General features: G+C 42.8%; 8 protein-coding genes, 1 long non-coding RNA gene and 1 other non-coding gene across 22 annotated transcripts; 5 read left to right on the top strand and 5 right to left on the bottom strand.

Moving 5' to 3' along the window:
- The first annotated feature begins 8,751 nt into the window (after positions 1–8,751).
- Positions 8,752–9,669, top strand: LOC106586489 (uncharacterized). The gene is made up of 3 exons (XR_001324204.2): positions 8,752–9,022; positions 9,366–9,399; positions 9,521–9,669. It is a non-coding gene; the product is annotated as an uncharacterized lncRNA (long non-coding RNA).
- A 1,156-nt stretch (positions 9,670–10,825) lies between these two features.
- Positions 10,826–14,033, bottom strand: LOC106586488 (GDP-Man:Man(3)GlcNAc(2)-PP-Dol alpha-1,2-mannosyltransferase). Its single transcript, XM_014173857.2, has 5 exons — positions 13,696–14,033; positions 13,176–13,397; positions 12,707–13,078; positions 11,959–12,542; positions 10,826–11,838 (listed from the first exon to the last, which is right to left on the bottom strand). Exons 1-5 carry the CDS (start codon positions 13,752–13,754, stop codon positions 11,558–11,560), a joined length of 1,518 nt encoding a protein of 505 aa, XP_014029332.1. The 5' UTR covers positions 13,755–14,033; the 3' UTR covers positions 10,826–11,557.
- Positions 14,034–16,541: 2,508 nt separating this feature from the next.
- On the bottom strand, positions 16,542–23,391 carry lrrc63 (leucine rich repeat containing 63). Of its 3 annotated transcripts, none has more exons than XM_014173854.2 (10): positions 23,300–23,391; positions 22,848–22,970; positions 19,366–19,863; positions 19,016–19,174; positions 18,745–18,899; positions 18,324–18,422; positions 17,732–17,868; positions 17,522–17,605; positions 17,172–17,411; positions 16,542–17,030 (listed from the first exon to the last, which is right to left on the bottom strand). In XM_014173854.2, the coding sequence occupies exons 2-10, from the start codon at positions 22,939–22,941 to the stop codon at positions 16,817–16,819; spliced, it is 1,680 nt and encodes a 559-aa protein (XP_014029329.1). In that variant the 5' UTR covers positions 22,942–22,970; positions 23,300–23,391; the 3' UTR covers positions 16,542–16,816. The 3 variants fall into 3 exon arrangements, with proteins under 3 accessions (XP_014029329.1, XP_014029330.1, XP_014029331.1); XM_014173855.2 differs by having other exon boundaries at positions 22,848–22,963; positions 23,300–23,377; XM_014173856.2 differs by lacking the exon at positions 22,848–22,970 and having other exon boundaries at positions 23,300–23,381.
- A 5,393-nt stretch (positions 23,392–28,784) lies between these two features.
- Positions 28,785–36,923, top strand: LOC106586483 (plastin-2). Its single transcript, XM_014173846.1, has 16 exons — positions 28,785–29,152; positions 32,578–32,654; positions 32,764–32,924; positions 33,059–33,188; positions 33,495–33,627; positions 33,748–33,829; positions 33,976–34,141; positions 34,312–34,454; positions 34,641–34,736; positions 34,925–35,120; positions 35,248–35,326; positions 35,430–35,544; positions 35,650–35,783; positions 35,922–36,042; positions 36,188–36,312; positions 36,412–36,923. Exons 2-16 carry the CDS (start codon positions 32,588–32,590, stop codon positions 36,542–36,544), a joined length of 1,881 nt encoding a protein of 626 aa, XP_014029321.1. The 5' UTR covers positions 28,785–29,152; positions 32,578–32,587; the 3' UTR covers positions 36,545–36,923.
- Positions 36,924–37,136: 213 nt separating this feature from the next.
- On the bottom strand, positions 37,137–42,942 carry LOC106586484 (CCR4-NOT transcription complex subunit 11). Of its 2 annotated transcripts, none has more exons than XM_014173847.2 (7): positions 41,987–42,942; positions 41,692–41,856; positions 41,259–41,411; positions 38,398–38,612; positions 38,096–38,298; positions 37,903–37,999; positions 37,137–37,655 (listed from the first exon to the last, which is right to left on the bottom strand). In XM_014173847.2, the coding sequence occupies exons 1-7, from the start codon at positions 42,303–42,305 to the stop codon at positions 37,458–37,460; spliced, it is 1,350 nt and encodes a 449-aa protein (XP_014029322.1). In that variant the 5' UTR covers positions 42,306–42,942; the 3' UTR covers positions 37,137–37,457. The 2 variants fall into 2 exon arrangements, with proteins under 2 accessions (XP_014029322.1, XP_014029323.1); XM_014173848.2 differs by having other exon boundaries at positions 38,410–38,612.
- A 128-nt stretch (positions 42,943–43,070) lies between these two features.
- LOC106586486 (60S ribosomal protein L31) lies at positions 43,071–56,383 on the top strand. Of its 7 annotated transcripts, none has more exons than XM_045707746.1 (5): positions 43,071–43,089; positions 53,200–53,306; positions 53,839–53,964; positions 55,879–55,991; positions 56,316–56,383. In XM_045707746.1, the coding sequence occupies exons 2-5, from the start codon at positions 53,200–53,202 to the stop codon at positions 56,345–56,347; spliced, it is 378 nt and encodes a 125-aa protein (XP_045563702.1). In that variant the 5' UTR covers positions 43,071–43,089; the 3' UTR covers positions 56,348–56,383. The 7 variants fall into 7 exon arrangements, with proteins under 7 accessions (XP_045563702.1, XP_014029327.1, XP_014029325.1 ...); XM_014173852.1 differs by lacking the exon at positions 43,071–43,089 and adding an exon at positions 43,091–43,109; XM_014173850.2 differs by lacking the exon at positions 43,071–43,089 and adding an exon at positions 44,856–44,944.
- Positions 54,220–54,354, top strand: LOC123730663 (small nucleolar RNA SNORA5). Its single transcript, XR_006762098.1, has one exon. It is a non-coding gene; the product is annotated as a small nucleolar RNA SNORA5 (small nucleolar RNA).
- A 2,929-nt stretch (positions 56,384–59,312) lies between the features above and the next one.
- On the bottom strand, positions 59,313–87,675 carry LOC106586480 (TBC1 domain family member 8). Of its 2 annotated transcripts, none has more exons than XM_014173841.2 (20): positions 87,287–87,675; positions 84,849–84,959; positions 84,585–84,703; positions 84,147–84,375; positions 83,805–84,045; positions 75,141–75,348; positions 74,450–74,635; positions 74,144–74,296; positions 66,807–66,957; positions 64,524–64,738; positions 64,277–64,394; positions 63,306–63,591; positions 63,038–63,179; positions 62,842–62,940; positions 62,679–62,747; positions 62,303–62,549; positions 61,711–61,776; positions 61,436–61,522; positions 61,237–61,364; positions 59,313–61,133 (listed from the first exon to the last, which is right to left on the bottom strand). In XM_014173841.2, the coding sequence occupies exons 1-20, from the start codon at positions 87,411–87,413 to the stop codon at positions 60,666–60,668; spliced, it is 3,450 nt and encodes a 1,149-aa protein (XP_014029316.1). In that variant the 5' UTR covers positions 87,414–87,675; the 3' UTR covers positions 59,313–60,665. The 2 variants fall into 2 exon arrangements, with proteins under 2 accessions (XP_014029316.1, XP_014029317.1); XM_014173842.2 differs by having other exon boundaries at positions 61,237–61,337; positions 87,287–87,674.
- On the top strand, positions 86,107–91,599 carry LOC106586481 (phosducin-like protein 3). Of its 2 annotated transcripts, none has more exons than XM_045707282.1 (6): positions 86,107–86,389; positions 89,543–89,675; positions 89,893–89,983; positions 90,205–90,348; positions 90,673–90,881; positions 91,055–91,599. In XM_045707282.1, exons 1-6 carry the CDS (start codon positions 86,342–86,344, stop codon positions 91,198–91,200), a joined length of 771 nt encoding a protein of 256 aa, XP_045563238.1. In that variant the 5' UTR covers positions 86,107–86,341; the 3' UTR covers positions 91,201–91,599. The 2 variants fall into 2 exon arrangements, with proteins under 2 accessions (XP_045563238.1, XP_014029318.1); XM_014173843.2 differs by lacking the exon at positions 86,107–86,389 and adding an exon at positions 88,817–89,078.
- A 132-nt stretch (positions 91,600–91,731) lies between these two features.
- On the bottom strand, positions 91,732–105,421 carry LOC106586482 (neuromedin-U). 2 transcript variants are annotated; one of them, XM_014173844.2, is made up of 8 exons: positions 105,136–105,421; positions 96,550–96,881; positions 96,253–96,299; positions 94,794–94,847; positions 94,667–94,693; positions 94,496–94,546; positions 92,349–92,423; positions 91,732–91,922 (listed from the first exon to the last, which is right to left on the bottom strand). In XM_014173844.2, the coding sequence occupies exons 2-8, from the start codon at positions 96,620–96,622 to the stop codon at positions 91,890–91,892; spliced, it is 360 nt and encodes a 119-aa protein (XP_014029319.1). In that variant the 5' UTR covers positions 96,623–96,881; positions 105,136–105,421; the 3' UTR covers positions 91,732–91,889. The 2 variants fall into 2 exon arrangements, with proteins under 2 accessions (XP_014029319.1, XP_014029320.1); XM_014173845.2 differs by having other exon boundaries at positions 94,667–94,690.
- Between the last annotated feature and the right edge of the window lie 1,849 nt (positions 105,422–107,270).

Here is a 107,270-nt window from a genome sequence, read left to right as displayed (position 1 = left end):
TTTCACTCACATTATGGGGTATTGTATGTAGGCAAGTGACTCTTTAATCTATTTTTAATTAAGGTTGTAACAACAAAATATAGAAAAAGTCAATACTTTCTGAATGCACTGTATCTCTGGTATTTCTCTCTGTTTCCTCCTCTGACAGCTAGACTCTGCTGTTTATGAGATCATCATAAACAGTGAGGTGACTTTCTTCTTACAGAAATTAACATTCAAATACTTTCCAGTTGAAACAGTTAAAAAAAACTTGCACTAACCAAATGTGCTAACTCCTCACAATTTGCAGAAGTCTTGTGACTTCTTGTTAAGAACAGATATTATTAGCTTGGGTGTGTGTGTGTGTGTGTGTGTGTGTGTGTGTGTGTGTGTGTGTGTGTGTGTGTTCAGGGTATTCAGGGTATTGTGCTGTTTCCTCACTCTATTCTGGATTTTTCTAGGTGATTGAGGAGTGGTTCAGCCACATGATGTTGCACAGAAAGAGAGCTGCTGTAGGCCCACAGGCTAGAGTACGGGCCGCTCCAGCACAGACCCCAGATACACACACATTAGGGACATAACGCTAAAATGTCTGTGTTCAAACCTCCCCTTATCAGAATCATTAGCTTTTCTCTGCTTAGTTTCAGCCACACATTACCCAACATCTATAGTTTCCTTCTTGCATTCAGTAGGCTTGGCTTCACAGTAGCTGTGGGGAAATGTTGACAGTAGTACCACCTGGTGGTCAGCACCATAGCTTGCTCTCCATTATCTGAAGATCCTCATCAGATTCCATTCGCTCTAGCTTTTTGGCATCAAAACCAGTTACACCGAACTGAAATGTGAGCCCATTTCAAAGATTCCTGGGCATGAAATGTAAATTACGTCAGCCATATCTCTGAATCTCAGAGTACAATCATCAGGTGAATATCATTAGACTGTTGTCATTCTCTATGGAAGCATGCCAGTGCTGACATCTCCTTTCTGGCACCTGTAATGTTATGCTAACATCATAGCAACATTCAGAGAGTGTTGAGTAGACTGGGAGTGTCAAAGTGTCATCACAACTATGTAACTATCTAAATGTTCTTCTTTATTTGTAACTTTTCATCCCATGTTGGGTCCAGAAATAGTCCCCAAAGCCAGAGAGGCCTCCACCCCGGCCAAAGCCTGGGCTCTCGGTAAAGGAACTGCCCCTCAAACCAGACTGGAAACCCCCTTACAGAGTCATGCCACGGCATAAAGTAGCTTACCTGTCTAAACTACCACTATATCAGTTAGAGGTCAACCGATTATGATTTTTCAACGCCGATACCGTTTATTGGAGGACCAAAAAAAAGCTGATGCCGATTAATCGGCCGATTTTTTGAAAATGTATTTATTTATTTGTAATAATGACAATTACAACAATACTGAATGAACACTTATTTTAACTTAATATAATACATCAATAAAATCAATTTAGCCTCAAATAAATAATGAAACATGTTCAATTTGGTTTAAATAATGCAAAACAAAGTGTTGGAGAAGAAAGTAAAAGTGCAATATGTGCCATGTAAGAAAGCTAACGTTTAAGTGCCTTGCTCAGAACATGGGAACATATGAAAGCTGGTGGTTCCTTTTAACATGAGTCTTCAATATTCCCAGGTAAGAAGTTTTAGGTTGTAATTATTATAGGAATTATAGGACTATTTCTCTCTATACGATTTGTATTTCATATACTTTTGACTATTGGATGTTCTTATAGGCACTTTAGTATTGCCAGTGTAACAGTATAGCTTCCGTCCCTCTCCTCGCTCCTACCTGGGCTCGAACCAGGAACACATCGACAACAGCCACCCTTGAAGCAGCGTTACCCATGAAGAGGAAGGGGAACAACTACTCCAAGTCTCAGAGCGAGTGACGTTTGAAACGCTATTAGCGTGCACCCCGCTAACTAGCTAGCCCTTTCACATCGGTTACACCAGCCTCATCTTGGGAGTTGATAGGCTTGAAGGGATGGGTATAATTTGTGGAACGTTCCAACAGGAATCTGTTCAAAAAAATGTAAAGTAAAAGGTTGCCAACCAACAATGCATACAAAGTAGCAACGCATACAAACCTAGCTAACTAGCTGCCGAATAGGCATCAACTCACCACCTAGCTTATTCTTAATGTTTGTCCATAGGCAACCAGAGTGAGGACAGACATTTTTCGGAATAAACGTAATGAGTGAAAAACGCAATGAAATAGACCACTCCCTACCCGGTATCTTATTCTGCCGCTATACAACTTTGTATGCGTTGTTTTTTGGCAACCTTGTTATTTACGAAGTTTTTGGAATAGATTCCCGTTGGAACGTTCCACAAATTATACCCACCCGGTTTGAAGTCATAAACAGCGCAATGCTTGAAGCACAGCGAAGGGCTGCTGGCAAAACATTTGAGTGAATGCTTACGAGCCTGCTGGTGCCTACCACCGCTCAGTCAGACTGCTCTATCAAATCATAAACTTAATTATAATATAATAAACACACAGAAATACGAACCTTAGGTCATTAATATGGTCGAATCCGGAAACTATCATCTCGAAAACAAAAGTTTTTCCTTTCAGTGAAATACGGAACCGTTCTGTATTTTATCTAACGGTCTAAATATTCCTGTTACATTGCACAACCTTCAATGTTATGTCATAATTACGTAAAATTCTGGCAAATTAGTTCGCAACGAGCCAGGTGGCCAAAACTGTTGCATATACCCTGACTCTGCATGCAATGAACGCTAGAGATGTGATACAATTTCATGTTAGCAGGCAATATTAACTAAATATGCAGGTTTGAAAATATATACTTGTGTATTGATTTTAAAGAAAGGCATTGATGTTTATGGTTAGGTACATTGGTGCAACGATAGTGCTTTTTTCGCAAATGCGCTTGTTAAATCAACACCCGTTTGTCGAAGTAGGCTATGATTTGATGAGAAATGAACAGGCCCCGCATCGATTATATGCAACGCAGGACACGTTAGATAAACTAGTAATATCATCAACCATGTGTAGTTAACTAGTGATTATGTTAAGATTGATAGTTTTTTATAAGATAAGTTTAATGCTAGCTAGCAACTTACCTTGGCTTCTTGCTGCCCTCGCGTAACAGGTAGTCAGCCTGCCATGCAGGCTCCTCGTGGAGTGCAATGTAAGGCAGGTGCGTTGGACTAGTAACCGAAGGTTGCAAAAATGAATCCCCCCAAGGCAGTTAACCCCCGTTCCTAGGCCGTCATTGAAAATAAGAATGTGTTCTTAATCTGACTTGCCTAGCTAAAGGTGTAAAAAATAAATACAAAAAATACAAAACAAAATTGTAAATTTTTTTTAAATAAAAAAATCGGCAAATCGGTGGCCAAAAATACCGATTACCGATTGTAATGAAAACTTAAAATCGTCCCTAATTAATCGGCCATTCCGATTAATCGGTCGACCTCTAATATCAGTTACTGTACTCCTGCAGTAGCCTAGTCTGTATCATGATAATAGGTCAAATCTACCACACACCCAAAACTGATTTGTGAAGGTACTGGAGGCAAAATGGAAACTGGAGAAACAGAAAAATGATCTGATGAAGGTTGACTGACCGAAAGCTTGGTTAATGTAAAAATAAATGTGCATTTCACTGGAAGTGTGCAGAGACGTTTTTCCTGTTTCTCCATAGCTTCTACATGGAAGCATATTCCTAATCCAATTTGATCTTATTCCATCTTTTTTATTTTTTTTTTCTCAGCCATTTCCTCCAAGAGTTGCACAGGTGTGCAGCTCGTGGATCCACCGGCCAGACAATACAGTCAACAGGACCGCAGATGGAACGGTCAGGCTGAAGTCAACCACTATGACCACTACCATGCCCAGCTGGATGCCATCCAGAGGAGATGCCCCCTCTTCCTACTCATCCTCATCCTCCTCTTTCTTCCCATCATCCTCCAGTGGTTCAGGAGAGACCTGTGGAGCACTCTGATGACAGAGAGAACCGTCCAGAACCTTATCAATTGTGAGTTCAGTCAAGCATAACCATAGAACAATTAAGTGTTCTTCAAGCCTAGTCCCTACGAGATACAGGGTTTGCAGGCATTTGTTAGTGTGTGTACGTTTGGCCTTCAGGGTGGCTGCTGCTTGTAATGAAACCCTCCAGAGGAGACAGGAGGCCAACCAGTACAAGCTAATGGCAGAGAAACAGCTGGAGGGTCTCAGGCTGTATTACACTTTAACAGTGGTTTGCTGGCTTCTGTTAAATACTAGAAAAACTGGATATGCTGCAGATATATGGTAACTAAAATCTGAATCTGACCCCGGAGCCTTCCTCTTTTGACCCACAGGGCCTGCGGCCCTCCACAGCAGACGCTGAGCAGTACCGACAGCCTGAGCAGGACCAAGGCGTTCTGCACACCCACACATACCCCACGTCAGGAGGCAGGATGGGCAGCAGGTAAAACTGAACAAGGTGTAGGAAAGTGACTGATTTGTTTATTTGTGAAGCATTCAGGTTCATATATGTGTAGTATCTGCGGCAGTTGCAGCACATCAGACAGCAATATGACAGAGAGCTGAAGTTGAGTTAAAGACAACATATTGACATTGTTTCTCTGTCATTCCCTATGCCCTACCACAACTACGTGATCTCTGCATCAGTGCTGTAAAGTATTTATGTAAAAATACTTTAAAGTAATTAAGTAGTTTTTGGGGGTTTATATTTTTGACAACATTTACTTCACTACATTCCTAAAGAATGTGCTTTTTACTCCATACATTTTGAATGCTCAGCAGGACAGAAAATGGTCCAATTCATACACTTAAGAAAACAACCGCCTCTGGCCTGGCGGACTCACTAAAACACAAATGCTTTGTTTGTAAACGATGTCTGAATATTGTAGTGTGACCCTGGCTACTCGTAAAAAAAAGCAAAAGTGTGCCGTCTGGTTGGCTTCATTGAAGGAATTTTTTAATTATTCACACTTTTACTACTTGTCACGGGTGTCGTTGTGTAGAGAGGACCAAGGCGCAGCGGGTTGCATGTTCATCATTATAATTTATTAAATAAATGTGAACACAGAAAAACAAAGAACGACAGTTTCACAGGCTAATACTCACAGCAGTGCAAAATACAACTACCCACAAAATACAAACAAAACCCATACCTATATATAGGACTCTCAATCAAAGGCAACTACAAACACCTGCCTCCAATTGAGAGTCCAACACCCAATTACCTAACATAGAAATGCTAAACTAGAGATAACATAGAAATACAGAACCCCAAAATAATGAAACAAACACCCTTCTAATCAAACCATCACCCCGAACCAACCAAAACGAATACCCTCTGCCACGTCCTGACCAAACTACAATACAACTAATACTGATCAGGACGTGACATTATACCCCCCCCCAAAGGTGCAGACCCTGGATGCACCTCAAAATAAAAATAAATAAACCCCTAACTAAAGGGAGGGAAGGGAGGGTGGCTGCCGTCAACGACGGCACCTGTGCTACACCCCCCCCAACCCACCTATACTGGAGATGGCTCAGGTTCTGGCCTACTGTCCTCCAGACTGTAGGCAGGCTTTCTTGACTCCGAACCGTAGACAGACTCACTCGGTTCCGGACGAGGCACTGTTGCCGGACACTATGGACGAGGCACTGGAAGCCTGATGCGTGGGGCTGGTAGTGGAGGTACCAGCCTGGGGACACGCACCTCCGGGCTAGTGCGAGGAGCGGGAACAGGCTGAGTTGGACTGGGCTGACTCACTGGAAGCTTGATGCGTGGTGCTGGTACTGGACGTGCCAGCCTGGAGACACGCACCTCAAGGCTAGTGCGTGTAGCGGGAAACACTGAACCGTAGAGGCACACTGGCGGTCTCAAGCGCAGGACTGGCGTCACCCCTACTGGCTGGATGCCCACTTTCCCCTGGCACATGCGGGGCGCTGGTACTGCACATACCAGCCTGAAAATACCCGGCCTCGTCACAGCACCCATCACCCCAAAGCACAGGACCTGTCCAGTCAATGGTTGTTTGGAAAAAACACGGGGATTTGGCTTGGGACTTAATCCTCGCCCAGCCAAACTACCCGTGTGCCCCCCCCAAAAAATTTATTGGGGCTGCCTCTCGTGCTCTACCTGCCTCCCAGGCAGGTTATCACATTGGTCCAATAATTGTTATCATGTCCAGTCAATTCTAGACTCCAATACCTCCAGCGACCAGGATGCCATCTCCTCCCGAGCGCGCTGCTTCCTATAGTCCACCCGTAATTCCCTTTGCTCATTTCTCCGCTGCTTGGTCCATTTTTGGTGGGTAGTTCTGTAACGGCTGTCGTCGTGAAGAGAGGACCAAGGCGCAGCGGGTTGCGTGCTCATCATATTAATTTATTAAATAAATGTGAACGCGAGAAAATCTAAAGAAGACAGTTTAACAGGCTATACTTACTACAGCAGTGCTAAAGACAACTACCCACAATTAACAAAACAAAACACATCCCTATATATAGGACTCTCAATCAAAGGCAACTACAAACACCTGCCTTCAATTGAGAGTCCAACACCCAATTACCTAACATAGAAAATACTAAACTAGAAAGAACATAGAAATACAAAAACATAGAACATAGAACATAACCCGGAAATAATAAATCAAACACCCTTCTAAACAAACCACCACCCCGAACCACATAAAACAAATACCCTCTGCCACGTCCTGACCAAACTACAATCACAAATAACCCCTATACTGGTCAGGACGTGACAGACGAATCATAAGGCGTGACCTACATCACAAGGCGCAGGCGGCGAGGCTTTGAGTTGAATATGGTGATGATTTCATCATAATCCAATGTATCTGTCAGTTCACGCTCAAGCGGTTCAGCCGGGCGCTTGTCATTGATGTGCGAAGATGATTTTTTATCCTAGTTGTTGTTGAGAAAAGTCTCTCCACACTGCATGATGTCATTGGAAGTGTGGCAATAATCCTTAATAACAGAGAGTTTATATTAGGGAAAATATCATCAGGGCAGCTGTCAAGTACACTCATTATGGAGGAAAAGTCACTCTTTCCCATGTTCATTTTGCGACTCAACTGCTGAATAAAAACAGTGAATTCAGCATCCTCAATTGATATTGCATAATGATCGCATTTGGTCTTCAGCTGCTCTTTAAGGCCGCAGGTTTGAGATTCGTTGGAAAAGGAGACTGCCGCTTGTATGATCCCATATGTGTCTTTTTGAAATCTTGAGTTTAACTCAGTAATCTATCTGTCTAGAATATTGTTCCAAAATTGCCTCAGGTCACTGTCACTCTTGATGCTGGATGTTTTCCCTAATGAAGTTGTGACTACACTGTCTGCCAATTTTACAGGCTGTTTTCGCTGCCGTGATGCGCTCACATCCCAATTACTAATATCATGCTTAACCATCATCTCTTCAGTTAGCTTGAGAACTTTATCAAAGTCTCCCCCTGAGTTATCTCTGAACGTAGAAAAGCTACTTTTGAGGATTTCAATTAAACCAATACAGTCCGTCACAGATAATGTAGAGCTTTGTAATCCCTTTGTAGCAAAATCAATCATGTCAAACAATTTACTAAACGTGACTAACAGGAATAAAAACGTCTTGTTCTGGATTTGTTGTAAGAGGGCATCGGCTTCTAATTTGGTTTGTCCACAAGCCTCTGAAAAATCTGCAAGAACCTCTAAAATGACATCTAGCAGTAACAGCACTTTACTCACTGACTCTGATGTTGAACTCCAACGGTCATCCATGGATCTTTCTAGCTCGATACATGGTTTATCGGGATGCAACTCTTTCTGTACCTCTATGAATCCAGCATGTCTGTGGGATCCACTCATAACTGTGTAGCTGGTTTACTGTGTCAAAAAAAGTACTGACATGTCCCGACACTTTTGCCGTGGTACACAGAACCAAATTCAAACGGTGGGAGTTGCAATGCACATATACCACTTGCTTAAATGTTTGCTTTAGTAGGACATGTACCCCTCCTCTGTTCCCTGACATGACTGAAGCGCCATCGAAACAAAAACCCACACACAGAGTGGGATCCAACTCCAGGGGTTGCAACACTTAAAGTATTTTACGAGAAATTCCTTATACAAACAAATCAGCGGATTCCATAAACCTAACAGCTCTTTCTTTAATCAGTCCACCATGAATGTATCGGATGCGCACCGCAATAAGTTCTCGTTTAGATTGATCTTTATATTGTTGGGTTTTATTTCACTTATTAGATGTGATGCATTACCATTTACAGTAGATGTAGGCCTAAGTATGAACGGACTGTAATGCACTAAGAGGTTTATATTGTATCAACATAGATTGAGCAACATATAATAGACATGACTAACTGGAGGGTTGCTGGCTAGTAGGAGTGTAGGCTGAGTAGACTCTTGACACACACACACACACACAATGCCTGGTTTTGGGGCCGCTCAAGGACAGGTGTACGGGAGGGGCTGGTAGAATGGAAGATAGCTGTAGCATAAAAACAGGCACTGTCCTTGAGTGTCTGACTCTCGGTTACACACACGAAGATAAGCTAGAAGACAACTATGCCTGGCAACAAAGATGCGTCTAGAGGCTGGGACCAGCCTGCACGCCAACGATAGGCTGGAGTAAGTCTAAACCACACCCAAGCCTCTACTATGACAGGCCCTCAGGGAGAGGGAACTACGTCTGTCAATAAGTATTTAAGGAAGAACTTATGATGTCATTTCAGTTCTCTGTTCTGCCCTGCGTGGTGACACAGTGAGCCCGTATATACGAAACATCATATTTACCATAAATGTGTTTGCATTAATTAAAGTACAAATAAATCTGAAGTTACTATGTGCTGACTATTTTGTTCTGATACCAGATCGAATTGACGCAACTTAACAATATTAATCTGCTAGTATGGCAAAATACGTGGAAGGCGCATAATGAACTTCATATTTTATCCTGCACAGTAACAATGATGCTGCACACTCCAGCAACTCGTTCTGAATTTCGCGGCTCATAAGCGTGGCATTGCGAGGTAAGACCCAGGCTCCCGGTGGCTACACCCTAATAAACTGCATGGTTTTCCGAGTCGTAGTGGAGGACCACACACATCATATCATTGTGACTCCAAGTTTACTTCGAAATGGTTTTTATATCAATATTTGCGCATACAGGCTTTTCCACCAACATTTCTCGCATAATTAATTTGAAGAGATAAAAAGATCCCACCATGCCAAACGAACAAATTATCTGTCATTATTTATACAATCCTGCCGAAACTGTTTCGATCACAGCTGTAGTGATTTGTTTATACAGTATGACTTTGCACGCATGGAAACGTGGTCATTGATATTAACAGAACAGACATATATTTTCAGCCCGAGCCACCAGACAGACACCCTACCTGCCCAGGTAAGACCAGGGGCTTAATGCCTTACTTTCACATAGAAATGTATTGTGTAGAAAAGATATGTCATGCACAAGAAATAACAATTTCAGCTCTATATATTACATTTCTATCTGCAACATTTAGGATATTGAAGGAACCTTGAGACAGATCATTCAGATGAACAGTCGGGAGAGGAGAGAACTACAGAGCACAAAGACAAGAAAGGAAAGGGGAGATATGTAGTCAGTTGTACAACTGAATGAATTCAACTGAAATGTGTCTTCCGCATTTAACCCAACCCCTCTGAATCAGAGAGGTTGGGGGGGGGCTGCCTACAGCCACGTCATCGGCGCCCGGGGAACAGTGGGTTAACTGCCTTGCTCTGGGGCAGAACGACAGGTCAAGTTAAATGATGAAGGGATTCAAGAGGATGAAGAGAAATAAGAGAAAATGGACAATAAAATAATAGTTTGTGATAAAAAAAAATCTGATTAAGAGGTAAAACATTCCATGTTACCATGTGGCCTGAGTATGTTCATTTCAACATGGTGCCTTACTTTGAATAATGATAGGGCTCTCAAGCATCTCACACTTGACCGTGTGCATGCATGGGTCTCTAGGAGCTTGACCCACTGAACAAGACTATGAGCTTCCAGGCAGGGGAGGAGCTGAGGCACAGGGATTGGTCCGGGCATGATTGGCGCAGGTTGAAGGCACGCCCAGGTCAGAGGTGAGGAAGAGGTGGGGCCAGGCAGCACCACAGACCCTACTGGACGCCCTGGCTGAGATGGACGTGTCATCAGTGTGTACCACCATGGCTGTGCCTGAACTGGGTGAGTGAGTGAGGGTACACCTGCACACACATTGTTGCAGTTCCAGTTTTGGCTGTAATTTAGTCTAAGTGCTCTAAAGGGTCAGTGCAGTACTCTCCTCTTAGCCCCAGGCACTGCAGAGGGAGAAGGGGAGGCTATAGGGGTGAGGAGACAGCCTGCTCCATGCCCTCTGCCAGGCTGCACTAACTACCACCCTGGACTCTCTACCCCACTACAGGGACAGATTTACAAAGACATCATTCTGTGCAGTCTTTATTACATATGAAAGAACTTCAACTATATGAGCCATGAAAGGTTTGGACAATGAATCAATTATCTTGCTTCCCTGCTTTCTTTTCTACCTCTTGGAACCCTTGACTGAGAATGGGGGAGCAGAGGGGCAGAAGAAAGAGAGGGAGGAGGATGGTAAATCAGATGTGGAAGTGGACAAGGAACGCCTGGAGCCCAGGTCGGATGACGACGACACGCGAGTTTGACGCTCGGCTGATACCCACACTGATACAAGGTTCTTGTTTCACAAAGGTCTGCCTGATGTCAGCTACGTAACCTTTACAAAACAGAGATTGTGTCATCAGTCAACAAAGACTGAGGACAATAATAAGCAAAAGCAGGAAAATTAGTGTTCATATTATTCTTTATTGTGAGACCATGACAAGACCTTGACCTAGGAAATGGATGCTTTTCTATGAAAGACAAAAGCCCTATCCTTATAATTTATCAACTGACTTGCATTTTATTTTTTTTTCCTTGGCTTAGACGCATCTTGCATTTTTCTAAACTGCAGGTTAAAGTTTTGACCAAGGGCTACCTATTCTTGCTACAGGTTAAAGTATAACATAAGCAAGCATTGACAAGATGTCAATTATTTGGGCATTGAAAATGTTTCGGTATCGTTGTTGCTTGGAGGAACTTTAAAGAGTAAATAAAAAATTATATACAAAGTACAACAAGTTTACGTTTAAGATTCAGACAAATTAACAATACATTTCCATTTTCCAAAATAAAGCATTGTTTGTATAATATCTACAATTCTGAGCCATAGTCCTATACAGAGCAAGAAAAAAATCAGTGAGAAAAAAAAAAGCACAATGTTTGATCCATCTGCCGTATTGGACTAGATATAAGGACCAAGTGCTTTTTGAGTGTAAACATCAATAGAATTTCCAGCAAGTCACTTCACTGGAACTCTAGCAAGACAGTGCAGGTTAAACAAGCATCCTTACTTATTTCTATGAATAAAGCCAGCAAAGCTCTGATAGACCATCAGTTTCCCAGCCAATCAGGCCTGTGAGTGCAGCAGAGAGGAAGGGTTTCAGTCTGTGAGGGGGGAGTGATTGGTTTTACCTCATCACTCCAGCTTTCCCATCAGAGATTCCATGGAAGACAGGAAGCTGGTGTCAAACTCCTGGTCGGAGAAACGGTCTACAGACCGTCGAGCATTGCGCCGGATCTCCAGCCGTGCCGACGGCGACAGTGCCAGGATGGTCTCCATGGCTGTAGCATAGCTGTCCTCGCTGTCGGCCAGGAAGCCAGTCTGCCCGCCCTCATAGGGAACCACAATGTCCAGCTTGGGGCCGCCGGACTTGTGAGCCAGGATGACTGTCCCTGCAGCCATACATTCTACCACACCTGAGACAGGAGAGAGAGGATGCAGAGAGTAGGACCTGGGATCAGATGAATAAGTTTGGAATGTACAACACTTCTCTTAAAAACAGAAGATAATAAGATGGTATAGATAAAAATTAATACCTATGCCAAAATGCTCATTCCACATGGTGTGCAGACCAATGGTGGCATCCACCAGCTCCCTCTTTAACTCGTCAAAGGGAACGTTAAGTTTAAACTCAACCCTTTCTGTCACACCCAGCTCCTGGCACAACCCCCTCAGCATCAGCACTCTATCATCATCCTCCTGGTTACGGCAGCCACCAATCAACACCAGCCTCAGAGAATCCCGCCCTCCTGGACCTACCCCTTTCCTGTCCAGAAGCTTCCGGAAGGCCCTAATCTGCAGCCGGTGGTCTTTCTCTGGTCGGAACTGCCCCACGGACACTATCGAATGGCACTTCCTGTCATCGAGCCCCTCCCCTTCCACCTCATCCTCCAATGGGATGTTGAGGAAGGAGCGGACGTCGCAGGGAGGGTAGACCACGCCGGTGCGGCTGGGTGCGCGCCACAGGGCTAGGATGTGGCCCAGTGTCCAGGTAGAGTTGACCATGACGACGTCGCTGCAGGAGCCAGCTAGGCCGTAGATCAGAGCGAAGGCACAGTAGTACATCACCTTGGCCATACTAAGAAGAGGGTTAGCAGAGATGTAGTCTGCATTGTTGAACCTGTTGGGATTATAGGAGGGAGTGTATCATCACAAATACTGCAGAGGCAAATCACAAGTTTGATAACAAAAACATAAACCAAACTATAAAAAAAATACATTTTCTGTGTCACAATAAGTAACCATATCAACATGCTTTATGCAATTAAAATAAACAGTTCCGACCTTGGGTTTCTCTCTCTCACCACAGACAGCATGTCAGTACTGACGGTGGGGTAGTGCACATAGCTGCCCACCCTGCATCCTCCCAGGTAGCGGAAGATGGGCAGAGTGAAGGCATAGCCCATGGAGTCCATATAGAGGTCTGGTACGAAGGCAGTGAGGGCCTCCCAGCCCAGGAACATTGAGCCCATGCTCTGCCCCAGCAGGGTGAAGTGGGGGTAGGAGCTAGCCTCCACCAGGAGACGGTTCTTCAGGAATATGAAAGTCACTGGATGAGGCAGCCTGATGTTGAAGCGTTGTTGGGCGCCCTCGAGGATCTGCTCCCCTGTCACCCCTTGGTCACCGCTATACACAACGAATAAAACATTTGGGTATCTACGGGAGGGAAGACACAGAAGAGAGGTTATTAAGCTCATGAGCACTCCACGAATGCATTAAAATCTAACTATAGGCTCAGACTGCGTAAACCTACCTATTCTGAAGCGCTCTGAGGGCACACCAGAGCACCCGCTCCCCACCCCCTCCTGCATTGCAGTAGGGGTGGAAGAAGGCCACAGTTGGGGAGCTGTTCTGAGCCAGGCGGGCTTTCCGACTCTTCTGCAGCCATATTCGGACACCCATGACGAGTAGAAACAGGAGCAGCGCCAGCACCAAGCTCAGATACACGCATGGCAGCACCATGGACCATAGTAATCTGTTTTCAAGACAAAAATAATTAAGGTTATACTACTAACTATAACACCATGGTGGCTGGCTGACTGGTTCTGAGTAGCTAGCCAACTAGGAATGTAACTCGTTTTTGACAATGGTTTGTCTATACAAATTACTCCGATTGTAAAATGTCTTCTCTTCATAGATATGGCTACTAACTAACGTTAGATAGCTATGACGGTCACTTCATTCTTTATTCATATCCAGTTTCTGTTGGCGAGAACTGTAACGTTAGACAGGTATCAGAAACAAAGCAGCATAATTTATTCATTGATTATTACCTGATTAAGTCACATAAGCACAGAGACAGATAGTCATGATGATGATCATGGCCAGCCATCTTGACAACACAACACAAACTTTGACACCGGAAGTGCTTGTAAAGCTTTCTCAAAAATATGTAGTTTCAGCCACCGTCATAAACTTCTACACTTTTTCTACAATTAATCTTCTTAAAATGTGATTTGAAACCGAACACCAACCGAAACCACACTGCTAACCTTAAAGTAAGACCAAAAAGCAAATGTTAATTTTCAAGAATTTATACGATATAGCCAATTTTGACTTTGCCGCTGTGGTAAATAACGTTAGTGATAGACCAAAGATGTTCGCCTCTTCCTGTAGCTGTCTGCTCCTTCTCTTCTTCTATGGTATTATGGCGGTCTGCAAACATACTCTAAGTTAGCGGTGCGTGCCTCCACCTACTGTGTGGGCTGTGTCTGCCAACTGTTCTGGAGTGTGAATTCACTAGCTTTTTATATTTGTATTTGTCATGGATTCCTGGGGTCCAGCAAAATTAAGACAGTTATACAATTTTAAAAACATTACAATACAGTCACAACCGATTTCATAACACATTAAGTGTGTGCCCTCAGGCCACTACTCTATTACCACATATCTACAAAATATCTACAAAATCCATGTGTACGTGTGTGTATAGTGCGGAGGTTATCGTGTGTTTGTATGCATGTGTCTGTGCCTATGTTTGTGTTGCTTCACAGTCCCCGCTGTTCCATAAGGTGCATTGTTATCTGTTTTATTAAATCAAATTTTACTGCTTGCATGAGTTACTTGATGTGGAATAGAGTTCCATGTAGTCGTGGCTCTATGTAGCACTGTGCGCCTCCCATAGTCTGTTCTGGACTTGGGGACTGTGAAGAGACCTCTGGTGGCATGTCTTGTGGGGTATGCATGGGTGTCTGAGCTGTGTGCCAGTAGTTCAAACAGACAGCTCGGTGCATTCAACATGTCAATACCTCTCACAAATACAAGTAGTGATGAAGTCAATCTCTCCTCCACTTTCAACCAGAAGAGATTTACATGATTATTATTAATGTTAGCTCTCTTGCTCCCCTGTTCTGAGCCAATTGCAATTTTCCTAAGTCTCTCTTTGTGGTACCTGACCACACGATTGAACAGTAGTCCAGGTGCGACAAAACTAGGGCCTGTAGGACCTGCCTTGCTGTTAAGAAGGCAGAGAAGTGCTTTATTATGGACAGACCTCCCTATCTTAGCTACTGTTGTATCAATATGTTTTGACCATGACAATTTACAATTCAGGGTTACTCCAAGCAGTTTAGTCACCTCAATGTGCTCAATTTCCACATTATTCATTACAAGATTTAGTTGAGGTTTAGTGAATGCTTTTAGTTTTTGAAATGTATGACTAACTTATTCCTTGCCACCCATTCTGAAACTAACTGCAGCTCTTTGTTGAGTGTTGCAGTCATTTCAGTTGCTGTAGTAGCTGAGGTGTATAGTGTTGAGTCATCCGCATACATAGACACACTGGCTTTACTCAAAGTCAGTGGCATGTTGTTAGTAAAGATTTTAAAAAGTAAGGGGCCTAGACAGCTGCCCTGGGGAATTCCTGATTCTACCTGGATTATGTAGGATAGGCTTCCATTAAAGAACACCCTCTGTGTTCTGTTAGACAAGTAACTCTTTATCCAAAATATTGCAGTGGGGTGTAATGCCATAGCACATACGTTTTTCCAGCGGCAGACTATGATCGATAATGTCAAAAGCTGCACTGAAGTCTAAAAAGACAGCCCCCACAATCTTTTTATTATCAATTTCTCTCAGCCAATCATCAGTCATTTGTGTAAGTGTTGTGCTTGTTGAATGTCCTTCCCTATAAGCGTGTTGAAAGTGTGTTGTCAATTTGTTTACTATAAAATAGCATTGTATCTGGTCAAACGCAATTTTTTTCCAAAAGTTTTCTAGGGGTTGGTAACAGGTTGGCCATTTGAGCCAGTAAAGGGAGCTTTACTATTCTTAGGTACTTTTGCTTCCCTCCAGGCCTGAGGACTCACACTTTCTAGTAGGCTTAAATTGAAGATATGGTAAATAGGAGTGGCAATATGATCCGCAGTAATTTTCCATCCAAGTTGTCAGACCCTGGTGGCTTGTCATTGTTGATAGACAAGAATAATTTTTTCACCTCTTCCACACTCACTTTACGGAATTCAAAATTACAATACTCATAATTTGGTCAGATAGACTTTGATGGGTCATCAGCGTTTGTTGCTGGTATGTCATGCCTAAATTTGCTAATCTTGCCAATGAAAAAAATCATTAAAGTAGTTGGCAATACCAGTGGGTTTTGTGATGAATGAGCCGTCTGATTCAATGAATGATGGAGCAGAGTTTGCCTTTTTGCCCAAAATTTCATTGAAGGTGCTCCAAAACCTTTTACTATCATTCTTTGTCATTTATTTCATAGTGTAGTTTCTCCTTTTTATTCAGTTTAGTCACATGATTTATCAATTTGCAGTGTTTGCCAATCAGTTGTGCAGCCAGACTTATTTGTCATTACTTTGGCCTCATCGCTCTCAACCATACATCTTCTTCTCTTTTTCTTCTAAGGTTTTATAGCGTACCACAACTAATGTTGTATTGCCGCCACAACCTGGATGGGGGTAAAAAAAAGTATTTTAAAAATGCCATTACACTACGTATAAAAAAGAGTTACAAAACTCGTCTCACTCCTTCAGTCATTCAAAAAACAATTTGTCAAGCTATCTGTTGAGGTGCATGTCTGTGATTGGTCCATATTTCGTTTGTTTAAATAAGTCAGACTTAAAGCGATACACACTACTTGATGGCTGAAATAGTTGAACACAACTAGCATTCAGAAATACTTTATTTTAATTGGAGGTCAATGGAAAATTTAAAGACATTAAAAGTGCCATAATTATGGGAGTTTTCACATGCGCTTGCTGTGCAAAATAAATGTTTTGCAGACAACTACTCAAGGCTATATAAAGACAGTGACATCAGTAAACATTATGGTAAGGTTACAATTTGGCACAAGATTAGTAGAGCTGATGAGATAGATATTCAGAGGTCTTTGGCTACTAAGGCCAAGATACAGTAGCCTCAGTATTGGTTCCTTCATAGTCATGTTAGTTGTTCACTATTGTGAGTTGTGTCTTCTCCATACAGAAGACTGGAGAGACTCTTGGTCTGGTTCTTGAAGTTCCAGTGGCATGCTGGGGTGCAGGCATAGAAGATGAAGGGCACCCTGTGTAGTCCGAAGATATTGTAGCAGGGCCGGATCACCTTGAGTCCAGGTCCGTACATAGGACCCCTACAGCAGTCACACACACCCACCCTGGGGAAACAAAAAAAAACACACACACTATCAATGAAACAGTCAACTCTTTTACCTTAAAAAAACCAACAACATGGAGTTCATCCTTTATACTGTGTATTTATTTAGTTGAATCTGATCAGGGTCGTGTAAATAGGCTACCTGCTAAGGGCCATCTGTGCCTCAGGGGGAAGGCTGGCGTAGCGCAGACAGGTGTCTGTGAGAGAGAGGGTCATAGTGGCTGAGTGTTGCAGATCCTGGGGAGAGTTCCAGCTGCAGCTCTTCCAAAAGTAGGGGTGCATGTAGTTGTTGGAGATCCTGAGCTGGTTGAGGGAGAGGCGCAGGGCCCCACAGGGCAGGCCAGGCAGCTGGTTCCCCTCCACATTCAGGTACTCCAGAGTCCTGCACACAGAGGTGTTCTGTTACATTTAAATAATAACACAAGGTGGGTATTATACAAAGGTGGTGATGGTCATGGTCTTTGCAGGCTTACTACCTACTCTAGACTGTACCTGAGTTTTCTGATGTCATTTGTTAGGGATGAGAGGAGGTTGTAGGATACGTCTAGAAACTGCAGGGTGGGCAGCTGGTACAGCCTGTAGGTAGGACCAACAGCACAGGACTCAGATCTGGGAGACCGACAGAGACTTCTAACAGCAGGGTAGGTTTATAACACTGTGTATAACAAGTTCCCAACCATGTAGCGCCCCCTTGTGGCTTACTCTGACGGCAGGGAGGTGATCTTGCAGAAGGAGATGACAAAGGTTTTGAGCCTGGTGAGTCTGTGGATGCCGGTAGGAATCTCCTCTATGGGGTTGTCTCTCATCTTCAGCACCTCCAACTGCGTGAGCTCATACACCTGTTTAAAGAGAGAGAGGGGAAGAGATATTTGGAAGTTGTCTTGCCATGGAATTGCAATGACATTTTGCAACATGCTTTCAAAACCCCCTTTTCAGATAAATAGGCTCTAAAACAGGGTTCCCCAACTGGCGGCCTGCGGGCCTAATTTGGCACACGGGTGATTTTATTTGTCCCCCCAACTTTTCAGAGCATTTTTTTTTTTTTATTGTTGGACATAAAAGACCGTAACAACACCAGCAAATCAGCTCCAAGTGATCTCCAAGTGAAATCTGTTTCAAAGTATTCCGAAACATAATAGAGAGATATACTGTATGTGATCACATACAAATTTAAGCAAGGTTTGAAATTATTTGTTTTAGTCAAATATCTAGTTGATGATCACTGCTCTAAAATTACCCCAATATATTGGTAAGATAATGCTCATGGTTTGCCTCAGTTCATAAGGCATCTCACCTCCACTGGGAAGATAGTGAAGTCATTGAATGACAGGTTGAGGTAGAGCAGGCTCTGGGCCAGAGGAGTCAAATCAGGAAGCAGGGCAATGAAGTGGGCCTGAGAAAACACACAGTAAATCCCTCAGTCAAGGTTCAGAGAAAAAGGGAAGCTCTAGCTTACATATTTCTCTTCAACTTCCTGTTATGCTACATTTGAGAAACAGCTGTTTCATTTACTTTTAATGATAGTCAGAATAAGTGATGTCTGTGTTTCTGTCGCGCTCAATAATGCTGCCAAGAGTCTGAGAACAAAGGTTTTCAATACATAAGGAATAAATTACAAAACAATAAGAAAAGGATACATAAATAATTGGCAAAGAGACTTGTAGAATTTGACACACACCCACACAAACACACACACAGTAAGCAACACACAGCACCTTCAGGGTGAGTGCCTTGCCCCCCTCCGTCAGACAGTCCAGTATGGCCAACTCAGATGGGTTGATGGCCTCTCCAGAGTGCCTGAACGGGGAGTGGGTCCGCCGAGAGCCCTGGAAGTGCTTGGTCGTCACAGAGTTCAGGATCACCTCCGTTCCTGCTCAAAGGAAAAGTTGATTTATTTGCTACAAGAAAAACAGAACTTGGCTTTGTACAAACAACTCAATAGTGTTAGTTTTGTTATAGTAAGTCAGAAGGCAAACATGTTCTTGCCTAGGTATAGATTTTCCTGTTTCTGAACAGCTTGTCTTTCCCTTGGGGGTACCCAGATCGCCACAGATTTCTGTTCAGACCTGCAGGTCCCATCTCCCAAACAGCTCCGCCGACACATCATCTGAGTTTGCACCTCCATACGGATCAATGCTGCCAGCTCTTATCAGATAACACACACAATACGCATGAAGAAACAGTACACCACTGTAACTTACACAAGCAAGCATCCTTGTCACACAATACTCACTAAATAATACACTAGTACTGGTGCATAATGAACACACCACAATCTGGATTATAGCCTACTACAATGGTAGGTAATCTTTTAACATATTATATGCAGTATGTACCGCATATGATTTGCTTCTGTGGGATCCTGGTCTTGGCCTCTGGCAATTTCTCAGTGGACATCAGCTGCTTGGACACCTCAGTCTGTTGCCCTTTGTGCAGCTCCATCAGGAAAAGCCCAACCAGCTTCCTGTAGTTGCAGCGAGAGAGGGCCACTTTCTTCAGGCCCTCTAGTGACTGAGCCCCACAGCCGCCATTAGGGTCCCGCAGAAAGTCATTGAAGCTAAAGCTAGGGGGAAAAGGGATGTATCTGGGGTCTGTCTTGAGGAGGTCGAGGAGGGGGATTTTGGGGAGAGTGCGTGGCGGTTTACAGGGGAAGCCCTCAATTATTTTAGGTACTAGCATGGATGGGACCGAGGTCAGGGGAGTGGGAGCTGCCCTAAAGGCTGCAGGGTCATAGTCCCAAAGAGGAAGCATGTGGCAGCTTGACTCACTCCGCTCGGTGGCACTGTCCTTCAGATCCCTTCTCTCTGTTGAGGGCAATGAGTCTATGATTGTACCTGGAAGAAACAAATGCAAGTTTCCCATGGCACTTTAACAGTTGGATCAAACGTAGATAGTGCTGTCCAACATTTTTGTTATTTTTCGTTTTTTAAACAACTAATTGACCAACGATTCAATTATTTGAATTCCATTTAATTAATTTGTATTCTGTGAGCTCAATGCGCACATTGCACAGTCTCTCTAGAGATAAATCAGATCCAGCCTGTGTGATGTTGTACGGAGTTGTAGTTTCCAACAGGCCAATATTCTCCATAGTTTAGCTCATAAAACATGGTAATTAACTACAATGACCATAATCCATTGCACATCTGCTTGTCCAGTCTGTGTTTCTTTTACAAATGCGCAATTGTGTGGGGATATAAAGAGCAGTTATTGTTCGCAAGGTATCTCTACCTGAAAATACATGACCTAAGTGATTAATAGTTGGTATTCAGCAGACATAAAAGTATGCCTTATTTACTTTGAAGAACGACAAAATAGTGATTTTGTCAGAAAGCATAGGCAGCAGTGAAAACAAATGTGATTTACACAACTGAAATATTTTATTAAAATAAAGTAATGTGAACAAATGGTAAATAAGTGATAAGCAGTAATGGGCAGTCACTACCATCATGGGACTTTAATTCATTGTTTTATTCTGTGCTGTTACAGCATTCAACCCAATTAATCGGAATCAAAAACATTATTTTTGAATAATCAAACCCGAAACCGAACCGACCTCAAAAAGCACTAATCGCTGAGCACAAAACATAGATGAAGGAGGATAAGAATGGCATGCTTCCTGCTAATTGTCTATATCATTTCTATAGTTATCAAGTGCAATGAGACATGCTAAATGAAGGTAATGTAACCCAGGGATTGACAAGCACTTGCCCACCAAATCAGGAATATTTTTTGGTTGCCCGAAGATTATTATCACTTGCCCGAAAATGTTAATTCGCTTTTTACATGCATAAGTGTCATATATTGCCTGCCTTTCACCTACACATAGGGGAGAAATAAGAAAGATCAGTACCGTAATTCTTTGTATTCTGGTTGTTCTCAGAGGAGGCTCAATTTGCCCGACTGCCTTAAATTGTCTGTCTTTCGGAATGTTCTTGCAATATTCTCATAAAACGTGTCTAGAAAATGAATATTGTATATTCTGAGAACATGGCAACCATGTCCTGTGTATGTTTGGTGGGACGTTGATGGAATATTCTCCTACCCTGAAAAAAACTGGGCACATGAATGTTCTTGCAACGTTCCATAAAACGCATCAAGAACATTAATGTACACTGAACAAGAATATAATCGCAACATGTAAAGTGTTGGTCCCATGTTTCATGGGCTGAAATAAAAGATCCCAGAAATGTCCCACATGCACAAAAAGCTAATTTCTCTTAAATGTTGTGCACAAATTAGTTTACATCCCTGTTCGTGAGAATTTTCTCCTTTGCCAAGATAATCCATCAACCTGACAGGTGTGGTATACCAAGAAGCTGATTAAACAGCATGATTATTACACAGATGCATCTTGTGCTGGGGACAATAAAAGGCCACTCTAAAATGTGAGGTGACTGCAGGAATGTCCACTAGAGCTGTTACCAGAGAATTTAATGTTTATTTCTCTGGTAAACTGCCTCCAATGTCGTTTTAGAGAATTTGGCAGTACATCCAACAGGCCTCAACCACAGACCACGTGTAACCACGCCAACCCAGAACCTCTACATCCGGCTTCTTCACCTGCAGGATCATCTGAGACCAGCAACCTGGACAGCTGATGAAACTGTGGATTTGCACAACCGAAGAATGTCTGCACAAACTGTCAGAAACCGTCTCAGGGAAGCTCATCTGCATGCTTGTCATCCTCACCAGGGTCTTGACCTGACTGCAGTTTGGCGTCGTAACCGACTTCAGTGGGCAAATGCTCACCTTCGATGACCTCTGGCACGCTGGAGAAGTGTGCTCTTCATGGATTAATCCCGGTTTCAACTGTACTGGGCAGTTGTGTGGGCGAGTGGTTTTCTGATGTCAACGTCGTGAACAGAGTGCGTTATGGTATGGGCAGGCATAAGCTACGGACAATGAACACAATTGCATTTTATTGATGGCAATTTCAATGCACAGAGATACCATTACCTCATGTTTCAGCATGATAATGCACAGCTCCATGTCGCAAGGAACTATACAAAATTCCTGGAAGCTGAAAATGTCCCAGTTCTTCCATGGCCTGCATACTCACCAGAAATGTCACCCATTGAGCATGTTTGTGATGCTCTGGATCGACGTGTATGACAGCGTGTTCCAGTTCCGCCAATATTCAACAATTTCGCACAGCCATTGAAGAGAAGTGGGACAACATTCCACAGGCCACAATCAACAGCCTGATCAACTCTATGCAAAGGAGATGTGTTGCGCTGCATTAGGAAAATGGTGGTCACACCAGATACTGACTGGTTTTCTGATTCAAAGTATCTGTGACCAACACTTACATATCCGTATTCCCAAGCATATGAAATCCATAGATTAGGGGCTAATGAATTTATTTAAATTGATGTATATGAACTCTAACTCAGTAAAATCTGAAATTGTTGCATGTTGCTTTTAGATTTTTGTTCAGTGTATATTCTGAGAACATTGCAACCACGTTCTAGATAAGTTCTGCTTGACATTAAAGGAACATTCTCCTAACTTTAACACAAAAACATTGCTAATATAGATAGAATGCTGTTCCCCTAACTAACAGAAAACTGGACACTCAAACATTAGGGGAACATTGGGGGTAACATTACAAAAACGTTCCCTCTCCCTGGAATTATCAACTGGGCAGAAAGATCAGTTTTAAGCTGCTGGAATGACTTTTCAGTTTCACTTTTTTGTATCGTCCAATGGGGCAACCTCTGAGCCGGTTGAATTTGCGGAACTGCTCAATTCACTTGTCCCAGGAAATAGGGCAATCCCTGTATTCAACCCCTGTATTACAATCCCTGTAACCTACCTGAAAGTATAGGCGAAGGAAGTGATTTCACAATGGGGGGAATCTTTTTAGGGGGCAAAGGCCTCCGAAGAAGCCTTGCACGTTCTGATGGCATAGCGACTCCACGGTGAAAGCTTCTATTTCCTGGCAAAAAGTACAGTAGCTAAGTTTACTGTATACATTTACAGTTGCATAAATGTCTGACAATGACACCGATCTTCATGAGGAGGGTGCAGGCTAATCAGAGGGAGCAAAACTGGCAAGCCTAGTTGTTGACAACATTAAGAAAGCAGAGAGCTAAGCTAACCAACCACAAACAACCAGTCATATAATAATAGCAACCAGTAGCCATGAATCTACCAAATAATGACATTTGAAACACGTTCAATATAAACATTACATTCTTAATTTCACATTTAGTTAGCTAGCTAGCTTAGCTCCATCATATTGTCCCTTTTTGGAGGCAAACTTACCGCTGAGATTTCCCTGGCCTCTATGTAAGTGGTGGAGAGTCGACCTCCCGATTCAGCAGAGCCCTTGGCAACCGCCATAACAACCGTCAAACAAATCAAGAGTCTGAGTCAAATTGGGTGCATGCATATAATTCAGTTAAGAATGAAAATAGTAATTTAATAGGATATCTATGTATGCTTGATTGTCTACTACACTAGAGTATGCAGGGTTGGGTAGGTTACTTTCTAAATGTAATCCGTTACAGTTACTACTTACCTGTCCAAAATTGTAATCAGTAACGTAGATTAGCCAAACTCAGTAATGTAATCTGATTACATTCAGTTTCTTTTAGATTACTTTCCCCTTAAGCATTAGAAGAAGACAAAAATGTATGTTACCAATTGAACGACATCTATTGCAGGATAAATCAAGTTAAAGTTTACATAGCTGGCCATATATGGATGTTACATTTTACTTTATGGTTATGTAGGCTTCTTCTAACCCATCGCTTTTTACTACATATAATAATACGATTAAATTGTAATTTTACATTAAAAACCAAAGTCTTTCAGAATTCCAGTCATTTCAATAAATATTATACCCCTTGATCTTCAAGAATAGGACTTGGAAATATGGAAGTATAGATTAGCCAAATTGTTTTACCTGAGCATAACCAGAAAACTAAGGACTTATTATCCAGCCCTACTCTGTTGTTTATGATTTGTTGTCATGGAGGACTGATTGGGCTCATTGATTCGAGTTGAAAAATAAATGCTGTGCCCATGGTATGGCATGCTTTGAGCACTACTGAAAAGTACTATTTACATGTGAAAAATGTATGCCATATGCTGCATTTGCTAAAGGCCTATTTTTGACCTTTTTATTGGTGATACTTTGATATCTTGCGGGCAGCTGTTTAAATGGCGAATCTACAGATGAAACAATAACAAAACGGTCGCCCCGCCTGTTTTAGTAAAAGGCTGAGGGATGGGCCTGGAGAAATGTAACCAATAAAAGCCCCACTTTTATTCCATAGGCTGAGATCCGCACTATGCATTTGTTGCAAGAGCGAATATTTCACTGGCTGTCCACTAGTTTCAAAAACTATGATTGATAGGTAGCTTAAACTTCTTGAATTCAACCATTATTGGATTCAAATACACATTTAGATTTGTGAACAGTCATCCACAACAACCCAAATCCGTAAGGCGCAAATAGCTAAATCAAATCAAATCCATTTTTATTTGTCACATGCACCGAATACAACAGATGTGTGGACGAATGTGGCAGGGTTTACAGACAATCACGGACTACAAAAAGAAACCAGCCACGTCACGGACACAGACATCTTGCTTCCAGACAAACTAAACACCTTCTTTGCCCGCTTTGAGGATAATACAGTGCCACCGACGCGGCCCGCTACCAAGGACTGTGGGCTCTCCTTCTCCGTGGCCGACGTGAGTAAGACATTTAAATGTGTTAACCCTCGCAAGGCTGCAGCCCAGACGGCATCCCTAGCCTCGTCCTCAGAGCATGCACAGACCAGCTGGCCGGTGTGTTTACGGACATATTCAATCTCTCCCTATCCCATTCTGCTTTCCCCACATGCTTCAAGATGGCCACCATTGTTCCTGTTCCCAAGACGCCCCATAGCAGTCACTTCTGTCATCATGAAGTGCTTTGAGAGACTAGTCAAGGATCATATCACCTCCATCTTACCTGTCACCCTAGACCCACTGTAATTTGCATACCACCTCAATAGGTCCACAGACAATGCAATCGACATCACACTGCACACTGCCCTATCCCATCTGGACAAGAGGAATACATATGTAAGAATGCTGTTCATTGACTACAGCTCAGCATTCAACACCATAGTACCCTCCAAGCTCATCATTAAGCTTGAGGCCCTGGGTCTCAACCCCACCCTGTGCAGCTGGGTCCTGGACTTCCTGACAGGCCGCCCCCAGATGGTGAAGGTAGGAAACAACATCTCCACTTCGCTGATCCTCAATACTGGGACCCCACAATGGTGCATGCTCAACCCCCTCCTGTACTCCCTGTTCACCCATGACTGCGTGGCCATGCACGTCTCCAACTCAATCACCAAGTTCGCAGATGACACAACAGTAGGAGGCTTGATCACCAACAACGACAAGACAGCCTATAGGGAGGAGGGGTGAGGGCACTCGGTGTGTGGTGTTAGGAAGACAACCTCTCACTCAATGTCAACAAAACAAAGGGGATGATCATGGACTTCAGGAAACAGCAGAGGGAGAACCCCCCTATCCACATTCGACGGGACAGCAATGGAGAAGGTGGAAAGTTTTAAGTTCCTTGGCGTACACATCACAGACAAACTGAAATGGTCCACCCACACAGACAGTGTGGTGAAGAAGGTGCAGCAGTGCCTCTTCAACCTCAGGAGTCTGAAGAAATGTGACTTGTCACCTAAAACCCTCACAAACTTTTACAGATGCACAATTGAGAGCATCCTGTCGGGCTATATCACCGCCTGGTACGGCAACTGCACCGCCCGCAACCGCAGGGCTCTCCAAAGAGTTTTGCAGTCTGCACAACTCATCACCGGGGGCAAACTACCTGCCCTACAGCACACCTACAGCACCCAATGTCACAGGAAGGCCAAAAAGAGCATCAAGGACAACAACCACCCGAGCCACTGCCTGTTTACCCTGTTACCATCCAGAAAGCGAGGTCAGTACAGAGGCATCAAAGCTGGGACCGAGAGACTGAAAAATAGCTTCTATCTCAAGGCCATCAGACTGTTAAACAGCCATCACTAACACAGAGAGGCTGTTTCCTACACACGGACTTGAAATCATTGGCTACTTTAATAAATGGATCACTAGTTACTTTAATAACGTCACTTTAATAATGTTTACATATCTTGCATTACTCATCCCATATGTATATACTGTATTTTATACAATCTATTGCATTTTGCCTATGCCGATTGGTCATTGCTCATCCATATACAGTGGGGGAAAAAAGTATTTGATCCCCTGCTGATTTTGTAAGTTTGCCCACTGACAAAGAAAGGATCAATCTATCATTTTAATGGTAGGTTCATTTGAACAGTGACAGACAGAATAACAAAAAAAATCTCCAGAAAAACGCATGTCGGAAATGTTATAAATTGATTTGCATTTTAATGAGGGAAATAAGTATTTGACCCCCTCTCATACAGAAAGATTTCTGGCTCCCAGGTGTCTTTTATGCAGGTAACGTGCTGAGATTAGGAGCACACTCTTAAAGGGAGTGCTCCTAACCACAGCTTGCTACCTGTAAAAAAGACACCTGTCCACCGAAGCAATCAATCAATCAGATTCCAAACTCTCCACCATGGCCAAGACCAAAGAGCTCTCCAAGGATGTCAGGGACAAGATTGTAGACCTACACAAGACTGGAATGGGCTACAAGACCATCGCCAAGCAGCTTGGTGAGAAGGTGACAACATTTGGTGCGATTATTCGCAAATGGAAGAAACACAAAAGAACTGTCAATATCCCTCGGCTTGGGGCTCCATGCTAGATCTCACCTCGTGGAGTTGCAATGATCATGAGAACGGTGAGGAATCAGCCCAGAACTTCACGGGAGGATCTTGTCAATGATCTCAAGGCAGCTGGGACCATAGTCACCAAGAAAACAATTGGTAACACACTACACCGTGAAGGACTGAAATCCTGCAGCGCCCGCAAGGTCCCCCTGCTCAAGAATACATATACATGCCCGTCTGAAGTTTGCCAATGAACATCTGAATGACTCAGAGGACAACTGGTTAAAGTGTTGTGGTCAGATGAGGCCAAAATGGAGCTCTTTGACATCAACTCAACTCGCCGTGTTTGGAGGAGGAGGAATGTCGCCTATGACCCCAAGAACACCATCTCCACCGTCAAACATGGAGGTGGAAACATTATGCTTTGGGGGTGTTTTTCTGCTAAGGGGACAGGATAACTTCACCGCATCAAAGGACGGGGCCATGTACCGTCAAATCTTGGGTGAGAACCTCCTTCCCTCAGCCAGGGCATTGAAAATGGGTCGTGGATGGGTATTCCAACATGACAATGACCCAAAACACACGGCCAAGGCAACAAAGGAGTGGCTCAAGAAGAAGCACATTAAGGTCCTGGAGTGGCCTAGCCAGTCTCCAGACCTTAATCCCATAGAAAATCTGTGAAGGGAGCTGAAAGTGCGAGTTGCCAAACGTCAGCCTCGAAACCTTAATAACCTTGAGAAGATCTGCAAAGAGGAGTGGGACAAAATCCCTCCTGAGATGTGTGCAAACCTGGTGGCCAACTACAAGAAACATCTGACCTCTGTGATTGCCAACAAGGGTTTTGCCACCAAGTACTAAGTCATGTTTTGCAGAGGGGTCAAATACTTATTTCCCTCATTAAAATGCAAATCAATGTATAAAATTTTTGACATGCGTTTTTCTGGATTTTTTTGTTGTTATTCTGTCTCTCACTGTTCAAATAAACCTACTATTAAAATTATAGACTGATCATTTCTTTGTAAGTGGGCAAACGTACAAAATCAGCAGGGGATCAAATACTTTTTTCCCTCACTGTATGTGACCAATAAAATTTGATTTGATTTGTGAATACCTTACCATGAAATGTTTACTTACAAGCCCTTGACCAACAATGCAGTTCAAGAAATAGTTAATAAAATATTTACTAAATAAACTAAAGTAAAAAAATGTAATCAATCAATAGGCAACACAAGAAATGTACATAACAATAACAAGACTATATACAGGGGGTACGGGTACCGAGTCAATGTGCTGGGGTACAGGTTAATGGAGGTAATTTGTAAAGTGACTATGCATAGATAATAAACAGCGAGTAGCAGCAATGTAAATAGTCCGTGTGGCCACTTGATTAGTTTAGTTGCTCAGCAGTCTTATGGCTTAGGGGTAGAAGCTGTTAAGGAGCCTTTTGGTCCTAGACTTGGCGCTCCGGTACTGCTTGCCGTGCGGTAGCAGAGAGAACAGTCCATGACTTGGGAACAGTCTATGACTTGGGTGACTGGAGTTTTTGACAATTTTTGGGGCTTTTCTCTAACACCGCCTAGTATATAGGTCCTGGATGTCAGGAAGCTTGGCCCCAGTGATGTACTGGGCCGTACACACTACCCTCTGTAGCACCTTCCGGTCAGATGCAGTCTCCAGACCTTAATCCCATAGAAAATCTGTGGAGGGAGCTGAAGGTGCGAGTTGCCAAACGTCAGCCTCGAAACCTTAATAACCTGGAGAAGATCTAAAGCTAAAGAACATATGCACATCCAGGTACATTTTTGCAGGTGCTGGAGTTGCTCAACTTGCCCGACTGCCATAAATGCCATAATTTGTCATTTTTTCACTTAAACAATGGGGAGGAACCAGAAAGATCAGTTTTAGGTAGTTATGAGTCAAATAAATTCTCAGAGCATGCTCAACTTGCACGACTGCCATAAATGCCATAAATTGTCTATCTTTCACTTAAGCAATGTAGAGGAACTAAAAAAAATCCGTTTTAGGCTACTGGGATATTTTGCAGTTTCTTTTTTTTCTTCTTTTTTTCATTGGGGCAACCTCAGAGCAGGCCCAACTTGCTCCCACCTTGATAGCTCCGTCGCAGGCAGCAGATTGCCATATAAAGACACAACGTCTTTCATTTGTCTTAGTGAAGTTGTCCTGGGTTGCATGTCACTTCCTTCCTAGTACATTTGAATAGATTCGTTGTCAGTTGACTTCTGAGGGAGAGACAGTGCACTGCCTGTCAAGCAGTGAGAGCAGCAGACACACTGAAGGAAGGAGAGTGAGTCAGAGACCACACAGACAAGCCTTCCAGTCAACTCACCTCCCTAAGGTAATTCAATCTCCTGACCTTGGGGCCTCTCTGTGTCAGTGTCTGTGTGTGCCAGTATTTCATTGAATCTACTGGGAAGATGGTCTGTGACTGCATGTTGATTTTGATGAGGATGAAGATGAATGATGATGATAAGGACGTTGAGTTTCTGTTGCTTTAACAGTCCACAAGTGTTCACAGATGGTCGTGTGTGTTAATAGATGGTGTCTTCCTGGATCTGAGGGCAGCATCTGTAGTTTGCATTGATTTACAGTAGCCTAACAATATGCATATTAATCATAAGGTATCCTCTTGCTACTTTATCATCCAAGGATTGTTGTTACACAGTCACATAATACATTGATACAGTATTACAAAAATTGTTATATAGCCCTATAGTGAATTCTGATGTTCACAGGAGAAGCATTGCCATGTCATGGCTTTAGTTTTAGTATCAGCAGAACATGGTGGCAGAGAGCAGAAGCAGTCTAAATCATTGCATAGTGTTTAAACAGGAAGTTAGTTGGGTTGTGGTTAGCCTTGCTGCAACTGCGTGAAAGCCAACAGTAACTTATTTAAACATGTACATTTTCAAAAAGTTTCCATCATATCATCACTATTCATCCAATAACGTGTGCTTACATGTTAAGCATGTGGAATTTTCTGGCACATACACATCTGTAATCTTCAACTCAACACTGCTGTAGTCGTTTAGAAATTATGAACAATAAATAATATGTATGTTGTCTTTCAATAGTGCTTGAATAATTAATAACACACTACACTTAAAGGGGCAGTGCAGTTAACTTTATTTTCCTTTTTTTAATGATATTTACAAACTATGAGGTCGAAATAACACTCTTAAATTGTGCAAAAGATGATAATGCCCTTTTTGTGTAAGAGCAGTTTAAAACAAAAAGGCCTGAAATTTCAGCCTGTTTAGGTGGTGCAAATCTTTTGGCCCACATCATGATTATAATAGACCAATGACTGTTCATCTGGGTAAGGTGGTGAGCTCTAGACCATCCTATCAGCCAATCAGGGCTGTGCATGTAAATATCTTAAAATGTGTTTCCTAACATCCACATGATCAGACTGAGCATTTCAAGGGCCAAAGGAGGCTCAGGGAAATAGATGATAACAGATATATTTTGGAGTTATTTTCATTAAATAAACAGTAATGATTTAAAATTAAAATTACAAAGACTGCAGGGGGCTTTAAAGGAATGGGCTTTTTCATACAAAACAAATGAGAGAAACTGAGTGAGCACAATTGATTGATGTATAAAGATTCATTTGAGTGACAAACAGATTGGCTTTGATAAATGTCCACATCATAATATTGTTCCAATAAATCTCTATTCCTCTAGCTAATCCATGCAAATGTACCTTTTCATTTGATTATTTTCTTAGTACATAATGAATAAGCTGTCTGTTTATTAAAAGAGACCAAGATTTGCAAGTGAAATCCGCGGTACCATGACTGATGTTTGTGGGTATTGCAGTTTGATTTCCATAAAGGCCCTTGATGATTTTAGTGGCTGAGACCACAGGTAATCCTTGATGATTTTAGTGGCTGAGACCACAGGTAATCCTTGATGATTTTAGTGTCTGAGACCACAGGTAATCCTTGATGATTTTAGTGTCTGAGACCACAGGTAATCCTTGATGATTTTAGTGTCTGAGACCACAGGTAATCCTTGATGATTTTAGTGGCTGAGACCACAGGTAATCCTTGATGATTTTAGTGGCTGAGACCACAGGTAATCCTTGATGATTTTAGTGTCTGAGACCACAGGTAATCCTTGATGATTTTAGTGGCTGAGACCACAGGTAATCCTTGATGATTTTAGTGGCTGAGACCACAGGTAATCCTTGATGATTTTAGTGACTGAGACCACAGGTAATCCTTGATGATTGATGATGGTTTTAAGGATTTCAAATCAAGGAACTGGATTTGCTTGATGAAAGATAACACCCCTCATGATCAAATTGCAAAGACACATTTACTTCATAATCTAAAAGGCAGGTAGCCTAGTGGTTAGAGCATTGGGCCAGTAACTGAAAGGTTGCTGGATCGAATCTCTGTAGTTCTGCCCCTTAGCAAGGCAGTTAAATTACTGTTCCCTGGTAGGCCGTCATTGTAAATAAGAACTTTTTCTTAACTGACTTGCCTAGTTAAATAAAGGTTCATTATTATTTTTAATTTTTTTTAAGTAAAGTCTGGGTAAATGTCAGCCCTAAAAAGGCAGTAATATCCTATAGTTAGATTAGTGAACATTACACTGTGCCATTACACTGTGGTTTATTGAATAATCAGAGAGTGTCTCAGTGCTGATTGGAATGTAATGCTTACAAAGTGACAAAGCTGGTAATGTTGAGCCATGGTGTGTAAAGACATCAGTTTCACTTCTGCTTCTGACCTCTATAGCTATAGTGTGAGAAAGGGAACAAAACACGAATTTCCTTGTTTTTACTTATTTGAGCATTCAGAACTGTGCTACTACATACCCACTGGGCAAAAACTGGTTGAATCAACTTTTTTCCACATCATTTCAACAAAAAATTGTAATGTTATGATGTTGAATCAACGTGGAAAACCTATTGGATTTGCAAAAAGTCATCAACATAAGGGATTTAAATAAAAAATGTTTTACCTAAATCCAATGACATGATGACATTTTTGTTGATTTCACGTTGAAGTCACAGAAGCTCAACCGAAATTAAATCAAAACTAGACGTTGAAATGATGTCTGTGTCCAGTGGGTACATTGTTGAATATAGATGAATAATGGTCTCTAGACCCTTCTCCACACTATATGTTTAGAAAACCATCGATGCAATCTCTAGGAGCCAAGCTGATTTGTCCTGATGCGATGGGTGACAATGGAAAGAGAAACATTTGTTCCTCATCTCCAAACTTCACACCTCTGAGGCAAGCAGAGCAGACCTAGTTTGAAGTAGGTCTCTGTCTCTAACATGACCTTATATCTCTCGCTGTATCTGTGGTATATAGCTTTAGTGGCCTCACTGAAACCACACAGTGAATGGCAGCCATTCACAGGATGAGTTGGAGGAACTGAGAGAAGCCTTTGCTAAGATCCTGTCTGTTATCAGTACAGCTACATCTACTCCCCTCTCAACTCAGACTGGGGCCTGAAATGTATACTCAGTCCTAAAGCAGATGAAATAAAGACATGAATAAAGATATGAATCGTATGAATGACCTCACCACCTTAGCAGAAGTAGGAAGGAAGTAGCTCGCTAGAAGCAGGATGTTTCACAAAGAAATAGACATCAGAGCCCAGAACCTCTGGGTAGAGCACATTTTTTTTGAAATTATCACAATGACAAAATGCTGAAATTTGAACATTTATTCTAGTTCCTCCCTGTTGAGTATGTTCAGTACCGTATGGTTTAGTGAAGTTATGTGTAACTGGTTTCAGATTCCACAAGATGGCTGCTCCAGCACAGATCTCTCAGGATGAGTTGGAGGAACTGAGAGAAGCCTTTGCTAAGATCGGTGAGAGCCTGACAGGGAAATTCATTGTAGACTCACTTCACTCTCTCACTTTTTTGCATTCAACAAGGCTACATTCTACGTGACCTTTGACCTATATTTCTTATTCCAGATGTCGATTCTCACGGCCACATTGGCACAGATGAGCTCAATGACCTGTTCAAAGCTGCCAACCTGCCATTGCCAGGATACAGAGTCCGAGAGATCATCCAGGATCTCACCAAGACAGGAGACCTGCATGACGGCAAAGTCACCTTCAACGAGTTTGCCAATGTAAGTTCAGAGGTCAATAGGTCAAAATCAATGGCAGTTACAGAAAGTCAATGTCAAAGAAGAGCAGACCATATCTTGAGACATCTTGACATGACACCAGAGATACATGGTCTCATCTCTTCTCGTTCACTAAGGTCGTCCATGGACTGAAGAGCACAGAGGTGGCTAAGACCTTCAAGAAAGCTATCAACAAGAAGGAGGGCATCTATGCTGTAGCAGGAACCTCAGAGCAGTCCAGCTCAGGCACACAGCACTCCTACTCAGGTGACTGTCCCTACTTGTTTCACTGGCTGAGAATACCCCCAAGATATCTACTTCAGTCTGTCTAGATACATCTGTAGCCAACATCACAAAGGAAGCACTTATCATTCAAATGAGACATACAGAACCACATCTATATCTATATGTGGAACAATCCATCAGTACAACAAGACTCCCTGGTCTGTGAAGTTACACATCTATACGTCTCTGATTGGCCAATGTATACAAATATTTCTCCATAAATACAAATACTCCTACATGTATAATGTTGTGCATTCCCTCCATGCCCACACATTTCTCCACTGACAGAGGAGGAGAAGGTGGCTTTTGTGAACTGGGTGAATAAGGCATTGGAGAAAGACTCAGACTGCAAGCATGTCCTCCCCATGGACCCCACCACTAACGACCTGTTCACCGCTGTCGGAGATGGGATCGTTTTATGGTACTTTCTAACTGGTCTCATGGACTTACTTTAGAGTATGTGCAACCTTGATGATATAAATCAATCCCTTCAGAAATATTCCATTGATATCAACCTATGCATCTCTCCTTCACCTGGTAGTAAGATGATCAATCAGTCTGTTCCGGACACCATCGATGAGAGAACCATCAACAAGAAGAAGCTCACACCCTTCACCATCCAGGTAACCTTTTACAGACTGTTCAACACCAGCTGACTCAGAGGACTGCAGCTTTGTATAACCCATTGACAGTCATTTCTTTGTCATTATATACAGTATATACTGTATGCCATGCACAGGTATCTATACTGTTTTGTGTGCTCTAACAGGAGAATCTGAACCTGGCTCTTAACTCTGCGTCGGCCATCGGCTGCCACGTGGTAAACATCGGAGCAGAGGACCTGAAGGAAGGCAGGCAGCATCTGGTCCTAGGCCTGCTCTGGCAGGTCATCAAGATCGGCTTGTTCGCAGACATTGAGATCAGCAGAAACGAAGGTGTGTGTGTTAAATGTTTATTTGAATATGTATTTTCAATGTTTTGGTGTGTTTTATAACTTTATAACATGTGAGTGTGTATATATATATATCTACAGTACTGTACATCACTTGATCTCTGTAGCTATGTATGTTAATGAGTGTGTTATTTCAATGATGTGTGTGTGCAGCTCTGATAGCCCTGCTGAGGGATGGGGAGAGCCTGGAGGACCTGATGAAGCTTTCCCCAGAGGAGCTGCTGCTGCGCTGGGCCAACTACCACCTGGAGGAGGCCGGCTGTTCCAAGATCAACAACTTCAGCTCTGACATCAAGGTGGGTCATACGCACCATGTCTGTCCTGGATTATCATATGACTGTGTCAGTCCTGGATCGTCATATGACTGTGTCAGTCCTGAATCATCATATGACTGTGTTGGTACTGGATTGTCATATGACTGTGTCGGTCCGGGATCTTTTTGTGCATTTGTGATTGTGTACATTTTTTGTTTTGCATTACAGGATTCCAAGGCCTACTACAACCTCCTGAACCAAGTGGCCCCTAAGGGAGATGAGGAGGGAATCCCTCTGATTGCCATCGACATTTCAGGAATAAGGGTACATGGTCATCCCACCCTAGAAAACATAATCAATTGCAATTCCATTTTAGGCAACCTTATCAACAGACAGTGCTGTTATTCTTTTTTGGTTAAAAGTGCCTGCTAAATTGACCATATTATCAATGAGTGATGCATCATAGATACTGTAGATGTTGCTGTTAAATCTCTCCCTACCGCCCCCTGCAGGAGAAAGAGGACATAAAGAGAGCAGAGTGCATGTTGGAGCAGGCTGACCGTCTTGGCTGCCGACAGTTCGTCACAGCAACCGACGTAGTCCGCGGCAACCCCAAGCTGAACTTGGCGTACATTGCCAACCTGTTCAATAAGTATCCTGCCCTGAAGAAGCCAGAGAACCAGGACATTGACTGGAGCTCCATCGAGGGTCAGGGTTGGGACCATCCCAAACCATAACCTAGTTCCTGAGCATCCCCTCTTCCTGATTAAATAATATAAACCATATATACAGTACAAGGCCTGAACCAGTGTGTAATGTTATCTGTCACTTACAGGTGAGACCAGAGAGGAGCGCACCTTCAGGAACTGGATGAACTCCCTGGGGGTCAACCCTCGTGTCAACCACCTCTATGTGTAAGTACAGTACAGGTCACTCCATCTTATTATACACCATTTCCAACCATTTCCAATCATTTGGAAACCACACTAATGTAATGTGTGTGTGTGTGTTTTACAGGGACATAGATGATGCTTTGGTCATCTTCCAGCTCTATGAGAAGATCAATGTGCCAGTGGATTGGGACAGAGTAAACAAACCCCCTTACTCCAAACTGGGCAGCAACATGAAGAAGGTGAGACTACGAACAATAAGTGTTCTCCCACAGTGCGATCGTGATTAAACTGATCAATTGATTGAATTATTATTCATTGATTTATTATGCGTTTGTCTGTGCCAGTTGGAGAACTGTAACTATGCAGTGGAGCTGGGGAAGAATGAGGCTAAGTTCTCCCTGGTGGGCATTGCTGGACAGGACCTGAACGAGGGCAACAGAAAACTCACCCAGGCCCTGCTGTGGCAGCTGATGAGGAGGTAATGCAACAGAACATTATTAAAAATGCTTTAGATATTTTTTCCCCGTTCAGGTCATGTGATCAGGAAAAACTCATAAGCAGGCCCAGTGCCTACTCCATAATTCCACATTTAGAAGGATCCATCTCTTTCTCTCAGGTACACGCTGAACATTCTGGAGGAGCTTGGTGACGGGCAGAAGGTGAATGACGACACCATCGTCACCTGGGTCAACGACACACTCACACAGGCTGGCAAAGGCACCATCTCTGGATTCAAGGTAGGCTGTAACTCTGCTGTTTAACATTTTCCTGACCATGGTACCTTTTTTGAAGTACTAGACTTCATTCTACTTTTCCAAGTAGAATAAGTAAAAAATAAAGTATCCACCACAGCAATAGCTCAGTGTGTGTGTACCTCTGTAGGATGGGTCCATAGCCACCAGTATGCCAGTCCTGGACCTGATTGATGCCATCCAGCCAGGCTCCATCCGCTATGACCTAATCAAGGTGGAGGACCTGACTGAGGAAGAGAAGCTCAATAACGCCAAGTACGTACAATGTGATAACATTTGAGTACTAGCTTGATGAAAGAGATTAAATGTTCAGGACAACAGATAAGATGTCCCCTAAATCCTGCCTGTTGTCAGGTATGCCATCTCCATGGCCAGGAAAATTGGAGCGCGGGTGTACGCCCTGCCTGAGGACCTAGTGGAGGTGAAACCTAAGATGGCGATGACAGTGTTCGCCTGCCTGATGGCCCGGGGCATGAAGAGGGTGTAGGGGTCATAACCCCACAGAACACATCACATGAAGAGGTGATCAGTATAACAACCAGAATCAGGTTACAGAAGATATTAGCTCACTAGGTCAATACTAATTCAGTAATGTAGCTAGTATGTCTGGAAATCAGTGATTCAAAACTCAGAGCTGATAATGAAGAGCAGAAAACAAATAATAATACTGTACCTGGAGTTATACAAAATATTTTTTACAAAATGTAGCATCTTATTTTGATAAGATTTAACTCTTTTTTTTTTTAACATAGAAACTTATTCACTTGATGCTATTAATTTCAAATTGGGACCATTTTGCTTTCAGACTAACATTTGTGAAAAGATATCAGGGAAACAGATTTTTATATAAAATAATTTAAAACAAATGTTGTGTGTCTTGGTTTTGTTCACATGTATTATAATGCACATGCACTACACCTTTACATCAGTATGAGCAGTTCCCTTACAAATAGTTGTTCTGCATTGAGAACCTATTCATGTCATAAATCATCTAGTTCCCTCATTCAAAACAGAATCCAACAGTTCTGTATCTGCATGTCTCACTATGTTCAGTAGAAAATACAATTCAACAACCCAGATGGTTCATTACATATCCATTTAATGAAACAAAACCAACAAGCATCAATCTATGGAGGGGAAAAAAACTGTTTCAAAATCTATTTTCAAAATATGTCCATCTTTGTCCAGAAAAGAGAGATGAAAAACAGTAACTGAGTTCAAAGCTGGACTCCAGGTGGGTACTGGTGAGATCGTGAGGATTGTCTGGGTGGTTATACAGCCTTGGTCAGTTTCTCTTGGTTGGGGCGCCATTTAGAGGGTTGTGCCTCTGTGAGCTTACTACCTGGGGGGTGTTATTTGGCACAACAGGCTACTGCCACGTTTTATTTACTATGAAAGCGTTATTTGGCAGGTTTGACCTCTGGGGGGATTTCTCCTGTATCCAGGGTCTTGAGGAGGCGGAAGAGGCCGGCTGCTTCCCGTATGCGGCTGAACTCAATGCAAAAGGCCTGCACCTCGATGAACAGGTCCTGCACGTTTATGATCTTGTTCCGGATCAGAGACTGAAGGAACACACACACCAGGCGCACTAGGCGGTTCTGCAAATGGAAACAGAGGTTTTACATACACATCTGGAACACTGGCTAACACAGCGGCGCATTGACTAACATTAGTAAAATAAACAGTTATCTTGAGCAGGGAGAACACACAAATGAACTTCCTGTTACATATTTCTCAGAAAGAAAGTGGCATACATCCTCTGGTAAGACAAGCAGTTCAATGTGACTGAAAGGCCAAACAGTAAGCTACAGGCTCCTGTCAAGGCCCTTCCACAGTCCTCCTTACCTGCATGTACTTGTCTTTGATCTGTTCACACGTGGAGATACAGTTGGAGATGTACAGGTGAATGAACTCTGGAGGGAGGTCCACAGCAGTTGTCAGCCTGTGCACACAAAGAATAACCTCACATAAATAAACATTTTAAAACTGATTGTAGACAACTGAATTGTATAAATCAAATTCTATCCAAAGTCCCCACCTATTGACCACCTCCATGGAGTGCAGGGACATGTCCATGTTGACCAGAACAGAAAAGTACTCCGTGATCTGGCTGGACTGCATCAGTTTGAGAAGCATCTCGATGGCCACCAGAGGGTTGTTTTCCACCAGGTCAGGCAGCTTGGCCGGGGTCAGACCGATGTGGTACACCAGCTTCGGATCCTTCTCCAACTCACTCAGGAGCTGTAGGGAGAGAGCAAAATTTAGAGAGACATTCAGGTTGAACTCCCAAGCGAAGGTCATGTTTGAAATATATAAAATACAGTTGAGTAGACAGTGTACCTGTCTACTCACCTGTGACTGCTGCTGGGCAGACAGTGGGCTCTTGAAGGCCTTGGCCATGATGCGTTTGATCTCCACACCCGTGCTGTTCTTCACACACATGGAGCGGTCCCACTGCACATGGTGGTCGGGCTCCGTGGGGTTTAGCCAAGCCAGCTCATCCTCACACACGTGCAAGGGAGGGGGCGGCCGGATGAACTCTGGACGAAAGTGACCTGGGGGAGGTAGGGTCAAAGGGAGGCGTTACAGGCTGGATATGTGGCTTGTCTTACGTGATACTTGGGACATGGTATATACTTCACAGTATCATTCCTGTGTCATTACAATACCAAGCTATTGAAAAGACAAACACCACATGACCAGAAGTATGTGGACACCTGCTCGTTGAGCATCTCATTCCAAAATCATGGGCATTAATATGGAGTTGGTCCCCTCCCTTTGCTACCACAAGAGGGGGCATTGTCATGCTGAAACAGGAAAGGGCCTTCCCCAAACTGTTGCCACAAAGTTGGAAGCACAGAATTGCCTAGAATGTCATTGTATGTAGCATTAAGATTTCCCTTCACTGGAACTAAGGGGCCTCGCCCGAACCATGAAAAACAGCCCCAGACCATTATTTCTCCTCCACCAAACTTTACAGTTGGCTCTATGCATTTGAGCAGGTAGCGTTCTCCTGGCAGCTGCCAAAGCCAGATTTGTCCACCGGACTGTCAAATGGTGAATCGTGATTCACCACTCCAGAGAAAGCGTTTCCAATTCGGTAGTGAGTGTTGCAACCGAGGACAGGCAATTTTTACACGCTACACGCTTCAGCACTTGGCAGCCCCGTTCTGTGAGTTTGTGTGGCCTACCATTTCACGGCTGAGCCATTGCTGCTCCTAGACGTTTCCACTTCACAATAACAGCACTTACAGTTGAAGGGGGCAGCTCTAGCAGGGCAGAAATTTGTCGAACTGACTTGTTGGAATGGTGGCATCCTATGACAGCGCCACGTTGAAAGTCATAGATCTTCAGTAAAGCCATTCTACTGACAATCTTTGTCTATGGAGATTGCATGGCAGTGTGCTCGATTTTATACACCTGTCAGCAATGGGTGTGGCTGAAATAGCCAAATCCACTAATTTAAAAGGTGTGTCCACATACTTTTGTATACAGTTGAAGTCGGAAGTTTACATACAACTTAGCCAAATACATTTCAACTCCGTTTTTCACAATTCCTGACATTTAATCCTAGTAAAAATTCCCTGTCTTAGGTCAGTTAGGATCACCACTTCATTTTAAGAATGTGAAATGTCAGAATAGTAGAGAAAATTATTTATTTCAGCTTTTATTTCTTTCATCACATTCCCAGTGGGTCAGATGTTTACATACACTAAATTCGTATTTGGTAGCATTGCCTTTAAATTGTTTAACTTGGGTCAAACGTTTTGGGTAGCTTTCCACAAGCTTCCCACAATAAGTTGGGTGAATATTGGCCCATTCCTCCTGACAGCTGGTGTAACTGAGTCGGGTTTGTAGGCCTCCTTGCTCACACAAGCTTTTTCAGTTCTGCCCACAAATGTTCTATGGGATTGAGGTGATGGCCACTCCAATACCTTGACTTTGTTGTCCTTAAGCCATTTTGCCACAACTTTGGAAGTATGCTTGGGTCATTGTCCATTTGGAAGACCCATTTGCATCCAAGCTGTAACTTCCTGACTGATGTCTTGAGATGTTGCTTCAATATATCCACAATTTTCTTTCCTCATGATGCCATCTATTTTGTGAAGTGCACCAGTCCCTCCTGCAGCAATGCACCCCCACAACATGATGCTGCTACCCCATGCTTCACGGTTGGGATGGTGTTCTTCGGCTTGCAAGCGTTCCCCTTTTTCCTCCAAACATAACGATGGTCATTATGGCCAAACAGTTCTATTTTTGTTTCATCAGACCAGAGGACATTTCTCAAAAAAAGTACGATCTTTGTCCCCATGTGCAGTTGCAAACCATAGTCTGGCTTTTTTATGGCGGTTTTGGAGCAGTGGCTTCTTCCTTGCTGAGCGGCCTTTCAGGTTATGTCGATATAGGACTCGTTTTACTGTGGATATAGATACTTTTGTACCCGTTTCCTCCAGCATCTTCACAAGGTCCTTTGCTGTTGTTCTGGGATTGATTTGCACTTTTAGCACCAAAGTAAGTTCATCTCTAGGAGACAGAACGTGTCTCCTTCCTGAGCGGTATGACGGCTGCGTGGTCCCATGGTGTTTATACTTGCGTACTATTGTTTGTACAGATGAACGTGGTATCTTCAGGCGTTTGGAAATTGCTCCCAAGGATGAACCAGACTTGTGGAGGTCCCAAAAAAATTCTGAGGTCTGGGTTGATTTCTTTTGATTTTCCAATGATGTCAAGCAAAGAGGCACTGAGTTTGAAGGTAGGCCTTGAAATACATCCACAGGTACACCTCCAATATACTCAAATGATGTCAATTAGCCTATCAGAAGCTTCTAAAGCCATGATATAATTTTCTGGAATTTTCCACGCTGTTTAAAGGCCCAGTCAACTTAGTGCATGTAAACTTCTGACCCACTGGAATTGTGACACAGAGATTATTTCACTTATAATTAAGTCTGTAAACAATTGTTGGAAAAATTGCACAAAGTAGATGTCCTAACCTACTTGCCAAAACTATAGTTTGTTAACAAGAAATTTGTGGAGTGGTTGAAAAACGAGTTTTAATGACTCCAACCTAAGTGTATGTAAACTTCCGACTTCAACTGTATATAGTGTATGTTTTTGTGTCAACATACACCTTACTTATGTCGTCCATAAACATAACAGACAGACTAATAACAAACTGAATGATAAATTGCTCCACTTACTCTCCAGTGGAGGTCGAGGCCCAGTGACCAGAGACTCTGTGATCTGATTGGCCACTGAGCTGTCGAACCCGGAGTTGGAAGAATCTGGATCCGGGTCGTTGAGGATGCTGGGGAAGCTGGCCTTACTCTGGGTGGGTAGCTCTGACTGGCGCTCTGCAGGTTAAATGGGGAGAGAGAGGAATAAGGTTGTTTATATATTAAGTGTTAGAATTGCTGCATAGTAAAGTGTAAAGAACTGTGCTGTTGTACTACAGTAAGGATATGAGAGGTTTTATGTCTCAACACAAGCAAATCTCAATAGGTGGATTCCTAACCAAGAAATGTACAATTCCCCATCATACGTAACTATTTTTGAGTTGCCTAAAATTATTGCGATTCTGTAACCATCCTCCATACAAGATACATGCGAAGTGCATACATTCAGGTACTGTACCTGCCAATGCCAACTGCAGACCACTAATGTCTATGGACTGTGGCATGTTCCCCACGTCCATGCAGGAAACCTGTCTGGGGGTCTTCTTGAAGAGTTCCCTTGGAGGCGCCAGCATTAGCTGGGAGAGGAAGAACTTCTCGGGCTGTGTAATGGGTGGCAGGAATCCTATGAACAATCACATGATCAGGATATACTTGAGTTGATATGATGAAAGCAACACACTGCTGGTAAAAACTTTGGACAATACTTCTTACTATCCAAATGGATTACATTTGATATTTTAGCAGACACTTACCAGACAGTTGTTTCTCCTGCTCATCTCCAACTGGGGAGAGGTTCAGCAAGTGCGCAAAGACAGCGGCAAAGGGATTTGCGGCCAGTGGCTCTGTGCGGTACATCTCCCAGAGGAGGTAGAGGGCAGTCAGGCGCTGCGCAGAACTTGGCAGAAGGTCCGGCTGTTGCAGTAGCATCACCAAAACCGATCCTACTCGGAAATGTTCGGCCTTCGCGAAGTAATGATGAAAGGCGGTTGATAGACTATCGAAAGTGTTGGTGCAAGCTTCCTCTGAGATGATTCCCAAGAGGTTGGAGAGCTCCTTCGGGGCAAGTGTCATTGTACCTATGTTGTTGATAGCTAGCTTTTAGCTATGTGACCAAAATGATAAATCACTGCTTGCAAGTAGTCTTTTATAATTGTACGTAGGTCGCGTTATTCATTTCATACTTAAAAAGAAGCTAGATACATTTCCACAAACTCCACAGGAGTGCAGATATGGGCAGCTAGATAAGTTAGAAAATACTAGTTAGCTTACTAGCTAGCTTGTCACCAAAGTCATTGTAAAAGTAAGTTATACAGCTAAACAAAATCGACCTTGATCAACAAAAAAATATGCATACCAGACTTACTGGTCGTAAAATCATGAATCGAATTATTATAAAATGTTAAATAAGTAGTAAGAGCTTTTCTCAGCTGTTTTCCCATCAGTTTCCACTTCGTTCACAACATTGCAGCGTTGAGTTTTGACCTTTGACTCGACCCGGGTAACACCGTGCATTACGGGAGATGTAGTAAAGAAGATTATTCGTTTATTTATGCTTGCTCTGGACTTCTCGTGGCTACAAACATTTTCTACAAATTACAGATAACACATTACTCAAAATGTCGTGTAATTTATTTATTGTTTCGGAAAAACACTGCAAAAAATAATTTGGTGTCAGAAACGAAAGAGGAAGCGAGACATCCCACTCGCTGTTTTATTTCTGGTTCATATACAAGCCAATAAACTTAGCAGACCAGACCCAGTTTCTATCGCATTGGTTTCTATGTGAGAGCCACCGTCAAGTAGACCGGAACTGATGTTTTAAACGGCCTGAACAAAGAGAGAGGAAGAGGCGTCCGTGTGAGAGAAGCCTTTTTTGTATGGAGGTCTATGAGAGAGTGTCGAATGACGTGAAGCTGATTTGATCGAATATACGTTTTGTAATGTTTAGACTGTTACAAATGTACTGATATAAATGGAGACATGCATGTGGCATTCCGTCAACTTTGAGAAAAACGACTTAGTGCCTGTTGTGCGCACGCGTGGTTTGAATGGTCCTACCTGATCGTGCATGCTTTCAATCATTGAGGACATGTATTAACGGTTGTATTTCCATTGTTAGAACGGTCACTCGCCTATCTTGTCAATATAATAGATAATATTTGCCTGAGTGAACCTCAGTGGAGTAAACTCAAGAGAGAAAGGGGAACCGAGAGGCCCAACTCGGGGGGAAATCTGTCGCCCTCCAGCAGGTGGCGTTTTTTTTTGTTGCTCCGATCAAGCAAGGAGTTTTTGTATGGCGGTTAATGAGTGTCGAATTTGGTCACCCCAAAAAAATGAATGGCTTATTTGCTACGTGGGTTTTATTTTTATCAAATTGACTTTTCTTTATGCTGAAGTTATTAAAAGTATACTGGTAGAAGTAGATGTGACATCCCGGCAAGTTTGCGAAAAAACACTTTATATCATAGTCTCGAGATGGCTATGCATATTCATGTCTGAGGCTAGTAGCATAACGTCTCTTGCCATTAAATACAGGCGGTAGACATCAACAACACTCATCGAATATTCAAGAAAGGATTACAATAATGAGATGTATCCTCTGTGTACAACATAAAACACCAAATAATGCATGCAGAGCAGAATTAGGCCGATACCCGCTAATTATCAAAATCCAGAAAATAGTTGTTAAATTATACAACCACACAAAAGGAAGCAATTCCCAAACCTTCCATTACAAAGCCATCCCCTACAGAGAAATAAACCCAGAGAAGAGCCCACTAAGCAAGCTGGTCCTGGGGCTCTGTTCACAAACACAAACAGAGCCCCAGGACAGCAACACAATTATACCCAACCAAATCATGATAAAACAAAAAGATAATTACTTGACACATTGGAAAGAATTTACAAAAAACTGAGCAAACTAGAATGCTATTTGGCCCTAAACAGAGAGTACACAGTGGCAGCATACCTGACCACTGTGACTGACCCAAAATTAAGGAAATCTTTGACTATGTACAGACTCAGTGAGTATAGCCTTGATATTGAGAAAGGCAGTCGAATGCAGACCTGGCTCTGCACACTGCCCACAAAATGAGGTGGAAACTGAGCTGCACTTCCTATCCTCCTGCCAAATGGATGACCATATTAGAGACACATATTTCCCTCAGCCTACACAGACCCACACAAATTCGAAAACAAATCCAATATTTCAACCATATCTATTGGGTGAAATACCACGGTGTGCAATGACAGCAGCAAGATTGGTGACCTGTTGCCAAATTGAAAAGTGCAACCAGTGAAGAACAAACACTATTGTAAATACAACCTATATTTGTTTATTTTCCCTTTTGTACATTAACTATTTGCACAATATTACAACACTGTAATATATATATACATACATATACACATACATACATACATATATACATACATATGACATTTGAAATGTCTTTATTATTTTGTAAGTGTAATGTTTACTGTTAATTTTATATTGTTTATTTCACTAAGTGTGTATCTATTTATCTTGCTTTGGCAATGTAAACATATGTTTCCCATACCAATAAAGCCCTTATATTGAAATTTAATTGAAATTGTATCCACCAATATTTCTTTCGTGCGTTTAGAACGATCCGGATGTGAACCCTTTTTCGTTGCCATTTAGTACCCACAAGTCTTTGCAACTTCCTTTCCGACATTTCTCGGGCAGAGTGAGTACTGCTTTGCCTAATGTGTGTTATTTATCTAACTTCATCCTGACAGTGTGTGAATATAGTCCAATGTTTTAATTACGTAATTGCAAGATGAGACACTGAACTCCCTAAACGATTCAATCTTGGTTGAATATTCCCAAATGATCAATTGTGCGTATTTAATTAGAAACGTGTAGTCACTAAGCAGTCTCTTTGCTATCCGCACGTCCACAACCAGTAGTCAGCTAAACGGAACTATTGTGTCAAATGTCTCGGTTGTAAGGCCTATTAGTCCTTTGTTTAGGTCTGGGATCCCCAATTTCTGTTTCACAACATCGCATTGCTATTAATGTAAAGTTAGTCAGAAACCAATCTCTGTAGCGCGCTAGTTAAACTAGCAAGCTAGATCAATACCAGTGTCATTAGCTAGCCGGCTGCATTGCCTGGCGTCAGCAGCCAGATTTATGCTCAATGATGTATACATTGTTTATGCCCCACAAACACGTATCTAGATGGCGAAAGTTTCTGGTATTGTAAACCTATGAAATGTATTTTCTACAACATTCTAATTTTTCACTAATGAAACTTCACGTGGGATTGTTTACGTTCATGTCATTGAAAGCAGACTTAAAGTGGAACTGACAGCCTTTTAACTATTTTGCCGATATAAAACAGTCATATCAGTCATATCAAATTAACAGTTTATGCTACAAAACCAACTTTATAAGAGGTTTTAAAAATAGGTTAATATTTGACTTATTAACATTCCACGACGTCACTTACACGAAGGCATTTTTGGTTGAATAGACTTATCCAGTTCAACGCATGATTAGTATAATTCGGCAATACATTTATTGGTGGTTGAAAAAAATACTGATATCGGGTTGTAAATCAGATGTAAATTGTTTGCTGCTTCCTTTCTGGATGCACTGTTTCAGTTTCAATTGCTCAATATTTTGGACAAAAATGGACGAATGTAACTAAGGCTGTTATTGTCAATACAATCAAACTAGCAGGGCAATAATCACATCAGTCAAAAAAAACGTCATGCGCCGAATACAACCGGTGTAGACCTTACAGTGAAATGCTTACTTACAAGCCCTAAACCAAAAATGTAGTTAAGAAAATACCTATAATAAAACGAGATTAATAACAAATAATTAAAGAGCAGCAGTAAATACCAGTGTCAAGGTAATTGAGGTAATATGTACATGTAGAGTTATTAAAGTGGATATGCGGGCCTTCCCTGTGGCTCAGTTGGTAGAGCATGGCATTTGCAACGCCAGCATGGTGTGTGCAACTCCAGGGTTGTGGGTTCGATTCTCACGGGGGGCCAGTACAAAAAAAATGGATGAAATGTATGCATTCACTACTGTAAGTCGCTCTGGATAAGAGCGTCTGCTAAATGACTGAAATGAAAAATGCTATGCATAAATAATAACACAGTAGCAGCAGCGTATGAGGGGGGCAATGCAAATAGTCTGGGTAGCCATTTGGTTAGCTAACGTAGCTAATGGGTTAGCGTATCTATTTATCAAGCTAAAAACAGAGCCTAACGTTTGCTAGCTGCTAGGAGGATGTCATTGGGAGGAGTGGGTGAGTAACTGACTTTTCCCCTTGTTTTTTGGTGGCAGGTGTAATTTGGTTATCTAGCAAGAACTTGAATGACTGTTTGCATAGCTCTTGCGTTCGCAAATTCACTCTGGCTATCTACTCGGATTTCAGATCACTCTCCTCCGAGTGTGCCAGAGCTAGGCTGGACAATAGAACGAGTCAACGTTCACCCAAGGCTGAACAACAGCAAAAGAACATTGGCTAAACTGGAACACTAGCACCAGCCCATGGCAAATGAATGGAATCGAACGTTAGCAGAGCCTGTTTTGATTGGAGTGATGCTTAGAATTCCATTTCGCCTTAATGGCCCAAAAAATGTATCCTTTTTATTTTACCACAATCTGTTCATCTGACGAAACTGGGAAAAAAACGACTCGTGTAGAAAGTAATTGTGTCAACTGCGCTTATGTCTGCGTAATGAGAAAGTAAAGAAAAAACGAAAACGTATAATTATTTCTAGTCTGGTGATCGATGACAAAGGAGCTCGCTGCCCAGACTTACATAATTACAAAGAGGAGATTCTCCTGATTTAAAATGGTGCCCGACCTGAAAAAAATCTAAATATACACATTGTGAGATATTTGGTGAAATAGAAGGCATGCCTCTCCATAGGAAAACAATGGGGAGAGCTCAGCGTTCCATGGGCAAAAAGTATTTTGAGTCTAGCGTTTGATGACGACCAAGTTCGCTGCCCAGACTTACATAATTAGAAAAAGGAGATTCTCATTATTAAAATGGCATCCGACTTGAAAAAAATCTAAATATACACATTGTGAGATATTTGGTGAAATAGGCAGACATGTCTATATTTTCCCTATAGGAATCAATGGGACGACCGCAAGAGATTATTATATTTTTTTTAACTAGGCAAGTCGGTTAAGAGCAAATTCTTATTTACAATGACGGCCTAGGAACAGTGGGTTAACCTCTCTAGGGGGTGTGGTACTCTACCGTCCCACCTGGCCAACATCCAGTGAAATTGCAGAGCACCAAATTCAAAAACAGAAATACTCATAAAAATTCATAAAACATACAAGTGTTAGACATCGAATTAAATATTAATTTCTTGTTAATCCAACCACTGTGTCAGATTTCAAAAGGCTTTTACGGCGAAAGCATACCATTATCTGAGAACAGCGCCCAGCAGACAAATCATTAAACAGTTAGCAGCCAAGTAGAGGAGTTACACAAGTCAGAAATAGTGATAAAATTATTCACTTACCTTTGATGAACTTCATATGGTTGCACTCACAAGACTCCCATTTACTCAAATGTTCGATAAATTCCCTCTTTATATCCAAAAACCTCCGTTTTGTTCAGTAATCCACAGGCTCAAAGGCAGTCAACAACAGACAGACGAAAAGTATCAGTTAAGTTCGTAGAAACATGTCAAACGATGTTTATAATCAAGCCTTAGGTTGTTTTTAGTCATAATAATCAATAACATTTCAACCGGACAAAAGCTTCGTCAATATAAAAGGAAAACAACAAAGGCATGCTCTGGGTCGTGCGCATGAAAAGCCTCTGACACTGCAGGGTCCACTCATTCTGACTGGTCTTACTCACTCATTTTTCAGAATACAAGCATGAAACAATGTCTAAAGACTGTTGCCATCTAGTGGAAGCCACAGCAAGTGCAATTTGAGTCCTAAGTCAATGGATACTGTAATGGCATTCGATAGAAAACTACAAAAACAAAAAAAATCCCACTTCCTGGATGGATTGTTCTCAGGTTGTCACCTGCCATATCAGTTCTGTTATACTCACAGACATGATTTTAACAGTTTTGGAAACTTTAGAGTGTTTATCCAAATCTACCAATTATATGCATATCATAGCTTCTGGGCCTGAGTAGCAGGCAGTTTACTTTGGGCACGCTTTTCATCCGGAGGTGAAAATAGTGCTCCCTACCCTAGTGAGGTTAACTGCCTTGTTCAGGGGCCAAACGACAGATGTTTACCTTGTCAGCTCGGGGATTCGATTGATCAACCTTTCGGTTGGCCCAACGCTCTAACCACTAGGCTACCTGTCGCCCCAGGTTCCATGACTAATTTTCAGTTAACATTTTATCTATAAACAACGTGAGCAGGTCTCATTGCCAACAATAGCGAAGCAGGCATTGTGATGTAGAAAAATAAGCTTGGAATAGAACATTCGGAAGGCGAGTTGGTGCCACGGTACTCAATAGAACTACAGTGATTACAGTGGCGCCGGAGGAGATGGCTGCTGTTTTACAGTCTCCTAACCAATTGTGCTATTATGTGTTTTTTTTTGTTGCGATATTTGTGAATTATTTTGTACATGTTTCTGCAACCGTATCTTACGGCAGAAAAGAGCTTCTAGATATCAGGACAGCGATCACTCACCTCGGATTAGACAAAGATTTTTACAACAACAGCAGCAAGCAGGATTCACACGATATTCTCGAAACACCCCACAGGGCAGACATCCCAATTATTTGCAAAAGGAAGCGACACAGAGGAAGAAGAGCGGGATGCCTCGTCCGGACCCGAAGAAGGCAACTAGGAATGCTGCCGTTACCGTCAATATTACTCGCCAACGTGCAATCATTGGACAATAAACTAGACGAGGTACGATCACGAATATCCTACCAACGGGACATCAAAAACTGTAATATCCTATGTTTCACGGAATCGTGGCTGAATGACGACATGGATATTCAGCTTGCGGGATACACGCTGCACCGGCAGGATAGAACAGCACACTCCGGTAAGATGGGGGGGGGGTCTTTGCACATTTGTAAACAACAGCTGGTGCACGAAATCTGAGGAAGTCTCTAGATTTTGCTCGCCTGAAGTAGAGTATATTGTGATAAACTGCAGGCCACACTACTTGCCTAGAGAGTTCTCAGCTATACTTTTTGTGGCTGTTTATTTACCACCACAGACAGATGCCGGCACTAAGACCGCACTCAGGCAGCTGAAAAAGGAAATAAGCAAACAGGAAACCACTCACCCAGAGGTGGTGCTCCTAGTGGCCGGAGACTTTAATGCAGGGAAACTTAAATCAGTTCTACCAAATCTCTATCAACATGTTAAATGTGCAACCAGAGGGGAAATAATTCTAGATCACCTGTACTCCACACACAGAGACGTGTACAAAGCTCTCCCTCGCCCTCCATTTGGTAAATCCGACCACAACTATCCTCTTGATTCCTGCTTACGAGCAAAAATTAAAGCAGGAAGCACCAGTGGCTTGGTCTATAAAAAAAAATGGTCAGATGAAGCAGATGCTAAACAACAGGACTGTTTTGCTATCACAGACTGGAACATAATCCGGGATTCTTCCAATGACATTGAAGAATACACCACATCAGTCACTGGCTTTATCAATAAGTGCATTGAGGACGTCGTCCCCACAGTGACTGTACGTACATACCTCAACCAGAAGCCATGGATTACAGGTAACATTCGCACTGAGCTAAAGGGTAGAGCTGCCGCGTTCAAGGTGCGGGACTCTAACCCGGAAGCTTACAAGAAATCCCGCTATGCCCTGCGACGAACCATCAAACAGGCAAAGCGTCAATACAGGGCTAAGATGGAATCATACTACACCGGCTCCGACGCTCGTCGGATGTGGCAGGGCTTGCAAACTATTACAGATTACAAAAGGAAGCACAGCCACGAGCTGCCCATTGACACGAGCCTACCAGACGAGCTAAATCACTTCTATGCTCGCTTCGAGGCAAGCAACACTGAGGCATGCATAAGAGCATCAGCTGTTCCGGACGACTGTGTGATCACGCTCTCCGTAGCCGAGTAAGACCTTTAAACAGGTCAACATTCACAAGGCTGCGGGGCCAGATGGATTACCAGGACGTGTACTCCGAGCATGTGCTGACCAACTGGCAGGTCTCTTCACTGACATTTTCAACATGTCCCTGATCGAGTCTGTAATACCAACATGCTTCAAGCACACCACCATAGTCCCTGTGCCCAAGAACACAATGGCAACCTGCCTAAATGACTACAGACCCGTAGCACTCACGTCCGTAGCCATGAAGTGCTTTGAAAGGCTGGTCATGGCTCACATCAACACCGTTATCCCAGAAACCCTGGACTCACTCCAATTTGCATACCGCCCAAACAGATCCACAGATGATGCGATCTCTATTCCACTCCACACTGCCCTTTCCCACCTGGACAAAAGGAACACCTATGTGAGAAGGCCATTCATTGACTACAGCTCAGCGTTCAACACCATAGTACCCTCAAAGCTCATCACTAAGCTAAGGAACCTGGGACTAAACACCTCCCTCTGCAACTGGTTCATGGACTTCCTGACGGGCCGCCCCCAGGTGGTGAGGGTAGGTAGCAACACATCTGCCACACTGATCCTCAACACTGCCAGGGATGCGTGCTCAGTCCCCTCCTGTACTCCCTGTTCACCCACGACTGCATGGCCAGGCACGACTCCAACACCATCATTAAGTTTGCTGACGACACAACAGTGGTAGGCCTGATCACCGACAACGACGAGACATCCTATAGGGAGGAGGTCAGAGACCTGACCGGGTGGTGCCAGAATAACAACCTATCCCTCAACGTAACCAAGACTAAGGAGATGATTGTTGACTATTGGAAAAGGAGCACCAAGCACGTCCCCATTCTCATCGACGGGGCTGTAGTGGAGCAGGTTGAGAGCTTCAAGTTCCTTGGTGTCCACATCAATAAATCAGAATGGTCCAAACACACCAAGACAGTCATGAAGAAGGCACGACAAAGCCTATTCCCCCTCAGGAAACTAAAAATTATTTGGCATGGGTCCTGAGATCCTCAAAAGGTTCTACAGCTGCAACATCGAGAGCATCCTGGCCGGTTGCATCACTGCCTGGTACGGCAATTGCTCGGCCACCGACCGCAAGGCACTACAGAGTGTAGTGCATACGGCCCAGTACATCACTGGGGCAAAGCTGCCTGCCATCCAGGACCTCTACACTAGGCGGTGTCAGAGGAAGGCCCTGAAAATTGTCAAAGACCCCAGCCACCCCAGTCATAGACTGTTCTCTCTACTACCACATGGCAAGCGGTACCGGAGTGCCAATTATAGGACAAAAAGGCTTCTCAACAGTTTTTACCCCCAAGCCATAAGACTCCTGAACAGGTAACCAAATGGTTACCCGGACTATTTGCATTGTGTGCCCTGCCCCCACCCTGTTTAGCTTATATGCGTAGTCACTTTAACTATACATTCATGTACATACTACCTCAATTGGCCTGACCAACCAGTGCCCCCGCACATTGGCTAACCGGGCTATCTGCATTGTGTCCCACCACCCGCCAACCCCTCTTTTTACGCTACTGCTACTCTCTGTTCATCATATATGCATAGTCACTTTAACCATAACCACATGTACATACTACCTCAGTAAGCCTGACTAACCGGTGTCTGTATATAGCCTTGCTACTCTTATTTTCAAATGTCTTTTTACTGTTTTATTTGTTTACTTACCTACACACACACTTTTTTTTTCACACTATTGGTTAGAGCCTGTAAGTAAGCATTTCATTGTAAGGTCTACACCTGTTGTATTCGGCGCACGTGACAAATAAACTTTGATTTGATAGGAGCCGGCAGGGTGAAAAATGCCCTAAAATAAGGCCTGCTTTTTCGTGATTACTTCTAAATGACGGCAAGCAGCTGGGAATATGGTCATATTATGAAACTGGGCTCCACGGCGGATGCAATGAACTAGTTTGTTTTTATTTATTTTTATTTAGCGTTAAAATGTCATGTGTCCAGCCTACCAGAGCGCAGAATAATTGATGAATTTACTGAAGGCGCAACACCGGCTGAATATGACTGGTGTCGGTAAATGTAGGCAAAACATTTTTATAGTTAGTCATGAACGCTCTAGATAACATGTAAACAGACTAGCTAACCAGCTCTGCTAGGGCAAGTAAAATGGTCAGTGCTGTGTTCTCAAATTTGATTTGTACTTGGAAGTAGCTAGCTAGTCAACTTGATTCATTTAGCTTGTAGGCAAGCTGCAGAAAGATTTTTAAATGTATTTTACCTTTATTTAACTAGGCAAGTCAGTTAGGATGTCGTGTCGTGTATCAATGCTGGTTTGAGGGCCAACTAGCTAAAAAGGTTTGAGAGGTTTTGTCTAATGTTTGTTTGATTTTAGCTCATCTTGCTCTGGCTAGTATTAGTTGTTGATCTTGTTGTTGTACATAACTGAGGGAGAGAGAGCCTACCTTTTCATGGTTGTTTGATCAATAGGACTGTAAAGTTCCTATATGTAAGAGGACTCTGTGGTATAGACATATTTGCAGTCACACTGTTGTAACTGCTGGTAAATACACAGTCGAGTTCATAGTGAATGATGCACAAAAGGCCTATTGTATCTCTGGTTGTCCATGGTGAACCGCTCTGCGTAGACTCCGGTCCTGGACTAGACAGATGTTTTTTTTTTTAATTTTATTTACAATAGTGTATCCTGGGGTCTATATGAACAGATTTTAATAAGATTTAATGTTGCTAAAATGCTGTCAGTTCCATTTTAAGCTCAGTGCTGACTTGGTAGGGGGGCACTCCTTTTAACCAAATAAGCAGTGGACACTTAAGGAATGCATGTCTTGTCTCTGGTTATGAGCAAAAGGTTAGTCAATGTTTTATGTGATGTCTTTTCTTAGATGGCGCCAAACAAGAAGGGCGGTGAGAAAAAGAAGGGGCGTTCTGCCATCAACGAGGTTGTGACCAGGGAGTACACCGTCAACATCCACAAGCGCATACATGGCGTGTGAGTACACTGTCTGGGGGCATGGCACTGAGTCTGCTGCTATAGAGTTATGGATGTGTGCTATCTACACACGGTTTGAAGGAAGTACTCTGTTTGTATGCTTGCAAGGTGTTTTTGTTACTTTGATGGCTGGTCTAAGGTAATTTGGTGGGCGATCCCACTGAAGAGGATTAAAGGGAATGGTGGAGGTAAAATTATCAGAGGCAATTGACACTTCTGATTTTGTACCAGCTGAATGTTGCTTATGGGAAAGAATGTGAGGTGCCAGTGTGAATGGGCTTAGGCTACGTTGTGACTCTATTTTTCTTTCCAAGGTCATTATAGGTGGACAAGCAGCTGGTGCTGTGTAGTGTTGTCCATTGCTGGATGCTTATTTTTGGAACTGCAATAAGGGTCCTTTTTGCAAGGGCATCCGTTGTTATATTGCTTTGAAAAATAGACATTGCTTGCTCTGACAAATGTGACGATTTTATCAACCTCTTTGATAATCCTGTGCATGTAATTAACATTGCTTCTTGCTGTGTCCCGTCAGGTCCTTCAAAAGGAGGGCACCTCGCGCTCTCAAGGAGATCCGCAAGTTCGCCATGAAGGAGATGGGAACCCCTGATGTACGCATCGACACTCGCCTGAACAAGGCTGTATGGACCAAGGGTGTGAGGTAAGCAAACCCTTGTGTTTCTTGCGACAGAGGCCTTAGCCTGCTGGTCACTGGTACAGAAAAGGTTATGAGCTTAACTTGATTGACGGCTATATTTCAAAACTGATACTTGAAACTGTCATCTTAGCCAATCTGAGTGACACTGAGTTGAGGGTACAGTATACTACAGGTTAATGCTTTAAGTGCAATAAGTGTTGGGACGATATGCACTTAACCGTAGTATGAACTGGACTATGCTGAATTCCAAATTGCCTGTGCAGCCATGTCAAATTCAGTGCTTCCTCTGCAATGGACTGCACTGGCCAAAATGGCTGCCATAGTAAAACTAGTTCATGGGCCTCGCATTCATTTTCCATTAATGTTGGGGATAAATTTGTGCTAATGACAATTGATTGTTGATATCATTGATGCACATTATTCGTTACGTCTAATTGAATTGAAAGTTGAAAATCAGGCTCTTTTTCCCTCTCTCCCTCCACCCCTCTATCAGCAAGAAAACCCCACTGTCACCCCTGTCCTATCTGCTTCATGCAGTGTTGTCCTGATATCAAGGGGTAGAGGCTAGTTAGCCCGGGCGGATATCAACTTTGACCGAGCCAGCATCAGTGCTGGCTTCAGAGCGAAGTAATATCCTGTTATGCTTGGCGATGGGTGTAGAGTTGACACAATTAATAAAAGTTGAGGCGTGGGAAGTTTTCCACAATGCCATGCACTAAAACTGAGCACATTTATCCATGTTAAAACCTCTCTAGGCTAGGTGGGACGGTAGCGTCCCACCTGACCAACATCCAGTGAAAGTGCAGGGCGCCAAATTCAAACTACAGAATTGTAAATATTTAACATTCTTCAAAATACACATGCAATATGTCAAAATAAAGCTTAACTTCTTGTTAATCCGGCCGCGGTGTCAGATTTCAAAAAGGCTTTATGGCGAAAGCAAACCATGCGATTATCTGAGGACAGCACCCCACCATACAAATGCATAAATCATTTTCAACCAGGCAGGTGGCGACACAAAAGTCAGAAATAACGATATAATTCATGCCTTACCTTTGAAGATCTTCTTCTGTTGGCAGTCCAATATGTCCCAGAAACATCACAAATGGTCCTTTTGTTCGATAAACTCATTTTTTATATCCCCAAAATGTCCGCGTTTGATTCAGAAAAACACCGGTTCCAACTCGGCAAGTGTACTTGCATTTCTGAGGTTGGTGATCTGGTGTATATGAAATGAGCAATACTTGTATGTCACCCACTGGGTGGAAAATATCCCTGTGGGTGACCTTAATTAACAAATTGTGGTAGACTTATGACTACAAATTATCTAATAAGTTACCTGTTAACTTTGTCCAAACATTTCCAACAACTTTCTTAATCCATCCTTAGGTATCCTAAAACGTAAATAATTGATCAAATTTAAGACGGAATATACTGTGTTCAATAGCGGATAAAATCAAAGTGGAGCGAGCTACAGGTCGCGCGCCCCAAACAAGAGTCCACTTGGCTTGACTCTCATTCTGAATAGCCGTACTTCTTCATTTCTAAAGGAAAAACATCAACCAATTTCTAAAGACTGTTGACATCTAGTGGAAGCTATAGGAACTGCAACCAGGTGCCTCAAATCTAGTTTACCATAGAAAACCAATTGAAAACACAGTGAACTCAACAACAAAAAATCCTGGATGGTTTGTCCTCGGGGTTTCGCCTGCCAAATAAGTTCTGTTATACTCACAGACATTATTTTAACAGTTTTAGAAACTTTAGTGTTTTCTATCCAACTCTACCAATTATATGCATATCCTAGCTTCTGGGCCTGAGTAGCAGGCAGTTTACTTTGGGCACACTTTTCATCTGGACTTCAAAATACCGCCCCCATCCCAAAGAAGTTAACTGATATTTTGTATGTTATTTCAGGAATGTCCCATACCGTATGCGCGTGCGCCTGTCAAGGAAACGCAATGAAGACGAGGACTCTCCCAACAAACTGTACACCCTCGTCACATACGTTCCTGTCACAACATACAAAGGTAAGTCCAACATTTGCTTGGCTGTGTGCTGTGCTCACTGCTGAATTGTATCCACAAGTATACTTGCATTTCTGAGGTTGGTGATCTGGTGTATATGAAATGAGCAATACTTGTATGTCACCCACTGGGTGCAAAATACCCCTGTGGGTGACCTTGGTTAACTAATTGTGGTGGACTTATTTTCAGATCAGCTGCATGCAAATGGGTAGACAAAGTAGTGGACCTGTAAATGCTCCAACCAAAGCTCAGAGCTAGTCCTGTGCTGTTCCTCATTTGCCTGTTGAAGACTAAACTGATTCTGATTGTTTTCTTTTCTTTCTACAGGTCTGCAGACGGTCAATGTGGATGAGAACTAATTTTTCACCGGTGTTGAAATAAATGTATAAAAGAAACTGCAGTATTGGATATTTTTTTCATCCGGAGTTTATGCACTCACTAATTTGGATTATTGGTGGCGCAATTGCATTAAATTATATTTAATTTTCTTTCTAGAGCAAGTGTCTGATTAGTGTTAGGATATAAAAGCATGTTTTTTAATTTTTTTTATTATTATATAAAAGCATGGTTTTTTTAACCTTTATTTAACTAGGCAAGTCAGTTAAGAACAAATTCTTATTTTCAATGACAGCCTTCCCCGGCCAAATCCTAACCCGGACAACGCTGGGCCAATTGTGCGCTGCCCTATGGGACTCCCAATCACGGCCGGTTGTCATACAGCCTGGAATCAAACCAGGGTCTGTAGTGATGCCTCTAGCACTGAGATGCAGTGCCTTAGGCCACTCGGGAGCTGCTTGTTTACTTCAGCCGCATTACATGTGCTTTTGAGGGTCTTCAATCTCCTTGGTGAATCAGTCTATGCCAGGTATTCCCAAACTGGGGTATGGGGGTACGCCAAATGAAAATGTGATTAACATTAAAACAAATTAAAAAATGTATATCTATCAAGGGGTAGAGGCTAGTTGGCATATATATATATATACACACACACATACACTTGAAGTCGGAAGTTTAGATACACATTAGCCAAATACATTTAAACTCAGTTTTTCACAATTCCTGACATTTAATCCTAGTAAAAATTCCCTGTCTTAGGTCAGTTAGGATCACCACTTTATTTTAAGAATGTGAAATGTCAGAATAATAGTAGAGTGATTTATTTCAGCTTGTATTTCTTTCATCACATTCCCAGTGGGTCAGAAGTTTACATACACTCAACTAGTATTTGGTAGCATTGCCTTTAAATTGTTTAACTTGGGTCAAATGTTTTGGGTAGCCCTCCACAAGCTTCCCACAATAAGTTGGGTGAATTTGGCCCATTCCTCCTGACAGCTGGTGTAACTGAGTCGGGTTTGTAGGCCTCCTTGCTCGCACACGCTTTTTCAGTTCTGCCCACAAATTTTCTATAGGATTGAGGTCAGGGCTTTGTGATGGCCACTCCAATACCTTGACTTTGTTGTCCTTAAGCCATTTTGCCACAACTTCGGGTCATTGTCCATTTGGAAGACCCATTTGCGACCAAGCTTTAGCTTCCTGACTGATGTCTTGAGATGTTGCTTCAATATATCCACATAATTTTCCTACCTCATGATGCCATCTATTTTGTGAAGTGCACCAGTCCCTCCTGCAGCAAAGCACCCCCACAACATGATGCTGCCAACCCTGTGATTCAAGGTTGGGATGGTATCCTTTGGCTGGCAAGCTTCCCCCTTTTTCCTCCAAACATAACAGTGGTCATTATGGCCAAACAGTTCGATTTTTGTTTCATCAGACCAGAGGACATTTCTCCAAAAAGTACGATCTTTGTCCCCATGTGCATTTGCAAACCGTAGTCTGGCTTTTTTATGGCGGTTTTGGAGCAGTGGATTCTTCCTTACTGAGCGGCCTTTCAGGTTATGTCGATATAGGACTCATTTTACTGTGGATATAGATACTTTTGTACCTGTTTCCTCCAGCATCTTCACAAGGTCCTCTGCTGTTGTTCTGGGATTGATTTGCACTTTTCACACCAAAGTACGTTCATCTCTAGGAGACAGAACGCATCTCCTTCCTGAGCGGTATGACGGCTGCGTGGTCCCAATGTGTTTATACTTGCGTACTATTGTTTGTACAGATGAACGTGGTACCTTCCGGCGTTTGGAAATTGCTCCCAAGGATGAACCAGACTTGTGGAGGTCTACAATTTTATTTCTGGGGTCTTGGCTGATTTTTTTATTTATTTTTCCATGATGTCAAGCAAAGAGGCACTGAGTTTGAAGGTAGGCCTTGAAATACATCCACAGGTACACCTCCAATTAACTCAAATGATGTCAATTAGCCTATCGGAAGCTTCTAAGCCATGAGATAATTTTCTGGAATTTTCCAAGCTGTTTAAAGGCACAGTCAACTTAAGAGAATGTTAACTTCTGACCCACTGGAATTGTGACACAGTGAATTTTAAGTGAAATAATCTGTAAACAATTGTTGGAAAAATTACTTGTCATGCACAAAGTAGATGTCCTAACCGACTTTCCAAAACTATAGTTTGTTAACAAGAAATTTGTGGAGTGGTTGAGAAACGAGTTTTAATGACTCCAACCTAAGTGTATGTAAACTTCCGATTTCAACTATAGCTTTAAATGGCATTTTATATGTTATATATTTCTATCATGTCAAAACTGGAATTTCTACTCAAAGGTTGTAAAAGTATGCTAGACATTGATTCTATAAATCATACATAGTTTGATGTTTCTGTGACAAACATTGAATTAGTTATTGATTTATACTGCTTTAAATGGCATTTTATGTATTTCTATAAAATCCAAACTGGAATCTTTCCTCAAAAGAAAGGTTGTAATAGTATGCTAGACATTTATAGAATAAATCATACCTAGTTTGTTTCTGTGACAAACAGTGAATTAGTTCATGATTTATACCGTGTTAAATGGCAATTTATTGATTTTATGAATTTCTATAAAATCAAAACTGGTATCTTTCCTCAAAACAAAGGTTGTAAAAATATGTTAGACTTTTATAGAATAAATCAGACCTAGTTTGATGATTGTCATCAGTTGAAACATTATTGATTTATATAGCTTTAAATTGCATTTTATTGATTTTATGTTTTTCTATAAAATCAAAACTGGAATCTTTCCTCAAAACAAAGGTTGTAAAAGTATGCTAGAGATTTATAGAATAAATCATACCGAGTTTGGTGAATGTCTGTTGAATGGCTGAATGTGTGAATATAAAACCAACTTTAACTCAGTGAGTGTTTGAAGGGGTACGGGACTATAAAACGTTTGGGAACCACTGGTCTATGCAATACATTGAATAAGACAAGGATGCAACATTGTTTTTAATGATTTACAAACAAACCATGTCTGATATTTTGCAGCAGACACGTTCAAGAAGTGATAAATGTCCTGATTTGTGATAATGCACATCAAGTGAACTTGTGAGTGTGCACTACGAGTAACATCAAGGTGCATCTGTTGTCAATTAGAAGGCATCAGACTGGTTCTGGAATAACCAAAACCTTAATTTAACACCACCACTGATTTGAAATGGAAAAATCAAGTTCTCTATATAGAAGACTTATTCAACAAAATCTGAGGCACAGCAGTTTTGTTTGTTTAGTAACAACTGATTTTAAGAAAGTGTGTAGGACTTTAGTCTATAATATAATACTGGTCACTTACACTTAAGGCTTGAATGAAGAAATATGCTTGGTATACTAATAATGCTCAAACAGTTTAAGAACACCTAAAATAAGACTTCTTAAAGAACAAAATGCATTCAATCAATACAGGACAAACACTTGATTAATGTACTGCATTGTTGAGGAGCTAGCACAATTACTTCGCTGCACCTTTTATACTTGCTGTAAACCGTGACGAATGTGATTTGACAAAATATATAGGTGCACATTTTCAATGTGTAGCACACAAAAGCAAGATTCTAATGTCCATTATTGTATGACAAACATTTGGCAGTTAATAGTCCTTGACTCCTTGGGCTATATATAAAAAAATACAAATGAAAACGCTTGCCAAAATGATACACTGCAGGCGTACAGGCATAAAATATTTGGGCAGAAAAGAACACTTGTCTGCTCTACTTGATTGGACAATATGGCAAACAAGTGTATCACCAACCAGGCAGCCAATGTTAAGTCAAATAAAATGTCACTAAAACTGGGCACATTTGAGTTTGTTCCCATTTTATAGACCAGATGAAGCAGAATGAAAACGTGTGTATAAATATTGAGCAACGAAAAATAAAAAATAACCCTTTTTCATGGTGCTATGTGTAGTGCATGGTGTGTGGGACGTTCTCACAGTAGTATATATGATTATGATTGATACATCAAGTAGTCTCTTGATTATCATGCATGTCTTGGTTTTGGTTAACCTGCTTTCAGACAGTTGTTGATCCCAAAAGACAAGGCCACATTTCTCCACAGCTACATCTGGAGAGGAAGACCTACTTTACTTCTCCTTTGTGCTCGACAGACCAACGACTCAATATAGGCACATACGGACTCTTGGTACCCACTCATCCTTTTAAGACGGAGGACACAGACAACACTTATTGGGGACAAAGGTGCCTGGACAGCTAGATAAGAAACTAGATTGAAAGCCCAGTATTGGGTCACACTGTGGTTCTCACATCGAGGTTCTGTTGGTCGTGTTGAAATCAGCTGGTCCCTTGCTGGAGCATAAGCAGACCAGCCCTTTCATGGTACTGTTTCACTTTTGCCTCAGCCACCTTTGCTGACAGGTCCATCGGTTTCTCAAAGAAGTTGACTAGCTGCTGTTCTGTTAGGAGAGAAGCCAGGATCTGAGCGTAGCTGACCGCCCACTCGCTCTGACTCTCAGACCCTGAACTCTTGCTGGTCCCCTCCTTTCTCTCTCCTTCTTCTTCTTCTTTGGTGCTGAAGACGGGGTGGTCTTCTTGACTCCCCTCCCTGTGATCGTCCTCTACCTCATCTCCGGCCCCACCCTCGCTGCTGACCTCTGACCCTGAGCAGCGGCTGCGGTGCCCGACCTCGCCGATCTGCAGCACCAGGCTGGTCACTGTAGCGATGGCCTGAAAGAGCTCATTCTCGTCTGGGTTGCCATGGAACATGCTGTAGAGGGTCTTACAGAACTGGATGAACTCCCTCTGTAGAAAACAACAATACAAGTTTATTGTGACTTACTTAGTACCTTTCAATGACTCTTTGTTTGATAGATCCCTGATTGAATACATATTTTATTGTATGTACCTGGTTCATTGGAGGTACAGGTTGCTCCACATCCTTCTCCTTCTCTTTAGCCAGGTCTTTCAACATCTGTTTCAACTGTTCCTGAAAGTCTCTCATCTCCCCTTCAACATGAACACACACATCAGGCGCTACATCAACGTGATAATCTAAACAGACCTGCGCTGTAAATGTGAATCTGGAACAGTGTGTGAATACTTACCATTGGGCAGCTCTACATGGAGTGGTCTGGTAGTGGACAGCTGAGGGCTCCTCAGTGGAGACGGGTCATCCTCACTCTCAGTCAGGGCTACAGGAAACAGTCCCATTATGAAGAATGTTCATCTCTAGTTAATTCATCAATCAAATATATTGTGTAAAGTCATTTTTACATCAGCAGTTTTCACAAAGTGCACATGTTATTTAAAGCTAATTGCATGTCCAACTAAAGTACATGAAAGAGAAGCAAAAACACCACAGGAAAGCTATGTGACCCACCTGGAGGTATGTGCAAACGATACAGTAATCTGACCTTTTCATTCAGTTCCTCACAGTATAGCGTATCTGAAACGGAGAGACACACACACAGACATGTCATTGGCCTTCAATAACAATGTGTGTCAATAAATGAAAGGTTAGTGTTTATACTGTCAGTAAATTCTAGGTTAGTGTTTATTCTGAATGATAGAGGGCCACAGAGGGAGCCCTTCAGATGTGTGAGTTTAAGAGGTGAATTTACATCATCTTGATCTTCCTCTACTTCAGTGGTTCTCACTGTACTGTACACAACATCTACTCCTAAAAGCCTTGGCTGGATATTGATTCCCATAAAAGCTTTGTGGGCTGAATTCCAGATGCCTATAAAAGCTTAGTGGGCAGGTTTCCAATGTTCATGGCTGATATGCCTTACAAGGGAATTTGGATGTGAGATAGCCTGGTGTATGTTTTCGTATACACTTGCAGGCATAGTCACGCACACAAACTCATATTACACACACAGTCTCTCTTCAGGCACTCACTCTCCCTCCCTTTAGACACACACCCTCCCTCTCTTTCTTTCTCTTTCACACACAAACACTCACTCACATACCCAGCCACCCAGCAAACTCTCTGAAGGTGATGAGTGAGTCTCTGTCCTGGTCCAGTAGTGTGAAGGTCCGGTGAGCCACGGTGTCAGTATGGAAGCCACAAAGCCAGGGAACCAGCAGCATGTACAGGCTCTTGAACTGGACCCGGTCCACTCTGTATTGCTCCACATAGGGCCGGCCTGGGTCATGGTGCTGGAGGGCCAATGTGGTGCCCCCATCGCCCCAGTACAGGTTGATGAAGTGCTCTGTCTATAAGACAAACAGAAACAGATATGTTGTTGGACTATAAACAGAGGATGTTATTATTGTGTTCTGGCAATGCCTTTCTTAGTGGTCCTGGGAAGATAAATGAAGGTGTATTGAATTGAACTGAAGTACCTTGAAGAGGTCGTAGACATCAGCTAGGTTTTCAGGGGAGAGAGCGACATCTGGGGTCACCACCCTGAGCTAAATACACACAGAGAGAGAGGGGAATGGTCAGAGAAGTTTGGAGACGAAAAGCATAAGGTTTGTGACTGTTTATGTGAAATGAGAGAACCACCGCATTCTCCTTGGTGGTGTCCTCGTGTGCTTGGAGAACCTGGATCCGGTGTCTGCATCGCAACTTCTCTATTTGTCTCACCGTCAGGTCTCCAAATTTCTGACAAGACAGAATACACAACGAGAACAAAGATCAGCTCCACACTGTCACCACAACCCTCTGGTGGTGTGGAGGGAGTATTGCAGTGCCGTCTGACCTCATAGGAGTCAGCGATGAGGTCAGTGATCAGGGTGTGTTGTTTTACAGGGGGTCTGCCCTCCTCCTCCCCACTCTGAGACAAGAGAGGGTGAGGGGCAGGGGGAGATGGATCCTCATCGTACTTCACCTGGTCCAGAAAACTGCAGACAGAGCCAAGAGTGAAAATAAAAGGCATGATTAACTATTAACATCCCACACATCAGGGTTGACCAATCTTGTCTACAGAGTGCCTGTGTGTGCAGGCTTTTGTTTCCGTCAAGCATTACCCAGTGAGGATCATGAGTGCCTGGCCGTCGTCTGCACTAGCACAAAGTGCCGTAGCGTTAGCATCCAGCACAGCTAGCCCCAGCTGGAAGATGGCTTTGATGCCGTGAAAGAAGAAGCAGTCTACCACACAGACGGCGCTGCGGAAGGGAAGCACGCTGAGGAAGAGGGTGAGGAACCAGGACAGGGAGATGGAAGAGAGGGGGGAGAGGTCGGGAATGTGCTCGGCCAGCTCGGGAAGACGCTCCCGGATCAGCTCCTCAAACACTGACTGGTCCACCTGAGCACCTGCAAACACAAACAAGTGGAAATCTACAATATTATAGATAAACACACACATACAAGTATAAAATCAAATATATTTTTTATCCCATCAAAGGAAATGGGTTTTGGTCTCATGGAAATACTATGGGTGCATACTCATGATGTATACTCATTGTGAAATATCCCAGATAAGTTCTATTTTAAAGACTATTTGAACCAGGAAGTTGCCTGGAGATTAACAATCTATTTTCTAAGGAGAATAAGTAAACAACTGCCGTTTCAAAGCAGAACAGACCAGACACTCATTCAGACAGAACAGTTAAAGGAAGAGGAAATGACTTTGAATGCATTTCATATGCGCCATAAATAAATAGCAACACAAAGCAGAGGAAATTAGCTTGTGTTTCAGCACACGCTTCACATGGCTAAAGAAAGCCTTTGGATATTGTTGGCTCCAATGGCAGTCGGGGCAGAAAAACAGCCCTGACAGAATAAACATGCCACAAGGAAACCACATTCAAATCACCTAAACACCAGAACAGCTCTACAGGAAAATGCATGTGTACTAATAGTCTCTCTGCTGTCTTTGATAGTACTTCTCTAATGTACAATACTAGCTGAAGTAAACAAACCATCGCTGTAGTAAAACTACTGTAGTAACAATAGCAGTAGCAGTGGTACACCTATACAGGTCAGTTTGACCTCTCACCTATGACTCTGCGGTTGAAGTAGTCAGGTAGCATTCTCTCACACACAGCCACTAGCAGTGAGAAGGCCTCCTCCTCTTTAGTGTACAGCAGCAGCACAGATGCCAGGATATTCATCGACTAAAAAGACAGACAGACAGTCAGTTATACTGTCTGTAGCTGTATGGTTATGGACACTGGACACACTATACAGTTGACTGTACACATGTGCACACACTGTGACATACTGTATGGTGGTGGGAACCTTACCTGGCAGTACCCAATCTTGGGGTTGCGGTGGGCATATGCGGTGAGGACGCGGCGCAACGCGGCAATGCCTTTGACGTTCTGGAAGGCGGGGTGGTCTGGCAGCGAGCGGTGCAGGTCTCTCTCGATCTCCTCCGTGGCCAGACTGCTTTGCCCCATAGACTCTGTCACCAGCCCCGAGTAGTAGCCTGGGTGGGATGCCAACTCTGATGAGGCATCTGCGTTTCCAGGGGGAAAGGTATCAGTGTTACACAGCAACAGCATATAACCACATACATGAAGGCCTGGTCAGACAACATCCCCTTTCCCTTTCCTTTCGATCTAAAAGGAATGGATAAATCACCTTTCCGGTTCCTTCAGATCTGCAAACACCAAAAAGGTAGGGGTTACTTTGGGACTAATCTCTCATAGACAGATGACAAGCATCTGACTAATTACGCAAGACTTTAGTTCTGGGTTAACCGAGATTACTTTGGGACAAGGCTTGTTTTTTAAAAACTAGCTCTTTCCCTTTGTTGACTCCCCCTCTAGGATGTGAAAGGATGCTTTCAGATCATTGAGAGGGAGTAAACATGGACATAGGATAGTTTGATATGGGGCCAAAGAAAACAGTCTGTTCAGTTCTATCCCAGTGAGTGGTGAAGCCACAATTGGTTGCCTGCCTGTTTCTGGTGCAGTGTGTGCAGGGTGTTCACAGGCCTAATTGCTTGTTTTCATTGGAGATGAGGTCACGAGTTATTTGTATGCCCACTAAATCCTGCTGCTCTGGATTCCATATTACATTAAATTTGATGCTAACAGTTATGGCAAAGTAGGGTACCTGAGAATGGACTCTACAATGTTCTAAAAAATGGAACTGCTTGCCTGGTAAAAGCCACTCCACAAACTTTAAGATAAAATGGCACATACTAGAATTGCTAGGTATGGTACTATACACAAGAAAGGAACGGAAAGTAGGCAGTCGAGCAAAACACAGAACAGCACTCTCTCTCTCTCCTTTGGGGATATACAAATATCTACCCTAACCATAACTCCACCATTAAATATACACTATATATACAAAAGTAAGTGGAGACCCATTCAAATTAGTGGATTTGACTATTTCAGCCACACCTGTTGCTGACAGGTGTATAAAATCGAGCACACAGCCATGCAATCTCCATAGACAAACATTGGCAGTAGAATGAGCTTACTCAGTGACTTTCAATGTGGCACTGTCATAGGATGCCACCTTTCCAACAAGTCAGTTCATCAAATTTCTCTCCTGCTAGAGCTGCCCCGGTCAACTCTAAGTGCTGTTATTGTGAAGTAGAAACGTCTAGGAGCAACAATGGCTCAGCCGCGAAGTGGTAGGCCACACAAGCTCACAGAACGGCACCGCCGAGTGCTTAAGCGCGTAAAAATCGCCTGTCAACGGTTGCAACACTCACTACCAAGTTCCAAACGGCCTCTGGAAGCAACATCAGCACAAGAACTGTTCGTCGGGAGCTTCATGAAAAGATTTTCCATGGCCGAGCAGCCGCACACAAGCCTAAGAACATCATGCACAATGCCAAGCGTCTGTTGGAGTGGTGTAAAGCTTGCCGCCATTGGACTCTGGAGCAGTGGAAACGCGTTCTCTGTGATGAATGATGAATCCCGCTTCATCATCTGGCAGTACGATGGACGAATCTGGGTTTGGCAGATGCCAGGATAACGCTACCTAACCGAATGCATGTTGCCAACTGTAAAGTTTGGTGGAGGAGGAATAATGGGGCTGTTTTTCATGGCCCCTTAGTTCCAGTGAAGGGAAATCTTAACGTTACAGCATACAATGACATTCTAGACAATTCTGTGCATCCAAATTTGTGGCAACAGTTTGGTGAAGGCCCTTTTCTGTTTCAGCATGAAAATGCCCCCATGCACAAAGCAAGGTCCATACAGAAATGGTTTGTCAAGATCGGTGTTGAAGAACTTGACTTGCCTGCACAGAGCCCTGACTTCAACCCCATCGAACACCTTTGGGATGAATTGGAACACCGACTGCGAGCCAGGCCTAATCACCCAACATCAGTGCCCGACCTCACTAATGCTTATGGCTGAATGGAAGCAAGTCTCCACAGCAATGTTCCAATATCTAGTGGAAAGCCTTACCAGAACGGTGGAGGCTGTTATAGCAGCAAAGGGGGGACCAACTCCATATTAATGCCCATGATTTTAGAATGAGATGTTCAACGAGCAAGTGTCCACATACTTTTGGTCATGTTGTTATAGTAACCAATGACCTCAGACTCCTCCGTCCCTCACCAGAGAAGGTCATCCACAGCTCTCCCCGTAGCGACTCTGGTATCCCCATGGCAACCAGCTTCTGGATCTTCTCTGTGCGGAACATGTGGACACCTCGACCGTACTCTGGGAAGTGGTCCTCCCACAGACGCTCTTTCACCTGCTCCATGGTCTACAGGACACACACAACCTTCAGCAAACCGAGTATTGAACTGTAAGCACATTCTTAGCACTATTAACCACAATAGCCGTGGCCTGTATTAGGAGGTCAAGTTACCCAGGATGCCAGCCAGGGGGAGAACAGGGATCAATATGTGTAAATAATAAAAGAGATGTACTGAGTCACAACTTCATCCCAGGCCTGCCACTATATCACATTTAGCATACCCTGGTTTCCAGTCTGTTTCTGATTCGTTTTACTACATTTTTGGTATGACAACAACAAAGGAGTTGCTGTGTCGTTCTTGAATTATGTTGGCATTTGTTTTTTATGTATGGGGGTACATCTTCCCATCCTAAATTTACGAATATGGTAGCTTAATGACTTTAAATATATATTTTTAATATTATGATAACATTGTGCGACTATTAGGAGTAGTAACATGAATCATGGTAACACCAATGAGACAATTTAGGTAAATTAGTATTTTATGAAATTAATGCCACAAAAGTTCCTCAATTCTTTAAAAATAATTTACTAAACTGATATGATTCATAATTTTGCTCACAATGTTATTTACCTTCATTTAAATTGTCTAACACCAATACACTTTGGAACAAATAAATCAATCATGTACACTGTTTTAGAGGTTATATGTGCAACCAGAAGGAAAAACATTCTAGACCACCTTTTACTCCACACACAGAAACACATACAAAGCTCTCCCTCGCCCTCCATTTGGCAAATCTGACCATAATTCTATCCTCCTGATTCCTGCTTAAAAGCAAAAATTTAAGCAGGAAGCACCAGTGACTCAGTCTACAAAAAAAGTGGTCAGATGAAACAGATGCAAAACTACAAAATTGTTTTGCTAGCACAGACTGGAATATGTTCTGGGATTCTTCCGGTGGCATTGGGGAGTACACCACATCAGTCACTGACTTTATCAATAAGTGCATCGAGGACGTCGTCCCCACAGTGACTGTACGTACAGTTGAAGTCGGAAGTTTACATACACTTAGTTTGGAGTCATTAAAACTCGTTTTCAACCACTCCACAAATGTCTTGTTAACAAACTAGAGTTTTGGCAAGTCGGTTAGGACATCTAACTTGTGCAATGACACAAGTAATCTTTCCAACAATTGTTTACAGACAGATTAGTTCACTTATAATTCACTGTATCACAATTCCAGTGGGTCAGAAGTTTACATACTCTAAGTTGACTGTGCCTTTAAACAGCTTGGAAAATTCCAGAAAATGATGTCATGGCTTCAGAAGCTTCTGATAGGCTAATTGACATCATTTGAGTATATTGGAGGTGTACCTGTGGATGTATTTCAAGGCCTACTTTCAAACTCAGTGCCTCATTGCTTGACATCATTGGAAAATCAAAATAAATCAGCCAAGACCTCAGAAAAGAAATGTAGACCTCCACAAGTCTGGTTCATCCTTGGGAGCAATTTCCAAACGCCTGAAGGTACCACGTTCATCTGTACAAACAATAGTACGCAAATATAAACACAATGGGACCACGCAGCCGTCATACCGCTCTTTGTCTCCTAAAGATGAACGTATTTTGGTGCGAAAAGTTCAAATCAGTCCCAGAACAGCAAAGGACCTTGTGAAGATACTGGAGGAAACAGGTACAAATGCATTTATAGCCACAGTAAAACGAGGCCTATATCGACATAACCTGAAAGGCCGCTCAGCAAGGAAGAAGCCAATGCTCCAAAACCGCCACAAAAAAAGCCAGACTACGGTTTGCAACTGCACATGGGGACAAAGATCGTACTTTTTGGAGAAATGTCCTCTGTTCTGATGAAACTGTTTGGCCATAATGACCATCGTTATGTTTGGAGGAAAAAGGGGGATGTTTGCAAGCCGAAGAACACCATCCCAACCGTGAAGCACAGGGGTGGCAGCATCATGTTGTGGGTGTGCTTTGCTGCAGGAGGGACTGGTGCACGTCACAAAATAGATGGCATCATGAGGGATGAAAATTATGTGGATATATTGAAGCAACATCTCAAGACATCCGTCAGGAAGTTAAAGCTTGGTCACAAATGGTCTTCCAAATGGACAATGACCCCAAGCATACTTCCATAGTTGTGGCAAAATGGCTTAAGGACAACAAAGTCAAGGTATTGGAGTGGCCATCACAAAGCCCTGACCTCAATCCTATAGAACATTTGTAGGCAGAACTGAAAAAGCGTGTGCGAGCAAGGCGGCCTACAAACCTGACTCAGTTACACCAGCTCTGTCAGCAGGAATGGGCCAAAATTCACCCAACTTATTGTGGGAAGCTTGTGGAAGGCTACCTGAAACGTTTGACCCAAGTTAAACAATTTAAAGGCAATCCTACCAAATACTAATTGAGTGTATGTAACTTCTGACCCACGGAATGTGATGAAAGAAATGAAAACTGAAATCATTTTCTCTACAATTATTCTGACATTTCACATTCTTAAAATAAAGTGGTGATCCTAACTGACCGAAGACAGGGAATTTGTACTAGGATTAAATGTCAGGAATTGTGAAAAACTGAGTTTAAATGTATTTGGCTAAGGTGTATGTAAACTTCCCACTTCAACTGTACATACCCCAACCAGAAGCCATAGATTACAGGCAACATTCACACTGAGCTAAAGGGTAGAGCTGCCGCTTTCAAGGAGTGGGACTCTAACCCGGAAGCTAATAAGAAATCCCGCTATGCCCTCTGACGAACCATCAAACAGGCAGTGTCAATACAGGACTAAATCGAATCGTACTACACCGGCTCCGACGCTCGTCGGATGTGGCAGGGCTTGCAAACTATTACAGACTACAAAGGGAAGCGCAGCCGAGAGCTGCCCAGTGACACGAGCCTACCAGACAAGCTAAATAACTTCTATGCTCGCTTTGAGGCAAGCAACACTGAAACATGCATGAGAGCACTAGCTGGTCCGGATGACTGTGTGATCACGCTCTCCGCAGCCGATGTGAGTAAGACCTTTAAACAGGTCAACATTCACAAGGCCGCAGGGCCAGACGGATTACCAGAACGTGTACTCCGAGCATGCGCTGACCAACTGGCAAGTGTCTTCACTGACATTTTCGATCTCTCCCTGTCTGAGTCTGTAATACCAACATGTTTCAAGCACACCACCATAGTCCCTGTGCCCAAGAACACTAAGGTGACCTGCCTAAATGACTACCGACCCGTAGCACTCATGTCTGTAGCCATGAAATGCTTTGAAAGGCTGGTCATGGCTCACATTAACACCATTATCCCAGAAACCCTAGACCCACCCAAATTTGCATACTGCACCAACAGATCCACAGATGATGCAATCTCTATTGCACTCCACACTGCCCTTTCACACCTGGACAAAAGGAACACCTATGGGAGAATGCTATTCATTGACTACAGCTAAGCGTTCAACACTATAAGCTAAGGACCCTGGGACTAAACACCTCCCTCTGCAACTGGATCCTGGACTTCCTGACGGGCCGCCCCCAGGTGGTGAGGGTAGGTAACAACACATCCGCTACGCTGATCCTCAACACGGGGGCCCCTCAGGGGTGTGTGCTCAGTCCCCTCCTGTACTCCCTGTTCACTCATGACTGCACGGCCAGGCACGACTCCAACACCATCATTAAGTTTGCTGATGACACAACAGTGGTAGGCCTGATCCCTGGCAACGATGAGACAGCATATAGGGAGGAGGTCAGAGACCTGACCGTGTGGTGCAAGGACAACAACCTCTACCTCTACGTGACCAAGACAAAGAAGATGATTGTGGACTACAGGAAAAGGAGGACCGAGCACGCCCCCATTCTCATCGACGGGGCTGTAGTGGAGTAGGTTCAGAGCTTCAAGTTCCTTGGCGTCACATCACCAACAAACTAACATGGTCCAAGCACACCAAGACAGTCGTGAAGAGGGCATGAGAAAACCTATTCCCCCTCAGGAGACTGAAAAGATTTGGCATGGGTCCTCAGATCCTCAAAAGTTTTTACAGCTTTACAGCTGTACCATCGAGAGCATCCTGACGGGTTGCATCACTGCCTGTGGCCTACGACCGCAAGGCACTACAGAGGGTAGTGCATACGGCCCAGTACATCCCCAGGGCCAACCTTCCTTCCATCCAGGACCTCTATACCAGGCAGGGTCAGAGAAAGACCCTAAAAATTGTCAAAGACTCCAGCCACACTAGCCATAGACTGTTCTCTCTGCTACCGCACGGCAAGCGGTACCAGAGCACCACATCTAGGTCCAAGAGACTTCTAAACAGCTTCTACCCCCAAGCCATAAGACTCCTGAACAGCTAATTAAATAGCTACCCAGACTATTTGCAAGGCCCCCCCCCCTTCTACGCTGCTGCTACTCTCTGTTAATATCTTTGCATAGTTACTTTAATAACTCTACCTTCATGTACAGTTGTGGCCAAAGGTTTTGAGAATGACACAAATATACATTTTCACAAAGTCTGCTTCCTCAGTTTGTATGATGCCAATTTGCATATACTCCAGAATGTTATGAAGAGTGATCAGATGAATTGCAATTAATTGCAAAGTCCCTCTTTGCCATGCAAATTAACTGAATCCCCCAAAACATTTCCACTGCATTTCAGCCCTGCCACAAAAGGACCAGCTGACATCATGTCAGTGATTCTCTCGTTAACACAGGTGTGAGTGTTGACGAGGACAAGGCTGGAGATCACTCTGTCATGCTGATTGAGTTCGAATAACAGACTGGAAGCTTCAAAAGGAGGGCGGTGCTTGGAATCATTGTTCTTCCTCTGTCAAACATGGTTACCTGCAAGGAAACACGTGCCGTCATCATCGCTTTGCACAAAAAGGGCTTCACAGGCAAGGATATTGCTGCCAATAAGATTACACCTAAATCAACCATTTATCGGATCGTCAAGAACTTCAAAGGAGAGTGGTTCAATTGTTGTGAAGAAGGCTTCAGGGCGCCCAAGAAAGTCCAGCAAGCGCCAGGACCGTCTTCTAAAGTTGATTCAGCTGCGGGATCGGGGCACCACCAGTACAGAGCTTGCTCAGGAATGGCAGCAGGCAGGTGTGAGTGCATCTGCATGCAAAGTGAGGCAAAGACTTTTGGAGGATGGCCTGGTGTCAAGAAGGGCAGCAAAGAAGCCACTTCTCTCCAGGAAAAACATCAGGGACAACTGATATTCTACAAAAGGTACAGGGATTGGACTGCTGAGGACTGGGGTAAAGTCATTTTTTCCTGATGAATCCCCTTTCCGATTGTTTGGGGCATCCGGAAAAAAGCTTGTCCGGAGAAGACAAGGTGAGCGCTACCATCAGTCCTGTGTCATGCCAACAGTAAAGCATCCTGAGACCATTCATGTGTGGGGTTGCTTCTCAGCCAAGGGAGTGGGCTCACTCACAATTTTGCCTAAGAACACAGCCATGAATAAAGAATGGTACCAACACATCCTCAGAGAGCAACTTCTCCCAACCATCCAGGAACAGCTTGGTGATGAACAATGCCTTTTCCAGCATGATGGAGCACCTTGCCATAAGGCAAAAGTGATAACTAAGTGGCTCGGGGAACAAAACATCAATATTTTGGGTCCATGGCCAGGAAACTCCCCAGACTTTAATCCCATCGAGAACTTGTGGTCAATCCTCAAGAGACGGGTGGACAACCCACAAATTCTGACAAACTCCAATCATTGATTATGCAAGAATGGGCTGCCATCAGTCAGTATGTGGCCCGGAAGTTAATTGACAGCATGCCAGGGCGGATTGCAAAGGTCTTGAAAAAGAAGGGTCAACACTGCAAATATTGACTCTTTGCATCAACTTCATGTAATTGTCAATAAAAGCCTTTGACACTTATGAAATGCTTGTAATTATACTTCAGTATACCATAGTAACATCTGACAAAAATATCTAAAGACACTGAAGCAGCAAACTTAGTGAAAATGTATATTTATGTCATTCTCAAAAGTTTTGGCCACGACTGTACATATTACCTCAATTACCTTGACACCGGTGCCCCCACACATTGACACATTGACTCTGTACCGGTACCCCCTGTATATAGCCCAGCTATTGTTATTTACTGCTGTTCTTTAATTATTTAAAGAGCAGCAGTAAATAAGGCGGTAACACCAATGACATAAAACTGAGTGACACACATTATACTGGTAAAAAAAGGGTATTTTAATAGCCGTATTTGTTTTTGTTGATCTATACAATATATTAAATATTTTTGTTCACTGTCTAGGATTCAAAATAATAGATAGATATCTCTAAATCCCCAAAACATGTCACTATACCTCGCTCTACATATCACTGTCACGTCCTGACCAGTTAAGGGGTTATTTGTTATTGTAGTTTGGTCAGGGCGTGGCAGGGGGGTGTTTGTTTGATGTGGTTCGGGGTTTGTTGGGCTATGTTCCTATGTAAGAGGGGTGTTTGTTTAGAGTGTTTCGGGGTGTGTTGGGCTATGTTCTTGTCAGTTTATTTCTATGTTAGTTCTAGTCTTTCTATTTCTATGTTTAGTTAATGGGGTTGACCTTCAATTGGAAGCAGCTGCTCCTCGTTGCTTCTGATTGAAGGTCCTATGTATAGGGGTGGTTTTTGTAATGGGATTTGTGGGTAGTTGTCTCCTGTTTTGGTGTCTGTGCACCTGACAGGACTGTTTTATGTCGTTCGTTGTTTTTGTATACGTGAGTTGTTTGTTTTTCCCTTCTTTTAAATTCAATAAAGAAGACGAGTATGCACGTTCCCGCTGCACCTTGGTCCAATCCTTACGACGCCCGTTACAATCACCAGTGGGACAAGCCAATTTTCTTGCCCCCAGTAGTTTTTACAATGCATACACATAAATGTTTTGCAGTATAAAGGACTTACATATGCTCTTATTAAATAACAGTCAAATAAATTGAAAATGTATTATTTGTAATGTTTTTGTAATTTTAAAGTGTTTTTACATGGTGCCAAAATTAAGAGACAGCATTTACCACCGGAATTCAAGAATCACCCTACTTCAACTAGAAACTGGAAACCAAGCTAAACCTTAAACCAGTCCTAATTCACAATGCTAAACATCATTGGCCAATGTAGTTCTGATATGGCTGCAGCCACCATTATTATGGTATCTGCTATCTAAACACCATAATAATAGAGTCCCTATTCATATCAGGGCTACAGCCTATGGGGCACCAGTTTCCATACTCACAGCCATGCTGTTGTTGGGGTCAAGTTGAGAGTGATGGTAGCATGCCATCAGAGCCTCTGTGTTCATTGTTTGACGTAGTGGTCTCTCCTCGATATCCTCCCCGTCACAGTACATGGTGTCATAGCAGAAGGTGTAGTAGGGAGACGAGGAGGTCTGGAGCAACCAAACACCAGAATTAGTCAAATATACACAATTAATATACAGTAATTCTGCTTTGTGGACTAGGCCTGTTGGGCATCACCATGAGATATGATGTGTGTAATTGACAACAGACATTTAGCAGTTAGTAGTGTTGCTGTAGCATACCAGAGATTTCTTGCTGCGGAACATGGAGTATTTCCATTGCAGGGCTCTGAGGCGTGATGTCAGGCTGTCCACCAGGCTGTCTCTGTCCTGCAGCTCGATCAGCTGGAAGGCTTTCTTACTCCTCACGCTGACGATCACTGGGTTCGGCAGCAGGCTGGTGCTCTCCGCCTTCTCTATGGAGATCACCTGACAATAAAACAGGAGGAGACAGGGGTCAAAGGTGAACAGCCAAAGAAATGACTGTAGCGCTATTTACTTGTAAAACAGTAATAACACAGTAATAAACTATGAATAACTTTTATGCATAGCAGAGCCAGAAAATACATCTATATATAGCTTAATGTATGACTGACTGGTATATAATGTAGATAACCATGGTAAAGCTAAAGGTGTAAACTCTAACACTTCCAACAACACTGTGTAAACAGCAGTAGCCACATTCCACCTGCGTTACACTTTAACCAGCAGAGAAGCAGGGTCAACATAGTATGTTTGAGAAGCCAAAATACACCACCCCTCCAAAATACACCACCTCTAGCACAAAATACACTGCAGTACACAGATAAAGGCTCTCCTCTGGGAAGGCTGGATTAACCTTAGGAGCTAGGCTAGAGGAACATGTGAGGGATTTTTGTGTGAGACCTTTCTATAAATCAAATAGGGAGGCACTGAAATATGGTACTATGGGTACCTCTGAGAGAGGGATAAGCAGGCTGCAGTGGCCCTCCTCTCGGCTGGCGAAGCATAGGTAGCTGTCGGTGGTGAAGAGTGTTCCTGTCGTGTGACAGCGGGCATGGGGCGTCCACACTGAACACAGCGCCACCTCCTGAAGACGTTCGCCCCGCGGTAGCCGAAATAGAGCTAGGACATATGTCCTCAACGCCTGCTCCTCCAGAACCCTGAGGGTGAAGAGTTAGAGGGACACTCAGAAAGAGATACTTAGCTGGCAGGGGGGAAAGAGATACAGTGTGACACAAACAGTGAAACGTTCTGTTGCAAATGAGCGACAGCTAGGAATTCAACCTCCAGTATAGAGACAGGGAGAGTGTAAATGAGAGATTGTGTGTGAATCCTCACGGCCTTGTTGCCTTGTGACCCAGACATTTCTGACTGAGAGAGTCAGGAACACTTGAATGGTAATTCCACCACTTTTCAATCTCATTTTCATTATCTCCAGCACCATACAAGTGTCTACATATGTGGAAATGGCATATTTCTACATTTACTTCTATTCAATGACATCATCAAAAGTTTAAACATTTTAAAAAACGTTGATTTTCAAACACTATGAGATTCACGGTGACGTGGGGAGCAAGAAAATACCCTCCCTATGGCTAGAAACTCATTGCAGGTTTTGAAAATCACTGTTTCTTTACTTTTAATCCTACCCTGTTTTTTAGGACCTTTTGTTCTTATCTTTTTAACCGATGATCATAGAAACGCGTTTTCAAATCAAATGTTATTTGTCACATGCGCCGAATACAACAGGTGCAGACCTTACCAATTGGAGCCTCCCGAGTTGCGCAGCGGTCTAAGGCACTGCATCGCAGTGCTTGAGGTGTCACTACAGATCCAGGTTCGACCCCAGGCTGTGTCACATCCGGCCGTGACCGGGGGTCCCATAGGGCGGCGCAAAATTGGCCCAGCGTCATCCGGGTTAGGGGAGGCTTTGGCCAGGGGGAGCTTTACTTGGCTCATTGTGTTCTAGTGACGCCTAAGGCACTGCATTGCAGTGCCTGCAGGCTGACTCCGATCGTCAGTTGAACGGTGTTTCCTCTGACACATTGGTGCAGCTGGCTTCCAGGTTAAGCGGGCGGGTGTTAAGGAGAGCAGTTTGGCGGGTCATGTTTCGGTGGATGCATGACTCGACCTTCGTCGCACCCAAGCCCATTCGGGAGTTGCAGCAATGAGACAAGATCGTAACTGGATCACAATTGGATATCACAAAATTGGGGACAAATAGGTGGACAAAAAATAAATAAAATAATAATTTACTAATTTAACTAAATGAAAAATAGTAACACAATAAATTAACAATAATGAGGCTATATACAAGGGGTACCAGTACTGAGTCAATGTGCTGGGGTACGGGGTAATTGAGGTAATATGTACACTACCGGCCAAAAGTTTTAGAACACCTACTCACTCAAGGATTTTTCTTTATTTGTACTATTTTCTACATTGCATAATAATAGTGAAGACATCAAACTATGAAATAACACGTGTCACACCCTGATCTGTTTCACCTGTCTTGGTGATTGTCTCCACCCCCCTCCAGGTGTCGCCCATCTTCCCCAATATCCCCTGTGTATTTATACCTGTGTTCTCTGTTTGTCTGTTGCCAGTTCGTCTTGTTTGTTCGGGTCAACCAGCGTTTTGTGTCTCATCTCCTGCTTTTTCCAGTCTCTCTTTTCTCACCCTCCTGGTTTTGACCCTTGCCTGTCCTGACTCTGAGCCCGCCTACCTGACCACTCTGCCTGACCCTGAGACTGCCTGCCGACCTGTCCCTTTGCCCCCCTCTGGATCACCGACATCTGCCTTACCCTGAGCCTGCCTGCCGTCCGGTACTGTTGCCCCACATCTGGTTTACTGAATGCTGCCTGCCTTGACCTGTCTATCGCCTGCCCCTGTTGAAATATGTTTATTCGATGTGGTCTGCATCTGGGTCTTACCTTAATACCTGATAATATGGAATCATGTAGTTACCAAAAAAATGTTAAACAAATCTAAATATATTTTATATTTGAGATTCTTCAAAGTAGCCACCCTTTGCATTTATGACAGCTTTGCACACTCTTGGCATTCTCTCAATCAGCTTCACCAGGAATCCTTTTCCAACAGTCTTGAAGAAGTTCCCACATATGCTGAGCTCTTGTTGGCTGCTTTTCCTTCACTCTGTGGTCAGACTCATCTCAAACCATCTCAATTTGGTTGAGGTTGGGGGATTGTGGAGGCCAGGTCATCTGATGCAGCACTCCATCACTCTCCTTCTGGGTCAAATAGCCCTTACACAGCCTAAAGGTGTGTTGGGTCATTGCCCTGTTGAAAAACAAATTATAGTCCTACTAAGCCCAAACCAGATGGGTTGATGTATCGCTGCAGAATGCTGTGGTAGCCACAGTGGTTCTGTCATAAGCGTCGTAAGGGACAGATCAAGGCGTAGCGGGTATAGTGCTCATCTTCTTTTCTTTATTTAGAGAGAACACTCAAACAAAATAAACAAACGACAAAACAGCTCCGTAAGGCACATAGGCTATACAGAAAACAACCACCCACAAACCCAAAGGAAAAAAGGGCTGCCTAAGTATGGCTTCCAATCAGAGACAATGAAAGACACCTGCCTCTGATTGGAAACCATACTCGGCCACACATAGAAAACGAACATAGAAAATGAAAACTAGAACAAATCCCCTCTAAATAAACCAACCCCAAAACACACAAAAACAATACCCCCCTGCCACGCCCTGACCATACTACAATGACAAATGACCCCTTTACTGGTCAGGGCGTGACAGTACCCCCCGCCCCAAAGGTGCAGACCCTGACTGCACCTCAAAACAAAAAAAACACAAAAACAACCCCAAACCTAAAGGGAGGGAAGGGAGGGTGGCCACCGTCAACGACGGTTCCTGTGCTACACCCCCCCCCTTCGCCAATCCTCCCACTACGGAGGTGGCTCTGGCTCTGGGCGTAGCTCCCGTTCTGAATCTGGGGTGCAGACCACCGCTGAAGGCTCTTGGCTGCAGACCACCGCTGAAGGCCCTTGGCTGCAGACCACCGCTAAAGGCTCTTAGCTGCAGACCACCGCTGAAGGCTCTTAGCTGCAGACCACCGCTGAAGGCTCTTGGCTGCAGACCGTCGCTGGAGGCCCTGGGCTGCGCGGTGTTGCTGGAGGCCCCGGGCTGAGAGGTGTCGCTGGAGGCCCCGGGCTGAGGAATGTCGCTGGAGGCCCCGGGCTGAGGAATGTCGCTGGAGGCTCCGGGCTGAGGAACGTCGCTGGAGGCTCCGCGCTGAAGAACGTCTCTGTAGGTTCCGGACTGGGGACCTTCACTGCAGGCTCCGTGCCATGGGTCATCACTACTGGTTCCGCGTCATGGATAATCACTGGAGACTTTATGCCATGGATCATCACTGGAGGCTCCGGGCCATGTGTTATCACTGGAGGCTTCGTGCCATGGATCATCCCTACGGGCTCCGGGCCATGGTTCATCACTGGAGGCTTCGTGCCATGGATTAACACTACAGGCTCCGGGCCATGGATCATCCCTGCAGGCTTCATGCCGTAGATTATCGCTGGAGACGTCGGACCATTGACCATCACTAGAGGCTTCCTTCGGGGCGCTGGAACTGGTCTCACCGGACTGGGGAGACGTACTTCGGACCGCGTGCTCACAGCAGGCACTGGCCTTACCGGGCTATGGTGGCGCACTGGAGGTCTGCTACGTGGGGCTGGCATAGGAGGCGCCAGGCTAGTCACACACACCTTCAGGCTAGTGCGGGGAGCAGGAACAGGGCGTACTGGGCTCTGGTGATGCACTGGAGGTAGAGTGCGCGGAGCAGAGACAGGGTACACTGGATCTTGGAGGCGCACTGCAGGTCTGGAGCGCACGGCCTGCACAACCCACCCTGGTTGGATACTCAACTCAGCTCGATCACTGCGGGGTGCGGGCACAGTTCGCACCGGCCTTTGTATGCGCCCTGATGACACAGTGCGCGTCACCGCAAAATACGGTGTCTGCTCCATCACTTGCTCCTCATAGTAAGCCCGGGAAGTTGTCTCAGGACTCCATCCTGACCCTGCCCAACTCCCCTTGTGCCCCCCCCCCCCAAACAAATGTTGGGGCTGCCTCTCTGTCTTGCCTTTAGGTGCATTTAGAGCCTCCTCTCGTCGCCGCTCTGCTCTTGCTGCCTCCACTTCTTCCCATAGACGGCGATTCCATCCCTTCTGGATCTCTTCCCATGTCCAGGGTCCCTTGCCGTCCATTATCTGCTCCCATGTCCATTCTGCTGCTCCTTCTTCCGCTGCTTGGTCCTTTTTTGGTGGGTGGTTCTGTCATAAGCGTCGTAAGGGACAGACCAAGGCGCAGCGGGTTGTGCTCATCTTCTTTTCTTTATTTAGAGAGAACACTCAAACAAAATAAACAAACGACAAAACAGCTCCGTAAGGCACACAGGCTATACAGAAAACAACCACCCACAAACCCAAAGGAAAAAAGGGCTGCCTAAGTATGGCTTCCAATCAGAGACAATGAAAGACACCTGCCTCTGATTGGAAACCATACTCGGCCACACATAGAAAACGGACATAGAAAATGAAAACTAGAACAAATCCCCTCTAAATAAACCAACCCCAAAACACACAAAAACAACACCCCCTGCCACGCCCTGACCATACTACAATGACAAATGAACCCTTTACTGGTCAGGACGTGACAGGTTAACTGTGCTTTGAATTCTAAATAAATCACAGTGTCACCAGTAAAGCACCCCCACACCATAACACTACCTCCTCGTAAAGCATTTACGGTGGGAAATACACATGCAGAGATCATCCGTTCACCCACACCGCGTCTCACAAAGACACGGCAGTTGGAACCAAAAATCTCCAATTTAGACTCCAGACCAAAGGACAAATTTCCACCGGTCTAATGTCCATTGGTCGTGTTTCTTGGCCCAAGCAAGTCCCTTCTTCCTATTGGTGTCCATTAGTAGTGGTTTCTTTGCAGCAATTTGACCATGAAGGCCTGATTCACACAGTCTCCTGTGAACAGTTGATGCTGACATGTGTATGTTACTTGAACGCTGTGAAGCATTTATTTGGGCTGCAATTTCTGAGGCTTGTAACTCTAAGGAACTTATCCTTTGCAGCAGAGGTAACTCTGGGTCTTCCTTTCCTCTGGCGGTCCTCATGAGAGCCAGTTTCATCATAGCGCTTGATGGCTTTTGCAACTGCATTTGAAGAAACTTTCAAAGTTCTTGAAATGTTCCGTATTGACTGACCTTCATATCTGAAAGTTATGATGGTTTGTCTTTGCTTATTTGAGCTGTTCTTGCCATAATATGGACTTGGTATTTTACCAAATAGGGCAATCTTCTGTATACCCCCTTACCTTGTCACAACACAACTGATTGGCTCAAATGCATTAAGATGGAAAGAAATTCCACAAATTAACTTTTAACAAGGCACACCTGTTAATTGAAATGCATTCCAGGTGACTACCTCATGAAGCTGGTTGAGAGAATGCCAAGAGTGTGCAAAGCTGTCATCAAGGCAAAGGGTGGCTATTTGAAGAATCTCAAATATAAAATATATTTTGATTTGTTTAACACTTTTTTGGTTACTAGATGATCCATATGTGTTATTTCATAGTTTTGATGTCTTCACTATTATTTTACAATGTAGAAAATAGTAAAAATAAAGAACCCTTGAATGAGTAGGCGTTCGAAAACTTTTGACCAGTAGTGTACATGTAGGTAGGGATAAAGTGACTGCATAGATAATAAACAGAGAGTAGCAGCAGCGTATGTGAAGAGTGTGAAGGATTGTGAATGTATATCTGCAGTCGTGGAAAAAGTACCCAACTGTCATACTTGAGTAAAAGTACCTTAATAGAAAATGACTCAAGTAAAAGTAAAAGCAAAATTCTTCTTGAGTATGAGTCTAAAAGTATTTGTTTTAAAATATACTTAAGTATCAAAAGTAAAAGTATAAATAATTTAAATTTCCTTATGTAAAAAAAACCTGATGGCACTATTTTCTTGTTTTTTTTTAATTTACGGAAAGCCACGGGCACACTTCAACTTTCACACATAATTTAAAAACGTGTTTAGTGAGTCCACCAGATCAGAGGCAGTAGAGATGACCAGGGATGTTCGGTTGATAAGTGCTTGAATTTGACAATTTTCCTGTCCTGCTGTAAGGTTCTGCTTTTCTTTTCTTAGTCAACCTTGTGTTCTTTTTCTTTGTGTTCTTGAACGTAGCCCTGTTTTGTGTTCTGGAACGTAGCCCTCTTTGTGTTCTGGAACGTAGCCCTCTTTGTGTTCTGGAACGTAGCCCTGTTTCTTTGTGTTCTGGAACGTAGCCCTGTTTCTTTGTGTTCTGGAACGTAGCCCTGTTTCTTTGTGTTCTGGTACGTAGCCCTGTTTCTTTGTGTTCTGGGACATAGCCCTGTTTCTTTGTGTTCTGGAACGTAGCCCTGTTTCTTTGTGTTCTGGAACGTAGCCCTGTTTCTTTGTGTTCTGGGACGTAGCCCTGTTTCTTTGTGTTCTGGGACATAGCCCTGTTTCTTTGTGTTCTGGAACGTAGCCCTGTTTCTTTGTGTTCTGGAACGTAGCCCTGTTTCTTTGTGTTCTGGAACGTAGCCCTGTTTCTTTGTGTTCTGGAACGTAGCCCTGTTTCTTTGTGTTCTGGAACGTAGCCCTGTTTCTTTGTGTTCTGGAACGTAGCCCTGTTTCTTTGTGTTCTGGAACGTAGCCCTGTTTCTTTGTGTTCTGGAACGTAGCCCTGTTTCTTTGTGTTCTGGTACGTAGCCCTGTTTCTTTGTGTTCTGGGACATAGCCCTGTTTCTTTGTGTTATGGAACGTAGCCCTGTTTCTTTGTGTTCTGGAACGTAGCCCTGTTTCTTTGTGTTCTGGAACGTAGCCCTGTTTGTGTTCTGGTACGTAGCCCTGTTTCTTTGTGTTCTGGAACGTAGCCCTGTTTCTTTGTGTTCTGGAACGTAACCCTGTCTTTCATTTTTGGTCATTGACTTCACCTGTGTTTGTTTCTCACCTGGTCTCATCAGCTCCCTATTTACTTAATTTCTTTCTGTTTGTATGGTTGTGAGGTATTGTTTTTGACTGCCTACCTGTGTTTCATCATTGCCTGTGACCACGATTCCTGCCTTCTGCGATGGCTTAATAAACATCTGCGTGTGAATCTACACCTTTTCCTACCTGAGAATTCATTACACCTGCTAAGCATTCAAAATGTAACGAGTACTTTTTGGTGTCAAGGAAAATGTATGGAGTAAAAAGTACAATATTTTCTTAAGGAATGTAGTGAAGTACAAGTAGTCAAAAATATAAATAGTAAAGTACAGATACCCCAAAAAAGTCTTAAGTAGTACTTTAAAGTATTGTTACGTAAGTACTTCACTACTGTGTGTGTGTGTGTGTGTGTGTTGGAGTGTCAGTGTAGTATGTGTGAGTGTGTGGCTAGAGTTCAGTGAGTGTACCTCAAGCCTGTGCAAGAGAAAAATTTGTGCTGGAGATAATAAATGAGGTTAAAAAGAGTTGCTCTTGAAATAATCCACATGTACCCACAGACAATTAGATACAGGCAGACTATTTTGGTCACTACAATTTAGGTCAGGTAATTTTTCACTTCCTGCTATGGTATTGTGATGCGGAATTTACATAAAGTCACTAGTTTGAATGATGGGGAGGGACAAAAAGAGAACTCATTTGGCAAGGGTTGAATGTGAGGAAGTCACCAAATTGATTATTAAACAGTCTGTTACACCCATAGAGAGAGAACTAAATGCTCTAGCCCAGCTCAAGTACAATGTTTACCATCGCAAACTGTCATTTTACACACAAAACCTGAAACTGAAAATGTTATGGTGAATGTACTACAGGTGGAACTGAGACACGCATGTAGGCACACACACACACAGAGAACTAAGACTGAACGAAGAACAGGGGTGTATTTATGAGCTACCTCTCCAAGTGAAGTTATAATTTCCCACAGGATAGAGCTGAAGGGCCTTCCAGTCACACTGAGACAAACACTGATTTATAACGTATGGTGCAGTGCTGTGAAGCGAAGTGGAACGCGGCCCATCAATCACTACACAACTGTTCTGAGACCAGCCGGAACCCAAAACACAGGCAGTGGAACAAACAAAAAATATATTTTCCCATAGACTAACACGATACACTGTATTCCTGTTATGGCTGAAACACCTAGGGGCAAAGTCTAGGTATTTACAAGTCTTTATGAGCTCATCAGCCTCATATAATGTCTGTCTGAAGAACATGACTGAACGTCCCTCTCGGCTCAAAGGAAGATCAGTTGCACTATGATGCTATGATTATACAAAGGATGGTCGGAAACTAAAGGGAAGCAAATCAGTTAAGATATGAGGGGTTTTCAGGAAGCGCTTGATGAGGTCTCTTTTGACCAAAACAGATAAGAATGAGAACCTTATTAAATGACTGTTTATCAAACTGATTAATCAGGCAAGCAACTGTTCTAATCCTCTCAGATGATGTGAATCTGAACAAAGTGAATGATACAACCACACAAAATCCCCTGCCCTCCTTTACACTACAATACGATACAACTTTAACTTTTTCTGCGTTGCCCGCTGACCTCTTGGTGATGTTGGAGGACTGCTGGAGGACTCGGTCCAGCTCCAGGCCTTCACTGTCCAGCAGGCGTCGCAGGGCGATGTCAGCCAGCTGACCAATGACCCCAAACGCCTCATCCAGGCTCAGGAACATGGAGAAGTCCCGCTGGCACCGCCGCGTCATCACACGCACCATGTCCGTCATGAGGCCCGTGGAGACCCGCTCCAGCCTCGTAACCTCCGCCCACGGGATCACAAACTTCACTGAGGGAGAGAGAAGCGGTCAACCATTCAAAGTTCACAACCAGTAAGACTGGGGGCTATTCTGTGTGCTAATGAAAGGAAGAGCATTTAAGGGGACGGACCTTCCTTTCCCAACAGGAAGGAGTAGAAGGCCATGTGGTTGATGCTGAGGTAGAGCCAGCCCTGCCGGGGGACCCGCCCCTTCCAGCAGCAGCAGGAGTAGGTGGTGACTAGCTTCTCTGAGGAGGGCAGGCCGAAACACAGCTCAAACTTCAGCAGCGTCTCCCGGAACTTCTCAGGCTCCTCCTCCTTAGCCGCCTGCCTCCCCGTTACCTCCTCCGCTATCAGACCCTGGGGGAGGAGGAGAAATAAATGAGAGAAAGAGAAAAGAGGAAGAGAAAATAAAAGGAGAGCAAGAGACACAAATAGAAAAGAAAGTCAGGAGGAGAGAGAGCAACAGTTGAGATTAGGTTGAATACTGTGATTTTCGATAGTAGGCCTACAAAGTATTTACAGTGCATCACAGGTCTATAGTAGGTCTTGTTCTAATAGTACAGTACCTTGACTTTCCCTTTGACGAAGCTGGCGACATCCTCCTTGTTCTCAAACACTGAGAGAGAGTGGAGTAGGTTCTGGACCAGCCAGTCCCAATGTCTGTTCATCTCTCCAACAGCAGCACCTGTATAACAACACACACACACACATACAACACCCGTCAGAGAGATAGATACACAGAGAGAGAAAGAGAAAGCTAGAGAGAGAGACAGACACATATGAGAATCAGAGAGATAGAAAGTAATGGAGAGAAATGTCAGAGAGCTTACCACAAGCTATAGTCCAGCTGACCTGTGACCCAGGCATCTGTAGAAGGATACGGAACGGTGTGACCCGGGCATTGGAGTCCAGCACTGAGTCCAGAGCTCCCACCAGAAGACCTGGACAGACCAGAGCAGTCAGACACAGAAAGAGACCAGAAAATACAGAGAAATACCATCTGACAACACAGACATGTCAATGAGCTCATTGACATATGGGAGAGAGAGGCCACATTATACCAACCCATATAAACTGAAATCACATTTTCAAAGGGTAAGACAGTTGTATTAAGCTCATAAGGCATTAATAAGATATACTCTAACATACATAATCAATGGTTAGCATTAGTGGAATGACTGTTGAACAGCAGGAAGTTTACAGATTGTGCCTTGAAGCACATGGGACACAAAGGTACCTATTACACATAATGCCAGAAGGCTAAAGTCATTACCATGTCTATCACAGACCAAGACATTCCACAGTGAGGTGCCAAGCAGAAGAAGATTGGCACTGGATAGGACATAAACTGGTACAACTTACGGTCACCAACGGTCTCATAATGGCCACATCATGTGAGAGCATAACATAGGCTTACAAGCTGTTGAGAGACTCAACACAAGTATTGCTGTTCTCTGTTTGTCACTATATTGGTCCACTAGAACCAATGGCTAATAGTATTGGATTGGAGACCCCCTCCCCATATCCTCCCCATATGAAGCCCCAAAACCATGGCCTAAAAAATACAAACTTAATACAGAGCCCCTAACATCCCATCCAATATGGTTGACAGTGACACCCCAGTTGACGTTCAAAAGAAACTGCACTATTCTACCCCAAGCTTTCAATTTCCATCCAGACCTAACTCATTTGTACCTATTAGGCATTGAGAAGGCTACATTAACCCTGGAACCAGCATTTAGGGAGAACTTTCACATCCAGTCATCCCCACCAGTCATCAGCCTAATGGAAGCAGATAGGCTCACTAATACCCTGAGGTAACAGAGCCTACACTCATCATCATAGTATCTCTTTACTCCACTGCTATTCATGGTCATGCTTTCCCACTGAGGCCAAAGACACCAAACACTAGTCCCTCTTGTCTAGTTTTAATTCTGGCTTTTCTTTGCCATTTTCAACAGAATGGAGCATTTAAGGAGCGCTAGTAAAAACAGTCCTAACAGCAACACATTACACCGCTCAACTACAATAAAAAATCAAGTTAGCAAGAACAGTCTGTTAATGATTTGGCCAATCAAATGTGTAATAAGCACACAGCAGGCAAGACAAGGCATTAGGCTTACTTCGTTCAATAGGCTACAGTCTAGTCAGTATGAGATCACTATCTAGTGTTTGGCATTCTCACTCCCACCCAACCGCCCGCCACAAAAGAGGACAGGGACGGAAGACAAACTGAACTCCTGACAAATAACCCTCTCCTGGAGCACTGCCCATTCCAGACCACACCACATCTATACGCTCTGTCCATCTGCCGCTCTGAACCATGACACCCTGGCAACACAAACTTATTTGTCACCAAACCGCTTACATTGTAAGTCCCAACTTAAACTACTGTAAATCATGTATTTTGTTCTGCTTATATAGTTCACTGAGTTTGTATGGCTGTGGACAATGGACATGTACAGTGTGATCAGACGTAGAGAGAAAATAAACCCTATGTATATAAATACATTAAAATTCCCTTGTAGCAAAGTGCTCTTTGTGAAATAGGAAGCAGAAGTTATTTTAGCTAGTGACACAAAATGATAGAGGTTGCAGATGTTTTTATGTTTTATCTTAATCGAATCATGGATTTCTTCTTCCAATTGATATTGTACTTGTCTTCATACAACAAAACATACTATGGTGTGGTTTTGTAAGAAGAGCCAACCCCATTACAACCAGGGCTTTATCTGACCTTTCACCATGGAGACAAACAAATAGTGTAAATCATAATTGCCGGGAGGTTTTTATATTGTTCCTTTTATGAGATGTCTACTCTCTATCCTCCTGTCCTTGATGTGTTCAGTTATGTATGAAAGACCCAATGACGATTAAACAAAAACAAGACCAGGTGGCACCTTATCAAAGTTCATCATCAGACAAACATTGTATCGAACTTAAAGAAATCAAGGAAGACCTGAAACAAAATACATTTCTAAATACTATATGCAAAAAAGTTGCCTGTTATTGCTCCAAGGTGTTGACGACACCAAATATGGAGAAAACAATTGTTTCCCGAGTAATGCTGTGTAAAAATCCTGAGCCTATTTATAGTGATACATTGTAGCAAGTTGCAACATTGTTTATAAATGATTTGTTACTGTTTGTTACTGATTTGTTACTGTGTTGCAAGTGTATCACGTAGACTGGTGTATCCATATAGACTGCCAAAGCTGCTGAAATCAGACGACAGACAGTGAGATGAAGATGGGAGGGGGCGTATTACCTGTAAATTTCCCCCCTGTATCCCCATGCCCTCTTCTGCGCTGCAAAAGGAAGAAATCGTTAGATTTTTCGGTAACCCAAAGCTTCAATGCATTTTTCAGCAAAACTTCCTCCGGATTCAACCACATTCTTTCAAAACAAGAGATTGACAAAGAGAATGGACGAAAACAAAACAAAGCCGAGTGTAGTTTTTGTTTTGCTATTGATAGAATGCACACTTCTTCAGTAGTCCCACGCGTCGGAGAAAATTAGGTGATTTTCAGAATCATCCATGACTGATCTCAAGCGCTGCCCGAGATAGCAGGCGTCTTGTGCTCATATTTTCGCTCACACCGGTTGCAACTGTAGCCTACACAGCGAGCGTCTTATTTCCGCATTTAACCCAACCTTTCCTTCCCAACATCCTTCCCATAGTTCCGGCGAAAGCAAGGAATTTTAATTTCACTGTCCCTTCCCTTTGTGAATAGTTATTATGCAGTAGTAGCCTATTCATTGAACATCATACAATACTAAATCTGGGAATATAATTGGATTGTAAACACATTGTTTGTCCATAGTAAAGGGGTTTAGTCATGTGCCATATGCTGTCTGGTGTGTGCAAAAAATACGTCAGAAGATGATGTACAGTGTCTATTATATCAATTCTGCATTATGCTTACAATGACAGAATATTTGTTTGCATTCTCTTTATATTATAGTTTTAAATGTCATAGTCTTTGATCATACCACATATTAATTTAATGACATCAATGCCATGTCGGTGACATGGTCACTTTGCTTTTCAATGATAAAGCACCTATAGAGTCTAGACAATATAACAATTTACATAATGTTCTATATGGACGTATATACCATCCCTATAGCCTACTTCTGTGGTAAAATAGAGGTTGCAACATGCATGCTTGACATGTAATCAACAAATACAGGATTTCTTTATGTCTGTTTTAAACTATGGTTGATTTCATTAGAATAAACACACCCGTGGTCAGAGTTGTCAAAGGCACCTATCATAAAATACTCGATTCAAATCAAATGTTTTTTGTCACATGCTTCGTAAACAACAGGTGTAGACTAACAGTGAAATTAAGAAAATGATCATATTTTAGAGCAGCAATCTTATTGAGTGTCACAAGATCAAGACTGACATAAAGATTTATAACCATATCCATAATAAAGGATTTGAAAATATATTTGCACAGTAGAAAATGTACCTACGTATATGATTCATAAATGCGTCGTCTATACTTACTATACTCATCATAACTACATTGAAAATAAACAAATACACTATAAGGATATGATATTGAAGCACATCTACACACCAAAAAACAGGCCAACAATTTTCAGAGATGTTTTGGACCTCTATGCCACCCCCATAAATCTATGGTCAACCCAGACACTGACAGCACAGCAGTGTGATTTTCAGGTGCAGCTGTTGTCTCAATCAGATGCCACACATGGAATGTAGAATAGCGTTCCCACTCCTAATATAGACATACAGGACCTAAACCGGATATTGGTGCAACCTTTATTATTGTCCCGTTAATGTCTTGCCCTAGACAGGTTTATGATAATAATACATATAAAACAGGTGATAGAATAGATTTGTCCTCAGAAAAATACATAATTTTGTAATGATTCTATATTTGAGATATCTGACAAGTATTTAAGTTTTGTCACATTAATGATCTTGTTTTACTCCGGAAGAAATATGGGTGAGGTCCTTCTATTTCCGTGTCTAGGAAGAGCAGTGGTGTTTTCAGCGTCTGTTTTGAACGGTTAAAAAAATGCAGGTTGGTAAACTTAGATAACTTTTTCTAGCTAAAACTCTAATCGTAGTTTCGTATGGTGGAGGCATCTCCAGTAGTATGGATCGGTGAAAAACTGCTACAGTAAATGTGTATAATTTTTACCAGAATTTTTTTCTTGCTGATGAAAGATGAGGGCCATGTTTCGAAAGCCATATCGCCACTGATGATTTACGTTTCTATAAGTTAAAACATAGGGTTCGGATTGTAGTTCACATGAGCCAGTCGGGGGAAAAGCTAATGACTAAAAGCGGTAGGGAGAAGGCAGTATGTTTAGAGTTTGAGAGCTAAATGTTGGGTAACTAGATGGCTAAACATTAAGGTAATGTTCGCTAGCAGTAATACCAAAGAGCCTAGCTATATAGATGTTTAATTTTTTAACTGTGGTAGTACAGAATGGAAAACGGCCAAGTTGCAATACAATTCCAACATGATCTCTTATTTCTCAGGACCCTAATGCAGATACCGAGTGGAATGACATCCTGAGAAAGAAGGGGGTCCTTCCTCCCAAGGAGAAAACTCAGGATGAGGTTGAGGAGGAAGCTCTAGAGAAGCAGATACTTCTTGAGCAGGAATCTGTTGGTAAGAGATGACTAGTTAAAGTTGACTACCTCTATGGGACTAAGTTTCTACTGAACTGATCTAGGGAAAACAAATTCTGATGTTATTCATAACTAACAGGACATGGTGTGGGAAGGCTGATTCATGGCCAACATTTAAGAGCAACATATGTTAGTTGTTTTAATAACTTAAATGGTACTTTGTTTGACGTGCGATGCATATGGTGTTTTGTGACCAGTGAAAACCTATGAGAGCATGACTCTGGACGAGCTGGATGAGAACGAGGATGACTTCAGTGAAGAGGACGAGGCCGCCATCGAGATGTACAGGTCAGTGATCTCTTTAAAGCATCACTTAGATGGTACATACAACAGGGGTTGATAAGAATGAACGGCCGCCCTATTGCCTGGGACATGTGAGCTGAGCAATCGGGCAAATTGACCCTGTTCTGTGATTGTTTGCCCCATTGGGCAGGTGTTTTTCAGCACCCTAAAACTGATCTTTCTGATTAGCCTACCTTTCTTTACACTCTGCATTTCCCTCTTACCAGACAGAAGAGGCTTGCAGAATGGAAAGCCACCCAGATAAAGAATTGCTTCGGTGAAGTAGTGGAGATCTCTGGGCAGGACTACATCAAGGAGGTGAACAAAGCTGGAGAGGGAATCTGGGTTGTGCTCCATCTCTACAAACAGGGGTGAGTCTTCTGCCATTCTCTACCCCCTCTCTCTCTCTCAAAGGATTGCAATAGCAGTTGAGCACACCAATTCATGCTCTCAAAAAGTGATGTTTGATTTTTGACAAGATCCAATAAACCAGAATATTGTGAAAACATTGATGACCAAGACCTTATTTGAAAATCATGATTGAAGGTTTTCATTTAGCCTAAGCCTGATTTACAGTGGTCCATTTTAATTTGCTCTGAATCGACCTATCTACCAAAATATCTGATTTAACTAATTTACTCATTGTGACATCTGTTCTCGCTAACATGTCCTGTTCTAACCTTCTGTCCTCCCAGAGTACCTCTGTGTACCCTGATAAACCAGCATCTATCAGAGCTGGCCAGGAAGTTCCCCCAGACCAAGTTCCTCAAGTCCATCTCCACCACCTGCATCCCCAACTACCCCGACCGTAACCTGCCCACAATCTTTGTCTACCACGAGGGAGAGATGAAGGCACAGTACATCGGGCCTCTGGTCTTCGGAGGCATGAACCTCAAAGTTGAAGGTAAGCGACAGTCTCCTTAGCTATACTCTCAAGAAGGACATTTTATTTATACTAAGTTATGATGCTTTTAGTACATGATATGAAATCTAGCATAACACCCTTCAGTTTTGTTTATTGTTTTATTAGAGACAATCGTTTAGATATTAAACTATCCATTATCCTATCATCCTCAGAGCTGGAGTGGAGGTTATCGGAATCTGGCGCTGTCAAGACAGACCTGGAAGAAAACCCCAAGAAGCAGATTGAAGACAAGCTAATGTCGTCGATTCGATCCACTCTCCCCACACGGAAAGACAGTGACTCAGAAGAAGAGAACTAGCCCCCTAACCGCCAAATAACATTAATCTAATGCTCCACTGTCACTGAATGGGGATGGCTTTCTCATGTGGTGATGTGTTAAAATGCACATCTCTTCCTATGCTTACCGCAGAGAGGCTCTGTCAGTTCTATGCCTTCCCGGTTAAAGGATCTCGTGTTAAGTGATCATTCTCCTAAATCAGATCGGACTCTTCAATAGGCTTTCTACAGAACGTTTGGTTGAATATTGTCTTTTTTTTGCATATACGTTTTATAATATGACAATTTAGATGTATACACATCTAATTGTTAAATTAAATGTAAGTAGCCATTCACCCATGCCATAATCACGGGTGACAGTTTTTAAATAAAGTGTTGGCTGTGATCTGGGTAACCATCACATGAAGGACTGCTTTGGCTATATTTGACTCTTGTGTATGTTCACTGTTCTGATAGTGATGTACTTAATGCCTGTATGTGTAATTGCCACCTCATTTTAAATCGCAACATATGTTTACCAATGGTAATCAGGAAGACACTTTACATTCTGCAATGCAGTCACATTTATCTTCATTTATTTCTCAAAAATATCAAGTCCATTGCCAGCGAGAGCTGAGAATGCTGCTTCTGTCTGTCCACCATTTTGTGTTCAATGTTCAGGGGGATGCAGCTTGCTGGTGTCTGCCTTCCAGTTATTCCACAGTCAGATTTTTACATCACACTTTCAGGGAGATCCCGGAGCTTCTGTGTAACAGGGAAGAGCGAAAGCCTCAGTTATAGTTTTGGTACATTCTTTGAATTGTCTACCTTAAAATAATGGTCCTAACACCAGTCTGGGGATGCTAAATGGTCTGAGGTTAAATACATTTATGTATGCCTTGATTGAGCCTTAAACTGGCCACACCCACTGTGCAAAAACTGGTTGAATCAAAGTGGAAAACTAATTGGATTTGCAAAAAGTAACCAACGTAAGGAAGTTGTCTCTCTTTCACCAAACTTTTAACCTAAATCCAACGACATGGTGAAATGTTTTGTTGTTCACATTGAACTCTACCAACTGTAAATTAACAACTAGATGTCTGTCTCAGGAACTTTTTCAGTTTCCTAAACTTGAGCTTCAATAATATGATTCTGCTAACCATTCAAGTTGAAAAGGGACAGGATTCTTACCAAAAGCAGGAGCTGCTTCTTTCTCCTCTGAGACAGTTTTGGTGACAGGCGCATCAATGGGTGTACTGAATGGGACTAGAGAAGGAAAAGGCATGTCAATCAATTGCATAATGTTGCAATATTATAATCTAAAGAGAGAGTGCATTCGGAAAATATTCAGACCCCTTGACTTTTTCCACATTTTGTTACGTTAGCCTTATTCTAAAATATGATCGTTTTTTTCCCCCAATCAATCTACACACAATACCCCATAATGACAAAGCAAAAACAGGTTTTTAGAAATGTTTGCAAACGTATAAAAAAAAAGAATGTAAATCTTACATTTACATAAGTATTCAGACCCTTTACTCAGTACTTTATTGATGCACCTTTGGCAGCGATTACAGCATTGAATCTTCTTGGGTATGATGCTACAAGCTTGGCACACCTGTATTTGGTGAGTTTCTCATATTCTTCTCTGCAGATCCTCTCAAGCTCTGTCAGGTTGGATGGGGAGCGTCGCTGCATGGCCATTTTCAGGTCTCTCCAGAGCTGTTCGATCGGGTTCAAGTCTGGGCTCTGGCTGGGCCACTCAAGGACATTCAGAGACTTGTCCCAAAGCCACTCCTATGTTGTTTTGGCTTTGTGCTTAGGGTCGTTGTCCTGTTGGAAGGTGAACCTTCGCCCCAGTCTGAGGTCCTGAGTGCTCTGGAGCAGGTTTTCATCAAGGAGCTCTCTGTACTTTGCTCTGTTCCTCTTTCCCTCGATCCTGACTAGTCTCCCAGTTTCTGCCACTGAAAAACATCCCCACAGCCTGACGCTGCCACCACCATGCTTCACCGTAGGGATGGTGCCAGGTTTCCTCCAGACGAGATGCTTGGCATTCAGGCCAAAGAATTCAATCTTGGTTTCATCAGACCAGAGAATCTTGTTTCTCATGGTCTGAGAGTCCTCTAGGTGCCTTTGGGCAAACTCCAAGTGGGCTGTCATGTGCTTTTTACTGAGGATTGGCTTCCGTCTGGCAACTACCATGAAGGCCTGATTGGTGGAGTGCTGCAGAGATAGTTGTTCTTCTAGAAGGTTCTCCCATCTCCACAGAGGAACTCTGGAGCTCCGTCAGAGTGACCATCGGGTTCTTGGTCACCTCCCTGACCAAGTTTGCCTATGCGGCCAGCTCTAGGAAAAGTCTTAGTGGTTCCAAAGTTCTTCCATTTAAGAATGATGGAGGCTACTACTGTGTTCTTCAATCAATCAATCAAATGTATTCATAAAGCCCTTTTTACATCAGCAAATGTCACAAAGTGCTATACAGAAACCCAGCCTAAAACCCCAAACAGCAAGCAATGCAGATGTAGAAGCACAGTGGCTAGGAAAATCTCCCTAGAAAGGCAGGAACCTAGGAAGAAACCAAGAGAGGAACCAGGCTCTGAGGGGTGGCCAGTTTACTTCTGGCTGTGCCTGGTGGAGATTATAAGAGTACATGGCCATTTAAGGCCAGATTGTTCTTCAAGATGTTCAAACGTTCATAGATGACCAGCAGGGTCAAAAAATAATCACAGTGGTTGTAGAGGGGGCAACAGGTCAGCACCTCAGGAGTAAATGTCAGTTGTTTTTTCATAGCCGAGCATTTAGAGGGGACTTTCAAAGCTGGAGAAATGCTTTGGTACCCTTCTCCAGATCTCTGCCTCGACACAATCTTGTCTCAGGAGCTCTACGGACAATTCCTTCGACCTCATGGCTTAGTTTTTGCTCTGACATTCACTGTCAACTGTGGGACCTTATATAGACAGGTGTGTGCCTTTCCAAATCAATCAATTGAATTTACCACAGCTGGGCTCCAATCAAGTTGTAGAAACATCTCAAGGATGATCAATGGAATCAGGATGCACCTGAGCTCAATTTCAAGTCTAAAAGCAAAGGGTCTGAATATTTATGCAAATAAGGCATCTGTTTTTTATTTTTAATACATTTGCAAAAATGTCTAAAAACCTGTTTTCACTGTCATTATGGGGTATTATGTGTAGATTGATGAGGATTCTTTTTTACTGAATCCATGTTAGAAGAAGGCTGTAACGTAACAAAATGTGGAAAAAGTCAAGGGGTCTGAATACTTTCCGAAAGCATTGTAAGTTGCCAAGTTGTTCACTGAGGAGTCTTCCTTTACTTACCGCATGCTGTATAGAGCCTACTGAGTTTGCCTTTGAATAGTGAAACAGGAACTGACAAAAAGAGAATATACCAAGTAAACACTCTGTTCCAAAGAGTTTATTGCCTTTTTGAAGGATACGGTATATATGTACAGGGTAGGAATAAACATTTGATATTGTTGAGGAACTTACTCTTTTGAATACATTCTGAACTTGCTGCTGTGAGGGGAGAGGGAAAGGGAGCGAGTAAGCATCCTGACAGAACTGATATTGTAAATTATTTGTGATGAGATTGAGTCATGCAGTTACTTAGCTTTACCTCATTCTGATCTCTCCACATCATATCTCCCACACCAGTCTGGATCCCAGGACCCTGCACCAGGCAAACCAATGGCGATCAAACATAAGTCTATAAGACATCACTAAACCCAAGAAAACCTTAAATCTGTTGGACATGACATCCATTATGTACTATACTATACTATACTATACTATACTATACTATACAGGTTGCAGAGTAATAATCCTGTCTCTGTAACCTGTGTATCTAGCTGATGAGAGTAGGCTAAAGTCATAAATGTTCTTATGCCCCTCATGTCCCTCTCATCCCCCACCAGTCTGATTCAAGTTACAGTGTGACTCACTTCTGTGTTCTCTACCCCCCTGCTCCAGCCACCACAATAAAACCATTTAATTTGAATGGAATTACCTGCAGACCACCTACTCAGACACAGAATAGATTTTTCTAGAGGTGTGCAAATAAAGCAGCTCATGATGTTTAAACAGTGAGAGGCTGTGTTTACACAGGTAGCCCAATTCTGATATTTTGCCCGATTATTGGCCAAAATATTGGCAAAATAATTATTGGCAAAAGATCTGATCTCATTGGTCAAAAGACCAATTAGTGGCAAAAGATTAGAATTGGGCTGCCTGTGTAAAGACAGCCAAAGGTACAGACCGAAAGCCAATTTATGCTTGATCCGGTTATGTGGTCAGAGGCTCCATAAACATGCAGAGGCCAAATTGAGCTCCGTACCACAATGCCATGCGCCTCACAATTTTTGTAACAGAGTGCTCCGTATAGCTCTGTATAGCTCCGCATTGACATGATTGGTTGACGGTAGGTGGTGTATAAACACAAACTCACTTCCTTGACAACTTCCTTCACAGCTCAACTCAACAGCTCTGTGCTGCTTCGTGAAGCGCAAAAATAATGAGTGCCCTGACTTCTGCAGAGATCGTATTACCGTAAATGATTCACGGCCAATGCAGCGTCTTTAAGGCTGCTCATAGACAGGGAAGCCCTTTTCTGATATTTTTTCCACTAATTGGTCTTTTGACTAATCACAGATCTTTTCACATCAGATCTTTTTCAGAGTTGATTGATGAAAAGACCAATTAGTGTAAAAAACATCAGAATTGGGCTGCCTGTCTAAACGCAGCCAGAGTGATACGCATTCAAGGCACATATTGATAGTTTTGTGTCTAGTACACCTTCAAAATGTTGACTCTGGTATCAAATAAGGGAATGTAATGGTAATAAATTAATAATTATTTGTTTGAAAACTAATTTCACAATAACCTATTTGTTTTAAAAACTAATTTCATAATGCCCAATTCTGATCTTTTTTTCGCTAATTGGTCTTTTGACCAATCACATCAGATCTTTTCACATCAGATCTTTTTCTCAGCTGATCTGATTGGTTTAATAGACCAATTAGCGGAAAAAATCTGAATCGGGCTGCCTGTGTAATCGGGCTGCCTGCCTTTTCCCATACCTTTGTCAAAGCAATTCCATGTTCACACTCTTTGCTGGGATTAGCTTCTAAAGATAGATAAAAATTGTCAGTTTAAAAAGAATATATTTATAATGTTATTAATCTATAATCAACATCAACAAAATGCATGTAATTGTCAACTATTATCAACAATATCAATGAATAGCTAAACCAAAAGAGAAATCAATTGAATGTTGAAAACCATTTTTAGAAGACTTACAATTATATGATTAGTTTAAAATAAGTTAAATTGAAATATTGAAGTTAACTTAAATTATATAAATAATATTCTCTCACCTGTCACCTTCCAACATCCAAGGCACCAGACCAAATGAAGGAGGCAAAGTTGTCGCAGATATGTTGCGCTCATCTCGAGCTATCAGATTCTCATGCGCTTTGGTGAGAGTATAGCTTCTCTGTGTGGTTTGGTGCTGCAGGAGTAAGTCTTGTTATATCACAAAATCAGGTCCTAGAACTGAACACTAATGACTTTCTCAACCGAGAGAATTATATAGGCTATAACTTTGATGGGAGAAGCATCATCTCCCACGTAGAAGTGACCAATCAACGTCCCACTGGTCTCCTTGATCATCATGTGAGTCTTAGAGCGCAGGTGTCCTCTCTCTTGCCTGTCGGACAATAACAACTTGTGTAAGTCAATTTTGATAATGGTTTTTAGATACATTTAGATAGGAAACTAAATAAAAGAAATTCATCAAAAACAGGATGCGACTGAATATAAAATCAAAATGGAGGTTATAAAATTGGTCTCCAATTTCTTCCCAGTGCACTTGATTAAAGGAAATTATCTTTGGATGACCAGATGATGCTCAAGTTCAGTCAGTCAAAACCATGATGTAGGCTACCAAATAAATGTATTATGTAGGCCTAACTGTGTAAACAACCTTTTCACTCTGTGATCCTGTGGAAGTGACACAGAGTTGAAATGTCGAGATTTATTATCATATAATTTGTCTCCACTAATCTCACTACATCAATTTATCAGTGTTGTGTACATTTACTAATAAATTAGTATTTTTCATTAGATTGACTACAGAGAGTTATTGTGACTGCTGGGGCCGGTTTCCCTGTGTAAGCGTGAAAGCTGAATGTGTGGGTCAATGGATCAAGTTTCTCCTGGATTCATCTGAAACAATATTCCAGAGAGACTGTGTTCCTGCCCGGTGGACCTTGGATGGAAAATAGCGTAGAAGACTCAAGGGGGAGACCCAGACCCCCACCCTCGAACATATACTGCTCAAAAAAATGAAAGGAACACTTAAACAACACATCCTAGATCTGAATGAATGAAATAATCTTATTAAATACTTTTTTCTTTACATAGTTGAATGTGCTGACAACAAAATCACACAAAAATAATCAATGGAAATCCAATTTATCAACCCATGGAGGTCTGGATTTGGAGTCACACTCAAAATGAATGTGGAAAACCACACTACAGGCTGATCCAACTTTGATGTAATGTCCTTAAAACAAGTCAAAATGAGGCTCAGTAGTGTGTGTGGCCTCCACGTGCCTGTATGACCTCCCTACAACGCCTGGGCATGCTCCTGATGAGCTGGCGGATGGTGTCCTGAGGGATCTCCTCCCAGACCTGGACTAAAGCATCCGCCAACTCCTGGACAGTCTGTGGTGCAACGTGACGTTGGTGGATGGAGCGAGACATGATGTCCCAGATGTGCTCAATTGGATTCAGGTCTGGGGAACGGGCGAGCCAGTCCATAGCATCAATGCCTTCCTCTTGCAGGAACTGCTGACACACTCCAGCCACATGAGGTCTAGCATTGTCTTGCATTAGGAGGAACCCAGGGCCAACCGCACCAGCATATGGTCTCACAAGGGGTCTGAGGATCTCCTCTCGGTACCTAATGGCAGTCAGGCTACCTCTGGCGAGCACATGGAGGGCTGTGCGGCCCCCCAAAGAAATGCCATACCCACACCATGACTGACCCACCGCCAAACCGGTCATGCTGGAGGATGTTGCAGGCAGCAGAACGTTCTCCACGGCGTCTCCAGACTCTGTCACGTCTGTCACGTGCTCAGTGTGAACCTGCTTTCATCTGTGAAGAGCACAGGGCGCCAGTGGCGAATTTGCCAATCTTGGTGTTCTCTGGCAAATGCCAAACGTCCTGCACGGATGTCGGGCCCTCATACCACCCTCATGGAGTCTGTTTCTGACCGTTTGAGCAGACACATGCACATTTGTGGCCTGCGGGAGGTCATTTTGCAGGGCTCTGGCAGTGCTTCTCCTGCTTCTCCTTGCACAAAGGCAGAGGTAGCGGTCCTGCTGCTGGGTTGTTGCCCTCCTACGGCCTCCTCCATGTCTCCTGATGTACTGGCCTGTCTCCTGGTAGCGCCTCCATGCTCTGGACACTACGCTGACAGACACAGCAAACCTTCTTGCCACAGCTGGCATTGATGTGCCATCCTGGATGAGCTGCACTACCTGAGCCACTTGTGTGGGTTGTAGACTCCGTCTCATGCTACCACTAGAGTGAAAGCACCGCCAGCATTCAAAAGTGACCAAAACATCAGCCAGGAAGCATAGGAACTGAGAAGTGGTCTGTGGTGTCCACCTGCAGAACCACTCCTTTATTGGGGGTGTCTTGCTAATTGCCTATAATTTCCACCTGTTGTCTATTCCATTTGCACAACAGCATGTGAAATGTATTGTCAATCAGTGTTGCTTCCTAAGTGGACAGTTTGATTTCACAGAAGTGTGATTGACTTGGAGTTACATTGTGTTGTTTAAGTGTTCCCTTTATTTTTTTGAGCAGTGTATAACGTCTCTATTCTGGGTCAGTTCAGTTTGTGTTAATTAGTAGTTATGGTTGCATATAACATGGTTATGAATGCTTATGAAATCCTATAGTCACTGCGCTCTATGATGGAACCAATAGAAAAACAAGAGCTTTTGCAGTTACACTTCAGCTCAACATACTGATCATTACATTTAGAATGGGTCTTTACTGTATGTTTGTCTTTGTTGTAGGTCCCCTGAGCGGTGATCGTATGTTATATCAACCATATTGGAAAGGACCCTGAGGTTCATTTTAGAGACGAGCCTCACAGACAGGTGGGGTAGATTTATACCGTTAATAAGCCATTGTATCGATTTGCCAGCACTTTCATCTGGACTGAGGGACCAACTACAGCCAACCCAGAGACATGATGGACACCCGTGTGTGTGTTTTGTGTGTGTGTCTATCTTTCCTCCGTTTTTTTATTTTAATGACATTCATTGTGGAGTAATATTTCGTGTTCTTGTGTTCCCTCATGGAAACTTACAATCAACAATCAGATGCTTTCCCAATCACCACCACACTAGTAAAACAGCACACGTCACACAAAAGCATTTGAGACAGCAATCATCACCCCAATCATCCCACAGCCACACACACAGACTGACATACAAACAAAATAGCATACACTCAAGCAAACACATTCATGCACAAACAGAAAGGGGTGTACTGTCTGAGATGACTTGACCCTCGGCATTGATCAGCCCCCTGCATTTAATTAATTAGTCGAACTGATTCTAATCACAGCTAGTCATCAACAGGAACCTTTCCTGTTCAACTCTATTAATGGCTTCCACTGTTCCCACAGGAAACTCCAGAGAGATTCCACACATAAAGCTAAAACCTCACATGAGAGTGATAGAGCGGGAGATGCAGTGAAAGAAATGCCACAAAGGAGAGAGGTGGAATGAGAGAGAGTGCAGCCGACTGATAGCCTATGTTCATATTCCCCATCAAGGGTGAACCTTGTTTTGTATGTGCAGCGCTGAGACTGCCTCAGGGTCTGAAGAGTCCTCTAAAGAGGGCCACCATCTCACTCAAACGGCCTCTTCATCACTAGATTCCTGTTTTTGCTGTTGCTGTTATTTTCAGGGCAGTCACACTCGACGATGATTAAAACATTTGCATATGCTTGACACTGCATGACTATTGAGTGTTGCATTGACGCAAGTGTTCACGTCACAGAACTCATTGCTCCTCTGTTCGATGATAGCACACATGAAGAGTTTCATTCGAAAACGGTACATATCCATTTTCAGAAATGTTGGTAAATTAGCTTTTATTGTTTAAAGAAATTATGAAAGATATTGGTGTGTTTTTTCATTATCTAATCATGGCATGGGGTTGTTCAATGACAGACATGTATTTGTTTGAAATTTTGCTGGTTTAATATCAGAGAGACAAATAATCACGTTTTTTTGGGAAATGCTATATGTATATCCGCTTCACTTCCAGATAAATAGTTCTGCTAGGTACCTCAATTCAATACAGTAATATGAGGTCTGTATGTAAAACATTTACATTTAAAATTGGAGTCATTTAGCAGATGCTCTTATCCAGAGCGATTTACAGCAAGTGCATTCATCCTAAGATAGGTGACTAAACCCCATATCACAGTCAAATATTTAGGATACGAACATTCCATTTCAGCTAAACAATGAATATGCACTAAGTGTACAAACATTATGAACACCTGCTCTTTCCATGACATAGACTGACCAGGTGAATCCAGGTGAAAGCTATGATCCCCTATTGATTTTACTTGTTAAATCCATTTCAATCAGTGTAGATGAAGTGGAGGAGACAGGTTAAAGACCTTGAGACAATTGAGACATGGATTGTGTATGTGTGCCATTCAGAGGGTGAATGGCTTAAGTGCCTTTGAACGGGGTATTGTAGTAGGTGCCAGGTGTACCGGTTTGTCATGAACTGCAATGCTGCTGGGTTTTTTATGCTCAACAGTTTCCTGTGTGTATCAACAATGGCCACCACCCAAAGGACATCCAGCCAACTTGACGCAACTGTGGGAAGCTTTGGTGCCAACATGGTCCAGCATCACTGTGGAATGCTTTCGACACCTTGTACATGACCTGATGAATTAAGGCTGTTCTGAGTATAGCGTTTTGCAAAAAATCTAATTTTCATACACATCTAAAATCTATGAATAAAAAAATCTGACAACAGTAATATTTTACACACACATGAAGGAACCGATAAGCAATCATTTCTGATGAAACATTGGTGGATATAATGTTTTGGAAATAAAGTCTTCACTTGCTCATTCGTAAATATCAGAATACAGAACACCAATTAAACCTGGTGTTTTTTGCATTCTACTTATTTTGCCATCGGGCAGAGTGTCACGCCCTGACCTGAGAGAGCCGTTTTTCTCTGTTTAGTTAGGTCAGGGTGTGATATGGGGTGGGCATTCTATGTATTTTATTTCTATGTTTTGGCCAGGTATAGTTTCCAATCAGAGGCAGCTGTCTATCGTTGTCTCTGATTGGGGACCATACTTAGGCAGCCCTTTTTCCCTCCTTGAGTTGTGGGATCTTGTTTTAGTTTAGCTGCCTTTGAGCAGCCCCAGAACGTCACGTTTCTTTCTATTTATCCTGTGTATTGTTTTGTTCGGTTTCACTTCTAAATAAAGGATGTGGAATTACCAGCACGCTGCTCCTTGGCTTATTTATGACAGGGAGTTCGAGGACAGTGATTGTGACACAGAGATACATTTTTGTAGCTTTAAAGCTAATTTCCTGCAATTCTACACATTTTGCCATGCATTATGCCATGTTAATGATATGAGGGAGAGTGTCTAACAAAATCAATGGGGGCACCCTTTTGGCCCGGGCCCCTGGACTCGTGCCCGGTCGGTATTCGGCCATGATTCAACTTTAGATAACTAGCTAGACTAACTTACCAATCTAAAAATTGCTAGCTGACATGGCTAAATAAGTGACTGTCAGTGACTGACAAAACAATAAAAAACCTACTGATGCACAGCAAAATGTTGAACTTGCACCTTGTGTATTCTGCTATTCTAATTCTCAACAGTAAGCTGAGACCACGACTGAGTTCCTAGCGGCCGGGGGACCTAAGCGACCGCTTATGTCGCTTATTCCTGGAGCCGGCCCTACGTGTGTATGTGTGTGTGTGTGTGTGTGTGTGTGTGTGTGTTACAGTGAGTGAGAGAGTGTGTGTATTTGTGTCCTTGAAAGGATGTGTTTGTGTTGTGTGGGTGTGGGTGTTGTGCTCTCTAGTAAGGATTAAGTAAGCCCTCCCTTGGTCAGATATGTCAAACAGCGAGCAAACAACAGCTGGGGGAGAGATGGATGCACAACAATAAGACACAAAGTGATGACCTAACCCATTTCAGTGAAGGACTCAAAGGACAGTGATGCACCTCTCCCACAGTGCAGCAACCCAACACACTAGTGTTAGGCTGCATCTAGTCCCCGATTTGCCATTGGCCTTCATGGGACTATGGGGATAGCTGAGGAAGAAGATTTGCCTCAGGCACTCCAATGGAATCTCCCATGATTAATCCATTTTAGTTTAATTTTACACAAGTATTTGATGTGATTTGATCCTGATCTCCTACGCACACTCAGCTGAGTAGTAAAAGTTAACATCACACAAATGGAGTTTCCTTAATCATGTAGTAATTATTTGCTCCAAATCCTTTAATTATTGGCTCCCAATCCGTTAATGTCACATCCTGACCAGTAATAGGGGTTATTTGTTATTGTAGTTTGGTCAGGACATGGCAGGGGTTTTTTGTTTTATGTGGTTCGGGGTGGTTGTGTGTTTAGTGGTGTGTTTGATTTATTATTCTGGGGTTTTGGGCACTGTTCTATGTTAATGTATTTCTATGTTTAGTCTAGTTCTTTGTATTTCTATGTTTAGTTTATTGGGGGTTGAACCCTCAATTGGAGGCAGGTGTTTTCTCGTTGCCTCTGATTGAGGGTTCTATAAATAGGTATGTGTTTGTTTTAGTATTTGTGGGAGATTGTGCTGTGTATAGCTTTGTGGCTTACCGGCCTGTTATTAGTTGTGTTTTTTTTTTTTGGGTGTACGTTTTGGTTCACCTTCTTTTCCATTTAATAAAAAGAAGAGGAGTGCACATTTCCCCGCTGCGTGTTGGTCCACTTTACCCTACGACAACTGTGATGGTTCAATTTTGGCTTCCAATCCTTCCTGTGTTTTAGACCTGTCGGTAAATGTTACAATATCCACCTCACTCTCCCTGTCATTGCTTGGTATTAACCTCTAAGGGAGTAGAGAGTGTGAACACCTATTGAGTGAAGGTGTGAGTCCATCAGCAGTGTGTCAATTAGCCTCACAGAGAGACATGGCTATAACGGAGTATGACATTAGCACATAGCAACATGACCAGTTCCAGGGACTGGGCACAAATGAGTTAAATGTCAGGGGAACCCTAGAAGGAGTTAAATCACCTGTCCCTGTTCTTTCAGACAGTGAATATTGTTTTATTGACTGAATGACTCCAAACACACTGTCTTACAGCTGAAAATGAATGTTGTATTGCCTTAAAGGCCCAGTGCATTTCCTGTGTATTATTTATATTTCCACACTATGTGGTTGGAATAATATTGTGAAACTGTGAAAATGTTGATAATGTCGTTAAGTGTAAGAGCTGTTTGAAAAGGCCACCTGAAATTTCAGCCTTTTTTGGCCTGCCTTGGGACGTTCCTACCCTAAACCCTAAGCCTAACCTTAACCATAACCCTTACCTAACCCTAACCATTTAAAATGTCAACTTCCACGGGGTATTCTCACTGAAATGTCTATGAGCAAATTAGTTAGCATTTAACACATAACAGTCTAAGCCCTGTCTAATTCGGGGGAGGGGGTTCTCCTAAGCAATTTGGAATTGTTTTAAGGTTATACCAAGGATCATTTAGCTATTTGATTTAGAATTTTAAGAATCATTGAAGTATCCCAAAAATATATTTTTAAAATATTTGATGAACAAAATATTTTGGGCCTTACAGCTATTAGCCCATACAAACACATTGAAAAACAGATTCACTATGTGGAACAACCAACCGATAGTCCCCCAAAATAATCTATAGGAAGTTTGTTCTGAAGTGTCTGTCCTATATCTGAGAGACATAAGAAAGATCAGAAAACATTTTTTTTTTTTTACATGTATTTAATCACTTATTTTTTGGAGACTCATATCTCCCTCACTAGCTTCAAGCACCAGCTGTCAGAGCAGCTCACAGATCACTGCACCTGTACATAGCCCATCTGTAAATAGCCCATCCAACTACCTCATCCTCAAACTGTATTTATTTATTTATCTTGCTCCTTTGCACCCCAGTATCTCTACTTGCACATTCATCTTCTGCACATCTACCATTCCAGTGTTTAATTGCTATATTGTAATTACTTCGCCACCATGGCCTATTTATTGCCTTTACCTCCCTTATCCTACCTCATTTGCACATGCTGTAAATATACTTTTTCGCCTGTATGTTTGTTTATTCCATGTGTAACTCTGTGTTGTATGTGTCGAACTGCTTTGCTTTATCTTGGCCAGGTCGCAGTTGCAAATGAGAACTTGTTCTCAACTAGCCTACCTGGTTAAATAAAGGTGAAATAAAATAAAAAACTAAACAATCTCCTGCTGAGGGCTGGGACTAAAAACAAGCAAAAGATAACTAATGTAAAATACACTGTGTACGTAAAATGTATATGTAAGTATTGTTGTCCATTGTTCACTCCAATTAGGGGAGGTGTGGTAGGGTTACAGGAAAATAATAAATAAGGAAAATATATAAAAAATATATATCTATTTAAAATTATATATATATATATATATCTATTTAAAATATATATATATATATATATATATATATATATATATATATATATATATATATATATATATATTTACAAAAAATATATGTGGGACTGGAAATGATGGAGACAATAACATTGATAGAAGCCACAATCTATCTGCAAAATTAAAGCTGATCTTTGAGGCATGTGTGCGTCCTAGAGCAAAATATGTAAGTGTTCATGAGAGTCTCACCTTTCCACAGAGGGGTCATATTAGTGGATAACCCAAACTGTTCGGGCGCTACTGACAGGAGTTGGCAGATTGGCTGTACCGACTACAGACAAGTCCCAAGACACTTGTGGGGAGTCTCATCTTTCCATAGAGGGGTCCTAACTGTTCAGACGCTACAGACGATTTCTTGTGATAAGAACGATTTTCGGGAAGTCTCATGGTCTGACAAACACCAGTCTAGCTCCGTCACCTTTCATCTCAGATAGGGAAGTGCGACATCGGAGGATGCGGTGGATTGAGACAGATATCGCTAGTTTAAACAGACAGATTGTCATGGTGATTTTGTATTATGCTAATTAGATTTCCGCAGGGGCGGTGACATCGACTCTAGTTTTTTTAAATGTTTGTCTAGTCAGCTATTGAAACTTCCATTGGTCACATAACCACCTCTGTTGCCAAGTCTCCATGACAATATATTTTATGTACAACATTAACTAGGGGTGAGTCAGGCCGGACAGGGAAGAGCCAAGTCTAGATTTTATGATCCAGTTGATTGACGGTCATAAAACTTCCTTCCAGGAATTTGACACTGTGATGCTGTTATCATGAGTCTGTTATACTGTATATAGATTGACTAGGTTTGTTATCCTTGCCCAATCAATGACAGAACTCTTCAACAAAGGTCATATTCTCAGTTCATGCTAGGCTGGAACCTATGCATCTGCTGATGACTAAATGGTTTATTGTCTTACATCCAACGGCATAAAATGGTTTAAAATGTAAAATGAAAACAAAACTGGCATGAGGAAGTAAAGGACATGGTGCCATCTTGTGGTGTAAAATGGTGGTAGACAAACCTCTTCTGTTTAGAATCAGATAATGGACATGTTAAGAGGTTTAAGAGCTCTTGCCACAAGTCCTAAACAAGCACTAGTGTCTGCTTGAGCTCTGGTGAGATTAGTCATCTATCTCATCAAAGCCTAATTTATTTCATATGAGGGACATAGCAGTCTAATGAACTATGTGACTGAAATGTTACTGACTCAAGAATATGACAGTCTCCATGGTCCATGTCCCAGGACACTACATACACTACATGATCAAAAGCATGTGGACACCTGCTCGTCTAACATCTCATTCCAAAATCATGGGCAGAAATATGGAGTTGGTCCCCCCTTTGCTGCTATAACAGCCTACACTCTTCTGGGAAGGCTTTCCACTAGATGTTGGAACATTGTGTTATTGACTATGTTTGTTTATCCCATGTGTAACTCTGTGTTGTTGTTTTTGTCGCACTGCTTTGCTTTATCTTGGCCAGGTCATAGTTGTAAATGAGAACTTGTTCTCAACTGTCCTACCTGGTTAAATAAAGGTGAAATATATATATATATATTTTTAATTGCTGCGGGGACTTGCTTCCATTCAGCCACAAGAGCATTAGTGAGGTCGGGCACTGATGTTGGGCAATTAGTCCTGGCTCGCAGTCAGCGTTCCAATTGATCCCAAAGGTGTTCGTCAGGGCTCTGTGTAGGGCAGTCAAGTTCTTCCACACCGATTTCGACAAACCATTTCTGTATGGACCTTGCTTTGTGCACAGGGGCATTGTCATGCTGAAACAGGAAAGGGCCTTCCCCAAACTGTTGCCACAAAGTTGGAAGCACAGAATCATCTAGAATGTCATTGTATGACATAGCGTTAAGATTTTCCTTCTCTGGAACTAAGGAGCCCAAACCATGAAAAACAGCCCCAGACCATTATTCCTCCTCCACCAAACTTTACAGTTGGCACTACGCATTCGGGCAGGTAGAGTTCTCCTGGCATCCTCCAAACCCAGATTCATCTGTCTTACTGCAAGATGTTGAAGCGCGATTCATTACTCCAAAGAATGCTTTTCCACTGCTTCAGAGTCCAGTGCCAGTGAGCTTTACACCACTCCAGCCGACGCTTGGCATTGCACATGGTGATCTAAGGCTTGTGTGCGGCTGCTCGGCCATGGACACCAATTTCATGAAGCTCCCGACGAACAGTTCTTGTGCTAACATTGCTTCAAGAGGCAGATTGGAATTCAATAGTGAGTGATGCAACCGAGGACAGGTGATTTTTACGCGATTTTTACGTGCACTCCCGTTCTGTGAGCTTGTGTGGCCTAACACTTC

Source organism: Salmo salar, chromosome ssa25, assembly GCF_905237065.1.
Source record: "Salmo salar chromosome ssa25, Ssal_v3.1, whole genome shotgun sequence".
Taxonomy (NCBI): Eukaryota; Metazoa; Chordata; class Actinopteri; order Salmoniformes; family Salmonidae; genus Salmo; species Salmo salar.
This window is presented reverse-complemented; position numbering and strand designations above follow the sequence as displayed.

Bases quoted from the DNA above. Each gene is read 5' to 3' on its own strand.
- LOC106586488 (XM_014173857.2), bottom strand. From the start codon at position 13,754: ATGGCTGGCCATGATCATCATCATGACTATCTGTCTCTGTGCTTATGT. The intron at 13,079-13,175 runs GTAGGTTTACGC...TCCCTCCCGTAG, and splicing joins CTCAGAGCGCTTCAGAATAG to ATACCCAAATGTTTTATTCG. The intron at 12,543-12,706 runs GTCGGAACTGTT...TAATCCCAACAG, and splicing joins GTGAGAGAGAGAAACCCAAG to GTTCAACAATGCAGACTACA.
- lrrc63 (XM_014173854.2), bottom strand. From the start codon at position 22,941: ATGCCATCAGAACGTGCAAGGCTTCTTCGGAGGCCTTTGCCCCCTAAA. The intron at 19,864-22,847 runs GTAGGTTACAGG...TGTTTCTTCCAG, and splicing joins TCCTTCGCCTATACTTTCAG to GTACAATCATAGACTCATTG. The intron at 17,869-18,323 runs GTGAGATGCCTT...CTCTTTAAACAG, and splicing joins TCACTATCTTCCCAGTGGAG to GTGTATGAGCTCACGCAGTT.
- LOC106586483 (XM_014173846.1), top strand. From the start codon at position 32,588: ATGGCTGCTCCAGCACAGATCTCTCAGGATGAGTTGGAGGAACTGAGA. The intron at 33,830-33,975 runs GTAACCTTTTAC...GTGCTCTAACAG, and splicing joins TCACACCCTTCACCATCCAG to GAGAATCTGAACCTGGCTCT. The intron at 36,313-36,411 runs GTACGTACAATG...GCCTGTTGTCAG, and splicing joins GAGAAGCTCAATAACGCCAA to GTATGCCATCTCCATGGCCA.
- LOC106586484 (XM_014173847.2), bottom strand. From the start codon at position 42,305: ATGACACTTGCCCCGAAGGAGCTCTCCAACCTCTTGGGAATCATCTCA. The intron at 41,857-41,986 runs GTAAGTGTCTGC...GATTGTTCATAG, and splicing joins GCAGGAGAAACAACTGTCTG to GATTCCTGCCACCCATTACA. The intron at 37,656-37,902 runs GTAAGGAGGACT...TTCCATTTGCAG, and splicing joins TCAAAGACAAGTACATGCAG to AACCGCCTAGTGCGCCTGGT.
- LOC106586486 (XM_014173849.1), top strand. The intron at 53,307-53,838 runs GTGAGTACACTG...GTGTCCCGTCAG, and splicing joins CACAAGCGCATACATGGCGT to GTCCTTCAAAAGGAGGGCAC. The intron at 55,992-56,315 runs GTAAGTCCAACA...TTCTTTCTACAG, and splicing joins TCCTGTCACAACATACAAAG to GTCTGCAGACGGTCAATGTG.
- LOC106586481 (XM_045707282.1), top strand. From the start codon at position 86,342: ATGACACCCTGGCAACACAAACTTATTTGTCACCAAACCGCTTACATT. The intron at 89,676-89,892 runs GTAAGAGATGAC...TTTTGTGACCAG, and splicing joins TCTTGAGCAGGAATCTGTTG to TGAAAACCTATGAGAGCATG. The intron at 90,882-91,054 runs GTAAGCGACAGT...TATCATCCTCAG, and splicing joins CATGAACCTCAAAGTTGAAG to AGCTGGAGTGGAGGTTATCG.
- LOC106586480 (XM_014173841.2), bottom strand. From the start codon at position 87,413: ATGTGGTTGAATCCGGAGGAAGTTTTGCTGAAAAATGCATTGAAGCTT. The intron at 74,636-75,140 runs GTACCCATAGTA...TTTTATTGTCAG, and splicing joins TGCTTATCCCTCTCTCAGAG to GTGATCTCCATAGAGAAGGC. The intron at 62,748-62,841 runs GTGGTTCTCTCA...GTGTGTATTTAG, and splicing joins ACACCACCAAGGAGAATGCG to CTCAGGGTGGTGACCCCAGA.
- LOC106586482 (XM_014173844.2), bottom strand. From the start codon at position 96,622: ATGAGCGCAACATATCTGCGACAACTTTGCCTCCTTCATTTGGTCTGG. The intron at 94,694-94,793 runs GTAAAGCTAAGT...CTCCCCTCACAG, and splicing joins TGTGGAGAGATCAGAATGAG to CAGCAAGTTCAGAATGTATT. The intron at 94,547-94,666 runs GTAAGTTCCTCA...TCTTTTTGTCAG, and splicing joins TTCAGAATGTATTCAAAAGA to TTCCTGTTTCACTATTCAAA.